The following is a 117,896-nucleotide window of genomic DNA, read 5'->3' on the forward strand; positions in this document are numbered from 1 at the left end:
CAGGTATAAATACTATCCAACAAAAGCATCCTCTCTGATTAACCGAGCGTAATTGAATGCTAGTAGTCAGCTCTTCATGTAAATACTGACTGGACAACATAATCTACATGCAGTTGTGGTCAATGTGGTTTCCAATAAAGGAGAAGCAGCTGTGCGCCATGACGCGCGCGTAAACAGAGAAAGATTTTTTTGGGGGGGGGGGGAGGGAGGGAGGAGAAGAAGGAGAGATAGGGTGCGCGACAGATCTCATCTCTCAAAATCAACCAGTTAGTATCACAAAACACAAGAAGCGCAGGTGATCTTCAAACGTTCCGCTTTTTGCCTCCACCTTCCAAACTGACTTTCGCACTAAACTTCCACCAGACGTCCAGCACGAGCGGAGGCAAACACCATGGATGTGCCACATGAGGCGGACCGGAGAAACTGAAACCACCGCTCAAAGTTTGACCGTAGAAATCACTGTGACTCTGACTAAGCAAACAAACAACTTTCGTCCTGTTTTTCTCGCACCTTTCACTTGCCGCCTGCCATTTGGGATTGCCTGGATTCCGCGGTGTGTCTTTATATGTTCAGCTGGGGAGACGCGTAGCTTTTCGGCGTGGTCCGCTAAAAGGAAGGTGACATGCAGGTTCTCAGCTGGACCATGGTGCTCCTCTGCCAGTGGATCCTACGGAAGGTGAGTTTACTCTCATACCGAAAGGAAGAATAAAAAAAAAAAAAAAGTCTTTGTGTGTTCATCCACAGAGATGCCGTCTTCGCAGAGAAACACCTTCCCTCTTCCTTTAGAGGTTTCCTAGAGATCACTCACCTGAGAAAATGATACAAGCAATAACGTTTTATTGTTTCATCGTAAGATTTCTATAAAGCCGTGAGTCACTATAACTTGGTTTAAAGTTATATCTTCAAAACATCCGTTTAGGCGTGAAACAGACAAACATATTCGGAGGCTTGATTTTGCTTTATTTGACAGCAGAAAGGGTATGGTGACTTTTGCCTGTCTCCAAAAAGGCACATATTTCTGCTGTCTGAGCATTTTCCCATTTCCACCCAGTTAAAAGCCACCCCCACCCCCAACACCCTTATCTATTTATCTATTTGTGCTCCTAGCAAACTTCCTCTCATTTTCCTTCTGAAGTTAAACGCGCCCGTGGCTTGTTTTATTATCTCGTCATCGCTATGTCAAAGAGTTTGTGCGTCTAGTTTTGGCTTCCGCTGCAGCAGCTGCGATGTGTGGTTGAATATGCGCGTGCGTGCACGCGCGCGCTCACTTGGCTGTGCGCATTGTATTAGTTTTTTTTTTTTTATTCTTTACACTAAGAATAATAATGCACATATTATATCTAGACTTCCACACATGACAGAGTAAAATACAGTACAACGGAATATAATAGAAGGCTGGTTGTCCCAGCAGACACACACCATCTGTGCTCAGTGTGTCTTTGGCCTCAGCAAAATAAAAGCGAGTAAAAACATGACCTTTCACCATATTCTTTCTCTTCTGCCTTTTCCCTACCTGTGATTCCTTCATCTTCCTCCTCCTTGTTGCTCCACTTTGTTCTTTTCCAGTTTAGATCATTTTACTGCTATAATAAGCAGTTTCACGCAGCGACAAATAGAGTTGTTGTTTTGTGTATGTGTGAGTGTGTGTGTGCGTGTCCGTGTTTTTTTTTTTGTTTTGTTTTTTTTTTGTTTTTTTTAAGTATGGAACTGTTAAATGATGTTGAAATTTTGACAAAGCCTTTTCATTTGCCACGACGTGTTTAATAAGTCTTATTAGCAGACAAATGTCACTTGATGAAAGCGACAAAGTGTATGAAGAGCTGAGGGGGCAGCTGGGCGATAAACCTTGAGTTCCAACAGATTTGCCTTGTGGCCGACAATAACCAGCATTTTCTCCGAGCAAAAAGAAAAAAAAAAAAAAAAAAAAAAAACCTAAACAAACAAAAAGCACAAAAAAGTGACTGAGGTGTTTTGTTTGTGATTTTTTTTTAAAGACATTTTGCTGCTGGCAGATTGGGGTTAGGTTGTATTGTGACAGGTAATAGCCCCTGCACTTCTTTTGAAGATTGAATGCAAATCATTTCTCCTGTCAAGTGGGACCGCTAAGGCTCATCGTGAGAGTGCCACTAGATTCAAGTATCAGGATTGACTTTGTAATAGATTAAATCAGCCATGCTTTTCTGTAATGTACCATTTGAAATTGTTATGATAGAGATGAAGGAGGACAGAATCTTGTTTGTTTTCACCAGCTATGTGGTGTAGATGATACAGTGATTTGGCTGGCATAATATGACAAGTTGCCTCCTTGGGAGCACTATTAGTCTGAGGGATTAAAGAGTGAAGAGGTAAAGGAGGCAGTGAAGAAGTGAAGGCAGGTGAAAAATTGGGTAAATGGAGAGGAGGCACAAGGGAAAAGAAAAGTCAGCAGAAGGAAAGAGAGGGTTACATTAACCACACCTCTAACTTAATTTGACCACCTTTAGTGGTCTATTAGAGTAACTTAAAGGCCTGTTTAAGTACATGTGCAAGTGCATAAGTGTGTTTGCAAGGGAAGACGGGGAGACAGAGCAAGAGCGAATCAGAATTCTCACAGGCTATTCTAAACTCATTTTATGTTTTTTGACAGCATTTAAAAGATAAAACCTATTTTATAGATCATTTCCATAAAGCCTTTAAAATAAGAATTTGCTTCAATCTATTTGAATGGTGTTTTCTCATATTCATGCAAAAAAAAAAAAAAAGCTAATAAAACAGTTGCACTTCTTTCATAATATGTCCTCTGCTGCAATATTATAATTTTTTCCACCTTGTGCTTTGAAATGATATCTACAGTAACAGCACTACAAAAGAAGAAAAGACGTGTGAAAAGCTTCTTTGCTGTTTTATGCTCCCTGTAGAAACAATAGCATTAGCCAGCATCTCAACCTGGCAAAATCCTCTTATCTCCCCCCATATAACAACTAGCTATATACCCCAGGGATATTACAGAAACTGAGTTGGTTTAATTTCATTATATATAGTCCTACTTCCTTTGCAATCATGTTGCATATATTCTGCATCGCTTTGCATTCCAGTAGTCTCAGTAAATGTGTATGAGAAATCCAGCCGAGTGTGTTTCCATGCCTCAAGTGTGCGCCCACATATTATTCAGTTATTCGCACCATTGTGGGGGGAAAAAAAAAATCTGAGCTATCAGAAACAGCAGGATCAGATGATGTTCCATCAGGGATTAAACCAGGTGGTTGGTGGTTTCCTTCCCACTTGCTGTCTTTTTGTCCATCCCTCTGGCTGCCTGCAGATCATCTGAACTGTCAAACAGCCCAGTTTCAACAGACAGGAGCCACCACTGGCCTGTAATCTGCACAAATTATACTCTCCATTTACAAAGCGATTAGATATGTAATCTGATAAAACATGATGACTGAAGCAATCACATTACTGCTCTATCTGTCGCATCTGAAATTATTCCCAGAGATCAAAGAATTTTTTTTAACCTACAAAAATGGCACAGATTCATACAGTATTTTAATTTCTTTAATTTCACTTCTAACATGGTTCGCTTAAGGTTAACCAATGATCCATTTCATTTAATATGATTTCTCCTCTTTCAACAGCACCATGCCCCATTTTTGACAAACCATTACTTGTGAAATGAATCATCCCTTGCTTGATGAAGTGAAAAGTTACACCTCGGGCTTTGATTTAGCCTTAAGGAGAGGGAATGTGTGAAGATTGATGTAAAATAAAATATTATATAGATTATACTTTGCACAAACCACAACCATCATTGTTTAGTTGTTGGAGCTTATGTAGAACTGTAAATATAAGCCCGATTGCATTTTGATCATTAAATTATAGCACTGTTTTTAAAATTTTGCAGAGGTAAAGTCGGGTACTAACAACCTTAAAATCCCACTAGCGTTATAAAAACTCTCGATGATCCACTTATAACAACTGGAAGCAAGCAGCAGGCAGAAAATCACTATAATGGTGCCAAAATTAAATTACAAACAAAGTGTGCAACCTTCAGTTTGGCAGACCGCTCAAATACATGTGGAGTTACAAGGAAGGAAGCATTATGTGTGAAATTATTGATAAGGCAATGGTATTATTTTTAAGATGCACGGAACAAGAAACGAGAACACACTGAGGAGTTTGGGAAAAGCTGCTGCTCCTCTCACTGCTGAACAGGCCTTTGCGGGTGTTTGGTTCTTTCTCTGTCAGAGACATCAGTTCATGTTTGACATCCAGATGTTAAAGGTGCTCCTGGGTCAGACATTCAGCTTACCTTTCATGCATGGCAATTTTATTTTTATTTTATTTTTTAAAATTTATTATTATTTAAGTCTAAATTCTTGTGCTCATTAATAGTGGGAGAAATCCTCAGATCCTTAAGTGAGAGTTGATATCGATAACACTCATGCAGTGTAATGAACTTTAAATAAAGTATTGAGTAAAAGAGCTCATAAAAAAGAAAAAGGATACCTGCAAGCAAAAATCTTTTCAGATTATTGTTACTGATACACTATTATTTAAGTAGGATTTCACTGTTAGCTGAGTCAGTTTGACCTATACTGTACAACCAGTTGGTTTAATCTTTATCATTTCATCATATTTCATTAACTGATCAATTGTAGTCTGCAACTTTAAAGTAACTGCAGCTGTAAAACAAATATATTGAAGTAAGTATAATATTTCCCTAAAGTATATACTTGCAAAGAATGGAAATACTACAGTACAAGTCACTTAAATGTGTGGTTAACCTCAGAACATCACGGAAGTGAAAATACTTCGTTATGTATCACCACTCGGCGGTTACTGCTGCCACACTTAATGAGCTACAGGGATTTTTTTCCCCCCACGTAACTGTTATTTTACTTCACAATCTATTTTTGTGTTGTTTCATGTGACGGCCTTGTCCTCACAGTCAGTGAATTTGCATTCAAACTTTGTAATGCAAGATTTCTAAGGCTTAATTAATTTTGAGGGTTCTGTGTTTTCTGCCATTTTTAGTGCAGAGGATAAAAATGCGGTCGTGCATGTGTAGAGACTGTAGCTGCTGTAGCTTAGGACTGGAAGTAACCAAAGGTTTTTTTTTGCAGATAAAAATGAGGAAAGTGAGCCAGGTGTAATTGCTCAGCGTCGTATATGTTTCTAGAGCACGTCTTAAAGATCCTTCAAAAGGCACAGGTTTCATAAATGCGTGAGAAGATCCAATATGTGAGCTGCTTACAAAGTAAAGGACATGTCTCCTCATTTACTTACTGGTTTTGTTCTTGCCAGATCGAAGCTGCACACTTCTTTGAATAGAAGAGAAATAGTGGGGAAGCACATTTCAGGGTTCCCTTTGAGTCCTAAAAACAATATTCAAATAAGAACTTTATCCCAATCTGGGTCATCTGATCCCTGAAAAACAGATACGCATTTTTCATGTGGCAGTCCTGTTTTAACCTACTTAATATTGAACTATAATAATGTTAATTTGTGAACTAAACACCATTTCAAGCTTCAAAATTCACAGTATTTTTTTAATCATTGAACTCTCACTCTGATTGCCACCATCATACTACAATCTTTTCAACAATCAGTAATAAGGTAAAAAGGTTTAGTCATTAAGAGATAAAAATGAATACGTTTGGAGTGCTAGTTGAATGAAATGTGAAATGATTTAGGTGAAACATTTACATTTTTCACCAGTATCAGGAAAACTAGCACTACAGTGTAGCTGTGCATTGTTTTAGACGACACTGCTAATTCTGCTAGCACTAATACGTTGTCTGCATTTTCTGACTTTTGAACAAATTGATAAGTTAATACACTGGCTGGTGTCTTTAAAGCTGCGCCTCCAGCATTGCTAAAAATACCAGCAAAATCAAGGCGCTAATAACAATGCAGGGCCCATCACCTGAAATATTGAAGAGTTTTTAAGAATAACACATGCTAATGTAGTGATGATAGTTGTGCTGTTGACCTGTTCTTGCATCAAATTGAGGAACTTAGTAAAATGATCTGTTTGCACTTTTAATAGTACCATCCCCTGTACAGGATCAAGTGAAATTTTACTCACCTTTTAGGGTGTTCACTCTCTGTCTATTCCTTGTTTGCTGTTTTTCATAGTTATTTGAATGTTTTTTTTTTTTTTAATTAAATAGGACAAGCTAGTTTTAGTAAAAAAAAAACAAAAAACAAAAGCAAGTTTCTGTGTTGAATTTTACAAACTAGCCTGCAGCTGTCAGAAGAGTCTTGCTTTGGTTTAGACTGACTGGGCTGTGAATGCCAGATGGTGGGCTTTTACATTGCTGCAAATAACACTGGCAATTGGTTGAAGCTTTTATGTTGGAAAGAAACACATGGAAATCAGAGAAGCAGAAGCAGACTTGAATAATCCCCCCCACACACACCCCCCCTCCTGCCTCGTCTGGTTTCTTTGGGTGTTTCAGGAAGCTCGAGTTAATATAAAATGGAAAACAGAATCTTTTTCATATGGTAACAGTGAAAAGCATCACGGGAGATATGACAACATCTTTTTCCACTGGTTTTTATGGTTGGTGATTCACTACCTTCGCTGGCTGATGGTGTTCCTGTGTCAATCTGAGTTCAGCAAATGAGAGTTTAATAAGTGGAAAAGGCTGCTGATTGCATGTACAGTTTGCATCATAAAGGGGTGTATGCGGAGTTTAAGTAGTGATTCACATTTTTCTTTTGTGTATAACATCATAATCTGCAAATTAATAAGTAAACACAGTTGTCAAATAAATATTTTTTTCCTTAAATTATAGAAACATTTATATCAACCCCCCCCTCCCCCTACTAAAAAAGAAAAGGCCCAGGTGAGACAAAACACAGCAAGGCAGCGAGTGTTCCAACCAGCATGTCACAGTGTAAGCTTTAATATTAGCACAAGATATCCCTGACCTGTTGCTGGAAAAGTGACTTCTTGGGCTTCAGTGAAAACGCGGCCAAACAGAGAGAAGCAGAATACTGGGCTCCACATCAGACCATGCGACCCAGGTTTCACTGCCAGGATAATCTGGAAAAGAAGGCCTTTGGACAGCTGCTGCCTTAGCCCCAAGAGGGTCTCATGTCTCCCAGCCCACGCTACCGTCCAGCCTCCGATGTAGATCGTCGTATAGCTGCCAGCTTGAGTGGTGGAGGAGGATGTGGTGATAATGGAGATAACTGGAGATTTTTGGTGTGGCTTAGATAGATAGCGAACAGGAAGTCGCATTCTCTGAAACTGTGTTTCTTGTTCTATTTTCTGTCATCATCATTTTTTTCATCATCACAGCCCTTTATAGTGACTCAAAGTTTGTTTGGTGTGTATCTTACATTTGCACTCTCTACCCCAGTGAAGGTGAGGAGGATGAGGGCAGAGCGGGCAAAGCACATATGGAGGTCCAGGTCAAGATAACCACACCTGATCTGTCTCGAACTGATCTCTACCCACACTGCAGAACACACACTCACACAGCATTTTAATGCATCCCCGCCTATCTCAATGGAAGGGCTACCATTATTACAATAGTATTGTGTATGACTCACCAAGTTATACAGAGTAACTGGAAAATTGCTCCTAGAGAAGAGTTGGTTGGTACTGTAGCTAAAAAAAAAAAAAGGGGGGGGGGGGTGTCTGAGGAGCTGATAACATCAATTTGAAAATATTCCTCATAATCTCTTGGCTGTAAATATGTGTGACACAGACGTGCATACAAAGAATGGACCTGTGATAAAATGAATTACACTCACATTTACAGCTGAGAGATGAAATTAAGGAATGCGGGGAACAAGGCTTCATGATTGTTCTGTGTTGTCATCACCAAGGTGGACATAGACAAAGCTTATTTATCACACAGCAATTACCACTGAGGTGCTACAGCTATGATGGCAGGGAGGAGAAAATGAACACTTAGCCGAAGCCGATAAAGGGACACTACAGCTGGGTGTGTCGTGACCCTGTAACGCGTCTGCCAAGAGGGCAGACATCCATCACTGCACGGTGTCCTGACCAGAGGAGAAGGGCAGCTGGAACTCCACCACTTTATCCATCATCTCCTCTTTTTATCGGTGACTTTAATTCCGAGTGAGACCAAAATATTTGAGTGCACTGATTTAATTGAGGTTCCTTTATTTAGGAGTTACTTTTTTGGTACTGATTGAAACATTTGATTTGTGTTTTAATTATTTATTAAGATAACTGCCATTTTAAAACATCTGCCAGTTTTATACTGTGTTATATCAACAAAGGCCTTACAGCTGCTTATTTTTAGCAGTGCTAGCAGCCAGTCCACCACTTTACTGCAAACTAAAATATCTCAGCAACTATTAGATGGATTGCTGTGACATTTTGTACAGGCATTTGTTGCCCCGATTGGAAGTATCCTAAAGACTTTGTTGATCCCCTGACCTTTCCTTAAGTGCTGTCATGAGGCTGACATTTTTCTTTTTAGTGCAATATCTCAACTAAAGAATGGACTACAATGAAATATACACAATAATGTCCTTCTAAGGATGAATTATGACTTTGGTCATTATGTAACTTATCATAAAGCTTCATCATCAGGTCAGCACGTTTATTTGACCAATACTTTGAATTATAATCAAGTGAAACTAGTGACATTCTCATCAGTTTTAGCTGTATTATCTATTTAGTGATAATTAGCAAGTGCTATTTTTCTAAAATGAAATACATGGTAAATATTTTAGCTATGAAACATCAGAATGTTAATGTTTTATAGTATAAGTTGACCCGATAGATACTGTAAAAGATGGCTTTAGGACTGAAAAGCTATTTTAATGGCCAGCAGGGGGCGACTCTCCTAGTTGCAAAAAGACATTTGATTTTAAAGAAACCCACACGAGAATGACCCTTAGCTCCTTTGGTCTATGATATCACAGAATGCTTTCATGAGTTTATGGGTCCAGTAACTAGTTTCAGGTCTTACACCTCATCCACCCCAGAGGCTTCTCGCATCTGGTTTCAAACAGCAAGATGGTGGCAGCAAAAGCACTGAGCTCAGGAATATACTAACCACTAGCTTGTATGAAATCAGAAAAGGTATTTTTTGGTGTTGCACTCTTGTTGGCGCCAGCATGGAGAATTTCAAGTTATGTTTAACCTTTCTTTATGGGAATTACATTTTTGTTTTGTTTCGTTTATTTTAGTGATGAGTTCTGATGTTTTTTCCAGAAACTCCACTAGGATTTTGTTGTTGTTGTCCTCTTTTGCATGACTTAATAAAATAAAGCAGCAGAGGGAGATTCTAGGTGAAGTGGTCAGCCCTACTTTGGTTTGGTCTACTCGTGTTGCTCCACTTTGAGAGGTCCCCAGTCATCTTTGTGATGTGAGCAGCGTGTTAATCTCTCTCTCTCTTGCTCTCTTTTTTCCTGGCTGCAAGGAGCAGAGTCGAGCTTTGGAAATAGATCACATCAGAAGGGACGCTTGGCTCCTGATGATGGGCACTGTGTTTGTTTCATACATGCATGATGAGTAGCTCAGCTCTCGGCGGGGGCCACCAGTTATGGCATAACGCTCAGCTCCCCCTGGGAGAAAACACATGCTGTGCTTCATACTTTTGCTATTTGATACAGCAGTGTGTATTCTGTTGTGTTCACGTGTGTTTACTGGTGCGAGAAACAAGCATGTGAACTGAACACAAGCTCACACAGAGCAGTGAAACAACGCGCAGAATCTTAAGACGATGACAGATTGAAGTGTGTGCGCGTCAATGTGTGGCAGTTTATGTGCATGATTTCTAACTATCTTTATAAATACACAGAACAAGCAGTTTAGTAGGAATAACTGTAATATTATGCAATCTGTTCATATTCTGTCTTTATAAGTCTGATATTTTCAATTTTTGCTGACTTTGTCAGAAAGGTCATAATTCCAGGTTGTGCTTATTATTGAAGTCATCAAGGGTGGAGGTGGTGGTGCACTGCACTGTATTTTATTGAAAAGCGTTGCTTATATTTTGCTCCCCTTATGATTTCATATAAAGTGGACAAAATATTATGAACGGTGTTCTATATAATGCAGTAGAGTGCTCTCTAAGTGTTGATTTTTCTAAAAAAAAGATTTTATTTTATTTTTTTTTTACACATGCACATATTTGTTTATGAATATAGTGCACCTACAGTAGTTAGGTGGTATGAGAGCTCTTTGGGTATACACAGCATCTTATGATTAATAGTAACACACCTGGGGGAGATATATAGAATAGAATTTTGTAATGAAATATTAAAGTGCAATCCGAGCGACACCAAATATCATAACTCATGGTGCAGATGGCAGAGAATGCTCAGGGTCAGCTCAGTGTGAGGACCCTGCCTCACATGAGCACATGGAGAAGGGATTAGTTTTTATCATTTTTTAATATCGCAAGCGCAGCTTGTAATGCATTAATTCAGACAAGCATTGAATTTATTGGAAAACTGAGGCAGGATGAGATGCGGGGGGGGCATAGGTAGCCCAGCTGGATTGGTGACCCCTTTGGTAAGCCTCAGTATGCATCAAGACTCAGCAATCACAATATCTTAATAAATAAAAGATTACACAGAAATCCACTGGACATATAAGCTCAGTTTTGTTTTTTATATTGTTACAGGGTTTTTTTTAGATAATATGTAATAATATACTCTTGTTTGCATTCTGTTTTTTGTTGGTTTTTTTGTCCATGAAGTATTTCAGGAGCTACACAGAATGTATTATTAAGATGAAAATAAAATGCTATGCTTGTACTTTTTTTTTTTTTTTTTTGCATTTTGGGGTTATTTTAGATTTCTTTGCTGTGCACTGTTCTCCCATATCAAAACTTTCTTTATATATTGTTCCCTGGACTCAAGCTTAATGGAGAGTGGTCAGGAGATTTCAGTGGAGAAGCGAACACCCCCCCCCCTAATACCATTTGGTCACAGATCTCTCGCGCCTCTCTCAGTCCATTTCCCTGTCTCTCGCTCTGGCTGTCTTTCATCTTACACCTCTCTCACCTGGCACCTGCCTGTCAAAACCTTCACAATTGAGCCTCTATCTTTCACTCCATTGCACCATTTCTATTCTTTCAAGCTCTTTCCATTCCTTGTCTTCCCTGCTTCAATACCTTGATACTGGTCATGCGCAGCCTGTGACTAATTTCCAACTGTCTGATTAAAACGTAGCCATGGAAGAAATAAAATATGTCATGAGAATTTCATAGTTTCAGCTTCCAGCTCCTTGTGTTCTGATAGTTTGTACTGGAAAGACAAGATTTGGGTTTTATTTTTATTTTTCCCTCTACTGTTGGTTTCTGGCTTTGGTCACCATGTTTTTCTCTGGGTGTTTCTGGATGGAGACATGGCAGTTCTTGCTGCTGAATTATATAAAATCTCTGCTTGGTTTTTTTAGTTAATTAGCCCAAGCAACGAAGAAGCAGGGGGCACGGGGAGATTGATGGCAAGAGGAAAGAAATGGTGTGTGTGGAGGCGGTGAGGGTAGACTTTCCCTCCTTTAACTTAGTCCAAGTTGGCCCAAAGGAGACTGCTGTGGAGGGAGTCTAGGTCAGGGGTAAAGAAGGAGAGGAGGGAAGAGCAAACTGAACTTGAGGCTGTGTGGGCAGAAGGGAACATCAGAAAATCATCTCACATCTTAACTGCCCTCACATTGGCAAATTTTAATATACTTCTTATGCAGAGCTTAACTATCAGCGTGTGTTAGAGAACCTTGACATATATTTTACCACTCGATGCTTTTAATGTTATTACAGGTTCTGAACAAGAGAATGATGCATACTGTAGCTCTCAGCAAGGACGTAACCTCGTAGAACCAAACAGCACGTATTGTTCACTCGCTGATAAAGCTTCTGTTATGTTTGTTTTCACTATTAGCTGGGATATACCAAAATAAGAATAAGATCCACTTAAAAAAATCAATGCGGATGGAGAAATGCCAGACAGAGTAGACTGTGATTCCTTCTTCATTAGTCTGAAGTTAATTGGAGACATCTTGAATTCGTGTTATATCTGGGGTGATATCTGGATTTATCTATTTTTTAAGGCAAAATTCTACTTTGGGCATCAGATTCAAATTGCTTGCCTTCTGACTTCTTTAGTGATTCCAACACATTTTCATTCCAGGGTGTAATATAATGCTCTACTGTCACCCCTCTGTTACGTGCTAGGTCTCCTCTGGCATTGGTGCTTTGATGCACAGGTCACTGCATTATTGGTAGCCAGAGATAATGGTCCAATTTTAGAGATCTACAAAGTTCACCTTAGGAGGTTAGAGAAAAGGTAGTGGCATAAGGGACAGCAGGTTTGTCAGCCAGGAGACAGTCGTTTTCATCAGATCTCTGACTTTGTTTCTCCAGTTTGTTTTGCTTTTTTAATTTTTACCCTTCTGATTTAATTCCTTTTTTTGTTTCCCTTTTCACTTTAGCTTCCACTCACTGGTTTGGTTAGTTTTGGACATTAAGAACTGTTTGGTTGGGTTTGAGAAAAAGGTAATGCCATAACCCGGTGCATCACGCACAACTGCCAAAGAACAAGTGGAGCCACAACAGCAGCTTTGAAAAAACTGCTTTACTTTACAGAATGACAATGACCTGGTATTTCTAAGGTGTGTAATAGGAGATCTATAATTTAAATTTTGTTGAGTCACAAAGGGTTTGCAGATTATCTTTAATGTAAATCCTTTCAAATCTTTGTAATGTTTAAGGGCTTATTATATACAAGACTGTCCAGTCACGTCATATTGGACTACTTTACACTTTAATGTAAATACCAAAGTAAACTTATATAGGTAATAGGAGGAGTCCTTCCTGGTAGTGAGACTGTACTCTTTTCAAGGTGATGAATGAGTTTTCAATCACTGCTTTTAAGGAAACATGAATGAGAACCTACAAGTCCAAGTTACATCTGCTGGAGCTCTTAATGGGAGTGAAAGCTTCAGAACGATTATTAACTTGTGGCGAAATTGTTTTTTCATCATAATCAGTTTGTTCATACATGATCACAATTTTGCCCTATCAGTACCTAAGTGGTTGAGTACATGAACTTACATTACCAAACACATAAGTGATATATTGAGAAATATGGTGATGGTAATGTCATCCACATTAGCCATACCACATACTAGCGTGCTTTTCTGTTGTCGTAGGGATATTGCCATCAAAAATAAAATAAACCCACTTTGTTCTTCAGTGATGTTCAGCAGAGCATTAAGACTTTAGCTCACTTGTGCAGCAAGAGAGATCATTTGGTGTGCTTGACTCATCGCTGAGACATTTTAATGTTAGCAGAAGCGGCTCCATCAAGTCGATATAAATACTCATGCTTTGTTTTAGGCCAGCTTGGCAGGAATTATGCAAAAATGTTTTACATGGTGACGTAGATAAGCAATGAGAGAAGTCTCTGGCCTGCCAAAAAGTTTATTGTAGGTGTTTTCTGTGGGAGAGAATAACTCCATGCTCTTTGGGCTTTGTAACACTGCAAACATCTGACATACTGAAAACGCTATGAAATACGCTGAAACACAAAAGGCTTAATATGTTCACTTTAACAGCAAAACCAATTAAATGAAAACAAACAAACCAACACTTTAGAATTAGAGCCAGTAGAGAGAACCTCAAGTTTAAAAAATAAAAAATCAGATTCTGGGATTAACGGAGATAGGTAGGATTATAGGATCACTGCTCACAGCTGGACCAAAAGCACTCATAAAGAAAATCACATTTCTCTCTGTTTCTTGATCAAAAGGTGCAGATGGAATCAGTTTCCTAAAGCCTCAGTTCACTCTGCTCAGCAGATGTCACCCTCCCCTCGGCAAACACTTGGACAGACCCCAACCGGCTTGTAACGACATGACCAGTCGGTGACAGTGACATAATATGGCACCTAGAGAACCAGACAGACAGAGAATGAGTTCTAGGAAGTGATAGAGAGACAAATGAAGAAACAGACTCATACTGTATGTCTCACCAGCAACAGGCGAGGCATCTCTCTGCAGAGATCTATGCTTCAGTAAGTTCAGCTGAGGAGAGCATGAACAATACAATGCAGCAACAACAAGGAGGACAACAGCAGGATGTTATCCCTGAAGGACCAACCAGGGGATTGCTGACCACACTCTTCTTTCTCTCTTTATGACTTTGGGATGCCAACAGCATAACCTTAAACTCCCAGTGCATGTCTTCTCTAGATTAATATGTTGCATGAGTGAATGCATGGAGTCCAGCTGACTAGAGTTCAGGGATGAAAAGACAGTGATTGCTTGAGTAAGCTGAGCTAATATGCAAGCTCTTCAATCCAGCTGACTCATCCTGGTTTCAGTGTAAGAATTCAGAAATCTTCTGGATTTCATTCCGTTTTTAACATCTTAGAGACACAGTGCACCAACTGTGGACAGCTAAATCAAAATTAGATTTAATTTGGCAATTTCAAAGAAAATGTGTATCTTTTATACCAAAGGATACATGTCCTGTGGTGTGCTGATTACATTTAAATCAAATTTCCACAATGAACCAGTCCTTAGTGTTGTAATGAGTATAATACATAATACGTACAAGTACAATAATATAATCTGTCCACAGGGACATTGAATAAGCTGTGAATCACAGGAATTCATTTTTATTAACTGAATAGCTACTGACCTCCATCTGGTATTCTCCATAACAAATAATAAGAAGACTGCATTTACACATAGAAAGTTTCTCACATAAAATAACAGCTAAATCTATGACTGTTCATATTGGTCTCCACTATCCCCTCGACTGTTTACCAGCAGCTGACTCTGCTCAAACACTGGAAAACTACCATACGCTACACAATGGTAAGTTGTAATATTATACAGGTATTTTAGCCAAAGATACTTGACCCAGAAAGTGATACTGCAGAAGAAGAGGGATACCAATGTGTCAGACTAGAAATGTATTTTGTGTAACCTCCTTTATAATGGTAAACACAGTAATGTCATGACCACCTACAGTAGATAGCACGAGTCTTCAGCTTGAATACATCATTCAACAGCTAGTGTTATTTTACTAGTGTTTAATCAACACTTCTGATCAACAGCTCCGCCACACAAGTTGGCGAGTTGGTCCTTTAGGTGTGTAGTTAGTGAGATTTTTGATTTTGTGTGAATGAGATTGAGAGAAATTTGCCTCTTTCGCCCTCATGAACAGCAGTGCACACTGAAAGTGATATCACAACAACTCGTTGTTTAAACTGTATTAACCCTATTCATTGATTTAATAATTATGTGACCTTGACCTTTGACCTTGACCACCAGGAGTTGATCTCTGCATAATGTCTTGATATGCAGAGTAATCATGCCTGGTTTCATCAAAATCATTCAAACCATTTCTTAGATATGATGTGGGCATGACAAAACTTAACAAAAAACAAAGATTTAACCATATGACCTTGACCTTTGGCCTTGACTTCCAGAAGTTGATCACTGTACATCATTTTGATATGGTGAACTCTTAAAGTGCCATTTAAGTAACAGTGACCTTGAGCTTGACCCCAGTGAAGCCATATACAATCCTAACCTTGCTTTGGTCATAAGCTAACTACCCATAAAATTTGGTAATTGTAGGCTGAATGATTTTCGAGTTATTGAGCAGACACTTCAACAGACGCCGCCCAAACGCCCGCCCGCCACAGGTGTTCACATATAGTACCAGGTTTGACTGGTCTTGTACTTTAAAAGATAGAAATCCCTTAGGAAACATTTACAGTGGCTTGCAAAAGTATTCATACCCCTTGAACTTTTCCATATTCTGTCACATTACAACCACAAACATAAATATATTTCACTGGAATTTAATGTGAAAGACCAACACAAAGTGGTATACAATTGTGAAGTGGAAAGAAAATTATATATGATTCAAAACATTTTTTACAAATAAAAAACTGAAAAGTGCGGTGAGCAAAAGTAAAGAGTCAATACTTTGTGGAACCACCTTTTGCTGCAGTTACAGCTGCAAGTCTTTTAGGTTGTGTCTCCACCAGCTTTGCACATCTAGTGACTGAAATTTTCGGCCATTCTTCTTTGCAAAACAGCTCAAGCCCAGTCAGATTAGATGGAGAGCGTTTGTGAACAGCAGTTTTCAAATCTTGCCACAAATTCTCGATTGGGTTTAGGTCTGGACTTTGACTGGGCCGTTCTAACACATGAATATGTTTGGTTTTAAACCATTCCATTGTAGCCCTGGCTTTATGTTTAGGGTCGTTGTCCTGCTGGAAGGTGAACCTCCACCCCAGCCGCAAGTCTTTTGCAGACTCCAACAGGTTTTCTTCCAAGAGTGCCCTGTATTTGGCTCCATCCATCTTCCCATCAACTCTGACCAACTTCCCTGTCCCTGCTGAAGAGAAGCAGCCCCAGAGCACCATGCTGCCACCACCATATTTGACAGTGGGGATGGTGTGTTCAGAGTGATGTGCAGTGTTAATTCTCCACCACACACAGTGTTTTGCATTTTGGCCAAAAAGTTCAATTTTGGTCTCATCTGACCAAAACACCTTGTTCCACATGTTTGCTGTGTCCCCAACATGGCTTCTGGCAAACTGCAAACGGGACTTTTTATGGTTTTCTTTTAAAAATGGCTTTCTTCTTGCCACTCTTCCATAAAGACCACATTTGTGCAGTGCACGACTAATAGTTGTCCTGTGGACAGAGTTGTGGATCTCTGCATTTCGTCCAGATTTAGATGAACAACCTTGTCTTGGTAGGTTTACAGTTGTGCCATACTCTTTCCATTTCAAGATAATAGATTGAACAGTGCTGTTCAAAGTGAGATGTTCAAAGCTTGGGAAATCTTTTTATAGCCTAAGCCTGCTTGAAACGTCTCCACAACCTTATTCCTGACCTGTCTGGTTCTTGTTCTTTGGACTTCATGATGCTGTTTACCCCCCAATATTCTCTTAACCAACCTCTGAGGCCATCACGGAGCAGCTGTATTTGTACTGAGATTAGATTACACACAGGAGGACTCTTTTTAGTCATTAGCAGTTATCAGGCAACTTCTGAATGCAATTGGTTGCACTCAGAGAAAAGGGGGCTGAATACTTTTGCACACTGCACTGTTCAGTTTTTTATTTGTAAAAAATGCTTTGAATCATGTATAATTTTCTTTCCACTTTACAATTGTATACCACTTTGTGTTGGTCTTTCACATTAAATTCCAGTGAAATATATTTATGTTTGTGGTTGTAATGTGACAGAATATGGAAAAGTTCAAGGGGTATGAATACTTTTGCAAGCCACTGTAAAACTGAGCACACTTCAAATGGGCAAAGTTAAACACTGGCCAAACGAATATTTTGTGTGTATTTTAAGAACTATATAAAACCATTAATCACATTCTTAATTACTCAAATCACATTTTAAATGTTGCTGAAATATGCAGCATCTTGCACCATGTATAATGTTGCAAACACAAGCACAATGTCAGATTAGTCTGCAGAGCTTGGCTAACCTTAGTAACAATAGCAGCAATAGCCTTGGTTTCTTCCATGCTAGCATCCACACCCTGGTGCAGAATATGGTTATGCCTCATTTCATTTGATTGGCTTTGATTGTCATTCAACTGATTCTGACAAACCCAACATACAGCCACTAAGTTTTTAACTCAAAGTACTGCATTTGTTAGTGCAATTGTTATCTGCTAACTTTCCCCCTTTGTTCATTCACAATGTCTGTCAGGGCTGCAGTCCCAGGTAGTGTTGGTGGCATCATAAAATCTTTGAAACAGTAACTGCCGTTATGTATTAATAAAACAAGCTTTGTAACCAACTGGTATTTCTGGTTCTGACTAGCAAAGGCAGCTAGTCACACATATCCCTAGTCACAACTGCTGGTGTGAACAGCACTTTGGTGTTTTGGCCTGTCTGTAACCTCTTGTTTTTGTCAACCTGTCCTGGGTGGTGCGGTTGGGTTGCAGATCCGAGTGCAAAATCATGTTGGTTTTTACCACTATCTTAATAATCTATCAGTACAGAATCCTAACAGATTCCTAGATTAAACAAAGAGAGATGCAACAACAGCTTGAAAATATTAGACTTTCTGGAGAAAACTTGAGGAAAAAAAACCTTTTTGAGTCCAGTTTTGACTTCTGATAGATAAGATAAGATAGTGTTTATTTGTCACATGCACAGTTATACACAGTACAATGCACAGTGAAATGTATTTTGTACCTGCAACCATATATACACACACATATAAATAAGAAGAATAAAAATTAAAAAAAAGTAATTCACACTATACACTATACTCTATATACTATACACTATACACACTTTTTAAATTATAATATTTACATTGTGCAATAATGGTCCAGTTAGGGCTCAGAGTTGAGCAGACGGATGGCTTGTGGGTAAAAACTCTTCTTCAACCTTTCAGTCTTAGTCCTCAGGCAGCGGTAACGCCGGCCTGATGGGAGCAGGGAGAAGAGAGAGTGTCCGGGGTGGCTGGGCTGTTTTAGGATCTTCATGGCCCTCAGCCTGCACTGCTTGGTGTAAATGTCCTGCAGGTTGGGGAGGGTGGTTCTGATGGTCCGTTCAGCTGAACGAACCACCCTTTTTAGGGCCATGAAGTCCTGCTTGGTGCAGTTTCCCATCCAGGTGGTGATGCTCCCACGCATGATGCTCTCGATGGTGCAGGTGTAAAAGTTCCTGAGCACCTTGAGTGGGAGCTTGAAGTCTCTCAGCCGCCTGAGGAGGTAGAGACGCTGTCTGGCCTTCTTCACAGTGATGTTTATGTGATGAGTCCAGGACAGGTCCTGTGAGATGGTCACTCCCAGGTATTTGAAAGTGTCCACTCTTTCCACCTCAGCACCACTGATGACAAGTGGATGGTAGTCCCTCTGCTGCTTCCTGCTGAAGTCCACGATCAGTTCCTTTGTTTTGCTGACGTTGAGCAGGAGGTGGTTCTCCTGGCACCAGTTCTCCAGGCGGGAGACCTCTCTCCTGTAGGCGGTCTCCTCATTGTGAGAGATTAGTCCCACAACAGCAGTGTCGTCAGCAAACTTGATGATGACGTTGGACTCTGACGTGGCCTCGCAGTCATGGGTGTACAGTGAGTACAGCAGAGGGCTGAGTACACAGCCTTGGGGGGATCCAGTGTTGAGGGTGAGGGAGGATGAGGTGAGGTGACCCACTCGTACCACCTGTGGTCTGCTGGTCAGGAAGCTGTGAACCCACCTGCACAGGGATGGGCCCAGGCCCAGGTCCAGCAGCTTAGAGACCAGCCTGGAGGGAACTATGGTGTTGAATGCTGAGCTGTAATCTACAAACAGCACTCTCACATAGTTCCCCTTACCAGTGTCTGTGTGTGAAAGGGTCTTGTGGAGGAGGAAGGATATGGCGTCATCTGTGGATCTGTCTGGCCGGTATGCAAACTGTAGTGGGTCGAGGGTGGTGGGCAGTGAGGAGGTGATGAATGTCTTGATGAGTCTCTCAAAACACTTCATCACCACAGAGGTGAGCGCTATGGGCCTGAAGTCATTGGGGCTGCTGGGGTGTGGTTTCTTTGGGACAGGGACTATGATGGACTTTTTAAAGCAGGTGGGAATCACACACAGTTTCAGTGAGAGGTTGAATATCAGTGTAAACACAGGTGCCAGCTGGTCAGCGCAGGTCTTAAGGACACGTCCACTAATACCGTCTGGTCCAGCCGCTTTCCTGGTGTTTACACGTCTAAACGCCCTCCTCACGTCGCGCTCCGTCACAGTGAGTGTCTCCGCCCCTCCGGCCGGGAGCGCAGCGGGCTGTCGGCTTCCCGACTCAAAGCGCGCAAAGAAGATGTTGAGTTCATCAGCCAGAGAAGCGTCGGCACTCACCGGGTGTGTGTGTGGTGCTTTGTAGTCCGTGATGGTGCGTAGTCCCTGCCACAGTCCCCTGGGGTCAGACTGTTGTAGTTGCTGTTCCAGTCTGCGGCCGGAGCGATGTTTAGCCTCTTTCACTGCTCTGCGGACGTTGTATGATGCAACCTTGTAGTCCTCCATGTTCCCAGAGGCGAGGCCGGAGTTGTAGGCAACGGTGCGGGACCTCAGGGCGTCGCGGACAGATTTATCCACCCACGGCTTCTGGTTGGGAAAAGTCCTGATGGTCCTCCTAAGTGAAGTGTCTTCAACAACTTTCCCAATAAATCCCACAACAGTTTCCGTAAACTCCTCGATGTCTCCGCCCGCGCTGCTGCGAAACATGTCCCAGTCGGTTGAATCCAACGCACCCTGCAGAGCGGCCTCTGTTTGATCAGACCACCGTGTCACTTCTCTCACAGCAGGGGGTTCCTGCCTGAGCCGTTGTTTGTATTTCGGCATGAGAAGAACAGAGGTGTGGTCAGACTTCCCAAAAGGCGGAAGAGGCTTTGCTTTGTAGCCATCTTTGAATGGAGAATAGCAGTGGTCTAGGGTCCTCTCTCCTCTGGTGGGGCAGTCGATGTGTTGAATCAATTCCGGTATCACCTTTTTCAAGTTTGCACTGTTAAAGTCCCCGGCTACGATGAGAGCCGCATCACGCTGGTTAGCCTGATAGGTGGAAATCGCCTCATGTAGCTCGGATAGTGCAGTGTTTGTGTCCGCCTGAGGTGGAATATAGACGGCGCTGAAGATGACCGAAGTGAACTCACGGGGCAGGTAGTGGGGACGGCATTTCAGTGTTAGGAGCTCCAGGTTAGGTGAACATGATTGTTTCAGAAGGACAACATTCCTACTGTCACACCAGTTGTTATTAATCATTAGGCACACACCTCCTCCTCTTGATTTTCCAGACTCACTCGTTCTGTCCGTGCAATGAACACTGAAGAACTCCGACGGCTGTACGGCGTGGTCCGGTATGAGGGGAGTCAGCCATGTCTCCGTGAGACAGATGATGTTGCAGTCCCTTATGTCCCTCTGAAACTGTATCCTGGCCCTGAGTTCGTCCAGCTGGTTATCCAGTGACTGGACATTAGCCAACAGGATGCTCGGCAGTGGCGTTTGGTGCGCTCTGCGCCTCAGCCTCTCTCTTACGCCGGCTCTTTTCCCTCGGGGCCTTGTCCGTGACCTGGTCCGTCCTTTGTTTGAGCTGGCCCACTGGAAACGCAGTATCTCCCGAGGCCAAGTCGGGTCGGGAGAAAAAGGTGTCAGAATACAGCCAGAGTGCTGTATTCTGATATTAAAAAGAGTCTGTCTGTCATACGTGATATGACACAGAGCAGGCGGAATTATAAAGTCCAAAATTAGAGCTAAACCTAATATATACAAACAAAGCGTAGGAGCAGGTACGACGGCTGCTGACCTCACCGGCGCCATCTTGAGGGCTGCGGTAACACCACAGTTGGCATGTGACACAACCTATGTGCTGACCATAATCATAATACACAAGCTCAGCCATTTATTATTTCTCTCAGGATACACTATTTTGCCAAAGGTATTCACTCACCCATCCAAGTCATTGATTGCAGGTGTTCCAATCCCTTCCGTTGTCACAGGTGTATAAAACCAAGCACCTAGGCATTTGTGAAAGAATGAGTCACCCTCAGGAGCTCAGTAAATTCCAGGAAAATAGCCAGGAAAATACTTGCCACTCAATGCCATTTTTGATACCATGAAAAGATTGGAACAATACAAACAATAACGTCAAGGACAGCAGTATTTTTAACTTGCCTGAAGAAGGGTGGGAAAAAAACAGGTAACTGTCATGAATACAACAAATATTTTAAGATTCTCTAGTGCAAGCAAAAGACTGTTTTTAGGTTGTCTGAGGTAATACTTGGCACTATATTTTCACAAGTGATCAAATGGAGTTGGTAAGGTAGACTGTCACTGTTTTTTTCTAGTTAATGGTAGATTTTTCTCAACCTCAATTTGGGACTTTAAGAGAAACAACCCATATTGGACACAAATAACTTTATTATCCTGTTACATTAACACTATTAATGTTACAGACTGGCAGGGTGGATAATGTTTCCTACGTAGCTCTCAGATTAACATTATTGTTTTATTAGTTTATAGCTGCTAGCTGCTACCTATATGATAAAAGATAGTTGATGTGGCTAACATTAACATGTGCAGTGGTCAGGTTAACATTTATGTTAACTGTTTATTGATTAAATGTTATTGAAATGAGCTATACTTAGCTCTCAAAATTCCTGATAAAGTATGGTTCAGTGTTGTGAATGTCAGCTTCTGTTCAGCTGCTAGTGAGGGGAGGGGCTGTATGAAGTTATGGATCTGCTGGAGGAGGTGAAGCTGACATTGTTGGTACTGATACTGTTGCGAATGAGTATCTGATAGTAAGTTTTAGCATCTGAGCATCATTTTTTTTAACCGTATTTAGGTCAACATGTGCAGTCCCATGTCTCCTATAGTTCTTGCTCCTGTCCCTTACCACTTCTCTAACCTCCTCCACTCATATTCTGTGTTCCCAACTCTTCTTGTTTTCATTTCCTTTATATTTTTTCTCTGTCAACCTGTGCTCCGATGTTTTTGGACATTAGCGATAAGGAGGCCAGGGTGAACTCATGTCTTGCTACATCAGACACCAAAGTATTGGGGGGCCAGCATTGCATCCTGATGGCTTGCCCAACCACATAAATCACACACATGCAGACACAAGGACAGAAAGAAATTGATTAAAAAGATATCTGTGAGAGATTGACTATCCTGTTACCTTGTAAAGCAGAATGCCCCCCACCCCCACGCCCACCCCAAAAAAAATACTACTTTATATACATACTTGTGCAGTAGTCTGGTATAAAAAAGCCCATGTGAGACCTTGAATGAGAAAAACCCTGACTTCCAGAGCACCAAAATTTATGATGTGGTTTACTAGATGGACATCATTCTTATGATGAGAACTTAACCTTAAAGTAATATCAAAAATGACACATCCACAAATTTTGCTCTAGCGTAATTGTGTACCTCAAGGTTTATCACATCTAACAAAATCTCATCAGGCAAAGCAATTTCTGTTGAACTGGATGGACATTATTTGAAGATAGCAACATCCACTAAATAGAGATTAAAATGAGATTTACAAATGAATGCCGCTGATGAATGTTTTTGTGTAATTTACTCAGATGTTTAATCCATGAGGTCAGTGCTTCTCGCTAGCCCCCCCTACACCACCCATCTTGATTGTATAAATCACATTCCTCCCCCATCTTTTTCCATTTTTATATCAGATACACTACCGGGTTTAGTTATGATCTTTCATGGGGTACAGCATTAAAATTTTATGTGTTCTTAAATAATCTGTGTGTTGTAGACCATGTTAACATTTTGCTGCAGCACCTAACTAAACACCTCTGGTGCCTTTAGACACATTGCATGCACAGTGATTTCTATTTTTGCAAGAATTGATTTTCATCTGTGATAACAAATGTTCTTTGTTGAGATATCTACCCACCCTCCTATTTTCATTTAGTACGTCTGATGTAGCAAAGATTAGATTCTGTTGCCAAATGGTTTAGTTAATGATTTCATTCTTGTTCTTTATTGAGATATCAGACCCCACTGTCTCCTTTCCATTCACATTTCCCATGTTGTAGAGATTACATTCTGTTGCCAAATAATTTCAGACTTGTTTTATAGATCAGATTGAACGTCGTGTCAAATAAAGAGATGTCAAGCCTTAAAGTCTTAGTATTGTATGTTCAACCAACAGTGAATTTGTGTTGTGCTGTTTATTCATATTTATATTTTCTTCTTTCTTCACAAAAAGCTGGGAAATTATTTAACACTCACCGAATCAAAAGGAAAGACTTCCTCTACTTTAGTAGGCTTGATCGGAGTTAAAATAAGACGTGCTGACATGTGGAAACATTAAAAACATTAGAAATGGTTTAACACTGTTCATAATGTAATTTTAAAACTGTGATGAAACTCTCCCCTAAGCACCTATACTTTTTTTTTCTTCAATACTTGCAAAAGGAATTTGTTTTATTTTGTTGGAAGCTTTTTTTAATGAGTATAACTGTTAAATACCAACTCAATCAACTCAAAACCTCATCATTGCTTTACTGAAATTCTCAATGGTGCTACTCTTCTGTAGTGTTGTGTGAAAATGAATAAAATTGTTCTCAACTGATCAGCTTTGGCTCACTTAACTGACAGTTTTATCTGTGATCTGTGTCTTTAATTTAAATTTAGTCAATACAAGTGCTTTGTAGTCCTCATGCCTGCGCTTTGTTTTATTTGCTATGTGCCCTCTGAATGAGTCATGAAGAAATATACATGACATCACCAGCCACTTTAATTTTCAACTGCTCATTAACACAAATATCTAATCAGCTAATCACACGGCAACAACTCAGTGCATTTAGAAATGGTCAAGATGACCAACAGAATGGGGAAGAAAGGTGATTTAAATGTGGTATGGTTGGTGGTTCTGGACGGGCTGGTCTGAGTATTTCAGAAACTTATGTGGGATTTTCCCACACAAATCCTGTAAGCTAAGAACTGGAAACTGAGGATACAATCTGCACATGCTCACCAAAACTGGACAATAAAAGACCTTTATCACCACAGTGCACACATCGTCTGATGGCTGCTTCTGGCAAGATAACACAGCATGTTAAAAACTCAAATCATCTCAAACTGGTTTCATGAACATGACAGTAATTTCATTGTACTCAAATGGCCTCCACAGTCAGCAGATCTCACTCCAATAGAGCACCTTTATGATGTGGTGGAATGGGAGACTTCACATCATGGATGTGCAGGTGATAAATTCATAGCAACTGTGTGATGCTATCGTGACAATATCTCTGAGGAATGTTTACAGCACCTTGTTGAATCTACAGTGCTTGACAAATTTATTAGGCCACGTGGCATGAAAACAAGAAAACACAAGTATTTTAGAAATCTGTCAAAAACTTGTTTAAAACTAAAAATGATATTGCTATTTAATAGGCAAACTGGATCCACATTTTTATACCCAAATTTAAGCCGGCACACTGGACTTCTCTAAAAAATCAGAAATTAATCAAGCATAACATTAAACCACTAAAACCAAGTACTCTGTACCTAATAAAGTAGGTGGTGACCACATATATTTACACATATTTTAAATCACATGATTGAAAAATGTATGACAAATGTAGCAGCTGTCAAATCTGAAATCATTAAAAATTACATATTGTTAAAGCAAATTTTTCTTGACTACTTGGTTATGATCTTAAAGTCAGAGTACCTGAGGCTTTGCTTTGCTTTTGCAATGTAAATATTCCCTTACAGAAGAAGGAAAAAGTATAAGCAATAATAATAGAAAGGTTTTCCTCTGCCAGGTATTACACGTAGCATTAGTGCTTACTGATAGTTAATTACTGGATCATTTTTTTTAAAACACTAATTTAAAAAGAAGCCTTTCATAACTCAAAACCAAAGTCTGTATTTCAAAAAGTGAGAAACAAGCAGCTAGAAATGTGATATATCTTTTTGATTTAATTATTTCTTGACATCAAAGCGAAAGGTTGAGGTGGTGCATCAGCAGTACTGTTCCCTGCTGAAAAACAAAAACTCCACACTCAATTTTATTTTGCAGAATTCTCACAGTTTCACACTGTGTTGGTATAATAAAGCAGTTTGTAAAGACAGTTGTATGAATTTAAGTTGGTTGCAATTTTTTTTGTAATTTGACTTGATGTGGATTTGTAATATTCTGGCACTCTCGAGACAGCTCTACTTTTAGTGTTCAGTTACCACTTAATTGGGATGGCCCAACAGGGATGTGAACAGCATTACGAAGATCACAAACGAATGTGTAAATAAAGAGCAGCCGGCGGGCTGTATTGACTTGAGGATGTATTGGCAAACCTAACAAAGTGTGTCCATTGGTTTGTTTGTGGGTTAATCACTCCCTTGACATCAAACCAACTGAAATGAGACAGTCTGAAAATTGTCGTCTCCTTTCAGAGCTGTTCCAAGGACACTGGAAAGGTTTATAGCTATGAATTGTACAAGAAGGTCTGTATCTACACTGGGGAGAAGGCATCCATTCATTCCTAATATAGGTTCAGTTTAAGGAAGAGAGAGAAAAATATAGTCTTCATTTCTGATTTCACTTTGAATGCACCTAATTCACTTAATTGTTTTATGTAAGTTTGTTTTTCTGCCTCATGCATTTAGGAGGAAATAATTACTAGTTACACTACACATTGCTGATTTAAAAACCTATAATAAATGTATTTTAATCAAGTAAAATTACCTATTTATAAATGAGATAACTCCACCAGCAGTAATTATCCATTATATAATAATAAAGCTTGTTTCTCTTGCAGGTACTTTTGTTCACTGCAATGCAGAACTTTCCAGAGAGAGTGCAATGTCTACTTTCACATAAGTAAAGAACTGTAACTCTTTGTAACTTTTTCACTGGTCTTAACATTTTCACAATCTCCACTTGGATTCTGGTTAGACTCCTCTGTTATCTTTCTTTTTGCTTATCATTTCCTGATGGCTGTAATAAAGGCTTAAAATATATAGCAAAATGAAAAAGGATAGCTCCTCTCAACCAAGAAAATAGTAACTACAGCACTAAGTTTTAAAAATTCACTTTTGGATTTTTTTTTCATGCTGTAAGCATGTCAGTCCAAATTTCACAGATTTCATTTGCACGAGAGGACCCCTCACTACAAAAATCTCCAAGTCTAAGAAAATAAGATCCAAAATATCCGTGTGGCTAGAATGAAAAATATGTGTATTTGTTTTTTATTTGTTTGTTTGTTTTGGGTTAGTTTTTTTCTCTTTCTTTCTTTCTTTCTTTCCTTCTTTCTTTCTTTCTTTCTTTCTTTCTTTTTTTTTTTTTTTTTTTTTGATAGACTGACCTTTTAATATTTTTCAACTTTTTCTTTAAAAAAAAAAAGAAACTATCATCCTATTAAACATTCCAAAGTCTTAAAAGGTGGAGTCATCAAATGTGCAAGTACTCAGGCTTCATACACTAGACACTCCTCTTGGATCTGTATGTTAACACACATACAGTGTATCCTTAATATACTACACCCCTGGGTGTGAACAGTGAGCATAGAAGCCCCTCCCACATATTGTTTAAACTTTGTGTTTGCAATGAGCATCCAATCAGAAGAAATTTGTGTAGCCAGTTTGCTCTTGTCATTGTCATCACCATTAGTGAGGGCCAGTGTGCACCATATGCTGCATCATTTTGGCTTGATGTGCACCTCTCCATTATTGGAACTTGGCATGCACAAGTGTATGAGTGACTCAATTTTTTACCACCATTTCACTGATAAATCACCGTAATAGCTCATATTCCTAGATTATAGAGGAGATGCTGTAGCAGCTTGAAAAGATGGGGCTTTCTGGAAAAATGCAGCAGTGATGCAAAGGGTTATTTTTTTCTTGGGCTTTTTCATAGTGGCAGCACCTTTCATTTAGGAGGACCAAGGATAGAGTCCAAAAATAAAAAGATAAAGGTAGAAATCGCCATAATAGGTTCACTTGAATTTGTGTATAGAATGACATGACTCTAACTGTACATTAATGTGATATAATTACAACAGTGAATATGACCAAAAAAAACCCCAAAAAACCCAAAATGGGCACAGTGCAGATCTTTTTACAGTTTGGTGCAATAAGGGGAGAATGTGAATTGCAAGAAGTTAGTGTTTGCTTTGCTGAAAGCTTCATAGTGCAAGATGCATAATGTCATTACTGATTCAGTCAGCAGAGGGAGTTGTCAGGAAGGATGGAGGGAGAGGAGGAAGAGGAGGAGGAGAGTGCAAAACACTCTGGCTAAAATTAAAAAAATGCCACAAAATGAAATAAAGATGAGTGCTCCACTGAGCCACAGACTGAATATAAAAGACAATCCTGTGAAATATACATGGCTGGCAGGAGAGATGAGCAGAATGCTAAGCTTCAAACTCTACCTGTAACCCACAATACCAGCCCTGATCCTGAGCCTGTTGATCACCCCAGAACATTAAGGGATCATGCCAACAGCTATGATCTGTCCAATGGAGTGGTTTCCTGATCACCTAGGCAACAAGAGACAGGAAGACATGCCGCATAAAGGAAGAGACAATCTCCCATATTTAATAAGATTTGATGTTATTTTTCCCTGTCTGTAATGCTTTTATTATTGCAGATTGGCTTAGCTGTGAAAGGTATTGATTGTGAGCCAGAACCCCAACTGGGTCTGAAGGAAAAAGAGATGGAGAGTGTGAGCTGTTAACTGCAGGTGATTTGTATTTGTTAGAAAGAAAGAAAGAAAGAAAGAAAGAAAGAAAGAAAGAAAGAAAGAAAGAAAGAAAGAAAGAAAGAAAGAAAGAAAGAAAGAAAGAAAGAAAGAAAGAAAGAAAGAAAGAAAGAAAGAAAGAAAGAAAGAAAGAAATGGTGTTATTTTTCAGCATACTTTACTGAAAAGCTGAGGATGCATCATTTATTAATTTAAATAAATCAAAGCAGTTCAACTTCAGTGCCAGAAAAATTACCTCAGGAAGATTTTTCAAACAATTTAACAATAATAATCAGTGTATGTTGCGTGTAGTAACATGACCAGTTAAAATGTAAAATAGTCTGAGAGAGAGTCTGAAAAAGGCTGTAACAAAGGGAGATGGGAATTTTAGTTGATTATCAGAGAAAACACAAACATTAAAGACATACTGTTTCCATATTGATTTGGTCGTATAGCTAATATTGATAGTTTAACTACGCTTATTTCAGAGCTGTCTGATCTAATTCTGATTTAATCCCACTTAAGTCGTACACAGTACGGCAAGATGTTTAATTGTTTTAGTCATTCCAGCAAACCCTGATCTAAAAAAGAAAAAGAAAAAATGTGCAGAAAAACAAAGAAATATTCAGATGATGACTGAGTGATGACTGAGCGATTGTGTTTGTGCTCCTATTCTTAGCTTTGCAGTGGGGAAACAGGACTAATGATGCTTCCTGACCTTAATACCAGGTGCTCAAGGTTAGTCTCCACTGATGCATCATAGGCAAGGTGTCCTGGATGCTGAAGAGTGCTGCTGGATTGAGTCTGTTGCTGTTGTTGTGCTTGTCTGTGACTTTGCCCCAGAATTTATCACTGTTCTTCTTGAAGGAATGCAAACAGATACAATCAAAGAACAAGCAATTTATTCAGCGGTGGAGCACTGAGGGAACTAGTAGCAATTCTTTGGTTACTCCCAAGTTATACAGATCATTTTTCACTGTTTCTTCAGGTTACAGATTTATTCTTTCACAATAATGCAAGTGGAAAATGAATGTGAGAAATAATGAGAGAAAAGATGCAGGATTTAGAGGGGAAGGACGATTTGGATTTTACTGTCTGACAGGCTTTATTAAAAGTTTCTTTTTATATGGCAGTATCATCGTAAAAAAAAAAAAAAAATCACCAAACGTATAGGCAATTCAAGCTTTCAAGTGCTGCTGTTTTTAAAAACAAACGTTTTTACGCACATACTGAAACCAGCTCCCTTTGGTGTAACAACGGTGGACAGGAAATTACTGAAAGCATGTATTAAAATCATGTCAAAGTGTTGTGTGGAGGAGGCAGTTGAACACAGCAGGGATTATATGTTAAAGCTTCATGTGTGCCTATAAATAATCATATTTCTTGCATTGTAGTTTTCTCCTAATTATAGTGGAAAACTACCATTTATCTTAAGGGAGAAGTTCACAATACTGTGCACCAGAAAATATAAGCTTCACATGTTTCTTTTTAAATAAATGGAATCTAGACTTTTATTACATGGTTACACACTGGAGCAGAAGAGAAGTGCCGCATCCGTCTTCCACCTGATATTGTCTACTGTATAAGCTTACAGTGAAAGATCATATAATGTCTGTAAATGATGTCTGCTTTACTCAACTGATTAGAAATAGCTTGTTTTCTCTCACCTGTCTTGGACAAGCAAAAAGAGCACAGGGAGTCAATATGGAACGTGATAAAAGAGAAAAAAAGAGAGCGAGAGAAAAAGTGAATTGCAAAATAAAATGGAGCCAGCCAGCACAGAGGAAGCGGGAACTCGCAGGAAGGCTAAATGTTGACTAGAGGGAGGGAGAGCCAGCCTGTCTCACTTGCTTGGATCATTAATTTGTGTTCTAATTAGCAGGAATGCCACAGTTGGAATGTGATGCCTGCGTAAGGACGACGAGCGTGTGTGTGTATGTGTGTGTGACCTGCCCTGGCTCCAAGTCTCCTGGCTTGTTAGAAATGACAGATTGACGCTCTCCTGCACCCCCCACCCACCAGGCCCACCCCACACCCTTTCCCAACCCACCCATCTGCTCTGGAAAGACACCAGATCTTTAGACCTGTCTTGTGTTTGTGCCATGTGGGTGTTTGTGTGTCTGGGTATGTCAGTTGGTTTGGTTTTGTCATTCTTCGACTGGTTGGACCAGTAGGGGAGCACAAGAAAATTCTAGTCATGCTTTGTAGCAGCCATCAGTTTTTCTTCTGTGAATGCCAAGGCTGAGTTGGCTTTATAAGCTCTTTTGCCTTTTAAGAATATGTTGTTCAAACTGAGGCTGTGCTACACCGATCACAAAGCCACTGAAAATTTTCAGTTAATCAGATTTGTTTGCTCAAGATGCAAAATATTACGAGTCCTTGGATTCAAACTCACAGAAGACCAGTGAGCAGCTGAGTAAAAAGTATGAATTCACTTGAAACAACAGTCAAGACTCCCGTCTGCTAAATCCAAAAGAGTTCTGTGAAACAGCAGGAATTTGACGGCATAGGTCACTGTTCATTTCCTGTGTTTTCTCACATTGTGGATAAACTGCATCAGCCAAGCTTTTCATCATCCATCCCCTGATTTTTAAAGACCCAGACGGTGCAGTGAGCCTTTGCCTCCCCAGGGCCTAAAAACATTCATTTAGATAGTGCCAATATCCAATCTTCCAATACATTTCTTTTGGACATATCTTTAAGGAAGAAACGAGAGAAATGTATCAGTGCTGCTGTCCTTTGGTCAGTGACATCACATTTATAAAGGCTGTGTGTTTGTGCACTCTGGTGTGTGCTTCTGTATATGTTTGTATGTGTGTTAGTTATTTCAGTGAAGCGTCTAGCCCAGGGACAGAGTAGAGCTGGTCCACAGTGTAATTGAACCACAGATCCTGCTAGACTATTAGTCACAAGACTTGTTCTGTCCATAGCCTTTTATCACTCTGAATCCACACAAGCACTGTGAATAGGCTGGTCAGTAATACAAATGCAGCTATCACAAATAGCAATGCCAAATTTCCCTGTATACAAATCTTAAACTGTTTGAAGTTTCCTGCTGCACTTTTAATATAAAAATATAATGCATATTTTACAGTGAGTTACAAACAATTTTGATCAAAAGTTGCTATTATTTCTATTAAAAATTGATTTAAAAAGTGGGGGGAGGGTTGTTGCAATATGAACATTGGTTTTGAAGAGTTTTTTTTTTTTGAGAACGTGTACAGTTAAATGCTAGCATTAGTATTACAAAGAAGTCAAACTAGTGAGAAATTACAAGTTGAACTTATAATTCCAGTCACACTGCTTTCCAAATCTCAGCTATATTTGTATTTTGTTGCATATATATTGATGCACCAATCAAATATTTCAATCATGTATCAGATCCAATCATGACTCAAAAAGCTGGATTGGTTATGACTGACAACAAGCAGCTCAATGGGGCTGATCTATTCAGTCCTGTTCTACGTTCTATGCAGCAGTGTACTAGCTGCAGAAGAACTAACACAGCATGAAGGAAGCTAACAGCAAAGGTTCAGCATTTTGAAGTCGTTTCACACGTGAGACACTGACATCTTTTATTTGTATGTTTGCAAAATTTTTTTTTTTTTTACATAACTACAAAGTGTGGTAAAATAAGCTGAAACAACTAAAAAGATCATTGATGACAGCAGTACTTTCCCTGCCAGCTTTGCTTGCTCCCTCTCTATCTTTGCTCTCACTTGTCTGGTTGTTGGGAAGCTTTTATTGCACTTACCGTATTATTACAATTCATCTCTCCTTGTGTGCGCTATTCCACATACTGTGTGTGTGTGTGTGTGTGTGTGTGTGTGTGTGTGTGTGTGTGTGTGTGTGTGTGTGTGTGTGTGTGTGTGTGTGTGTGTGTGTGTGTGTGTGTGTGTGTGTGTGTGTGTGAGGAGGTGATTTCACAGCTGTAGATGGATAATTTATGGTCACCACATTGATCACGTTGCAATCTTGTATTTATTTGTTCCATTTTATTTCACAATGTTTGGAAAAAAATGTTGAAGAGAAATGATTCCCAGTCTGTTCTTCAGAGTGAGGATTAATATTTTTAACACTACATATAGTAGAACCTAAGGTATTGGTATTGTATCAGAACTGGAAACAATTTGATTGGTGCAACCCTATATGATTATAATTAATGTGTTTGTTCTGACAGATTCTCTCTTTCATTATTTGACTGTTAAAGGTTTTTGTTTGGCCTTTTGTGATGTATTTGTGTCCTTTAGGTGCACATTAAATGCATTTGGGCATCTGTGATCTACAATTATATACATGTGTGTTAACTGGCATGTGTGCACATCTGGATGTTGACAGTAATTGAGCGATTGGGCGCTGAACCGTACTCCGCAGGTGAGATTAGCTGAGTTGAACCAAAGTGACTGTCCTGTCTGGGAGAGAGAGATCCATCCATCCATCCATTTTCTTCCGTTTGATGAAAAGACAGCAGACAGGCGGCCCACATATAGGCCTACTTACACCATTGGATAGCATGACACAAATAAACGCAGTGGACACAATTGTCTGTGGAAAGACAATCCTGTGTTTCTCTGCTTCATATCTACTTTGATATTGGGCCTTAGAGTGTGAAACTAAGTCGAATGATGGAAGACCGCAGTTTCTGGAGGAGGGCAAGCAAGGGGGGGTGGTGAAGGGAGCGTGTGAATGAATGCTTCGGACAGTTCTGGATGAGCAGACACTGACAGGTTTTCTGTCTTACTTTTTTTTTTCTTCCCTGTTCTGGCCCCTGTCTCTCTCTTCCTCATTCCCTCTCAAAATATCATTACTGCACAATTCGACTTCTGTTCATCTTTAGAAAGGATTTCATATGAGCAGTCGCTGGATTGATTAGGTTTCCAGCTACAGTATACACCCACCCCCCGTCTCGTCCTGAGGAACAGAATGAGAGCAGGGCCGCTGGTCAGCACTCTGGTTTTCTGCATCCAGATGGTAGATGTGAAAGATCCCAGTTAGGGGTCCCAATGCTGCGTCCTTGACGCTGGGTGATTTATACTCTGGCAAAGGCATCTAAAAGGCAACTAAGGTGAAAACTTATATACATTGTGTGATAGCATATGGATGCCCTGGATCCTATGTTTAATTATATTTTTCTGTTATGTGATTTTTAAAAAAATTTTTTTTAGTTCTTTATAATCAAATTAGTCATTCTGGAACTAACCTTGCACTCTTTGGGCTAATAATGCTACAGGAACCTTGTCACTTCAGCCTCAGTAGGAGCTGTGTGTTTGTGTGTGTGTGCTTAACCTTGAAGTGTACAAGGGATGTCATCATGCCCCGCTGCCAGCATTTCTGAGGGGTTTTATTCACTGGCACCTCCCACTGTTTTCTCTCCAATTAACTCTGCCATCAGCCTTGGTGAAGAGAGTCTGCCCTAAGCCTGAGAGCCATGTATCCCCTCACAGGTCTGAGCTTTGACCCCACTCAGCCCCACTCAGCATAGGTCCCAAATGCATGGAGAGCATCCTTCACAATAGGGAAGGACCAGATATGGAAACACTTAGTATTCCCTTTTTGCCAAGTCATCCCAAAATGGGTCTCAGAAGTGTGAAAGAATAAAGAATGAAGAATCAAAGTGTGAGGAAATGTAAGAGGAAAGTAAGACTGAATGGATGGATTTATGGAGAAAGAGTGGAAGTAATTAAGTCAAAAGGATCAATAGTTAGTCATGTCCTCACCATCAGCAGTAGATGATAGAAAATAAGGAAAGGAGAGCAAGGTGAAAGAAAGAAAGAAAGAAAGAAAGAAAGAAAGAAAGAAAGAAAGAAAGAAAGAAAGAAAGAAAGAAAGAAAGAAAGAAAGAAAGAAAGAAAGAAAGAAAGAAAGAAAGAAAGAAATGTAATATTGTTAAAGTTGCTTTGTTAATAAAAAAAAATAGTCTCATATTCATTTATTATTTTTATTTTTTGGTATTTATGTATTTATTGTCAAAAAATAAACATGACCAAATGTTAACTGGATCAAATCTTCCAAGTTGTGTAAACTCCTATCTTTGCTTGGTTGATTCAGATTTGTTAATTTAACAAACTGCTTTAGTACTTGTTTGAACTCCAAATCTATTCCAGCTGAGTAAAATGTCCTGTTCGTTAAACCATTGTTTTGTTTATTTTTACTTACTGAACTCCTGTAGTGGTTATTTGCACTTATGCACAAAGTTTGAAAATGGACTATAGCTCTTTTTTTAAAAGATGAAGTTTCTTTGTCTGCAGCTCCTCCTGTTTCCATCATTTTATAAAGGAATCAGTACAAAACTGCTCAGAGTGACAATATCATTAATTATATGGGGGCAGGTACTGAATTCATGCTAACCTTCATCATGGTGTGCATGTTTTTAGTATTATGAATCCATGACGTAATTTAACATCTGTTAAGATCACAGAAAGGTTTTCCATCATGTTTATTTTGTTATTTTATACTTTTCATTTAGTGAACTTTAGCATTAATGTCTCGTGATTTTGACTCAGAAGATAACATACCAATGGAGGGATGAGAAAAAGAAAAGAATGGAGGGGTGGAACTGAGCCAAGGTCTGGAGCAAGTCATAAGTTTAGTTGGTGATGAGTGAAAGGATAGAGAAGAATGGTGGTGGTGGTGGTGGTGGTGGTGGTGGTGGTGGTGGTGTGGGGGGGGGGGGGGGGGGGGGGGGGGGGGGTCAGGTAAGGTGGATGGTAGAATGAGGCATTTCAGCAAGAAAGAATGGGTGGGGAAAGGACAGGCTGAAGGAAATTATCTGAAATAATTCACAGTTCTAATCATGGGTGGATCTGTGAAAGGATGGAGGGTGTGATAAGAGAAAAAGAAGATAAGGAGGGCAAAAACAGCATACAAGTACTTGCATGGAACAAATAGAAAAATAAAGAATTACCAGAAGATTGTCATAATTTGGGTCATGGATGGATGGATGGATGGGTGGTTGGATGGATTAATGGATCAGGTTGGTGCTTATAGTTATAGTCTAGTTGTCCTGGTGGAGGATGTGGATATAGAAAGATGCAAGATAAAAGAAAATAAAGGAAAAATGGGAGGAGTGCAGGGTGGTGGAAAAATAAGGAATTAAAATGAAGGGATAAGGCTTAAATCAAGGATATAGTAATGTATGGAGAACTGTAACTAAAGAAGCTAGAGAAATGCCACAAACTAAACATATAAACTGAAACTATATGATAAATTTTAGTTTTATGAATATCCTAATATTGAGACAATAAAGGAAAAAGGAAGCAAAAAAATTGTCAAGCAGAGAAATGAGAAAAAGTGAAAAAACAAACAACAGAAACAGAAGATTAAGTATAAAATTAGGATCCATCCAGGCATAAATGGAAGGGAGGAAGGATGGAGAAGGTAATGGATTAAACAAGGACTAGAACAGAAGAAGAGGGGAAATGAGTATAGCATTACATTTATTAGCAACCATGAAAATGTACTTCAGTACCGTAAATGCTGTGAATTAGTGAAAAAGCACATAGGACAAGCATAAGACACAAATGAAGGCAACTTGAAATGAAATGGAATTGGTTGTAGGCAGCAGGACTGCAAAGGGGTTGAGGGAAAAAAAAGGAAAGGCGAATGGAAAGGAAAAAGAGCAGGTCTTTATTATGGTGAGTAACTTTGACACACTCGCGTTGCGCCCAGTGCCAGTCCATCCGTCATCCAGCTCTCCTACTGATGAGCACTGGAAACAAATCTGAGGAAGCCGGGCTTTATTTTGCCGCCTGGGTGACTTGTCGGAGTCGTCACAAGCCCATGTGTCCCTGTATCCCTACCCAACTGACATCTCCCAGGCTCAGCTTCACCCGCTGGGAATCTGCCTCTTTTCTCCCTGTTTCTCTCTATCTCGTCTATTCATTATGCAGATAGGTTGGGTTTTTTTTTCTTTGCCAGTCCCTTGTGTTCATTTGATTCTTTATTTATCCTGAATGTTTTTGCTGTTTATCTGTTTGCAGAGCGCATGTGTATATGCGCTTGATAAGTTGTGAAACACAGAGGGCATCAATCACTGTCACTTAGCTGCTCAACATGTCGCTTGTTGCGACAGAGCCCTCCTCCGAACCTAACCTTGACGAATTTCAAACTCTTTCAATACATAAATCTGTGAGGAAAGGGTAGAGCGTGGGTGGAGTGCGGATGGGTGTGTGTGTGTGTGTGTGGGGGGGGGGGGGGGGGGGGGGCTTTTGTACTTTTCCAATCTGAGTCAGATATATGTTTACACATTTACAAATGAGAAATCCAGGAGTACAACGTCAGTTCTCATATTCTCCACGCCCATAGCAGCCTGCTTGGCGATGCAGCCCCTTCTGTAGCAGACTTCTGCAACAGTTATTTAGATGAATGATTAAAGTTAAGCCACAGCCAGGAAGAGCCTAACTATTCTTATTTAAGGAAGAATGGGGAAGCTGTCATCTTTTGATGCATTACCCACCATCTTGCATGCAAACAAGACACCCCTGCTCTGCTGATGACACCCCACTCTTTGGTCCCTCCCTTCTTTTTAAGATGTGTCCCCAAAGACCTGTCTTGGGTGACTGATCAGGTGCTGCGCTTGCATCGGCTGAGACGTGCAGGGAGTCTGCCCACCCAGTGAGCCAGACAAAAACACTCCAGCTTCGTGATCTGATGTGATCAGTAAGATAGGAGGAATAAGAGAGGACTACTGCATACAGTTGATCTGTAACCATGAAGTCTGGCCCTTCAGAGGGAAATATTCTAATGACTTTAAGGTTAAAGCATAGCGTATGCTTGTATTACCTTCCTGCATTTTGGCATATTTCATAGAGCAATGTTAAATACATTGAATGCAGCAAAGCTGGAGTGTTTTCAACATCATCCTGTTTTGTAAGTTATTTTTAAAACAATATTGTAAGGTTGGGATAAATTGAAAGATTACTTATCTCTTGTGTCTTTGCTGTCTGCTAAATTGTTTTTAACAGATAAATATTGTAGTTGTTTCATAGTTTTACTAATAATTTCTAGAAAATCAAAATATTTGTTCTACCATGACAAAGGGATGTTTAAACAGAACGAGTGACCATAACATCACTAATACACATCATCATTGTTTAACACACTGCGCAGATAGAATTAACCACAGCTGATGCTTTTTCAGTTTTTTTCTCAGTTGGGATGTTTCCCGTAGTGCACTAAATCCTTTTTGACAGGGTAGTGTTGTCTAAAATTGAACCCAGAAATATGAAATGAAGATTTGACTGTGAATGTTGCTCTGGCTTGTCAGTCCTCAGACCACATAATACCAAGTTTTTTTTACAACATAAAAGAGCCTAAGAGATGATGACTATCTTAACACATCACATAAAAAACAAAACAGTGCCACAACATGCTGTGTTTAACATCTGCACTTCCTAAAAACTCTGCTACTGTTTGGTGGTCTTCCATGTTGTAGCCGAGATGACAACCATAGCAGGTAAGAAATGCCAGTTTGTTTTTTTCCCATAATGAGTACACCATCCAGTTACTCGCAGCCAAAAGCTTGTCATTGTGACTACACTTGTGCATTCAAAACAGCAAGCGTGTAAGTGTGGAAGTGCACTACTTTTATCTCAAGCTTTTGTTACTTGGATGTAAGGTAAAAATAATTTTTTTTTTTTTTTTTTTGTAATGTTTCAATTGGAGGTTGAGCTGGAGGTGGGAGAATTGAAGATCTTAAGATTCTCATTGGGAGTGATCAGGAAGGACAGAGTGCAAAATTAGTACATGAGAGGGACAGCTCAGGTCGAGCGTTTTGGAGATAAAGTTAGAGAGGCAAAGTTGAGATGGTTTGGATGTGTGCAGAGGAGGGATCGTGGATACACTGGATAAAAGGAATTGAATGTGGAAAAGAGGAAGACCACAGAGAAGATTCATGGGTGCAGAGGGTTGTCGTGACCGAAGAAAATGCGAGGGATATGGTAAGATGGAAACAGATGATCCACTGTGGCGACCCCGGCTGAAAGAAGAGGAAGAAGTTTAATTTGGTTGCACAGCATGTCTGGAGTTTTTTATGCACCTGTTTGCTCTGCTGCTGTTGGCTGATTTTCCCCCAGTTGCACGCCTTCACTGTAGGCCTCATTATCCTGTTACCTGGCTTTAACATACCTTGCCAAAGACATTAATGCTTGGCCACAAACAGGGCAGTTTTGTTACATCATTATTCTTCGTATTGTCTGATATTAACAGGTATGCTCTTCCTAATTATTTGATACATTTTCTTTTCTTGAAGCTGCCTTTGATTTTTTTTTAAAATAGGTTTTTGTGCCAACTTTTATTTTCCTAACTCTCCTCTACAGACCTCTGATTACATTTTATATTTATGTTTCAAAATATACATGTGGATATTTTTCAGGATTGTATTGTATGTATCCACATGAACTTTATTATAGTTATGAATTAGTTAGTTATAAATGAAACAAAAGTTTTCTAGAGGACAGAAACAGCACATACATTCTGGTTAGGCTGTTTTCCTTTGGGAGTAGTTGTCTGATGTAATATTAAAAACTAAAAATGGTTTCACTGATTTGGCTGTCGGAGCACTGCTTAAACGTACTTGAATAGGACCGGCATTCAATGCTGGCAGTGATGCCCGGTGTTTTGTTAGCATTGTATGCTTATTTGGCAGTGGCGGATACTTAGCCAGTCACTGTGGAGTCTCCTGGGTTAATATAGTTCCTTAATCCCACTGCATTTTGTAAAAGATGGTGTTAACAAGAGCAGCATTGTTCATTTAGTGTGGTTAATCACTATGAGTGTATAGCCTTTGTCTAGTCCCATGTGCTATACAAAAGATATGTCGTAAATGTAAGAGGAACATAATTAATTTAGTCAACACTCCAGTTTTTTTTTTGTTGTGGCTGGCCTTGCTAAATTTGTGAATCACTGGACGGCACAACTTAAATAAGTTTGCACAGACAAGAGTGAGAGGTGGATTTAGATTATGATGCAAAGAAAGAAGCCTCAGGGGAAGCTTTGCTATTTCAGGTGTAACATTTAACTGTGCTGTATAGGTAATGGTCAAAGGGATTGTAAGCCAACTGCCACAAAAATATGAGAACAGTTTTGACCTTGTTATCTCAGTCTTGGAAAGCAACCGAACTGCATATTTTTCCAAAATGTTGAATTATTTCTTTAGATACATGTACATATTTATATATGATGGGTCTACTGCAGGATATTTTGGTATTCTGTTTATATTTCAGCAAAGTTGTCATTTTCTTAAGGGAAAGGTAAATAAGGCTACGTGTCTTGATACATGCGCAATCATACAGGTAAGGAAATCCCGGAAAGTTTTCTGACTGAGGGAATGCTAATGAAATTCAGTGGGAGACTGAAAGCACTATGTCCAGATGAACAGATAGGGATATCTGAATATGTTGTCTAACAAGCTGTCTGACCTCTCATGACTTCTTTTACTTCAGGCTCTTCGTTGCAGTTTTTTTTTTTTGCTCACCTCTGATGGTGAAAAAACTCTATCTTGCATAATAACTGCTCAGTTTTCCCAGCAATTTTACCCACCCACACAAGTTGGCTGAGTTGGTTAAATTAAAATGTTAATTAATGAAATATAAATCCCATTATAAAAATATGCCTCAATACACAATACTTGGAAGCTCCAAAGTTGATTTGTTGTGCTGAAGCAATAAAACAAATCAGAAATTCCCATAACTTTTGCACACTGTAGTTTTCTACATTTCCCCGTTAGTCTAATCTTAGCAGAATCTGCAATATTTTGCAATATTGTCAGCATATTACACTTAAGCCAGCACTCAGTACCCTCATAAATCCTCTAATATAGACATCAAGTGGTAGAGTGCCGTCTTGTTCTTTCTTTCTTTCTTCAAACTAAACTTTGTTTTTATTTACCTTATCTTCTACTAAAAATACTGATTCCTTAAAGCTTATGATGAACTAAAATGCTTATTCGATTTTGTCTGAAATATGGAAAAAAGACTTTATTTCTTTTTCAACTGATTTTTTTTTTTTTTTAGAACTGAGCTGGTCTTCTTGAAACAATATTACAATATTACAGATATTACTTCTCAAGAAACCTCTGATTATTCTCTATGGGGTGAAGTGTTTCTCATTTTTGTCTTATTGCACTCATAATCTCACTCTGTGTCGTATATATATTGTCTTTTTACCTTTTCTCTCTTTGCACTTTCGCCTCATATTGTCTTACAGACCTCTCTGCTTTCTCTACACTCGTTCTCTTATTCTTTTTCTTTTTCTCCCTTGCTGTGTTATCTGTCTCAGCTCCATTTCCTTGCTCCCTGATACTCCCTGACTCAGTAGCTTTCATTTTCATGATAATCCAACGACACCAGTGGACTGCAAAATCGCTTTTACTGTTTTTTTCTTTTCTTCCCCTCTCTTCCTCTCTGTCTCTCTCTCTCAACATTCTCTCGCTCCATTTTTTTTCCCTACTGGTTTATCTTTTTTCCTCCTGGCTTTATTTTGCTTTTTGTAATTAAATGTCATTTTCAGCTAGCCCGTTTTTTTCCTCTCCTTTTTTTTGGTGGGGTGGGGGTGGGGGGTTAAAAGTTAAAAAGTTTCTTTTTTTGTTGTATGATTATTGTCAAAACAGTGCAGCGTGACTGCTGTTAAAAACTGAACATGTCTGAGCCACCGTACCACACCACCACTGACAGATATGTTCAATCCAGCTGTATTCTCCTCATAATCTACACGTAGCTCCATTACTATTCTGTCATCAGACCCCCATTCATTGTCAGACAATTTTATTTTCCTCCACATCCCATATTTCCAAGGGCCATGCTCATAACAGATGCAAATTGTAATTCCTGGTGAGAGACCTGTGGGCCTTCCCTGAGGTGTCCTTTATGTAGTTTGATGCACTGCAAATGCCCATTGGGAATAGCAGCAGTTAGCCACAAGATCACCAGAAATATGACCTGTGTTTTTAACTGTATCAGGCACTGACACTTGCTGGCAAATGGCACAAACTATGAAAAAAAGAATAAGATGACAATAATTGGGTTGACACAGTATCTGATTTTAATGATTTTATCAGTGACCAAAAGAATATTTAAAAACAAAAAAAAGTAAATTAATTTAATTAGCACTCCATCAGTCAGAAAAAGCATTTAAACTGGCATCAAAGAATCACCCTTTATGTGGCAAACGCACCTTACAGTATTCATGAAATCCCTGCAGCTGTTTAATGATGCAAAAAAGTTATGCTTTTGAATCTGCCGTTATATCTGTGCAACTGTGTGAATTGCAAGCAGATGATGCTACAAAATAACCTCATCCACTTCTATGTGCATCAGGCAGGTTTATTTCAGCTCGGTAGTTTGCCTGTATATACATTAAAAATACATTTTAAAGCATTGCATTAAATAAGCGCATAATTCCTCTCCACTAAACTAGTCAAATTGTTTCTGTCATTATTGTACTGATTTATCAACTAAAAACACACATCATCTTCCATTTTTTCGTGCTGTGTGTTTAGTCTTGATTTCCTGAAGAATATGTGTTAAGATACTGTCACCATCCATCACTGTGTTTGGTTTGGTTGATTCAAAGCTATGAGACCATATGACTGCTTTTTTATGTACTGCAACCTCTGAGCTATTTTCTCACCTCACTTTGTACCGCAGTGAGGAGGAAAACAAAATGGCAGGGGTGCTGGGAGATGGCATATTCAGATACATGTTACTGTAATATTAATGCATTAGTGCAGTAAAACAGGACAGTTCAAATAGGGTCCTTCATTTGAAGAAGTAACCTTCTCCCAGTCTGAAGGTATGCATCCACAGCCTTTGACTTTGAGATCTAACCCTCTTCACACGCTGTGAGTGTGCACTAGCTGTGATAGCCCAATGAAGCAAGCAGAGCTAATGTAACAACTCATAATCTGCTGAGGCTTTCCTAAATAGGACTCTGACCCTGTGATTCACTGTCACTTTAACTCTATCAAAGATGTCAGAGTCATATGAGAAATGAAGGTCCTTACTCTTTCAGGGCTTTCCAGCATATTTTGTGATGCAGTTGTGTGATGAACCGAAATTTCTACAAATTCCATCTTTGAAGTTCAAAACTACAAAAAGATAACTTTATTTACTTTAAGATGCTCCACTTTCCACCAGCACAGACTGATGTCCTCTCTCAGAAATGGTGAAGGTGCATTTAGGGTAAATAGAAGCTTCAGCAAAATAAAATGACGTACATGCAGTTTTACTTCATAATTTCCTCAGTTAACACTGCAGCTTCTCTCAATCTTCTTGAAGAAAAAAGAGATAAACCTACTTTTAATCGCAAAAGCATTTGAAACAGAAAGTTAAAAAAAAAAAAACAATCAGTAGCTAGCATCAGAGCCTGTGGTTTGTAGTGCTGTGGGAGGAGAACTGTACATTTGACTCTCCTGTGTGACAGCAAATCAATGCAGCCTGGAGTGCAGATAGAAATGAATTGATTGTCACCAATAAAACTCCAATTAAACAAAGGAACAAGCCTGGGAGAGAGCTCAGAGACAAGCAGCTCTCATCTTCACATCAGTCCTCGGGGTAAGAATGGGAGAGCGGGACAGAGGAGAGAGGAGAGAGAGGAGAGAGAGTCAGGTGTGGGCTGGGGAGCCGTTGAGCATGGTTCATTTCCTCTGAATACTCTTGCTATCAGGAAGGTGTGGAAGTTATGGATGAATGTGAGAGTGTGCAAACTGCAGACGGAGGATCAGATAACTGATAGACAGAGAGCGCAAAAGAAAGAGAGAGCAGAGGGAGAAGTGCTGGCATTGATCTAAAGCTTCCCTAATGATGAAAAGAGATCTTAATTGTGGTGACATGTAATATAACAGGTTTAAGCAGTCAATTGTAGAGCTCATCTGACCTTATTTAACAGGGTAGTGTGAAGCCTCTCATCACATAGTCTTTCTTTTCCTTACTAAACCCTTCTCTATCTGCCTGTAAATGTGTCTCATCGCTTTGTCTGTCAGTTTTGTCTCGGCTACACTGATAATCTCCTCATTGAACAAATCCCGACATTTCATTCTTGTATGGACTTTCAGGTAGGTTGGAGGCCTTCCATCTAAGCAGCAACTAAGGATGCTTTTTGCTCATATGAACCTCCAAATGAAATTTAAAGATGATTAATGTTCCCCATTCCTAGAAAATGTACAAGATCTTCTTACTCTCTCCTCTCCTCATCTCACTTCTCCACTAATAACATTTTCTTCACTATCTCCCTCTATCTCCCGAGCTCTGTAATCTGATTGTTCTTTCTATGATTGTGCTGTTATTGAGTTGTCTGGATCATACATATGTATAAGCTCACCACAATACTTATTCCATCTTCTGCTGTGATTTCCTCCAGCATACAACCAAACAGGAATCCCATTTGTAATTGGAGGAAACAGTAATGCCATGTTGAAGCGTGTAAATCTTCACTCTGAAACGAGAAAACTTCAGAGGTAGCCTCAAGAGGGGACTCATACCATCCCTTGAGTCGAGTTTGTACTGACATTTACTTCTGAGTCATGTTAAGTTTACTGGAAGGCTATAAAGGTTTCTGACTCGGACTGTGTGTGTTAATGGAGCTGTTTTTCTTGACAGTGGTGGCTCAGATTTAAAGTGACAGTGAGAAAGTAAAACCTTGGGGTTATGTAGCTCCGTTGGTGTAGAATGAAGAATGAGGCGTGTTTCTTTTAAAGTACCGCGTAAAACTAATTGTCATCCACAATTTTATGTTCTCCCAGCTAGCTGCACCTTGTTATAATTAGATTCAGATTTTTAGTCAGCTTTGGGGCTGTAGGGATGGCAGATAGTCAGTCTCGTCGATGGATGGCCACAATTTTTCATGCTTGCATGCAAAATTAGATATAATGTATAGCTCATTAAACAAATATTACTAAATATATAAAAATAGAAAATAGATTGCACCATGTCAGTATATGGTGCAGCATGTAGTGAGCACTTAGTAAACACCTAATGAAAGATATCACAGCTTGTTCTTGATTTAGGGAATTTTCATCTTCACTGCCAATCATTCCAAGAGATATCTTAGGCTGTCTTCCACACCGTTCTTCCCACAGATTTTCATTTGACACTGATGACCACTTCAAAAGCTTCTGCTTGCATTACTTGAGGTATTTTTGGTGGATTTTCCAGTCTTCTTGGGATCATTGTCTTCAGTTTGACTTTCTTTTCTGACTACAAGACATTGGAATCCATAATTTGCTTATATCTGGTCAACCTGTAAAGTTCTGAAATTGCCAGCTGACAAATAATGGCAGTTTTCCACCTCCCTTACGAGTCACTTAAGGCATCACAAGTATTCTGTGAGTTCCTGAAAAAAATGTTAGAGAAGAAAAGCTGATTTCCAAGGTCTGCCCACAGAAACATTTGCAAATACTTCTTTTTCAACTGAAAAATCATAGACTATATAATTTACCCAGGGTTGGCTATTACTTAAAACTCTTAAGTTTCTTTCAAATCAAAATCATAAGCTGGAAGAATGAATACTGTTTAGTTGTGTGTGTGTGCACCTGTGTGCTTTTAGCTTCAACACCTCTTCATCACTCCAACAGTGCCCCTCTGGCTATAGCTCTAAAAGTTACTTCTGACTCATTGTAACTTAACTGAATAGATGCTGAGGAGGAAGAAAAGCATGAAGGTTTATTTCTCAAACCGTCAATCTTTCACTGAATGCGGCAGCCTGATATGACCTTATAGCAAACATCTGCTGTTTCAAAAAGTCTATAGCTTATGGATTTCATGTCAAGAGAAAATATCTGATATTTCTTCTAACAGATCCTCACCCTTTAAATTGATTTGCTGTCAAGCACCAAAAAAATTCATATTTATGCTAATAGAAAGTCATCTATTTATTGGTTTGTGTTGGCATTTATTATTTTCATGCCACAGAAGTAGAAGCCCTTTCTCTATACTCATCTTTTTCACTCGATCGACATTTGTTAAAGTTGCTGACTGTGTACAGTTGCCTTTCTCCCCCTCAGAAAGACTTATGCCAGCCTCTGATCCCCAACATAAAATCATTGTAAAACTTCATACAGCTGACCCTGAAGGTTAGGTTGAGGTTCATGGTGAGATGTTGCCGCTGAAGCTCCTGGATTATGATGATTGTGCTTGTTTTAACTCTGGGCCACAAGCTTGAGCAATGATTAGGACTGCACCAGCAGAGTGTTAGCCTGACAGATGGCAACACATGGAGTTAGCTGACAGCATTGCTGACAGCGCATTCACAGGAAGTCCCCATATTGCATGCACTGTACACACTCTTTGTTGCTGTACATATTCTGATGTTTTTCTGCCATCAACTGTAGCTTGTTTCTAGCTGTCAGTGTCAAAGTCAGCTCACATCACCTATGCACAGGCTTAAAATTGCAAGACCTCTGCACACACCTGCTGTCATGGCACCTGAGGGAATTGGGGTCTGCTGAAAATCTGCAGTGAGACATTATTCTAGTCACTGGTCATTCATCAAAAGCTTTCTTCTTTTGTAATTCAGTCCTCCAGTGGTCAATACACTTTTAGTTATTTGCTCTTCAATCAATCTACTTAAAAATCAGCTCTGCAGGCATAGTAATGAATGACCAGCAGAAATAGATGCATTAAGTGAGTGAGTGAATGCATCAGAATCTATCTTAAGTACTGTCCTTTTGCCTGTTTTAATAGCAATGCGTAGTTGTTATTAGGTCCAAAGATTGATGAAAGACAAGGCAGGCATAAAGCTGTCGGATCCCCTGCACTGGATCAGAATGAAGGAAGACAGAAATTGTCCCAGCCTAACTAGACACAAATATGTGATCCTGTACTTCTATTTTTTGGGTGGGTGTTGTTTATCGACTAGGCGAATAGTTTTTAAACTCCATCCAAATGCAGCCTCAGGGGAAGCGCATGTAACCCATCTGAATAGTTGTAATACTTCGCACTGTCACTTCATGACAGCTTCAAGCTTGAAGTCTGCATGTGTGTGTGTGTGTGTGTGTGTGTGTGTGTGTGTGTGTGTGTGTGTGTGTGTGTGTGTGTGTGTACATATGAACTGCACAAGTGTTGTTTTTTCACAAATGTGTGTGTCTGTGTGTGTGTGTGTGTGTGTGTGTGTGTGTGTGTGTGTGTGTGTGTGTGTGTGTGTGTGTGTGTGTGTGTGTGTGTGTGTACATATGTGCATATGGATGGGAGTATGGCAGTGATGTGATTGATGAGACATGAAAGAGAGCAGAGCAAGATTTCCAGTCAATCAGCCCTGTGAATAACCACCTAGGTTGTGGATTAAAGGCAGAAAGCTGTCTGCACAAACAAAGGCTCACATCTATTACCTTACATGCAGAGTTGTTTTGCTCTCTGTGGCAACACTGACAACAAAATTAAAGTGTGTTAACAAAAATAGATTTTTTTCTTGAATTATGGAGATGAAATGTAGCAACATCTAAGAACTAGGATGCTAGTGGGAAAAAAAAAAAAACGTATTGGCAGTAAACAGGACTGTTACCAAAGACCGACCTTTACAATATTTAAAATTATAACAATGAGAGAAAATGAAACTGGACATATTGAATTAATTCACATTATGTGTAGTTTTTATTTGATGGAACAAAGATTAAACTGCGGCACTTACTGTAGCGCCTCTGATCTGTTCAACATGCCTTTATGTCTTTAAAAATGAAGACATGAAGTCAACCAAGGACTAGCCAGAGTTGCTGGTTCCATACTCAGTTCTGTAATGGGAACAAGAGTGATGTGGTAGCCACTAGTTAATATTAAACACCTTGGAGAAATGCACCAAACCTAGTAATTGCTCCAGGACTGAAGCTACTCATCCTGTCCAGGCTGAAACCCCACCAAACTACTTCTAATTTTATGTTGATTTTTTGTGGGATCCTGACACTTGATCAATTTCTCAATCAATCAGCTATTTGGCCATCATTTAATATGCATGGAGTCCTATTTTATGTAATGTTGCTCTTGACAAAGCATAGCTAACAGTTTTTATTTATTCAAACACTGCAGATTAAACATACTGTAAAAGTAAACAAAGCATAAGATAAACAAATGTACAGTATATGCGATGCTTAGTTTGACACAAGAAAATATACATTTGAGTTAGCAGCATTTGTAACAGTGAATTACAAGTCCTAGAAACCTAACATTGTGGAACAAGCAGGGACTACTTTATATGTCTGTTTTGTACAGAGTAGGAGATCTTTTGTTATGTTTACCACTTGGCTAATATCAGTGATCTGCTGTATCAATAACTCGCACGCAAGGCAAAATGCAGTGTTCTGTTGACCCATCCATCGTACCTGTCCAAATTGGTGGCTTTTGAACAATATTGTGATGGACGTGAGTCACTTAAATATAAACATTTTATTTTCTAATATTTGCAGAAATGTTGCGTTTTTGGAAGGTAGTAGAAAAAAGACATGAAAAGACAAACTGAACAGCATTTGGTGTGCTGTCAGTAAAAATGTATTATTCTTTCTGTCTCTTCTTCAGGTCCAAGGGTTGGAGAGGCAAGTGGACTTCTCAGATCTGGGCCCAGTGGGGGCGGTGATGAAGACTCTCCCATATGGCATGGGCGGAGGCACAGTCGGAGGAGTAGTTAAGCCTCCATACCAAACCATCTTCTCCACACCCATCGATCAAACACCAGTGAAATCTAAGCCACCCCCCTACAGTTCCTATAACCCGTATGAGTTAGCTCGGAACCAGTCCCTGCTACTGGACCAGACAGGCTACCGTTCAAAGCGTAAGCCCACACTAAAGACAGCCATGAAGACCAAGAAGATCTTTGGCTGGGGGGACTTCTACTTCAATGTCAAGACTGTGAAGTTCAGCTTGCTGGTGACAGGGAAGATTGTGGACCACATCAATGGGACTTTCACTGTTTATTTTCGCCACAACTCATCCAGCTTGGGGAACGTGTCAGTCAGTATTGTGCCACCAACCAAAGTGGTTGAGTTTGAGGTCCTTCATCAGCATCAGCTGCACCCCCACACCCATCAAGATGTCCAGATCCAAGAGACACAGCAGTCCACCATTGACCCTAAAGAGGCAAAGACCTTAAACTGTCGGGTCGAGTATGAGAAAACCAACAGATCCAAGAAGTCCAAACCCTGCCTGTATGATCCGTCTCAGACCTGCTTCACAGAGCACACCCAGTCCCATGCTGCCTGGCTCTGTGCCAAACCTTTCAAGGTGATCTGCATCTTCATCTCTTTCTTCAGCATCGATTATAAGCTGGTTCAAAAAGTGTGTCCGGACTACAACTTCCAAAGTGATCACCCTTACTTTGGATAAAGTAAATGAGACTGAACTGAATAGAGAAACAAAGAGACAATATTAATGACCACAATGATGAGTAAAATGATCATGATGGGAATGACAGTCATACTGATCCTGGTGAAAAAAAAAAAAAAAAAGCTGGGGACAGTTTTTTTTTGCCTCTAAACAGCTGTGAATTGTGGATTTAAATCATGTATAATCAGAGTTATGGATGGATAGGTTATGGCTGATTTCACTGACGTCTTTTCCAACTTTGTATTTGTTCTGTTTTTGTTTTGATTTTTTCCTGTAAATATTGTACTCAACCCCGGCAGACTTATTGTTTTTAGATATTTGTTTCTTAGTGTCATTTCTTTCTGAAGTTGGAGACTTGGTTACAAACAGCTGGAAACAGTATTATGCCCTTTGAGTACAAAGTAAGCCTCTGAGGCAGCTGAACCATGCCATCGCTGTATGGCAAACGTAATGTTATGGTAGACTGACTGTTAATCATCCTCTCAGCTCTACATTTAAACCCTGGATATAAGAGAGTTATATGTATGAGAAATGCCATGCTGGATATGCATACAATATACTGTATGAAAAAGCACATTAAAATCTCTTAAACTGTCTGCCTTTTACTGAGTGAATGTTTTGGTTCAGAGCTTGAAGCAAATTTGCAAGGCACAAGCTGTGCAGCATATTCATGTTATCTAACCCAGCAGGAATATTATGAATTAAGCTACATTTCACTCTGATTAGGAATTCATGTTCAAGCTTTCAGCAAAGATATGTAATTTTAATTTTCTCAAATATATTGAAGGAAAGTTTGTTATGGATTGAATTTTAACATGAAAACCAACCGTGAAACATTCTTTAGATGATTAAGTTTGACTTTTTGAGGGAGATGATATGTACAGTAATAGAATCCAGCACCAGTATCTGATGTGATTTTTAATTACATATATCCTGGAACTGAAAAGAAAAATAACTATTGTACTGAAGGTAACATGACTGACAGATTTCTGTTTGTTTGATCATGCAACCAAATAAAGTATTGCACACTTGTGTAAACATTTTTTAGTTGTGCCTAAACCACCAGGTGGCTTCCTTACATATTATTATTATTATTATTATTATTATTGCTGCCAGTATTATGCTCTTATCTAATTAAGGCTTTTAATTCTCAGAATATTAACGTAAAAGAAAAGAAAATAGGACTGGCTCACTGCACCCACCTCTCCCTTGAGCTCTTCCTTGTTCACAAACTCTTTTCTATCTCAGCCCAGAGTCATTTAGGTCTTCACACCTTTGATCTGAAAATATTGGTGCTCAGAATTTCATTAGAAAAGAGACAGTCAGTGTTAATTGAATGTTCATCATGCTCAGGCTCAGTATCTTATGGTTGTGATCAGTTTATCAAAACTATTGCTTTAACTGTTTAGGAATTACAGTCATTTTTATACATAGTACCCCATTTTCAAAGGCTCAAAATTAACATAATTTAAAAAATAAGGATTGTCTTTAAAATTTGAATGAAAACCCCTTGCAGTCAATGACTACCTTAAATATAGAACCCATGGACATAATTAAATGCAGTTTTTCCTCACTTGAGATGCTCTGCCAGGCCTGTACTGCAGCCACCTTCAGCTGCTGCTTATTTGTTGGTCTCTCTACTTTCAGTTTTGTCTTCAGTTACTCAAACTCATGCTCTGTTGGGTTGACATCAGCCAACTAATTTGGCCATTGAAGAATATACGATTTCTGGCAGGCTCTGGCCAGATTCTTATAGATTTTTTCTGGCGAAGTCTAATCTGGCCTTGTTCTTTTGTGTAACCTATGGTTTGCACTTTGTTGTAAACCCTCTGTTTTATGTTCACGTGTTTTTGACATTCTTTAATTTTGTGAAGTTGTTTTTCTTAATCAAGGAAAGAATTCTGTCATTGTCCACTTTAGTTTTCCTCTGTGGTCTTTGTTTTGGTGTTTTTGAGTTGGCTAGTTAGTATCACAGACTCGCAGCCTTTGCTAACTGCCTAAAGAGGTACCAGAGAGATAGAAGCCAGGAGAATATAACAGATGTTGTCCACTGAACCATCCAAGGTGTACTTTCAGTGGCAGGGGAACAATATGAGAACAGCACCCCCACCAAGGCTGGGAATGGAGCAATACTCGAAGAGCATATGGGAGAAGGATGCAACACACAACACTAATGTTCAGTGGCTAGTGGATCTATAGGCCGACCACAGCAATGGGAACCATAAAGAGGCCGCTAGGAAAGCTACAACCACCAAGTACCTGCAGAGAGTAAGGCAAGTCCTGAAGAGTCAGCTGAATGGGAAGATCAAGATCCAGGCAATCAATCGCCCTGCCAGTTGTCAGATATCCTGCTGGGATAATAAACTGGCCAAAGGAGGAGATAGAAACCACTGATGTCAAGACAAGAAAGCTCCTTACCATACACCCCAAATCCAGCACCATGAGACTGTATGCTAAGCAGAAGGAAGGAGGCAGAGGACTACTGAGTGTCAGAACCACTATCCTAGATGAAACAACAAAGATCCATGAATACATCAGGAAGATGGCCACAAAGGGTCATGTGCTTAGCGAGTACCTCAGGCAGCAGAAACCCGAGAAAGAAGAGGAGCAAGAACAGGAACCATCATGGAAGGACAGGCCTCTGCACAGCATGTAGCACCAGCAGATAGAAGAAGTGGCTGATATAGAAAAAAATTGTACCAATGGCTGGGCAAAGCTGGACTAACAGGCAGCACAGAGGCATTAATCATGGCAGCACAGGAACAAGCTCTGAGTACAAGATCGATAGAGGCTGGGGTCTACCACAGCCTCTATCGAGGTGCAGGCTGCACAAAGATGTTCCTAAGACTATCCAGTACATAACAGCAGCAGCATATATGCCCTGCCTGCTAGCAGGCAGCTAGCAGACAGGGCATACATGAAACGCCCCCCTCCCCCACCTAGACATGTCCAACCATCTCTCCCTGCTCAGTGTCCCTGCTTACACACCCCTCAAAAATAAAACCAAACCAGTAACCAAATCTGTGGATGACCTCAGAGGTGAAGACACTTCTAAGGGCCAGGAACTCGGTGTTCAAGTCAGGTGACATAGAATGGTACAGTGCAGCCAGAGCTAACCTTAAGAGGGGCATTAAAGTGGCCAAAGAAGACTACAGACGGAAAGTGGAATCCCACCTGGAAGCCAACGACTCCCAAGAGGTGTGGCAAGGGATCCAGCACCTGACAAACTACAAAGGCAACTCGCCAGCTGCAGTAAATGCTAATGCCTCACTAGCAGAAGAACTTAATTACTTCTTCGCCCGCTTTGAGTCACTAGTCACCCCACAATCACCCCGCAGGAACACCAGGTGAGGTGTGCACTGAAGGCAATAAATCCGCAAAAAGCTGCTGGACTGGACGGAGTTCTGGGGGCATAGTGCTTCACACATGTGCAAAGAAGCTCACAGGGCTCCTGATGGGGATCTTCAACACCTCTCTGTCACTGGCTTAGGTTCCATTCTGTCTAAAGACAACCACCATCATCCCTGTGCCAAAAAGAACGATCATCTCAAGCCTCAATGTCTACAGACTTGTGGCACTGAGGTCTGTGGTCACGAATTGCTTTGAAAGACTCTGGTAAGCAAGCACATCAAAGCCTGCTCATCAGAGTCCCATAACAAACACTAGTTTGCCTACTTCTGTTCATCGACTACAGCTCGAAATTCAATACCATCATCCCCGACATCCTGATTGAGAAGCTGTGCACCCTAAATGTCTCCCCCCAAATCTGCTCCTGGATCAAGGACTTTCTGACCAACCACCCACTGGTTGTGAAGATGGGTCAGATCTGAAAAATGTATTTAAAAAACACCTTATAACCTTATAAACTTTATGCAGTTTGTGTCTAGTCCAGGTATGCAACAGCAAGTGAGTTTTAGTAAAAGACGTAATAAACTGTAATTGACCGTACACATTCAGGACAGTTATGTTACAGTTTCTCCCCCAGACAAAAGTGACAAAATTGAAAACAGTTCTAAATTTTTCTGTGGAAACAAAAAGATAAAAATGATGATATGTAATAGATCCTGTCTTGCCATTTTCTTGACAGAGGAACAGTGATAGCACACCAGCTGTTCATTTTTAGCTTATTTCTGTGGGAAAATAATCACTCAACAACAACAACAACAAACAAACAAAAATCTCTAAGAAATTCTTTCTTGGGAAATCACAGGCATCTTACAAAATAATCTGAAATTAGGGTGCACTTTTTAGCTGACTCATGACTAGTTTGCAGGCTTTGTTCAAGCTTCTTTTAAGTTTGTTCAAGCCTTCTTAAAATATTCATTCACTCATTCAGTTTTGATCCAACAAGATTTTTTAAGAGAGACTAGTCCGTGTGGCACAGTGTAAACCTATAACAGCCATATTTTTTCAAAATGTAGCGAAAATGTAGTGAATAATAGAAAAATAATCTGAAAGTTGTAGTGTGTGCACTGAAATGTGTGAGTGGATAAAGAAGCTGGATGAGCAAAGACAGGCTAAATATGAACACTGTAGGCACACTGCTAGCTCATTCACGTTCCTCACAACGGTGTGCCTACAGTTCCCATCGACCATTTCGGTTGGATGAGCGTAACCAGCCGTCTCTCAAACAGCCTTTCGAGTCTGTCAGCGGTGTGTACGTTACTTCTTCCTCTGGTCCTACAGTTGGAGACATGCTGCTATTTGCTCTGAGACAACTCACACGGGTAACTATACCAGTGAATAAATTTCTGTGGTTTTTTCCCCCTGATGTTGCTTTCGGTTGGTTCACTGAGCTCGTATTTCTACGTGGTTGGTTGTTAGCTAACGTCAGAGTGTATTCTTTACCAACTAAGACATAAGGAGGTTATATTTCCTATTACTTCTTAAGCATGGTATACAGTTCATATTAAATCAGTAATAAGCCGCTAGCTGTTTTCTTTCTGGCCTTTTTGCATTGCATTTACGAAAACTTCAGGCTTGTTTGCTAAGCTAGCTGCCAGTAGTCGTTAAGTTAGGTGAATACAGCTGGAGCCACGTGATGATGCAACAGCGACTGCTCAGTTTCATCATGTGGGAAAACTGCAAGAGCCTACAAGAATGAAACGTCAGTGGTTAATAACAAACAAAAAAGTGTCAATTAGCAAGGGAGGCACAAGAAATTTATTTAAAGATAAGATGATATTTAGTAAAAATGGATGGGACAAGGTCAGGGATGACAGGGATCTTTGTATCTTATTTTTTGTCTTGTATCGATTTGTGTTTTCATATTTGCAGTTGGCGTGTTATATATGTGTGCTTGTGTTCGTATAGGTTTTTCGTGTGGTGCTAGATGAGCATTATGTAAAAGGAAAGAATGCACGAAGTGAAACTGGACTGTGTACTGTCTGCATTTGGATTAGAATAGAAAATAAAATAGCCGGCTTTGGATTTTGTTATTTATTTTGGAGTGTTTTTTTTTTTTTTTTTTATACCAGTAAGCTTTGAAAATGGAGGGGAAAAAATCCCAGTGTACTCAGAGCTGATTGAGTATATTTGGACAGTCCGAACTGTTTGGAAACAACAATCTCCTTATCTCTCATATAACTTAAACCCTGATGACCTATCTTTTTAAAGTCTTGTTCATTCAGCATGTATCTTGGCGTGCTTGTAGATGTGGACAAAGGCATGGTTAAGTTGGAGTTGTGTACAGTATAATGCAAATACACCTAATGCAAGAACAATCTTAGATTATTTAACCTTAGTAATTTTATTATTATCTTATTATTTTTACATTACTTTGTCAAAAAAAAAAAAAGTTGACTTGGAGGTATTTTTAGCTGGTTATATGAGTGGCATTCATGCTGACAAGGGGTTTATGAAGTCAAGTGAAAAGCCTCGATACTGATAACACTGCAGATAATGCAAGAGCAGGTTAACTATTATTATCCATTAACACTTGAGAAGACTGGTTTTGTTCCAAATAATGTTCTAAGTACAAAGTGGGCCTCATAGGTCTGGTAGGCACACAGAGAACACATTAACCTCCAAATGTTCCACTTTGAGATAATAATTTAACAGATATGGGTGTATTTTGTCCAGCTTGAAAAGTAACAGTAATTATTTCACCTGCAACAGTAGCTGTATCTTCATCAGTATTCAAGATTATGCTAAATTTTATGCTGTTGTAATGGTTTTAAAAAAATTACTATCCTTTATTTAGACTTGAAAAAGCATTTAGGACTAGCCCTCATTTATGAAGCTGAGTATTTATGGAATATAAAAACAAAAGGATACAAACAATGAAAGAAACATGCTAAACTATAAAAGAATTAGGATAAAAGGATCACATTAATAAGGAAAACCTACAAATGTAATTTAATAAGGAGACTGGATCCAGATATTAGATTTAAATGCAATGCAAATAAAACAAAACAGACAGAAGCTAAATGGTTTTAAAATATGACTTTAAAGTAACTAAGAGTTTAATAGTTTTTATCAGGTATGGTCAAGAATTCCAGGTTTCCAGTGCACATTAAAAAAAGGGATATTGCCAAGCTAAGTACGGATTTAAAGGGAATTGCACTGATAGTCAGTGGACCAAGTTTGGGATGTCCCAGAGCGTCTGGCATAGAAATGGTGTAAAATGGCAACTTCCCAATGAGAGTCTTATAGATAGCTGTATGTTATTGTCTATCATATATTTTTTTGTTTGTTTTTTGTTTTTGTTTTTTATCTGGGTTGGGTGATCATTTTTATGAAAGATGCAATGAGGAGTGCTATACATCAGCAGTAATAAACCTGAGGGCTGAATGGTAAACAGTATCCAAGGGCTTAGGAGCGGAGGCAGAGGCATGCCTATAAATCACATCACCATAATCCAGCACAGGGGAGAAGTGGCTTCAAAATCTCTTCCTGAAAAACATATGGAAGGTAGCTTTTTTTTAAAATTTATTATTATATGAACAAGAACCCAAGTTTTTGTCTTAATTTCTTAAAGGTTGTGTTTCAGTGCACGTTTATCATCTATTCAAATTGATATTGGATCGTGGAACAGTGAGGAAAACGTACACATTCCCAGAGTTGATTGCTAGGTACTTTGGAAAACCAATGCACATACTGAACACATAACAAAGCTGACTCAACACCTTTCTGAACCAGTTGCAGCAAAATGTGAATGTTAAAACCTTCCATGATTTATAGCAGGATTGTTACATTTGACTACAATTGATTTAGTTTTTGGGCACCCAGTAAACTGGCAACTGAATCAATTTATCATTCCAGCTTTAATCTCATCCTAATATCCCCTCCACCCTTGTAACCTTGTTTTATATTCTAAACCCCCCCCCCCCTTTTATATAAAGGTGAAACTAAATATAACTCACACCGCTTAGTGTAATGCAAGCTAATGTGACACTTCATTCTACTGCAAACTCAATAATTACAAGTGGCAACATTAAATTATACTCTAAATATTCTCCTTGTCATTTATAATGTTTTAAATCTTTTTTTTTCTCAGATGAATTTATAATAGCTTCTGTGGATTGTTTAATATGATAAAACTGTTGTCCAGTAGATTCATAATTCAAAGTCTCATAATTTGACAGCTTTTTTCCCTCTTTTTTAATTGAACATGTGGTTAGTTGATACATCAGCTTGTTAAAGGTGTTAGAAAAATTGCTGGTCAACTGAAAGTCTAATTTTGGACTTCATGAAATGACCTATTTAGGATTTGTTATGAATTTCTTATAGTTTCTCAGAAAGACGGCTAGGCCAAGTTTGAGTTTAAATCGTGTGGCATGTTTCCAGACCTAGTTTTATGTCACTGCTGTCAGTGTTTTTTGAAGTTTCCCATGAAACGGAGTGGTTCACATGCACCCATGCTGTTCCTGTTAACGATAATTGGTTTAGGGTGCATCTTCATTACATTTTTAATGGACTCACAAGACAGTTATATTTTATTTATTTATTTATTTTTGGTGGATGGTGCATGTGATTTCTTCACATGATCTGTACAGATGAGAAAAAAAGATTTAGTGTGTGTACTTTTGTTGTTGCAGTTGACTACAGGTTTTTCAGTGAATAGCTGTCTATGAAGATGGCTTTCTGTCAGAGAAATTCAACTTTTTGATTTAAGCATTTTAAACTTGCTCCAAGGATTTGAAATCCTAAAATTTCATGTCAAATTATAAATTAGAAGTTTTCTCCACCAAAATTCCTCTATTGTGACTGAAGGGGTTACACTCGCCACATTGATTGAGTTGTGTGCAAACAGTGATGTCGCCACAACTTTGTACTGTTTATACCAGCACTGAGGGCGCAAGGGGTCACTGTAAAATTCTCCTGAATGATAGGTGTTGCCACTCAGACAAGATCTCCACATCATCACAGGGAAGGAGGAGAAATTGTGAAAAACAGAAGCAAAGAAATCGCAGGGTTATTTTTATTTGTTTGTTTGGTTGTGTTTTTTTTGGGGGGGGCTGCGAAAGCAAGCACGGCAGTGTCTCATCTATTACAGGGATGTGGGAGACTAATTGACTAGACCAGTAATGATTGCTTCCCTGGCTAGTCAGCAATAGAAATACTAGTTGGTTAAACAAATTACTCATATTTTATTAATGTAAAACGCCACTTAATTGCTGTTTCTGAGATGTTGTGATGCCACCAAAGAGTGTCTTACTCTGTGATGGGTAAGATGTAAACAAGCACAGTGGAAGACGGCCATACAAACCAGCGTGGTTCTTTGATGCAGAAAATTAACAGCTGTATGTCAGCTGTGCCAGAGTTAACTGCCATATAGCCACTCGGCCGGAGCGACACATAACCACATTCTCCATTTGACGTGTGGATGTTAACATGCAAGGAAATAAAGCTATGTCTGCTGTTAGTGATGCAAACGTTACTAACATTCAGCGCACGTAATCTGAAATCGTGTGTGAGCAATGTTGTGAAGTGAGCAAGGAGCCACACATTTCAGCAACATTTAAAATGCAATTGGATTATTGAAGAATGTGAATAATAGTTTCAAATGGATCATAAATACACGCGCAGTATTTGTACAAACGTCTTCCATTAGATTGTGCTAAAATCGGACTGTTATTATTTTTGGATTAGTCAGATTTCTTTTACCTCCTACCTAGGCACCAGGAATACCCTGACTGACTTGTAACTTGTAACTCTTTTACATAACAACATTTATTTCTTATTTCTGTGAGCTATTGTCTTTTTTAGGGTCTAATTGTATTTTAGATGCTAATGTATGAATTTGGTGAATTTGCATTGACATCAAACTTTGTTTCAGCCAGGGTTTAATAAGTACAGACACACTCAATCCTTGAGCATTAAAAAAACTTAAAATGAATTAATGATAAATGATTGTGTCTTTGGAAGAACAGCCTGTTGGTAACAGTCACAGTTTAGATTTTGTAATTAACATTATTTCCAGATTTTATTTTCAACAGTGTAAGTTCTGCAAAATGAATAAGATGCTGTGAGAGTGCTGGGTACTGCTGTTTACGCTACTGTATCTGTACATCAAACTTTTTTTTATAACCGCTGGTATTTGTAAGAGCTGTAGGTCATACTGAAAAACTAAACATAGCTCAAACATCTTAACGTTTAGGGGTTGCTTTTTTGAACACTTAAAAATATTCAGTTGTCAGTAAGGGATGTGGCCTCCTACAGATTTATTGGCATGGCTAAAGGCCCTTATCAACGAGACAAGTAGGAAGGCCATCGTATCAGTGATGTAACCAGCAAACTGACATCAATTTACACTGAAAGAAACTTTAAGAAAAATCATTCTCTGTAAACCCTGGAGATGGTTGTGTGGGACAATCCCAGGATCAGCAGATTCGGAAATACTTAGACCAGCCCATCTGGCACCAATAACCATGCCACATTCAAAGTCACTTTTGACTCATTCTGATGGTCAGTTTGACCGCGTCTTCCTAAATATGAGCTTCAACACAAAAACACTAAAAAAGATCTAATTTAAAATCAGTTTTTGGGCTAAACTAAAGCAGTCCAAGCAAATGCATTCTTGAGCGTTCAAGTTTAGTTTTATTCATTTAACAGAAGAAGAACTTGTGAGCAGTGATTCATGGCTTTCTGAACTTTCTTGAAGATTGATGTTTGTGAGTTGCTTCAAGCTAGTCGGACTGTTGATATGGCTGCCACTACTGTCAAAGTTTCAAGGGGTCCTCATGTCAATACCAGCCTAAATGCACATCAGATAAACATTTCCCTATGTAATTTTTTTTTTTTTTTAAACAGGAAAACTGAATTTAAAAGATCAGTTTCCATAACAAATTTCAAATGCATGCTGGTCCAAGCTTCTCAGTTGTATTTGGTGCATTTCTTTCTTGTATGAAACATCTGGGCATTGTGTGTGAATCATGTTTTGTTAATAGACAGAAAAGCATCACACCTTCAAATGTGAGAATTTTATTCATGTTGGACTGGAGGAAATATTAGCCAATTTAGAGACAAAACGAATGAATGAGAAAATGCTGCCAAACAGCCCTTTATTATTTATTTGTATTTATTGTGAATTTAAACACAACAAACCTTTAGCAAACTTTTTTTAGTCAAATTTCTCTGCTCTTACTGTTGGTAGAATAACATCCAGGTTGTTGCTATTCATTTCTCAGATTGAGTTGTTGGACATAATTGGCTGTATTGATCTGGTTCAGAGTGACTTTTAGTTGGCCCAAACAAGATTTAAAAAATTTGAAAGCAAGGAGGAATTAAATGAAAAAAGAGGGATGTGAGAGGGATATCAAAAGAAGAAAGGCCATGAGCCAAGCTTGAACCCAACAGTGCTAGCATTACAGTCCACGGCATGCATCTGAGGCACCAGGAAACCATCTTTACTTTACGAAGTGCAGTGGAAAGATTACAGCATAAATGTACCGTTCCACTGCCTACGCCTCCTCAAGATTGCCTTTGTTGCCAGCATCGCTTAAGTCTCCGATTGTCACCCTGACAATCCTTTGATCCAAATAAGAGTGTAGTCGTCTTGACTGTGTTACGCCTCCTCACCCCGACCAGATTTCTAGTCTAGATTTCCGGTCTAGTGTCATCCAGAGTGTATCACAGGGCAATTTGTAATGGGCAGCCCTGCTATTAGTCAGTGACAGAGGAAGAGGCAACTTTGTGTCAGACTGATGGATGCTGCTCCCCTGTTGACACTTCTTCTCTGCTACCTTACATATCTGTTTTTTTCTTTAGTTTCTCCACTCTAGTCCCATCAGTTTTTTTTTTGTGTGTGTGTGTGATTGTTGTTTGGTATAGCCACTGATGGACAGCAGTCATCTGTAAAATTGACTTTCCTCTAGAGTTGCTTCAGGAAATGGGCAAAAACAATACAGAAGTAGGATTAATGAAATTATTTTCTTCCTTCCTTTTCTTCTTCTTTGCATTTGTTCTTTGAGCACAGATGTTTGACAGGGAAGGCAGAATGCCAACAATTACCTTATCATTGTCACACAGATGTAGTGCATCTGTGACTCTGCCATTATTTTGTGCTCAGCACCCAGGTTGATGTGGCCCATCCCGCCCCTTTTCTCACAGCAGAGTTCTCATCAAGTTCACCTTCAAACGACAGCGTAATCTGTTGCCTAAAAATAGTCCCACTGTGACATATTTGGTGCTTGTATCTTGGCTCTCACTTTTCTTGGATCAGTTTATTTTGTGTTTATTAATTAATCTCCCATAATGATCAAGGCTGAGAAATGAAGCAGGGAAGCAGAGAGGCACACAACAGGGAGTAACCTATCTGTTGGCTGTTTAAGCCCACAGCTTTCCCATTTGGACACCATGAAACTCATATTGATGACAGGAGGAAGTAATATAAATGCCACACAAGTGTGACTTGGCTGAGAGTGCTTAGCGGTGTAGGGTGACAGGATGGAGACAGGAGCATGGGAAAAGAAAAGCAAGGATGAAGGTGAAGGCGAGGGGGAGAAGGGAGAGACACCCTTGTCTGTTTTGCAGTCATCAGTAACTTTGTAACCACACAGTTTTGGGTTTTTCTGCCACCGCATTTTCTGGCAGTGGTGTGCCCCAGTAGAAACGCAGACAGCGAAGGACAGTTCCCGTCAAGATTTAATGACCCGTGTGATTTCTTGGCGAGAAATGTGTCCTCAGAGGCAGCTCGACCTGTCTCCTCAGGCCCTTGCTTCTTCCAGGTTCCTGGGGAGGGACTTCTCCCCCATTCCACCATCACCAACGCTACCGATGACAAGAGGCCAGGGTAGAGACTGTTAGTTAATGTGCTAGTCGGTTCCCCTGGTGTGTCATCATTGTCTCTTTTGCCACACTGGGGAGCAGAGGAAGTAGAGTAGATGATAAACAATCTTCAGTCTGTGTGAAGATGAGAGGGTCATCTATTTATTTGGTTATTGAATTGTACGATAGCTGGACCTTTTTAATGTAAGATTTGGTGGTGATTTTGTGTCCTAAAAACTGTTATAAAGCCACTTCAAATGATTAAATACCCAAACTTAATTTACACTGCATGAAATAAGCATAATTACACTTTTTTCATATGGATGTCCTTAACCAGTCCTAAGCATTGTGTTAATTGCTTTTTAATGGTGCTATTAAAGGGAGGCTGTCCCTCACACCCCAGCACACCTGTACAGATGATATCTATAGGTTCGTAGTGGGGCGATTGATCTCGGAAACAAAGTCATCACCATCATCATATTATTGGTTAAATGAAGAGAATGAGCCAGTTTGTTTTGAGTGCAGTCAACCTGTCAACATTTTATTTAACCTCTTACTGCTCTCCCACACAGTACTCTTATTTTGGCTGCGTTATAATGGGAATCCACTTAGATCTTTTTTATGTGTATTCAAACGTTTTCCGATTGTCCAAGCACTGCATCTGTGGTATCTGACAGGAACACGGAAAATTTGGACCAGGATTTGCTTTTTAAAAGAGCCAGTGAAAATTGTATGGAGTCTGCACTCTCACATGATCAAGCATTGCAGCAGAGGAAGAACTCGCCAGCCCCAGTCCAGATTAGATAAGCAGGAAGTGCTGAATCTGTTCTCTATATGCCTCCTTCTGGTACACTGAGGCTGTAAAAGTCAGTCCCAGTTTGTAGAAGTGCTGATAGAGGCATAATTGAACAACCATGCTGATTATTGATATCATGAAAACATGCCAGCTTCTAATTATACCAGGCTACATATTAAAGTGTAAAGGAAGCACAGTAGTTGAAAGGGCTTAAAATGTCTCCTAGTGTATATAGGTCACTTTAAATGTATAAAATGATCAAATTTTCTCTATAAAGAAATTATATTCTTTGTAATAGGACAACCAGCAGCAATGTAGTGACCAAAGACTGTCAGATGGCAATGAAAATTTGGCAGCTTGTAGAGATGACAGGCAAATTAACCGTACTATGATCTCTGGTTACCGAATCAAACTAATTTAATTCAGTTCAATTTCTCAACTTTGGGATGATATGCTTTCAAGAGACTGCCAATAGGAATGGCATGATTAGGTGGGAAATACACAAGATAGTTTTACTTACACAACAAGAGCCTGGAATATCCACTAAAACCATCTGTTAGCTACAGGATGACACACACTCACACACTCTGGCAACTCCTTTTAGTCCTTATGACCTAGTTTGGTGCAATGGCACAGTTTTAGAAAACATTTCTACTGTAACTGTGATATCCATGTGAAACTACCAAACTCTAAATCAAGCCTTTTCCTCTCTGTTTTCTTTTTTCCTCATATTTCCAACCCTCCTTCCACCCCCAGCCACTGTGCCAGCGGGTACCTGTTTGTCTCAGTGTGCGTGCCCACCAGTCTCACACTGCCACACGTACAGCAGATGAAGATCGTCCTTGGACGGGTCAGGAGAGCCTGGCCCAGGATGACCCCGAGATGTGGGATCTGCTGCAGAAGGAGAAGGACAGGCAGTGCCGTGGTTTGGAGCTCATTGCATCGGAGGTACTAGATCTTTGAAATGTAAAACTAGTGCTTTTTTTTTATTGTGTATATTTACTTAACAAATTATAGTGAAGAGAGAATGGGCAGCACAAAAAGTAGGTTAACATGTTCTCAGACCTGAATTTGAACCTATTTTGGAAGTCAAAAAAACTTGGCAAACACCTTTTTGTTATTGTATAAATGGTTTTGTTTCCTCAGGTCATTTTGATTGAAGTGGAGAAAAAATAGGCCATGCCTACCACACTAATACCGTATTTTTCGGACTATACGTCTTTCTGAATCCCAACAGGATGGTTTGTCACTGAAGCCCATGTTTTCTTGATCCATCCAATGACTTCCAGGAAAGTTGGGTGGCGCATTCTCCCAGTTGCCGTTAAGCTGTGCTCTCCATCCATCATCCACTGCGCCCACAGGTTACGCAAGACTGCCTTAAAGCTGCAGTTCACGGAGATGTCAAGTGGCTGGAGTATTTTGGTTCATGTGTTATAAATGTCACATATACGTCGCTCCGGAGTATAGGTCGCACCCCCAGCCAAACTATGAAAAAAAGTGCGACTTATACTCCGGAAAATACGGTAAATGCATTTTGAAGTTCTTGATTACTCAGTTAAGAACAGGTGGTTTGATTTTCCCATTGCTTTAAACTGTTGTCAGTGAGTTATAAGGTGGCAGATTTAGCTGTTCTACCAAAAAAAAAAAAAAAAATACTTTTTAATCAAAGTGTTTAGTCTGTCAGGTTGACTCTTTTTTTTTTTTTTTTAAGCAAAGACAGTCAATATAAAGAGTTATTCAGTGTCTGCAAGAGCTGATAGCCCTTCCTATATGTTGCCAGTGCAGGTATATGAGAACAATTCAACTTCTCTGATTGTTTTAACAGAATGAATGAATGTGCAGACTTTTGGATATCTGTTGTACTTATTTTACATGTTGCTACTTGCTGGCATGAGTTAGAGAAATGCTTTTGAGGTGTTTGCTTGTGATAGATGGCACATCAAATGCAACACATGATAATAGCTATTGCATTTGAAATTCACACGCTCTCAACTTATTTATTCTTGAATCATCTTGCTGTATATATTAATCTTGTACAACTCTAAATTTTGTTTTAAATGTTTCCAGTGGCCTTTGAGGCTCGTAAAACTGACCTTTTGTCTCATACATGCATCTCATAAAACTGAAATCATGAGTTCTGACAGGAATAAATTCATATCAGGCTTGCTATTAAGTCATTAATTACCCACTGAGCAACTGTGCAGGGTAGGCTGGAAGTCATTTAAACTTGACTTCTTTAATAGTAAAAATCACTCATAAGAAACTTCAAGACTAGTTCAATTATCACAGAAAATTTTGGGCAGCTCTTTGTTTTCATTCCAAGGCTGGATCGTGTGAAATGGAAAATTTTACTATTCAGAAGAGCAGACAAGGTTTTATCTTCTGCTGTTCCTTCTCTCTCCTCCTGTTTCGTCTTCGCCACAGTAGTTGTTCAGTGGAGTATGTCAGCCTCCTCTCAACACAAAGCCTGACCACTCTACTGTGAGATAAAGCTGATATCTTCATTCTGCCTCCTCCCCAACTCACTCTGCAAGTCACATCACAGTACAGCTCAGGCAGACATTCCTTCAATGAGATGACATAGTTTTCTACACATGTGTACACACACACACACACACACACGCGCACGCACACACACAGAGGTACTAAAAGCAAATGCATTTCCTTTTCTAATATATGCACAATACTCAGCAGTAGAGTAGAAAGCTGTTACTGGAGCTGTTATCTCCCTTGATCTCCTCTTGGCTCCCAGGTGAAGGATTAGCATAACTACACACAACACACCACCAACACCCTCCCACTCAGATAGGTAGAATTGACACTGTATTTGTCTGTGTTCATTTTATGTCAGATCCTATTACTGACCACTGTGTCAGTATACAAAAGAGTAATGTTACACAGTCAGGGCTGCAAGGATTTAGTTAGTGCTAAGTTTGCTTGAATAGGCCATGCTTTTTATCATCATGTGCTGCCAGTGACAAGGGAGGTCCTGTTCATATCATCCACAGACAGCACTTTTATTGAGTATCTGCACAGAGTAGATTGTTATAGTAGCTGCCTACAGCAGCCACACATTAAATTTATTGAAGACACCTAACTCTGTAAGGACTTTCTATTTGTAAATTTTTACATTGTTGTTTTAATGTTTGTACAGTGTTGATGGAATGAGGAGAGAAGTCTCATTGTGCCTCTAATGTGAGAGTTAGGTTTGGACTCGTAGCGTTTGTCTTTTGGGTGGATTTTTTGGGAAGGAATTGGACCCCTGATATTTGATAAAGGTTTCACTGTTTCAGTTAGGCCTAAAAAAGATCAAGCCCAGTGGAGTTGTGTGACCTAGGTGTCTTGTGTTTGCTACTGTTTGTTTTGGCTGTACAGTGGGTCACAAGGAGAGCTTAGCTATGTCTTATAGTTCAGAGACACAGTGTTTCCTTATCAGATGAACGGAAATAGGAGGAAATGTATGAAACTCTCTAAATAATGTATTATACACTGTTCAAAAGATTAAAGAAAGAGTATGGCATCAAGTCTTTTGAACCTCTAGGATATTGATCTGGTCAGTTAAGTAGCCGAGGGGGTTGTTAATCAGTTTCAGCTGCTTTGGTGTTAATGAAATTAACAACAGGTGCACTACAGGGGCAACAATGAGACAATCCCCAAAACAGGAATGGTTTTACAGGTGGAGGCCACTGACATTTTTTTCCCTCCTCATTTTTTGACTGTTTTTTCACTAGTTTGGCATTTGGCTAGGGTCAGCATCACTACTGGTCGCATGAGGCACTACATGGAGCCTACAGGTTGTACAGGTAGTCCAATTCATCCAGGATGGCACATCAATACGTGCATTTGCCATAAGGTTTGCTTAGCCCTAACACATTTCATTTCTATCACATTACCAAGTCCAGTATCACCCGATTAAGTTCTGATGTCCTTTCAAAGTATTCCTTTAATTTTTTTTGACCAGTATATTATATAATATTCATCTGCAGGTAAATCTGTCCTAGAGCTAACACATAGATAGACAACTATTCACACCATTCACATTCACACCAATTAGTCTAACCCATGCATGTCTTTGGACTGTGGGAGGAATCTGGAGAACACAGGGAGACGCCACACGCAAGGCCCCAGACTGAATTTTAATCCAGAACCTTCTTGATGTGAGGTGACAGCATTAACCACCGCACCACTGTGCCACCCTAATAAATATATATTATTAATTAATGTCATGATTTCTTGGTTAATTGTTCTTAAAATGTCAGTTTTCCATAGTCCAAAGGGACATCTTCATCACTAACTCATTAATAACCCATAAGATCAACATGCTTATCAAACAATCGATGATTTGTATTTTTTGCTTGAAAATTACTCAGATTTGAATTGCTCCAGCTCTAATGTATTGCAGTAAATCCACATTAAAAAGGTCAAGGAATGCATCTGCTAACATCAACTTCATAAAATGTATCAGTCAATGAGTTCATCCAATAAGTTTCGTCTTGCAGCAAAATGAAAAGTTATAAAAGGGGGAAAAAACCTTTAGGGGAACATTATATTTCTTTTTCCTCAAACTGTAGTGACTAAAATTTGTTTGTATCTCAGTGCATCTCAACAATCCCAGTGTGTTTCAGCATGTGCAGAAACATTTATTACATTATCTTGTATCCTTCAGCAGCAAGGGGATAATCATTGTGAAGTGCAGAGTGTTAGTCTATGGAAGTCCAAAGGTTCAATACTGTAATGATTGCCTCTAGCCAGAGGGGGATTTCTCACTATCACTTAACAGACTTTAATTTGCCGTCCTTGTCCCTTCTGCCCATTCGTGCCATTGATCTAAGTGTGTGTCTGCTTGTGTGTGTTCTCATCACAGAATTTCTGCAGCCGAGCAGCTCTAGAAGCTCTCGGCTCCTGTCTTAACAACAAATACTCTGAAGGCTACCCAGGGAGAAGGTAAGTTTTTATTCAGCCGCACCTCTGTTTATTAACACTGTTGATATGATGTGCTTGAGGATATTTGTTACAGGCATGCACAAACACACTAATCTATACTGTGTTCTTTTGTGTGCCCCATAATAGTAATTTCTAACCAGGTACCACATAATCTACAGCCCATGCTTTACCAAAGAAAATTCCTGAGGGGTTACATTTGAAGCATTTAGTGCTGGGCTGATAGTTGCATGTTTTCTGTTTTGCAATTTTCTGTTATTTCCTTTAGAGAAGTCACATTTTTCAGCTGCAAACAGAAACATGTTTTAAAATGCTCCTTCTTTGATGCTTTTAATTCCTGGAATACAATCCTACCACAAGTCTCCCTCCTACTGATTGTGTTTTTAATTTTTATTCCCCCAACATCCCGCTCATCTGCTGTTTTTACACTTTTAATGTAATGAAACAAAGGGATGATCTCATTGAACGAGTGGTTTGTAAAGTAGCCATCTGTTGCACCTTCATCTGTAATTCCACTGAAAAGGTTTGATTTTTCACTGGAGAGGCCTCAGATCTGCCGTGGAAGTTTTAGGTTGTTGTAGATATTTCTTGACAAAAGTACTGTTTGTGGAAAATGTGAGAACAAGAACGGCTATTAAAGGGGCTGTAACCTAAACTGTTTCATCACAATATACAGACTGACAATGCAGAATCAATGCTACAGTTAAAGGGTTTGCTTGTACTCATGAGCCTAGACTATAGAGGATATTTTTTTTATCTTCATGTACAGCTGTCACAGTGTTGATTTTAACCACTGCACATACCTGTTTTGTTTTTTGTTAATAATATGCTCAACACCAAGCAACAGATAAATGATAACAAGTAACTGGTGATTGCTGTTGGCCATATAAGCAGCATAAGGAGTTGGCTGTAACAAAAACTTAAAAGACTGAACACTGGATCTACATTCATCAGATTGGCACAACTATGATTCCAAATGAATGATAATTAATTCTGTATTTGCAGGGTATACAAGTTAACAAAAGTTCACCATACTGGCTTAAAAGGAAATATTGTGGGTTGTGTTCACAGCATCATTCTGCTTACAAATGGGCAAAAATGTATATATTGCTGGTTTAAATTCTACCAAAAAGCCTAATCTAGCAGGTTATTCACTGTAGTTCATGTTTCCATTTTCACCCTTTCCAACTCTGCCCTCAGGTATTACGGTGGAGCAGAAGTGGTTGACCAAATTGAGCTGCTCTGTCAGAAGCGAGCCCTGGAGGCCTTTGACCTGGACCCAGCTCAGTGGGGTGTCAATGTCCAACCGTACTCTGGTTCTCCTGCCAACTTTGCCACTTACACCGCTGTGCTCAATCCCCATGACCGCATCATGGGCCTGGACCTACCCGATGGTGGACAGTTAGTAGTCACTGTTGCTTTATTTTCATTTTTCCTCTCATTTTCTTGCTCTCGCCCTCACACTTTTCAAAGCCGCTCCAGTTGTTGATCAGCTCTAGTATGTCAATTGCCTAAAGATTTAATGCATTTTCATTTTTTTTAAATTTCCTGCAAATCTTTCTTCATAAATGTAATTTTCTACAAAGGTTTACAAACTGAGCCTTTGAGTTTGCTCCTTTACAATTTGTCTGTTTTTCTCACTCCAGTCTGACCCACGGTTACATGTCTGATGTGAAAAGAATCTCTGCAACCTCAATCTATTTTGAGTCCATGCCTTACAAGCTGAATGTAAGTAGAGAAACCTAGTACTGATATCTGCTGAAACCTATTTATACCAGTGTTGAATGATGAGCTTTTTTTGGTACTGTTTGAAAACTGGGCGATACACTGATGTATTTCTGATGTCTTACCAATGTCAAGTGCGAGAACTCTTCTAATATCCAGTAAGCTAGCAACTGTCAACACAGTCAAGTTTTTGAGTGTTAAAGTATGTTGTTTATAAAGGGTTTGGTGCTGTCCTCACAAACTGTATTTTCTGAAATGCATCCAATGAATGCACAAGGCCAAAACACACCCAGCTTTTCTTGTAAGAGTTTCTTACAAGGGCGCCTGGGTGGCTTAGTGGTGAAGCCGGCGACCACATACATATGCCGCGTTGCGGTGCGGGCGGCGCGGGTTCGAGTCCCGGCCTGTCGCCAATTTGCCCGCGTATCTTTCCCCCATTTCCTGTCTCTCTCCACTGCCGAGAAAAGCCGCTGTGGCCAAAAATGCAAAAAAAAAAAAAAAAGTGTTTCTTACAAAAGATTTTAATTAAAATAATAATGGCAAATAACACATTGCAATAAATGTACACTGAACCTTAAACAATGTCTTGTTTTGCAATGTTTGGGTCGACACAACCCACAAGGATTGGGATTACCGTGGATGGAGTGGATTTTTTGGTTATGTATGTTGGCCCCGCAAAGACGCGACACAGAAGCATAATTCAGGACTTGGTCAGCTTTATCTGTGTTTATCAAATGTGAATACCTGAAATAACAACACTTTATTTGAATCCTTTTATTTGTTTTTTCAATGTTATGTTATGTTTTTTGTTTAAAATAATTAAACTACTGATTAAACGAAACAGAAAACGACACTCTGATACCCATTTAGGAAATCATGTGTTTTTTTCTTTGTTGGTTTGTTTTGTTTGTTTGTTTGTTTTTCTCCCTGCCCCTAGAGGGAAGACATAAGGCAGTGTGGGTAGAGATTTAGTGTCTAACTTAACAAAACTTAAACCCAACAGACACTTGCTGGCACCTGTTTGCAGAAACAAGGCATTTCACTTTTTTTTCTCCTTTTTCTGTGTCAGTGTATAGTCACTATTCCCAAAATGCAACCACGCAGTCCTACTGCTAGTACTGTGTAACACATTCAAAGTGTTTTCCAACTGCATCTGTTCAGTTAGGGTGCCTTGGATTTAACAAGTGATTTCCCAGATTAATGTAGTTATGGCCATTTGACTGTATATTTAGTGGAGAGTATTTTATTTCTGGGGTCATAGTTGTGTGGTGGTATTGGTAGTGGCTGATGGATAGCCATGAGAGTCTGTATGTCCAGACCTGCTGATGTATGGGCAAGCAGGACCCCTCTGTGAGAAAGATAATGGGAAATCGACAAGCTGGCCAGCACCACTGGCTCTGTCTTCACAATGAGCTGGTTGATGGAGTGAGGGGGCATCCATAGATGTGCTCTGGAGATGGGAGATTATCAGATTGTCTAAATAAAGCTTTCCTTCCTCCTTTTCTCTCTTCTTTTTCTTGTCTCTGTCTCCCTTATTCTCCATTGTTTTTGCCTCTCACTTTGTTTTTCTGTTACATTCTGCTGTCTTTCACCGTCTCTTTTATGATGCTTAAAGGAGGACTAGAGGGGCAAAACATCAGTATCAGGCACCAGACACATCGGTCATTGGACTAGGCGAGCCAGGCTCCATTTTATGTGGCTTCAAACCACATTCACTAAAAAAAAAAAAAAAAAAAAAAAAATGGATTGTCTAATGTGTTTCTTAAATTGTTCATTTTAATAAAAGGGGGCAGAGAGTGTCTCGAAACCAACCTGATCTGTTCAGATTCATTGCACCAGCTGAGCAGGTCCCTGAATGGTTAAATTAGGATAAGTAGGGGTGCATTACTGCAATTGCTCCATCTCCTTCCATGATATGATAGGTGTAAATGCCTCCCTTAGATAAATTCCTTCCCCTTTTAAGGTAGCCAAAGTACTTCAAATACGGCTGCTTCAAATGAGCTTCAAATGGAAAAAAAAAATCTCTCTTCCGTGTAGATATGTTTGCTCTTGATACTCAGATATCCTACAATTTTTTGATCTTCACATGTTCCTTTTTTCTCCTGACCCTTACATTCCCTCTAATATTCTCATATTCTTCCTCCACTTCTTCTTTATTCTTTTACATTATCCCTTCTTCTCCTATGTCGTCTCAACCTGTCTCCCTCTCTGCAGACTGCAACAGGACTTATAGACTACGACCAGATGGAGATAACGGCCAAGCTGTTCCGGCCCAAGCTCATCATCGCTGGCACCAGTGCCTATGCCCGGCTCATTGACTATGCCCGCATCAAGAAGGTGCATGGAGAACTCTGCATTCACAGCCCATCCTATGTTCACCCCATCATTTTCTGTTTTTTGGTGTGCTTCACTTTTCTTCTACTAGTTATCCTGCATCAGAAAAGGTTAGACCAGCCTTGTGCTATTATTTAAAACTCAACTTTTTTTTTTTTTTTAAAAACACTGTAATGTCAAACACACCTGCTTCTGATACTGATAGGTCCAATCTAGCCATCCTTACTTTGAACCATATGTTTGCTAATTTCTGTCTGACAGAAATGGAGACCTGTGTGCTCTGAATAAAGAGAATTCACTTTCAAGCTTCAGCATTTTCCAAACACAAACTAATTTCAGGGTCATTACATACTTTACACACAGCTGCTTTCTTCTTCTGTTGACTACTCGGCTCGCACTGAGTCACAAGTACTCAGTAGCAACTTTTAACCATACACTTCACTGTTCTCTTTGACAGTTCACAAGAGGCCTCTTTATCTGTTTTGTTATACCCACCCGCTGATTCACTTCATTCACTCCGTGACTGTTTCCCTTTGTTGCAAAGCTCCACTTTAGCTAGAACCATCAGATGGAGTGTCCCACCATTACAGAGCTGTGTTTTTATTAAGCACCATAACTACTTTGCCACTAGGCCTGAAGAGGGGCCATATTTTCCCCCTGGCATGTCTCTGTGCAACTGTTCACTGTTTTATGGCAGAATCTGTTAGGCGGGCTTCTCTCCACATTTTTAGGCATGGGTGAGCTACCTAGATTAGAGTTTTTTTTTTCTTTTCTTTTTTTTTTGAAATTTGTTTTATTATCGGTATTCATCAGCTGCAGCGCTTCGCCCTCTTCTGTTCTTTACCCCTTTCCTTTTAATCTAATAAACGTGCTGATCCAGTTTAGATATGAGGAAGAGAGATTGTCATGATAATGCATATTAATTGGAGCACTAAAAAGATTGTTTACTGCTCTGATCATTCGCCAGTGAGTCATTTGCATGTTAGCGAGCTATTTATTGTTTGTGCCTTTTTCAATAAATGCTGGCAAGAGACAGCAAGGATTTATTGAATTGCGTTATAATATTTCAGGCCTCTGAAAACTGCTGAAGAATGTAATTACAACCAGCTCTCATTTGAAATATCTTTCCTTAGAGAAGATGGGTACCGCTAACAGATGGAGTTAGTTCTCAAATTTTAACCATGGGGGGGGGGGGGGTGTAAATGTCAACATAGTGCCAAGAGATTGTATCTGTAATCTCACATTTCAACATATATACAGAGCACAGTCAAATAAAATACAGAGCACAGTAAGGTCTCTGATGACACTGACTGAGGCAACACTTTTTGCAATTGCAGCAAAAAGTGTCGTTTATGTTAGCTAACTAAGCTAAAGCAGTGTCTGGAAGCAATCTTTACATCAGGTATAATTACAATGTAGTTTATCAATATTTAGGCAGTGCACATTTTTGCAATAAAGAGCATTACATTTTAAATTAAACACTGACTAAAACTGCAGTGCTGGGGTTGAGCTTTATAGGTGCTTGAGTGTGTTCACTAGCATTTTTTTTTTTTTTTTAAACTTCTTGGCAAAGTCCATTAGTTAGTTCTGGGGTCATATTCAATATGTCTGCAGTAAAAGCAGGACAGAGAGGATTTCTAGGTTTGTGTGCTGTGAGCAGAGAACTTTACAGATGGTGGAGATTAGTAGGAAGTTACCTGAAAATATTACCTGACGAGAGCTGCAGTGAGTTTTGCGCAATCAAGATGCAAAGATCTTTTAACTTTGGAAAAATCATAATTGTTTCAAACACGGGGAGTGCTGATTTGGTTTTAGAACATGAAAAGAAAACACTGTGAAGACACCAAAAAAAAAAAAAAAGGCCAGTGAAAGAAATGCTGAGTGAGACTGTGCTGAGTTACAGAAGCTAGTGGAACAGAGGCTTGTCCAGATGGGACATCATAGCTTCGGCACTCTTTTGAACTTTTTTCTGAACTTGTCTCCATACTCTGTCACCTCAAAGCAGGGGATGGTGTATATAAAAGGGCTAAAAACCTTACATTTTTAATCTAATGCAGATAGAAAAGAGAATGCATTTTTACCTCCTAGCTTTAGGGCTAATCCTCAAGGCTTAATTATTGCAATTTATATTTGCAAAGCATAGTGAATTGATCTTGTATTGGAAAAAACAATTTTTTTTTTTTTTTGCCACACTTGTAGAAATGTATGTCTTAATTATGTAATTGCTCCCTCATTCCGCCCGTTTCTCTTTCAGCTGTGCACCAACATCAATGCCTACATGCTTGCTGACATGGCTCATATCAGTGGCCTGGTGGCAGCCAAAGCCATCCCCTCGCCCTTTGAACATGCTGACCTGGTCACTTCTACCACACACAAGTCACTGCGTGGAGCAAGGTAAACACATACTGTAAGAGACACAGGTGGGGACAAAAATGAAATTACTGAGGAGGAAACCTTGTTTGGATTTTAGAGAATAGTAAAAATGGTAAAAGTGCTTTGTCAGTAAAAGGTTCTGTTCTGTCCAGGGCTGGCCTCATCTTCTATCGGAAGGGTGTTCGCTCAGTTGACAAGAAGGGAAAGGAAATCGTGTACGACCTTGAGGACAAGGTCAACTTTTCTGTCTTTCCTTCCCTGCAGGGTGGACCCCATAACCATGCCATTGCTGGTGTAGCAGTGGCACTCAAACAGGTCTGCACATCGCACAAATGCCTAACTGCAAACTTGGATCTCTTGATGTGGCAGCTGGTTTTGTTTCTGAATACGAACCAGTTGGTAACCAGTGAAAAATAATCTTATAGCTGCTGTAATTAGAAACATGTTGCTTAACCTTTAGTTGGCAGAGGGAAAGTAATCAGTATTTCTGTCATGAAATGCATATAAAATTGACTTGAGTTAATAAAACCTTGAGACATAATGCATTTACATCATAGGCAATTTCTTGATGTCTGTATCTATTTTTTGACAGCCAAATGAGAAGGCTAACTTACTGTATGCTTTTGGTTCTGTGTGTTTCCAGGCACAGTCTCCCATCTTCAAAGAGTATATTGACCAGGTGATAAAGAATGCCAAGGCTATGGCTGCTGCTCTTCTCAGCAAAGGCTACACCCTGGTATCAGGTAATCTAGTGTTTGTTTACACACTTTTTCTTTTTCCAAGATACAAACTCAGCAAACTGCATTTAACACTGAAAATCCACATAAAATGCCCTGTACTGAAATGTAAATTACACAGCAGGGAAAAAAACCCAAATCCATTTAAATTCATGATGTGCAAATAGGCTAATGTCACTGTGCCTGCCTTGTCAGTCAAGAAAATAAAATCAGATCAAAGTGGTCACTTTGCAGTTGTGAGCAAATGCTTGAATCTTGTTCTGCATTTAATATGCTGGCCTCAGCTCTTTTTTGATATATAGCCTTCAATTGATACCCCCCCCCCCCCCCCCCCCCCCCCCCCAAAAAAAAAAATACAGACTTGTCCTGTGCTTACTCTGCAGTGTGTACATACACCTTTTTTTAATCCCGTCATAGATGTTTTAGCAAAAGAACTGGAAAGAATGGAAGACCATGACCGTCAAACATTTATTTAGTGGTTATTCACAGCATACCCACATTCAAATTGGCATGTGTCTTGTAATATTTGGATAACTGTTAAAATCTCTGAGAATTGGAAATACAGTTCAGTTAGTTAATAGCTTCCAGTTGCATTTTGTCAATAGAAAGCTAGAAGAAGTTAATCAGATCTAATTACTAGAAGGTACACTGTATCACATAGTCTAAGCTAATGGACAGCAGGTCAAGTCACTTTCATTTCAGCCATATTCAGGTAATACTGTACATCTTGAGACAAAACAGCATTCCTCCAGGACCATGGTATAAGGCTAACACAGAATGACATCATTAACAAAGTAGGAAAAGGCCTAAAATCTTTTTTTTTTTTTAATCTTCATCTTATAAATAATAATGTAAATTCTGAAACAATATCACGCTAGCAGTATGCTTCGGTCTTAATGTGTGCTAAACAAAAACAAAGAAAACTTGAGTTAGTCCAGAACACGGTTGGCCGTGTCTTTGTAGAGGCAAATATGTCTGCGATTTACTGGATCCCATTAATCTATTGCCTGTCGTTCTTTTTCAGACTGATTTTTGAGATTTACATTTTAGATTTCACTGTTTTAATGGCCAACCTCCCATGAAAATTAAACTGTAAAGAATTGTAAATGACAATTCTAGAGTAGTACCACAACATGATTCCTCCTAGAGAGGCATAGAATTGAGAGTTGCACATGGACTTTGATAGGCTGGTTTTCATCATGTTTGATTATTAAATGTAGTCCTGTGGGGAACTGTATGCTAGAATTAAATATTGGTGTTAAATGCTGCTGCACCAGTATAGAAGCCTTCTTTCCCATCCTCAACAAATTTCTGGGCTAACAAGAGTATACGTGAGCCCAGGCTAGGTAAGCTAACTGACAGGTCATTTTATAGCGTATGTTTTACACGCTGCAAAACATCTTCTAAAATCTTAAAAGAATTTCCAAAATTCGTGATTTCACAAATTAAGTATTTATTTTCTTATTTCATACTGCCTCATTTAGGTTTCACGCATCTCTGGTTTTGTTCCGTTTAAAAGAGAAAAAAATCCAAACTAGGTTCTGTTTTACAACAAGCAAGTATTTGCACAAGAATATGCCAGTAATCGCCAGGGTAACACAATTAGGTTACAACATTAGTTGTAACAAGTCCATACCAGCACAGCATCACTGAAATCGACAATAGACTATCCTGTTTCCTGAGGAGTCAAATTTGGCTATGACTTACTCATGTTTCTAAAGAAAGCAGCATTATCAGGTACATCCCATTGATACTCTGAACATATAATCATCCACGCATTTCTTTAATAACAGCAATTTAGTGATTCCTCGCCTCAGAAAATCAAAAAAATAACTATTTTCAGAGACTCAGTTATTCAGCAGCTTGGATTATTGCAATATTTTGGTTTATTGTGTATAGAATAAAGATATTTATAATACCTTTGGTGGTTGTCACTGTTATTTTGGTTAGACTTTAACATGTTGTGCTTAAATTATGCATTTCGACTGCTTGTATCCCAAGAAAATGTCCAACTACTCTGGTAAAAGCTAACAGGGACCCAAATAAATGATCTGTTTGTCACCTTCGTACTTTATTCTCAGTAAATGAACAAAATCTAATTTGGCTTTTTGGTCTAATGTGGTAAAATGTATAAATAGCATACATCAGATAAGCACATAAAAGAGGGGAAGATGTCAAGCAATACTCTCTTCTGCTAAATCTAAAAACTGTATTTCATGCGTGGGTGTGACAAGGTGGTGTGATCAAATGCTTCAAAGTGAAGCTTATATTTTCCTCCTTCTTATTAAAAATTCTGGATGTTCCAGGTGGGACCGACACCCACCTGGTCCTTGTGGACCTGCGACCTAAGGGTATTGATGGGGCACGGGCTGAGAGGGTGCTGGAGCTTGCGTCAATCACCGCCAATAAGAATACCTGCCCCGGGGACAAGAGTGCCCTGACTCCTGGTGGCCTCAGGCTAGGTGAGAAGCAGCTTCACATCGCACTGTGTTTGGCTGGACACACACGGGGTAGTCATACTTATTAAGGATGAGAAACAGTATTAAAAATGTGCCTCTCTTTATATTCAATAAGTTTTAAATCTTAAACTCTGCACCTTCCTTGCCTAATGTGCTGATCAGTTGTTCAGTAGTGTTATAAAGTTTTTATTTATTTATTTTGTCAGATTTACTTTGCATTCACTGTCCTCTTCCATTAATCTGTGTTGCTTTTTAAAAAATGTAGTTCTGCATATGGAAATTAGTCAGCCACAAATTAAGCCACAAGCGCTGAGCTGTTCATGATTAATTAAACTTGTTTGGATTTTTAATCATCTTCCAGGAAGTTCAAGAGCTTCTCATCTACACTACCTCATTTTTAGCATTATCTTAAGGCAATATCTTTTACCTGTAAGCCAATGCTCTGCACTTATTACCTTCTCTTTTGGCCTGCATCATAGCGGCCATCAGTATCTGTGTAGGTTTGACACATCTTGAGTCTGTATGGATTAATTACTAAAATTTCACGAAGCCCCGGGGCTCTCCTAGTTTTTTTGTTTTGTTTTGTTTTTTTAAGACAATATGGACAAATTAGAAAAAAAAAAAAAAAAGCAAGAACTGGAATTAAAAAAACGATACCTGAAAAGCCCAAAAGGAAGTATATTACTTGTATTTCAAGCTGAGTGATGCGTTCTTCTCTGTCAGGTGCTCCAGCCTTGACCTCGAGACAGTTCAAAGAAGCCGACTTTGTGCAAGTTGTCGAGTTCATGGATGAGGGTTTCCAGATTGCACTGGATGTCAAGAAAAAGACAGGTGAGCCTAGTGTGAGGAAGGAGGCAGATTAATCTGTAACTCAGTGGATTCCTAAAATGTGTTTAAATTCTTTTTGTCCAAAGCACAGTTTGAAACTATTCATTATTAATTGTAATAACTTGTGTGAATTTATAAAGTAAAATATAGTGCACGGTCTGTAAATCTGCTGAATGAGAGAACACACAATGCCCAGTGGTAGCAAAACAAGGGGAGCTAAAAGTAAACACGAGCCTTTCTCCATTCTCTTTTTCTGCTATTGTTTGCAGGAAAGCTCCAGGACTTCAAGAACTTCCTTCTTCAGGACCCAGAAACAGTGGCTCGCATCGCAGATCTGCGCTACCGTGTTGAAGCTTTTGCCAGGCCCTTTCCCATGCCAGGGTTCGCCGACCATTAGCCTATTCACTGTGGAGTCACAGAGCTGCCGCAGCCAGATGGCAGAAAGCCGGCTGGGCAAAAGTGTGCATGGAGCAAAATGTAATGCTAGTGAAATGTGGCTGGTGCTTGTGAATTGAGATGACTTGAGTTCACTTTTTCCAATCAGAGATGGGGAAACAATTTTTATACCATTTTGCAGTCGTGAGTCGGACTGTTTGGGTAAAAACATAGCTTCCATGTTGAGTTAAAGAACCAATCAAATGTGACAGATTTTCTAGAGCAGAACAACATATTTTCTATTGTATATGTCAAGATTTTCTTCTCCACACCATTTCTTAAAAAAGCGTGTGTGGAAGAGGAAAAAATAGCATGTCTAATGAAACAATAACCAACAGTCAGTGTCACAGTCTCTGTGACTTGGTAAGTGCATAATTAGTTACTTTAATAAGATGCACAGAGTCTTAATTCATTGAAGAGTCCTAACTAATATCACTAATGTCATTTAAAGGTGAGTGGGTGTGTTAGCCTTTTTTTTTTTTTTTCTTTTTTTTCTTTCCAGAAAAGGATGCACACTAGAAACTGCTTTGATCAGTTCAAGAGTACAGCAGAATTTAACCAAGGGAGTTATCTTCTTTTGGGACCGCAGTTATTGCATCGTTTCTTCAAGCATATCATAGATGTCAGCTTAAGATTTCTCTATATTTTATTATGTGAAAATAGCTATAAATAACAAAATGGAATAGTAAATAGCATTCCTTATCGAGTCCTACTTTTGGTGTGTTTACAAAGAAATCTCTTTTCTATATATTATTTAAAATGTATTAACTGTAATTACCACTATGTCATCTCAATCTGAAGGTTTACAATACCATCCTCCTTTGTTATAGAACAAGAAGGACACTGTAGTCTTGTGATGGAAACTGAAAAATAGAAAATGAAGCTCCTTCACAGGATACTTTGTTGTATCTGGTTCAAGGAGTGGTACTGTCCTCATTATTACAGTGAGGAAACGAGATGTCTTGTTGAACAATTGAGAACTACGTATTAGAAATTGCATGTTACTTTCTTACTTTGCAAAACGCACATGGTTTGAACAAATGCAAATAAATGATCCACATCACAACTTTGCCAAAATATATTTTACTACAGTGTTCATAAGTCTCTGATCCATTGGCAACTGCTGCATACAAAGGTTTGAACTAACCTTTTACAGAACATTTGTATTAATTTTATTAGTGAAGTTCTAATAAAGTCCAGAAATGAAAATATAGTCTGTGTTGTGTGATTGTGCCATTGGATTGGATTATTTAACATATTTGTCATTTTTGTCACAGACACAGGATTTAAAATAGAAAATCTTCAGGTGTGGGAAACTAATTCTATAAAAATGTTTATCATAATGGGAGAGATGTGGATGAAGATGTTTGTATTATATAGAATTTTTTAAATATAATTTTAAAATAAGTTATAAGTTTAAAATTTTTTTAAAAATGTTAATGCATACATCATTGTTTTTCAGAATCAGTACTGGTATAAAATTGGTGATGGGGTTTATTTGGCAGAGTTTGCAGATCTAAGTGTCCTAAACAGTACAGATGTCTACAGCTCTGTTTACATGCATGCTGATGTAATTACACTTTTAATTTCATACTACCTCATTTCTGTTTCTCAAGGAAATAACTTTTTACATACTGTTTTACATAAAAAAAATCTTTATATAATAAAACACTTTTTCCCAAATAAAACCTTTTGACTTTAAATGTATGGGTAGCTGGAGTTTCCAGTTTGGCTGTTTGGTTCGTTTTCTAGTCAGTGTAGGAACGAGGAGTCGGGCTCACACTTACTGGGCACGTGTCAGGCACACTTTGCTATTACTGCGTTGAACCCCTCCTCCTTTCAGAACTGCCTTAATTCATTGCCGCACAGATTCAATAGGTTGCTGGAAGCATTCCTCAGAGATTTTCACACAGTTGTTGCACATTTGTTGGCTGCACATCCACAATGCAAATCTCCCATTCCACCACAATACAAAGGTGCTCTATTGGATATAGTGACTGTGGAGGCCATTTGAGTACAGTGAACTCACTGTAATGTTTAAGAAACCAGTCTGAGATTGTTCAAGCTTTGTCACATGGAGAGTTATCCTGCTGGAAGCAGCCACTGGAAGTTGGGCACATTGTGGACATGGTCAGCAGGAATCCTCAGGCAGGCTGTGCCATTACTCAAATGGTACTAAGGGACCCCAAGTATGCCAGGAAAATATCCCAGCAGGAACAGCCCAAAATGTTGATACAGGGCAGGATGGACTGACAAAGTCTGGCCCTAACATCTATCAGACTCATCAGACCATTTTTTTCTATTTTCTGTTGTCTAATTTTGGTGACCCTGTGTGAATTGTAGCTTCAGTTTCGTGTTCTTAGCTGTATGGAGTAAAGGTCATGTTCTTCTACTGCTGTAGCCCATCTGCTTCAAGGTTCAATGTGTGTTCAGAGATGCTCTTTTGCATACCTTGGAGGTTATTTGAGTTACTGTTGCCTTCCTGTTAACATCAAAAAGACGCTCACTGGATATTTTCTGTTCTGGACCACTCTCTGTAAACCCTGGTGGTGGAAAATCCCAATAGATCAGCACCAAGAACCATTTCACATTCAAAGTCACATAAACCACCTTTCTTCAGTCTGATGCTCGGTTGAACCAAAGCAGATCGTCTTGACCATATCTACATGCCTAATGCATTCAGTTGCTGTCATGTGATTGGCTAACTAGATATTTGCACTAACACGCAGTTGAGTGGAAATACCTAACATTGTGGGGAGTGAGTATAACTCCAATTTGCAAAAAAGGGCTTTTTTCATTTTCAGGTATTGTCAAAATTTGTCCTTCCGAATTTTGTACCCTGTGACCTTCAGAGCTGATTTCTTCACGTCACACTGTTTTGGCCCCGACATAAAGCAAATGCGCCTGTTATGCCCCGCCCACGGTTCGGCTGTACCTGCTACCTGCTTAACAATGGCTGTCAACACCTGCCACTCACTTACCATTAAAGTAAATAAACTTACCAAAAGTTTTTTTTGTTTTTTGTTGTTGTTTTTTTTTACTTAAACATTAATATTTTTGGATTCTTATTGCTTTCACAAGCTGCTGTTGAAATAATTTTCCTTGCTCCCTTCCTCCAAATGTAGGGCGTGGCAGTGGACGAGTCATGCCTTTCCCGCTCTGTCCAAAGGCTTCATCTGCTGAATGTCAGGTAGCTGCATCCGCAGGTATGTCTTTGTTTACTGCTTGTGCTAATATGCCCACCAGGAGCTGAAGTGTTGACTCTGTTCACTTTACTGTCTTATATTGTATCATCCAGCCACTGTATGCATTTGAATCCATATCTATTTTTAAAAACTTCCGCATGCGATTGTTTTCTTATGCTGAACTGTTTGCTTTCAGTATGATGAGGTTACCTAGTTTACATACAGTAAAATGGCATTTGGGACTTTTTTTTTTTTTTTTTAGTATGAGTGTGGGGCTTAGTTGTGTGGCATTTCCCCACAGACAGGGTGCAGTTGTTGTTTTGGAGGTTTGCTGTAGGCTTGTGTCAGAAAATATTGTTAGATAACTTTAGGCATATAAAGGTGAATTTTGAATGCACACATTCACTTAATTTTAGGAGTATATAAGAAAAAATAAATCAGCTGAAGCAGTGTTCATTCAGCCTCTGCCACTGCCAGCCTTTTGGTTATCGGTGTACAGCTCTTTTTCTCATGCTTATTAATCCCACATCTATGAAGACCTTTATATTGCAATTTTAGCATGCTATAATTAATAATTACCTGTGGCGGTGTTTAGATGCGGCCGACTCTCTGCACAGCATTGTTGAACTAGTCGTCTTGTGCTGGGGAATCATCACAGGCCATTTAGCCACTGTAGGATTTGCAGCAGTACATTTAAGCTGGCTCCAGGCACTGTACTTTTTGTCTCTTGTTTGCATGAACATGTGCTGAGGCAGGTTCCTGCTTACAGGACTGACAAAGTCAGAGTTCCAGATGTTTCAGTTGCTTGTTAAATATGTGTGCATTTACACCTCTGAGCACGAGGTGGCGCATTCAACGTTGTTTCAATGCTGAACTAGAAAGACTTGTTTTTAAACCTAACTTGTGTAAAATAGATTTTACTTAGGGTACGTTTAGTAATTTATGTCATATTTTCCTTTAGTTTGAATCTAATGGTATCAGTTGAATATGCAGGAATATGCAAGCTAAACAATTTGAGATATTGTTTATTGAAAGACCTGAACATTTTATTATATATATCAGCCACAACAATAAAACCACTGACAGGTGAAATGAGTAGCATTGATTATCTTGTGATAATGATATCTTTTTAGAGGTGGGATGATCTGATGAATCAAGCTTTTGTGTGTGTGTGTGTGTGTGTGTGTGTGTGTGTGTGTGTGTGTGTGTGTGTGTGTGTGTGTGTGTGTGTGTGTGTGTGTGTGTGAGAGAGAGAGAGAGAGAGAGAGAGAGAGAGAGAGAGATGGCTGCAAGAACCTCTGGGTTTGATGTTCTGCTGGCAAGCCTTGGCTCTCGGCAGTTATGTTGATACATGGACCCCCATACACACCTTACTATTCTCAGATTTCCTTGGTCTACTTTAGCATGAAAATGTTCCCTGTTATGCTTCAAAAACTGCAGTTATGGTTTGAGGAACATGATATGGGACAAAGGTATTGCCTCCAAATTTCTAAGGTCTCAACTAAACTGAGAAGCATTAGAGAAATAAATTTGCAGGACTTAAGGATGTAGGTAATGTTACTATTATCTTCTTCAGAAGTCTATTTTGGAAGAAAAAACCAGACCTGCTCAGTATTAGGCAGGTGGTTTTAATAATGTATCTGTGTAGATCAAAAAAAGCCATATTGACTCATAAAACATCAGTGGCCATTTTTAGTACAACGATCTGTACCAGTACCTGACCTGACATGAATGAAAGTGGTTCCATGTGATGGTGTGAAAGACATTAAGAGAGTCTATTCTTTAAATGTTGTCTCCAGGGACAAAATAGCAATATGACAATATATTGTATCACTTTCTAGTGCAATACATTATTAATACTTTGGTGCCAAGAACAGGGTTTTTCCTGGTTCAGAATGGATCTTAAGGCCCAGTAACCGTGTCACTGCATGTGGCAAAGGAAAGCAGTCTGGTTGAGGATTATTATCTTAACAAAATTTGAATTGGGAGGGGATTTAACTTTAGGGCTTGCTAAAAAACATGTGGGTGGTAGAAACCTTGAAATAGCTTTATCAAGTTTCTTATGTTAACATGAAGGAGTGTTCACTTACCAGACTTACTCATCAAATGATCAACCAACTTGGAGCAAATAATAATAAAAATAAACATTAAATACTGATAATAGACACAATCTGCCACTATAGTCTGAGCAGCTGTGGCACAGGTGGTACATTGGGTGGGCTACTAATAAGAGGGTACTTGGGCAAGATACTAAACCCAGAATTGCCCCTGATGCATCATGAGTGTGTCCATGCTAGTTAGAAAACACTTAAAGGCGCAGCATAAAGTGCTGTATGAATGTGTGTTTGTGAATGGGTGAATGTGGCTTACAATTGTGGTCGGAAGTTTCCATACACTCATCACAGATTTGAATGTCATGGTAATTTGGGGCTTTTAATAAGTTCTTTGAACTATTCTTTTTCCAGGGTGGAATGATTGGACAGCATACATCTTGTCTTTAAAAAAAAAAAAGAATTGGATGCACAAGTTTGAATTTATTTTGTATTTTCTCTAATGCACAACGGGCTCAAATTATACATACAGGCTCAAATATATGCACACACCCCCACTAATATGGATTTTTGCTGAACGTCTTATGTAATGCAGCTTGTTCTTAATCCCGTGCAGGAGTTATCATAACATTTGCAGTCTGTAGAAGCACAACAGATGAGTGATATCTTTTACCAGCGGAACGGATCGTAAAATCACTCCGTATAAGGAATGAGTTCACGAGCAAGAAAAAGTGCTCTTCAGTTGTAATTGTCATAATCGTACACAGTATTACCCATCTGGTACATTTCCTCATAATGTTGGTCGTATATCATAGCCTTAAAACTCCCTCTGATCTGCCCTCTGCTGTAAAAACAGAAGCATGCACACACACCGAGACACACATCCACACAGTTTAAAATGAAAAGATGATAAAATTTAATTCCCTCGGTAGCTGATCTGACAATAAATCATGTCCTTTTAATGAGGAGAGGGATAAATGACAGTGTCAGCAATTAATTAGAAATGCATCTTCAGCCTGTCTTGTGTGTGTGTGTGTGTGTGTGTGTGTGTCTGTGTGTGTGAGAGAGAGAGTGTGAATGTGAGTGTGGATACAGTATGCATGAATGTACCTTTGTCATTTCAACACCTGTCATAATTAAACCTGGCAGAAGTTGATACGACCATAAAATGATCTAAATATAGACAGGAGGAGCCGTCTGTCGGGATGTAATGTGTTCCAAGTCATATTTATACAACCAAGCCTCACTAATGCGTTGTAATTATTCCATGAGTGCTCCTCATAGTGTCAGAGGCATCACATCAGAGCGGATGCATGATGTCGGTCTGTACAGTAATCCTAATCCCACTCCTAATCCTTTCATATTACCTCACATGCTGCTGCCGCCACTGCTGATAACCACAATGAAACGTCACCCTTCACCGAATCAACTGCACAAACAATGCAACATTTACCAATAATAAAACCAAAGTTCTGCATAGCCAGGTGTTTCTAATATATTTCTGGCTATCAGTGGTAAAAGCAAGTTTTGTAAAGAGGAAATCTGGCACAACACCAACTGGACCCAATTAGAGTGTTACCAGTTGAAGCTGCCTGTACCAAACAAACATGAGACATGGAGCCGCATTTTAAAATCACCGGTGTATCTTTACCCTGAGTGACACAAGTAAAAACAACCTGCAGTCATTCTGATGAGATCTTTTGATCAATGCCGACTGTGACATGAGTGACAATTATAAGAGAATCATAGCTGTGGGCCACATCTGCACATTTTTTCAGATGGCTTCACATCATCCAGCTCCACTGGCTCCTTCTATGAACTCTAGAACTGATTTTAGGATTTTACCGATCACTTAGAGCATATGAGTTTGGCCCCAAGCTTAATGGAAAAAATGTTGATGCCTTTGAGCTAATTTGAAGCTTTAGGTCCTTAAGTTGTGCCTTTCTGGCTTAAATCTAAAGGTGGTTGTGTTTTTGCCATCAGGGCCCCTAGACTTTGGAACAGCAGGCTGGAGGAAATGAAGCTGCATAATCAGTGATGTCCTTTAAATCACTTCTTAAAATACATTTTTATAGGCTTCAGTTGACGTGATTTTATTTTTTAATTTTATTTCCTTTGGATGGATGGTTTTCTCTCTATTGTCTTTCTACTTTTTTCCTCTTGCTTCTGCCTCTTCTTCTTGCAAATTTTAATGCTATGGTAAAGTAACAACATCAAAGTAAAACTACATGTTCTCTTGTTAATCTATAGCCAATAATATTTAAAATGATGATGGGTCATTCCATATCAATTAATGAAATTTAAGAAAAAATCCCTGCCTGACCATCACTGATTACTCTGAAAATGCTCCAAGGTGATACACTTCTTAACAGAAAAGCTGCCCTATTTTAGCTTCCTACTGTTGTTAGTTCGCCCATAAAAAATATTTTTGTGATGAAGTCAAGCCTTTTCTGAGCAGCATGTCCTGTGGAACCATTTTCAAATAGCTGTATCTAGAGAACTACTTAACCTATGTCATTCAAATGTTTTAGACTAAATATCTGCTACCATAACTTCGGGAATATGGAATTTAAAAAGTGTAGCTGAAGTTCAACATGAAATTCTGAGAACTTCAATTTCCTTGAAAATTTGATAGCACTGATCTGCACCACAAGGTCCGTAGATAGAACAATTTCAAAGATAGGGGGTTGAAATCTGTAACACAGAGTTTCAGATATGAGATGTACTCTGTACTATGAAATTACTCAAATCAGATTAAAGATCTTAAAGATATTAGAGCTTGGAAATTGGGGGGGGGGGGCTTCATGTATGTTCAATGTGATATTCAAATTAAAAATCACATTTAAAAACTTAATTTTAACTGTTCTAGAAAAAAATGGTATCTGGGAGTAACATATTCAAACTTTGTGATAATATTCTGCCTCACTTTCCCAAAAGGAATTTTTGAAACATTGATATTTTTTACAGGCAGCATCCATAGCCTCAGAGCGTATATTCTAATACTTGAAAAATTGACAGATTTTGTGATAGAGAGCTTAAATTCTATGATGTGTCTCATGCACTATGCTGAATTATGTATGAGTTATTACACAAGTACAGTCTTTAACCCAAGAAATAAAGCAGCACAAAAATTGATGAAAATGCCTTTTACCACAATTTTATTTCACTATTCCATGTCAAATCTTCGTGGTCGGACTGGAAGCATTTGGTCAGTTGGCATAAATGATCCTGATGATAATACAATGAAAAACCAGAGAATATTCTGAGTGTACTGAATTGAGCAAAGCTGTGCTCTATTGATTAACTTAAGAGTAAAAGTGTGTTATTAGTTTTTGACTAAAACATATCATTGTACACAGTGTCAGCTGGGGCTGAGCCTTGAAACAAGGTAGACAATTATTGCATTACAATGTAATGTCCTCTAAATGTAACATCTGTTTGTGTGTTAGTGTAGGCAGTAATTGCTCTCTAAGTGAGCCACTTATACCTATTTTACACACACATTTTCTCCTTTTACCTTTACCTTAAGTAAACAATATTTTCCCAAACCTGCAGCAGGGAGCCAATAATTGAAACCTGTTTTTGTTTGTTTTTTGTTTTCACCCTTGCTGCAGTGGAAGCTGTTCTCATTCCTAAAGCGATGAGGGATTCAAGGAGCCAGACTGCCAATGCAGCATAATTCTTTGTCCTGCTTTTCACACAGTGTGAGCTATTCTCACACACCATATTATAAGTTGCTGCTGGCATATTCAGAATTTCATATAGGGATGATGTTACCTGTGCATTGTGATATTTTTGGTGAGATGTGCCATTGTCTGGCTTCTCTTTGCAGCTTTGTTCACAAGCAGCTCGAATGCGTTGTGGTTTTGTGATCCTATAAAGGTCAGCTCTGCATACTTCTCAATAACACATCATTATAAGCAATGTTCTTAAAGCACGCAAGACACTGGAATACAAAACCATGTGTATGTGTCAGCAGCTGATATGTGTGAATACAATTTCTCAAGTTTTAACTGTATTGGTTTCAAGTTAGTTAAACTTCTGGGCTATTGATCTGGTCAGTTAAGTAGCAGAGGGGGTTGTTAATCAGTTTCAGCTGCTTTGGTGTTAATGAAATTAACAGCAGATGCACTAGAGGGGCAACAATGAGATAATCCCCGAAACAGGAATGCTTTTACAGGTGGAGGTCACTGACATTTTTTCCTACCCATCTTTTCCGACTGTTTGTTCACTTTTGCATTTGACTACTGGTAGCATGAGGCAATACCTGAATTCTACAGAGGTTGCACAGGTAGTCCAACTCCTCCCGGATGGCACATCAATACATGCCATTGGTAAAAGGTTTGCTGTGTCTCCCAGCACAGTCTCAATAGGATGGAAGAGATTCCAGCAGACAGGTCATTACTCTAGGAGAACTGGACAGGGCCATAGAAGGTCCTTAACCCTTCAACAGGACTGGTATCTGCTCCTTAGTGCAAGGAGGAACAGAATGAGCACTGTCAGAGCCCTACAAAATGACCTCCAGCAAGCCACTGGTGTGAATGTCTCTGGCCAAAAAACCAGAAACACTTCATGAGGGTGGCCTGAGGACCCAACATCCTCTAGTGGGCCTTGTGTTCACTGCTCAGCGTCATGGAGTCAGAATTGGCAGGTCTACCACTGGCACCCTGTGTTTTTCACAGATGAGAGCAGGTTGTGAGAGATGTGAAAGGGTCTGGAGACACCATGGAGAACATTACACTGACTGTAACATCGTTCAGCATGACCGGCTTGGGAGATCAGTCAGTGATGGTCTAGGGGTGGGTGGGGGGTGGGGTATCCCTGGAGGGATGCACAGACCTCTACAGGCTAAGCAATGGCACCCTGACTGTCATTATGTATTGGGATGAAATCCTTGGACCCATTGTCAGACCCTAAGTTGGTGTAGTGGGTCCTGGTGCATGAAAATGTGGGGGATGATATCATTATCACTGGCCCCTACGCTTGCCTGACCTAAATCCAATAGAACACCTCTGGGGCATTATGTTTTGATCCATCTGATGCTGCCAGGTTTCACCTCAGACTGTCCAGGAGCTCAGTGATGCCCTGGTCCAGATCTGGGAGGAGATCCCTGAGGACACCATCTGTCGTGTCAGGCATGCATACAAGCACGTGGAGGCCATACAAATTACTGAGTACCATTTCAAGTTGCTGCAATGAAATTTTGTCAAAATGGACTAGGCTGCCACATATATATATATATATATATATATATATATATATATATATATATATATATATATATATATATATATATATATATATATATATATATATCCATCATATTTTTTTTCCAATTGTGTACTGATGTGTTTTCAAAGTGTTCCTTTAATTGTTTTGGAGCAGTATAGAATCATGCTTTAATTGTTTTTTTACAAGCACATAATAGTTAATCTTGAAAGAGACTTTCTTCACTTTTACACAAAATTATTTCACAAGAGAAAATAAGTTGATGAATGCAACTTATATTCAATTTACTGATGATAGTCATATGGTGCAACTGAAAACTGTGTGTACACTGTTAAACCACAATTTTAAAGTACAGTACCTTTTTACCTTATGGTAGAAAAGTGTCAGAACTCACACTGCATAGCAGTTTGGTCCATATGAGAATGTCCATGCTGATCCTTTTCCTGCATCAGACCTGGACCATGTAGCAATACAAGAAGGTGGTCTGATGAATCATAACATTTTATGAAGACGGGGGGGGGGGGGGGGGGGCTAAAAAAGAAATGGCAGCAGGATGGGAAGAAGTCAAGCCAACAGAGGCAGTGTGATGCTCTGACTAATATTTTACTTTGAAATCCTCTGTCGTGGCATTAATGTAGATATTCAGTCCTACCTCCCACTAACAGTTTATTCATATTCATTTGGTCTTTAATGTGCCATACCACACTGTAAAAGTTGTTCAGGCATGATTTGAGGAACATGATATGGCCTTCACATCCCTCAGATCTCAATCTGGTGAAGCATTCATGGAATGTGCTCAAAAGTCAATCCCGATTCATAATGGTTACTCATAGGATGTACTGCGAACATCTTGATGTCTGCCTGATATCACAAGAGATCTTCCAAATTCTTGTGGAGTCCATGTTCAGAGCACTTTTAGTGGCACAAGGGGGACTTAATTTTAGGCAGGTGTTTAAAAGTTTGGCAGTGTAAGTGGGCACATTGCACTTAAAGGTGGGGTCAAGGGGTAAAACGTGTTTCTTGGTTCCACCTTTAGCAAGAACAATTGTCTTGCATATTTTGCAGTGTACTGTGCTTTGTTGGAGGTTGTTAAAGTAGTTCCCTTTTTAGGTACTAAATTGCCATTAGAGGCTGACCCGTGGCTCTTGCTCTCAGACGTGCCTGAGGTTGTCATGTTGTTGTGCACGCTAAAGAACATAAACACATGGCATTTTTATAGCAGTGATACAATAATGAATGTTAACAAAGTTGTCAAATATAAAAAGGTCTGTCTGTGCAGTAGTTAAGGCTACTAAATTCTAACTCAATGAGAGCACTTATGATCATTCCTGGCTTTGTAACTACTATACATACACTCGTCATGGGCATGAATGTCATGGTAATTTTGGGCTTTTAGTGATTTCTTTGAACTGTTCTTTTTCCAGGGTTGAATGATTGTACAGCATAAATTTTTAATGACTTCAAGTATTGGGTGTACAAATTTGAATTTATTTAGGATTTACCATAATCCACACAGGATCAAAAGTATAGATACAGGCTCAAATATATACATACACTCACTTAAATGTTTCAAATGAAGGTTCTGCAGTGTCTTTTAACTTGAAAAAGCTGAAGCCTATTAATTTCTTGTTAATAAAGTAATCATGATTGACTACAATTGGTAGTTTCTCTTTGCTAGCATAAAAAAAGATTTTACAGCACTCACTGGATTGGCCAATACTCAGAACAATAGGAAAATCCAGGGTACTCAGTGAAGATCTAAAAAGGAGAATTAGAGAGTTACACAAGTTAGGAAGGTCTCTTGGAACCATTTCTAAACAACTGCAGATCATCAGTTCAAACAATTGTACAGAAGTACAGTATTATTTGGATGTGTCACCACTTTGCCTAGATCTGGTAGAAGACACAAACTGTCACCCTCAGATGAGAGAAAATTGGTTAGGATGTTCAGGAATAACCGAGGAACAGGAATTTACCTGTTCTGCCAGGAAGAGTGATCAAATATTCAACCAGAATTATGCTAGAAGCTTGTTGATGGCTGTCAAAGGCATCTGGTTGAAGTGCAGCTTGCTAAAGGACATTTAGCCAAATATTAGTGGGGGTGTATGTATATATTTGACCCTGTATGGACTAGACAAAATACAAAATTAATTCAAACTTGTGCACCCAATTCTAGTCATTAAAGATGTATGCTGTATAATCATTCCACCCCGGAAAAAGAACAGTTCAAAGAAATCATAAAACGTGTGTAGAGTATATTTAAACTTCTGATTATAACTGTAATCATTTGTTTTTGATTTTACTTTCTTTTCACAAATTATTGTATTATGTTCCAGAGTAATAACAAGTAGCTGTTATTTATCTTGTTTCTAAAATTTTCATTGGCAGTAGTCAATAATGGCGAAAATGACAACAGGCTGATTTTTTTTATTTTTATTTTATCCATGGCAGTTTTCATCATTTTTGATTTATCTTTTGCCACTTTGAAAAAAATGTATCATCTGGCTTACAGAAATAACATTTATCAGATTGATTCCCATTTAACCCCCAAAGCAAATGTCATTCTTTTTCTTTTTTCTCTTCACTTTGAGCTTTTAATATTTCTATTTCCTCAAACATGGTTTCCTTATATAGTTTTTTTTCCAAGGCCAAATTTAGTTGAGAAACTAATAAAAGAAGAAATGCAGAATTTAAACCAACAACCTGTCCCTATTGAAAGGTCATAAGGAAGAGGAGTTCCAGACAAATATTGGTTTTCTCTTTGATTTTTAACACCATTCCAGTTCTGGGAGAAAACATTAAAGGATGAAAGGCCTCACTATCTCAACTAGATCTGTGGATCTGCCCAGGGCCTCGCAACTACAGCCACATTACCCTAACACCGCCACCGATGCCTCCTGTTTTGCGGCATGTCCTATTTACTTATTTATTTGTCCCTCCTCCACCCACAACTTATTTCTTATCTCACCCATTAAAATTAATCCTTGTCTAAAAATATCTGCACAGAGACGATGTAATCGAGGAGGAGATGGTCTTCTTAAGCCTGTCTCCTTCTGCCTCTTTGGCGCTCACGTCAACTTTGTGGCAGCAAAGTGACACTACCTGTGTTTGAGAAACGGAGATCTTAATCACACACTGCCATACTTCATTGCCTTCTGAAAGCCTGATTGGGATTGCATATCTGCATTCGTGTTTGCAGTTATGGAAAAGGATTGCCTGGGTTTATTGACATTGTTGATTTTTGAGTTGCGTTATGGTCCTTTTTTGATAATAGCATTGCTTTGCCTTGCAGTGAACTTGGAAAATAACTAAAAGGCAGTCAAGGAAAACATATTATTAGAATATGAGAATTTGTGACAGAACAGTATGCAGGTGACATTTTTGAAAAGTCATACAGTACTTGAAGTAAATAAGGAGACAGTGAATGGCGTCAGAATAGATTATAAAAGGAAGTTTTTACTCCTAATTAGTAAGTTGTTTCATAGTGAGCTGCTCTCGCCTCTGTGTGTTAGTTTTATATTAGCACAAAGAGGCAGTGCATTCATGACGACCTGTGAAGCTGTTCAGGTTGGATAATAACTGTCCCCCTCTGAGTGTGTGTGTGTGTGTGTGTGTGTGTGTGTGTGTGTGTGTGTGTGTGTGTGTGTGTGTGTGTGTGTGTGTCTGCGTCTGTGACTGTGACTGTGTGTGACCTTGCGATTATGCCCCAGTGTGATACTTTGGCCCAGCTGATTACCTGTCAGCAGGTTTTGTGTATCTGACACAAACACACACACACATACACTACCCAGCAACAGACAATACCCACAGGGCAGGTCACCACATTGTTGGAGGAAGCATATTACTGTTTAAAAGCTACACACACATACACACACACACTGACATAAATGGGCCCATGCAGGGTCTGGAACATAGATTGTCTATTAAGCAGTGTATTAGGAGAACCCAGGGGTCCGTCATTGAGACAGGTTGTGTGCCATTAGAGCGGGATTTTATGTTGTCAGGTGGCCAGTGATACTAAACGAGGGCGCACACACATGTAGGCTCACACAGACACAAAACATCCATCATTCAATGAACTCTCCAAGAGGGGAGAATTGTGCCAGCAGGAGACATATTTGCAGAAACTACTGCTTCTGTCATTTTCCTGCTCCATACCTGGGAAAAAAAATAGTGTTTTGGTCTTTACAGACACGCGGTGATCAAACAGTTCAGTGATTTGTCTCTTTGGATGGCATCTTTCTGGGACTGAATCTTGGTTTAGAAGAGCTCCCTGACCCACACAAACATTCGTCTCTCATGATTGATTTCTATTTCGGTCCTCTTCATCTGCAACTTCATTTCTCAGCATGTGTCCATGTGTGGCTTGCTTATCCAATCAGCGACAGATTTGTGAAGCGATGAGCTTAATTTTTTTTTTTTTTTTAAATCTGGAAATTAAAAGGCAGTTGTTGTTTTTAAGAGTATGTACAGTACCAGTCAAAAGTTTGGACACACTCACCCATTCATATGAATGGGTGAGTGTGTCCAAATGTTTGACTGGTACTGTATGTGTTCAATAGAAGGGTTAGCAACAAATATTAGGAACATATGGCCTACATAGTAATATTACAATATTACAATATTATTAATACCTTAACATACTGCAATCTTATTGTTGGAGTGAGAGCAACTCCTCTGTCACTTGTCTCTTTGCAGCTCTATTAGTTGCCAACTGGATGTATTCTGGCTAAATTCTGATATACCTATGTAACTTTGCAGTTAAATTACTATCCTGCAGCAACTACGTCACTATTTGTAGAGGAATCTTAATATAAATAGTTAATGTAGATTTCAGCGTCTGTAAATGGCAACAGATTTGTAAAAGAACAGATCATGATTTCTTAAAGTTAACTGCCAGATTTTTTTTTTCACAAACAAATTGCATGTAAATGCCAACTTGACCCCATTCATTTGCAGACTGATAGCTGATTGATAGCAGACTGTCTTCATCTTATTGCCATTCTGTCGCTGTCTTCGTTGCTTTGAAGTGGGCAACAACTAAGTGGTGTCCAACCACTGTTTTCCCTAGCATGACTGTAACATTAAAGAGTTGAAAATAGTGACATTGTTTTTGTTTTGTTTTGTTTTGTTTTTTAAAAGGACCTTTAGAAAATATTCATGGAATATTTCTATTTTCCTATTATTTTCTGACTATTCCAAAAATAGTATGAAAGTTAGGGTTATTTTCTTACACACTGCTATATAATTAACAACCAGAGGAGCCTCCTCCTGCTGGTCATTACAAAGAACGCAGGTTTAGGGCGCTTCTGCATTGATTTTTCAGAACAGAGGCTGTGTCCATTATACACAGTTTATGATCAGCAAAGGTGAATTTGTGCCTGAATTTGTTAGCATATGTGATCATGCTTACTTAGTTGTTTTTCCCTTCTTTTTAACAACATTTCCATCTACATCCTTGTTTTTGACCTACATGCGTCATCAATGCAACACTGTTGTTGCATCCCGATAGGGTGATCATGTAGGAGGGGAATGGGGATGACCTAGATAAAATGGATACATACATCTTTAATTACTCAGCAGATTATTATTATTATTATTATTATTATTATTATTATTATATAGTGTTGTGGTCCTCAGTCCTTCTTTCATCCTCTTTTCGCTGCATTGTTTGACTTTACCATATGCTGCGCCACCAGTTGGCTTTAATGTTGCAACAGCTATAATCACATTTTTTTCTCTTTTCATATAACGTGTTGTTGTTGTTCTTGTGCGCTTAGAAGTGCTCGGGTGTGCTTATTCCTCTGTTTTTGGTGTGGTAGTCTATTTCATGATGTGATGATACATCTGCTTGACCACAGTCAGCAATATGCAAAGCTACAAAAGAAGATAGCTAGCAATGGCTTAACATTATGTTACTTTGTTATATCACCACATCAAGTTAGTATGTTGGAAAGCCATATTAAAGCATGAAGAAAACTCTCATTTCATTGTTTATGGTATCCAGCTACTTGTGCTGTAATGCAGAGTGGGGTGAAAAGTCTCTGCATTACAAATACTGATATGTGCATCTTCAAAAAAAGAAGCCTTGGATCATTTCCAGCCTCAAAGATGATTTTCAGATTAAGAGCCTGATCTTTGACCTTGCATGACCAAGTGCTCATGCAAGAAAGAAAAATGATAAAACAATTATCACATCCACCCAGATTTTTTTTTAATGCTGTGTATGTTGTTAGGATAAACACTTTTTATGACAACACTAGAAAACCACTCATCTGTCTTGGGTGATCTTTCTTTATTTTTGTTCACAGTGTATATTATATTAAATTAAAGTCTCTGTAGCAGAGCATCAGGTAAGATCAAGTAAATGTACAGGAAGAAGTTTCACATCAGTGAGATAGCAGCAGGAGGTCCTGCCAAACTTGGTGCCCCTGGAGTTGCCTGGAGGACCTTTAGAAGTCAGGTCCCTCTTTCTTCAGCTTCTTGTAGTCTGTGTTGATGGCCACAAACTGTGGAAGGCAGGAGGAATACATTTAAATCTGTTTTGCTTAAATTAAATTCATCAGTGTCGTCTTTAGGAGAGCGTGTTACAAAAAAAAAAGTAGAATATAAAAATCAAAAAAAGGTTAGGATTTTTTGCCCTCCCGTGTAAACAAACTCCACCATGTCCTCTGACCTCTGTCTAAAAAATTTCCCCTGTATTTTCATCCCACTGAGGCTTTTAGGACAACAGTTTGCTTTAGGAGTTGGTAGATTATTGGCCTGGGAGATTTTCAAATCAAAATGATTGTGGTTTAAGTTTTTAAACCCAGTTCTAAATCAAATAAATTGACTTAAAGTCACGGCACTTTGAGAGGGAGGTATATCACAGCCAGTCTGTGCTCTGGAGAAACATTTCTCTCTCTGATTGGTTGCAAGCCACTAGTAATAACCAATCAACACTGAAGGTTGCTGTTCCATAGAGTGGCACAGAGAAGCTGGTTTGCAGTGTGTGGCAGCTCTGGTGTGTGAGCAGAGCTTTGTTTCAAAGATAGCAGATATTACAAAAGTTGTAATAAATGTCCAAATTTTCACTTATTTATTTATTATTTTTGATGGGGTATGAAACTTGTTTTTTGTTCATGTGCCACATGCAGCTCATCCATTGTATAATAACATAGAAGTCTAAAGAAGTGCAAGTACATTCTGAAGCCATCCATTTACAATATTTTTTCCACAAAGAAACATCCCTGTCATAAATTTAAAAAAAAGAACATTGCACAGTTCCTTGGATGGTGATTCTGATTCTTCTTCTGATTCTTCTCATTCTCACTCGCATTCTCCTTCTCCTTCCTCCCCCCAGTTGCTAATATATCCACCATCCCTCCTCGGCACATGTCCAAACCATCTCAACCTTGCCTCTCTCCAAACTGCTCATCCTGAGCTGTCCCTCTGATGAACTCATTCCTAATCCTGTCCATCCTGATCAGTCCCAGTGAAAATCTTAGCATCTTCAGCTCTGCCACCCCCAGTTTGCCATCATCTCCAAACCATACATCACAGCAGGTCTCACTACCATCTTGTAAACCTTCCCTTTCACTCTTCCTGCTATCTCTCTGTCACAAATCACCCACATCTGCACCCACTTCATCCTGCTGGCCTAACCCTCTTCTTCACCTCTGTCTTTTGGTTTGGATGGTTGACCCCAGGTATCATCTACCTTCACTACCTTTGCTCCTTGCATCTTCACTGTTACACCTGTCTCCCATCTCATTCACAAACATGTATTCTGCCGTGCTTCCACTCACTTTCATTCCTCTTCTCTCCAGAGCATACCTCCACCTCTCCAGGTTCTCTTCCACCTGTTTCCTATTCTCCGAACAATGTCATCTGCAAAGATCGTATATGGAAACTACTGCCTGACCTCACCTGTCAACCCATCCATCAGCATCATACAATCCTGTCCTGCACCACCCTTTTTTTTTTTCAGCGTGATCTGGCAGACATGAGTAATGATGTATAAGAAGACTGTAAAATGGACAATGTATTCAGAGCTTTTGTTCTGACTACATAATCCATTCTTAATAATTTGCAAGACAATACTTAGTCCAAAACAAAAATTTCCCTCCTCCTTTGCAGTTTTCATACTTTGCAAAGCTATGCAGTGAGCCGGACTGAGCTCTGCCGGCTGGTTTAAACCCACAGCTAGATGTTTGACACCCCTGATTTCTATGACTATGCCCAGTTTTCCAAAATGGTTGAATATCCTCTCTGTTGCATAGATATACAGTTGACAATAGCATAAAATGGTAATATCTTCAAAATTTTGTGTTGTTCCAAATTTTGACATCAAGATGTTCATTTTTACTGCAAATTTATATAAATTCCAAATATCAGTTTATCAGTGATTGGATTATTAATAACTGCTATTGGCATTGGCCCTGAAAAAACTAATCGGTCGACCCTCAGTTTGCATATATCATGGATCATAAATAGTGTGTGTGTGTGTGTGTGTGTGTGTGTGTGTGTGTGTGTGTGTGTGTGTGTGTGTGTGTGTGTGTGTGTGTGTTTCCTGTATGCCTTGCAGCCCTCCAACTGTGAAAAACTGATTTCTTGCTCTGGCAGTGATTATTTTCTCCACATGTACTTTTCTTGATTGGTCTGCCATTAAAACCCTCACCCCCCCAGCCCTCATCCATTCCCACTTTTTCACTTTACCCTCCTCATTACGATCATTGTTTGGACTTCAGTGGAATTTCGATGCGAGACCTTTGCCTCGCTATCGAGAATTAAACATGCCGTGTCCTGACCTTTTGTCTGCAGGGACTTTCATTTCACTTGCATGCAACCGAGTCTTGAAGCCCTCAGAAAACATTCTTTTCTCTGAAAAAACATCATCCAAAGCTCCCTTAGTGGATCCTGTCAAATGGCTGTTTCTCTGCTTTATTTTGGGTCAGTTTTGTTTATATTTTGATGAGTTTGTCTGGAGCTCTGGCCTTGTTCAAGAGGGAAAGGCAAATTATTACCAACCACTAAAAGCTCCCGGTTTCATCTGCTTTAATTTGTTTTTGAGAGACACTTTGTTTTTCTTTGTTTGAACAGACAGCCAGGAAGCAGCCTCGTGTATTTGATATTTTGCCAGGACTGGCTTGTCTAAATCTATTTTGGTAAGTTTTTTAATCTGATGATAAATGTGAGATTTTCAGTGATTGACTGAAACAATGTCATTCTTGTCTAGATTACTTTTCTGGCAGGCATGATTGGTGTTAATGGAGAGGGGGTCCTAGTGTGTGATGGGATTACAGTTACCTTGTATTGGTAGGTTGGGTCAAGCTTGCTCCAGGGCTCCGGGTTGTTGTTCTTGTTCCAGAGGCTGCAAGCGTGCAAAGATTCACAGCATGCAGGATAAAGAGGAGTGGGAGAAAGGACAACAAAAACGGAACATAGGCATGAGGCAAGGCAGGTGCAGAGAAAAAGATTTGAACAAGAGTAACAGACCACGATGCAACAAATAACAAGGGAACGAAAGACAGAGGAACAGAAGGACAGAGACAAAAGGAGATAAATATGTGGATGCCGAATGGAGACAGAAGTTGGGGGGAGAAGAGAGTGATTATGAGATAAGATGAACTCATCCCAGTGACTTGGCAGTTCTCCTCTGTTCATTAACCAAAGTCTGGATTTCACAGAACTCCTCTGTGACTGTCCATCCCTCCTCCTCCCCTCCGGCAGCACGTCACACCACCAAAGCACAAACAAAGAGACAGAGAGACTGATGGCAGAGAAAGCATGTCTCCCCTTCTCTCTTTCCATTACCACCAACACTAGTCTCTGCAGCTGGTGATGAGGTCAGACTTTATGGCTGACCCTCAGAACAAGTGGTTTTGTGTAGCTCAAAGTAGGACACGAGCAGTGCACATTTACTGTATGTGAGCGGTCACTGAGTTCAGTGTGGTTGGTGCAGTTCTAAAATATGAGTGTTTAATACAGTCACCTGATTAAACTTTTTAGTGTTTAAGCTTTGTTTTGATACTCGTAGTAAATTTAGTGTGTGTATACAGTTGTGGGCCAGTGTTTTGGCATTACTGGACAAAATATACATATATATACATATATTTTAATGTTGGAAATAAACATAACCCATCCAGCAAACGGGCATTAACATACAAAATCTGTGCTTAAAACATGCTCTTTGACGAATGTTTTTTCTGTATTCAACTGAGAGAATTTTTAGTCTTGATTAAGGTCATTTCTGACAATTTCGCTCAATCACTTCAAGTTCTAAAATACTTTAAACTCACATGGATAGCATGTTGGGAAATGTGTGGGTGCATTTTAATGATGGTGAGGTGAGGAGACTATGAACTTTGTTTTGTGTAATAGATGATGTTGTATTGTGAGCTCTGCTTTTGGGCCCTAATATGTAAAAATAATATAACACCCAGCTCTAATGGGCCTCCGGGTTTTCCTGTTAATGGAAGCAGAGTACAGATTTCTAACAAAAACCTAATGTGCTCCCACAGTGTGTGGAGTCCAGGATAAAAAAGAAGTCAAAACTCCAACAACACTTGTATGTATAGCAACTGTTTTATTTAACTGACAAATTTCTACTCTGGTTTATCCAAATGTTTCTTTGTATACTGTACAGACACTGATTTTTCTAATGATCACATGGGATTTATTAAAATTTTGAACAATTAGAAGCATGAAGAAATTGTTGATTTTTTTTATGGCTCAGCCTTACCATGAGAGCAGAGATAGAGGTACTGTATATAATTCAATGCTGTTTTCTTTCTCTTTTCGATGTTGTTTTTTTTTTGGGTTTGTTTCTGAGTTTCATTAAATGTGGTAAAGCATGGGCAAAAAGAATCTGCTAAATTTTGGTTTTGATCTTTTATCGCCTTATTTAAAATTGTGAAATGGGGCATTGGCTTTGGTAGAGGATGTACTCTGAGTGTCTATCTATGTTTGGCTAATTTTCAGATTGTTGTTGTTCAATGACCTCTTTGTTGTTGAGTATTACCACAATGTTTACCAGTTCAGAAATAATCAGCTGACATGATTGTTCTTGACCTTCTTTGGGGTCCTACCAAGTCAATAACTGCCTTGTGGAGACTTTAGCAGTAGAACATAACATAACATTCTCTTTACTTCAGAAATCAACACAATTGGTATTAGGGTTTAGAGGTGATAGCATTTTATGACATCTATCTACTCACTAAATCCAAATCTTTTAGCTTTTATGACTAAAAATATTCTCTAAGAGATTAATTTATTAAGACCCAATGATTTCAGGTTTAATGCCAGCAGAGACCCAGATCAAAACTGGGACCAGCTATTAAAACCAAACCCTGCAGGCAGTTGTTATAAATGATAAAACTGATATCAAGTTTTAATCATCCAAGGGTTCATATCCTGTAAAATCACATTAGTAAAAGCAAAGTGGAATAATATTACAGAGAGTAGACAACAATATAACAACTTACGTGACATGCGGCCCTCTTGCCAGACGAATAAGGTAGAGAGCGGCCCCTGTGATGCCCAGAGTCATGAAGAAAAATTGAGGGATTAACTGAGGAAAGGAAAGGAGAGGAGGGATGCATTAGTCCCAGAGCACAGAGACAGAAGGTGGTAAACAAACATATTCCATCAAGTGGCTGGCTGTGATATGTACCATGAACATACGCCCGTGTGAAATACACACACATATACAGGTAGTTGTTATTCCTGTTTTTCCTCTCCCTGCCCTCTTCCATATGCATGAGACCCAGGCCATGTGTGAGGCAGCTCACTGTCAGCCTGGGTTGAACGGGCAAGGACGCAGTGGAAGAGAGAGCTGCCGCATCTGTGTGTGCCAGCCTCTCCTCCTATAACGCTATACCTGTCACAGTGAGCGACAGCAACACAGACACAGACACACTGAGGCTGAAGCACGAATAAAGACACTCACACAGATATGCACATAAATGAGCTTACACACCCAGTGGGTGCACTCAAATGCGCAGACATGACTGTGTTTATGTAGACACATTTATCTGATATTCTGAAAGGTGATGATGATGATGGGATTTAAAAATTTAAAAAGTGCATTATGGGGAAGGGGGATAATGTGATGTGTCATCTTAAACACCCAAAGCTTAGGTGTGACAATCCTTTCATCATGCTACATTTATTTATCAACACTACACTAGCATACATTTCCTGTGTATTTTACTGTGTGATACTGTGTATACAAGATGGAAAGGGAGAGTCACACCACTGGTGAACAGCTGTTCTCAGCTCACACATATCTAGTCAAGCTGTAGAGAGATGACAGTTTGATCAGGTTGAACTGAAGGATGTCTCTGCTCAGCTGTATCTCGACATCTGTCTTCTGTCTGATTGCATTGCCACTTCCCTTGTTGTTGATTAGGAGAAAGTCTGATGATAAAACTTTGATATTCACTACCTTAAAGCCCAAACTGTATATGATAGATGGACTTAGGAAGTTATTGCAGAAGTGCCTTAAAAAGGCTTTTTTTTTTTCCTCTTATAGTTAGTAGAGTTTGACAGCTCTGGTTTTAAAAGGAAGTGCAATTGTATGGAAGTCTGAGAAATGGAACCCAATGCTTGCTTGAACTGTGACCTCAGCAAATACTTTCCTGATGAGTTTATGGTCTCAGGTACTAGTTACAAGTCTTGCTTTTAAGATTCTGGTGCCGCCCTACTCAACTGAACTTTTACAGTCCTACCCGAGCCCTGAGGTCAACAAATAACTCTTGGACATCCCTAGATCCAGGCTTAAAACAGGGGCGATGCGGCCTTTTCAGTGGCAGCTCCTAATCTATGAAACAGTCTACCATTTCACATAAGAGCTGCCCAATTATTTTAAAACACTGTTAAAAACCTTATATTTATTGTTGCTTGCTTTCAGTTCTAGTTGAACAGGGTATCCTGGCTTTTTATTACATAAACACGATCATATATACTTCCATTATTGTTTTATTTGATGATTTTCTTTTCTCTTTATAATTGAGGTCTATGATTTATATTGCATATTTTAGTGTATATTTATAGTTGACTTAGTCACTGTAGTTAGCCTGTACAGCACTTTGGACAACTTAGATTATTGTGAATTATTTTTTACCATTCTTTATAATCCTTGTCTGCACACTGTAGTGTTGTAGTCAAGACCACCTAACCCGAGACCGAGACAAGACCAAGACCAGAGGGTATCGAGACCGAGACAAGACCAAGACTTTTAGGGTCCGAGACCAGTCGAGACCAAGACCGAGGGGGGGCGAGACCGAGACAAGACCAAGACCAGTGCCTGACACTACATGACACAATAAAATGTGAAAAATGATCAAAATCACTTCTCAAATTCATCTGAAAGATCCGCATTCCCATAAAATTACCCTGATATTAAAAACTCACAGCTCAAATAAATATAACCATCTTTATTTAATACTCCTGGGTATTAAATAAAGATCATTTATCACAGAATGTAAAACAATTATTCATAGTTCATCACAATAGTCTTAACTATTCTCTGCCTTTCATAAACTATGCATAAAGTTGTGTTGTTTTTAAACCAACAACCTTTGTAAAAATGGGTGCTTTTTCAAAACCACATAGCTAAATGTGTAAAACTGAAAAAATGGCAAACACTCATCGACAGTAAGAACTAAAGCCTTTAATCTTATACAGATTAAAGCTGCAGGATGTAACTTTTATAAAAAATCTGGTTTTTACATATTTGTTAAAACTGTCACCATGTCAGACAGTATGAGACCGATAATCTGCGAAAAAAATGGAGCTCCTCCACCTCCTCCCTGAACCGCTCCCAGTCAAAAACAACCAGTCAGAGCCAGGAGGAGGGTCTTAGCACTGTCAATCACTCTTCGTGTATGCTGCTCAATGTAGTTGTGTGCAACACTTCATAATTTGGTATCGATCCTATGCCACAGGGCCATTATCACCGATACTGATACCAATACTTTTTAATAATTATGAAGAATTTCCATGAAGTTTAACTGGTTTGAGATTTTTTTCCTTTGGATCATTAATTAGTTAAAACCCAGGATAGAATTGGGCAAAGTTTATATGTAAGTAGAAAATACTTTATCAAAATAAAAGTTATTGTTCTGAAACAATAGAATAAAACAATTTTCCCCATACATTGATGTCTGGAATTTTTTTTCATAAATTAAGTGTACAAAATCATCACTCAAGAACAAATGCAAACTTTTTTCCAGGTAGATTTTTCAGAAAGTATAATAAAAAAATTTTATAAAAAATGTTCCTTCATTCACTAATTTTCTACAAATTTACATTTAAATTTGATTTAAATGTTTCATAGCAAAATCCTTTTTTTTCCCAAATAAAATATGTTATGCATCACATGACAGTATAACAAAACACTGTGGGGAGAGGAGGAGCAAAGTGCTCTGTGCTGTGACAGGAGCGACACTTAGACAGTCAGCTCGCATCTTTGATGAAACCTCAGCACTGCATACAGGAGAGAAACTCAAGCCAAAGTATCGATCTCATCACACTGATATTGATCAATACCAATACAACGTTGGCATCCATATTATCGATATCAGGATCAATCTGCCCACCACTAGCTCAATGTACTAATGGCGGAGAAACAACTTACTTACTTCTCTGCTGTTACCATTGGTGGTGGCCATGGTAACTTCCGGGTTCTAGCAAGAAATATTTCTCACCCCAGCACTAATGCTAATGCTAATTAGTAAGCTAATACTAACCACTAAATGCCGCTCCCACTTGTTAATTGAGTGATGGGGCCTAAGACATAACCAGAAAGCAGTAATCAGTTTTTTTGGACGTGTAGTTACATTTCTCGAGGTGCATGTCAGGTTTGCTTCAGAGAGGATTTTCAGTTATACACAAAGGATCAATGCAGAACTCTAAATCAGGCCTTATTAGATTGATAGAATGATCATTTTTACATATAATCCAGAAAAGTTACATTTATACATCACGCATTTAATGTGTCCCAGAGTGCCGTTTCCTTCCACTGTGTTTGCAGAAATCACATAAAAAAATACACAACAAAAACATAATCCAGATTCCTCGGCTGCTAATAGCATTTCCTACATTTGAATATCAGCCACCATATTGTGAGCATAAACTATCAATTATTTTAGTAATCAAGTATTTAATTGATTACTCCGTCAATTAATCAAGTAATTGGATAAGAAATAATTTTTCATTTTAACAATTCATCAGCATATTTTAACTTCCGTACTGCAGATGTTTCTCTGTGTGAAACAAACAGGGTGGATGGAGCAGCTACAAAGTTCTCTGTTCTTCATGTTGCTGATCAGGTGGTTGATAAAAACATTTTGAAGAAGCCCCTCTGTACTGATGGTGGTGGAGGGGGCACCGAACGATTGCTAGTGCTAATGGCAGCCCCCCTTTCCCCAGTACACTGTGGTTATAGATCTGTTCTGGTGGCTACAGCTGACGTAAAGAAAAAAATAACAGCTGACATCCTCTGCACAACACGCGCGCACATTCAAACATGCGCACTCACAGCACAGAGAAGTGGGGGCGTGAAAAAACATCTCAGCGATCCACTCGCGTTAAAGGGTCGTTTTTGTTTTTTTTGGAAATGCTCCGCTTACACGGAGACACCTGAGCTGCAGAGCTGAAACCAAACATCAAAGCAACGAATTTGTGTCGAGGATTTTTAATAATCGAATTGCGTTATTCCAAGAATCGTTGCAGCCCTAAAACTTGCATTAAATTTTTAGTTTGTGTATCAAAATACATGAAGGTTGGTATTTACCTTTCATGCTGGGATTTTTTTTGTTGAATCGGAAGCCTGAAATTTTCCTTTGATCTTCATTTTCCCTCTTACTTCTCTTCGTGTTCATGCAGTTATTTCGATTTATGCAGCACACGCGTGACCATAGTGAGATCAAACATACACATTGTGAATGAAACTGTCCGTGCTCTGTGGTAGATTGCAAACTGCGGTGAAATGATACAGGCGTAAGCAGCGATAATAGCAGCGACCTAGCCGGGGCGGAGTCTGTGAGGTGCGCTCCTTTGAGAGGCAGAGGAGCGCAATATTTGTGGGATTTGAATCAGTACGTTTTGCATCCAATAAAAGCAAAGATGTTAACAAATAAATTGGACAGTATTCTGGCAATTTAGTGATATTTCCACAGCTGTGGTCTTGACTGGTCTTGAAATAAAATCCCGAGTCCGCAAGGTCCGAGTCCATGACAAGACCGAGACCAAATGCGGTCGAGTCCATGACAAGACCGAGACCATCAAAAAGCGGTCTCGAGACCGGTCTCGAGACCAAGACCGATCTCGAGTACTACAACACTAGCACACTGTCAAATGTGTGATATCACGATTGCACTGTATTTTCCATATTCTTTGTTTGGTCATCAACAGTCTGAAACCTAAAGATGCTGATTTGCATTTGTAAAACTAAAGCTGCTTACAATTGGCAAGCTGAAACCAGCGAGTATTACCAGTTTTCTTTTATTTAGAAATGACTAACGATCAGTAGAATTGTATTCAATTTTCATCCACTAATCAACTAAAAACAGACTTTTTGCTTGTGTATCTAGCACATGTTGTCTTACTCATGAACTGCACTATGTGCCCACGCTCCATGTTTTTTTGTTTGCTTTCTCTCCAAGTAAGATCTGTATGAACTTGGCATAACCTTGAAAAAAGCTTCACGGTGCGAACTGCACACACACACTGTAGCTTACTGCAGATGGCTCGCTTAGATCATCGCTGAAGCAGCAACACATATACACACAAACAAAGCAGGTCAGCTTTGATCGCTGACACTCAAACACCAAGAAAATAATGAAGACTGTCGTGTGTTGGGAGCTGTCCAGTCCCCAGTGCTGATCTCTTCATGTTGTGCCACGCAGCAGAGGGTTTCACCTTTCACCATCAGCCTGACCGATATAGGAAGTGTTTTATGCTCGCTGGGTTTCGATACTGATGCTGCCCTTATTACTTTTCTGGTGCACTGCCAAGCCAACAACGTCAATCCTCAAATTTGGGTCAGCCCAACACAGCTCTGAGGCAAAAAAAAAGACAGTTTCTGTGTCGTTTTCTCTTTCTTCTCCTTTCATTTTATTATGTTAGGAAGGAAAATTAACATGCCAGAGTAATTATACACTGTCACAGTACTTGTTTCAAACAAGTTGATCAGGAAAGGAGTTATTATTGTTGTAACAAAAGAATCCAAGCTTTAAGGTCCACTTATTAGTTTTCTGAAGCTTTTAGTAATCACTCTGCTGTCATTTTGCAATTCAAAGGGACTCAATTTCTAAATAGTAATATTAGTATTTGTTTTGGCAAATATTTTACTGCAGTTTTCTTTATTGTTAGACATAAGTTCTAGTTGTAAATTGGTATCACAGCGCCACACTTGAAACTGCACAGTAGCACAGCTCGTCCTATCATTCTTCACTGTTGTGTTGTCATTGTCCCTTTTTCAGTGACTTGCAGTTTAGAAATGCAAAACTGAAAGCACAAAAGTGTTGTGTTAGCATAAACCAGTCTAAAATTACAGTCAGCTCTTTAGGCTTTGTTTATAAATCCCTGTATATAATGGATAAATGAGTGATGTAACCTACCCCTGGATGTTTCTTCGCATGTTGAAACATGGTCTTAATCATCTTTATTATTCTTCCAAAAACAAATCCACCAAAATAAAAACAAAACGTTGTGAAAAGAAAAACTGACGGCTAGAGGCTGAACTTATCCATATGAGAGAATATCTCTCTGCAGGTTATTACAAAGAGGTCCCTGCTAGCTTAAGTACAGTATGTTGGCCAGTGCGGTGAAACCTGTTGCCAGTCTCCTTCCCACTTCCCCTCCCCCACTGGATAAATGAGAGGGTCAGTGGCAAGAGGGAGGAGGGGAGCAGCGAGGGAGAGACAGTCCTAATCCACATAATGACATCTGTTGAGAACGCTGTATGTTTCCACTGAGGCTCACTGAGTACTCAGTGTCCTAAAGTGTTTTGTTGTACAACAACAAAACTGCAGATTCTGAAACACTTTCTTTTCGTTTGATGCAACAGATGTAGACATTTACCACACATTTCCTCCTGAAGGTGCAGCAGTAATGCTGCTAAAATGGATTCATGTTTAGACACTGCACCAACAATACAGCCATTGTGTTGGATAGTTTCGCAATATATTGTCATTTCTGAAATGATAAGCCACTATTTTTATGGGTAGCCATTACTCTTAAACTGCAAAATCATCCCTCAGCGGCCATAAAATTGTGCTGTTTTTGCAGAGCATCTTGTTCTGTGTGAAGAGGAGGGAAGAAACAGCAGTAGCCAGCGCGTCCCTCGGGTCGAGACCTTTGTCCCGGACATGATAATGGCAATTGATTAGTCAGTGATGCAGCACTTGCAGACCTTACAGGTTCCTCAACAGCATTTTCTGACCTAATTTAATTAACATCAAAGTGCTATGCACTGCAAAATGCACAGGTCATTACAACTGCTTACTTAAGGCACTATTTATCATGCATTAGTGGATACAGTAAAGGTTGCATTTTAAGCCAGTCAGTGTTGTTGTAATGCCAGATTAACATGTTGGTTGGTGGATTTACCACTATGATCCATAAAGAAGCATCTCAACACTCAACATTTACCAAATTTTTCCCCCAAAAAAAGGCAACTTTGGTTTTGATTTGAGACGTCAGAAAAATTATTTTTTGGATTGCAGTGAAATTTGGTACAGATATTCATAGTTCCCAGATGATGTGCCCTAATGATTTTGAAATTGTGTTTCTGCTCAAAATTATCAGTATGTATATTTGAAAGGATGAGCATGAATCCTAAATGAAATTCAGTCATTCACTCGATAAAGCTGAAGAGGTCAAACGAGGTTTTTGGACAATTTCCCAGAAAGGATTTAAAGTAAGCCAGGAGTAGGCCTAAATCCAGAATAGTTCATTCTGGCCTCAAAAGTGGCTTTTCAAAACACAGATTAATTGCTGATTACTAACACCTGAACTATGGAGCCCTGGACTATATTACAGAAGATTCATTTTAGACCACCTGTGGTAATCTGAATGAGATAGACCGAGTTTACCTATAAAACATGGAATGGACACAGAAAAGCCTAAAACTGTAAGCATTCAGAAAGGCAAATCTGAGGAAGACAATGGCAGCAGAAAAGAGAATGCACAATGTATGAGAAACCACTTAAAGCAAAAGGTTTCAAGAAACACCATTATTAAAGATAAATGGCACACATAAACTGTGGAATCAAAGAAAAGAAATACCTGGATATCCAGTTGTAAGGAATTCAGAGCTCAGCGCATGAATCTACAAGAACTCTTTTGAGAAATTGCTGCAGTAACATTAGAGTACTAGTTCTGCATAGGTGTTCTGAAAGAATATAACAATAAATATTTTAAAAAAAACATTGCTGTGGATGTCTGAAGAGTTTAAACCTGGTGGAGGACCTGCAAATAAAAACAAAGACCAGTTGGATGAGTCACTGGCAGGAAGAATGGAGAACCAGCAACCCTGGAGAGCATACCAGGTGATAATTATCTAGATAGTTCAGATCAGGGACCATACACACCTACGCTGCCTATATGAAAACTTTTAACTTTGTCTCCTCTCTTTCTCCTTGAAAACTTTCATTTGTTTATGTGTCATCTGATGTGAAATGTTCTTCACCTTTTAAAATAATTCTGCAAAATTATCTCTGTATTTAAGTGCTTCTCTGGTAATTGATAGGATATCAGACTCTACTGCTGGGGGCGCTGCGCGTCCACACTGTTGAGGGTCATTGTGAAAAACAGCTGTTGCAATAATTACAGTCCAACATCTTAAATGAATAAGAATGCATTTCTTCAAATTGCTTAAATGGGTCATTTTTGTCAGGAAGAATTTGTCTGGCTGGTGGTCCTCACTGATCTTCATTGATATAGTAACTCATTAAGTAACTCATTGGTCTTCTTTGACAAATTACATTAATCCTAAATTAAACTTGACTCCTGGGAGGTTTAATTTAATCTTCAATTTAGTCCTGGAGTAACTCTAATCTTCCCTAAGGAAATCTGCTTAAATAAATCAGGACTAGGTTAAGTTTAGGACTACAGTACTTCAAACCATGATTTAAAGATCTGATTTCTATTAATCTGGTTTAAGTGGCAGTTTTAGTCTAGGATTTGGGAAACCACCCCATTATGCTATTTCTTATTCAACTCTAAGGACTCAAATTGAGCTAGATAAGCCCTTTGTCTCAAAATTGGCTGAATCCTAGCAATGTTAAAGGTTTTTTAAACATAGGATGTGGAATTAGAAAACTAAGCTTTACGTTTCTGTCCTGATTCAGCTGTAATGTTAATATCCTTTTATCAGCCACAACAGATAATTATCAGTCTCCAGCCAGAGGCATTTTGTTTTCCGGTCATTCACATGTCTGTTCATCCATCCTATTTATGTGAAAGTGATTTATCTTGAGGGGAGTTTCTTCAAATTTAGCACTAATGTTCTCTTTGATCAAAGGATGAATTGATTTTGGTGGATGTTGGTCAGGGTAACTGAGACCTCAAACCCATCCTGATTTTACCCATTTACTTTATGCCCGGGACAAATATCCACTTGGACTCAAGGCTGGCCTGATGATAATTTGGTGGTTAAAGGTCAAGAACGCTGTGACCCAATATGCAAAAGCATTTTTCTGACCATTGTTCAATGCAATAACTCAAGAACAGAATGAGAGTAGGAGGTAAACTGCAGCCGGACTGGTTGGAGGAAGCATACAGCTGTAATTCTAGTTTTTAATCTGCCCTGAAATTCTGTATCAGTGCATCTCTGAAAAGGAGGATAACAGATCCTTTATCCATGTGTCAAGGCTCAGCTTGGACAGTCTGCATAATTTTACATGTGCCCCCATTTTCCCAACTTTTAACTTGTGTTTACTGCATCAAAGTTGTGCAATATCTGGGATTGATTCATGCTCTTGCACCTTCATCATGCAGTCTTGTGAGTCACCCTAAGTTGTTTTACCTGATGCTTGTCAGTGGAAAAGAATGCTATTTCTGTATACCACATGACAAAGGTAATGGGTGTAATTTTTCACCAAGCAAGGATAGAGAGATTGATGAAAGTTGATGGGGAAGGAAAGGTGTTGAACAAAAAGAGGTTGGGGGGGAAAATGAGATGCATTAAGACGAAAGAGGTGAGAGAAAAAGTCAATACATACTCCCCCTCCCTTATCAGTCTCCTCCATTGTTCCCCCTAACAGATTGCAGGCTGAGTATTTATAATAAGAGACAGACTGCAATATCCAAATGTTTCTCACTGGTGATATGTAGCTAAGAGAAAGGGTGGCTTTTAATGAGATTTTCTTTGTAAGAATGGATACAGTGGGCTCGCTCTGTCTCCAGTTTTGACCCTGCTTCATGCTGGATCTGAATATCATGTATGTATTTCTAGAGAAAGTGACAAAGAGAATTTGTTTTTGTGGAGCAAAATATTGCTGCGTATTCTTTAAGTTCCTTGCTACTCGTTGATGTCAGAATAAAAGCTTAAGGCACTAGTCACACAGGCCTAGGGCGGTGGATGACCATCTGGCAACTAACTGTCTTAAGGTGTGGAAAGATTTTGTGACTTAATATATGGCAGCTTTAGATTTATTGTTTTTATGTGTGTGACTACATTAATGCACATATGCATAGGTGTATGTGCACCTGTGCATATGTACGTGTGTATTGTATGTGCATGAAGATATACACTGTTCAGTCACAACATTAAAAACAGACAGGTCAAGTGAAAAATATCAATCATCTCTTTCATCTGGATGTCATTTTGACACAAACCACCCAACTCAGCATAGCTGCAGACTGACAGCAGCTGCAGACAAATCTCCAGCAAGGTAGTGCCTTGCACCATATCACAAAATCAGCTTAGGTATGGTTGGAGGAGCCCGAACAAAAAGTCTAAGACCCAGCCTACAGACTCCCATGGCCTAAAGGATTAACTGAATACACCATGCTAAGCTTCTTCAGAGTAAAGCAGGGGGCCTGCACAACATTAGCCAGGTGGTTTAAAAGCTGTGGCCAAAGAGTGTATGTATATGAATTATGTTTATCGATATGTGTGTACATGTGTTTGATTTGAAATTGACCATCTACACGGGTGCAGTAAAAAAAAAAAAAAAAAAGTTTTGCTCTCTCCACCACTGCCTCACACAAACATACACGCTTTGATAAAAATGCACCATACTACAGTAAGGTCATGAAGCTTGACGCATCCTAGAAATCCACCTAATGACCTGAAACACACTCAGAACCCCTATAAATTTTGAACATGTTTTACTTTAATTTCTCAGAGTGTAGAGGGCAGTCATGAGTCACAAGTCTGACACATTGAGGGAACACACGAGCCTTTTCCAAACTATAAGCCTGCACATGTACAAATAAGTGGCGACCCCAACATGTGATCCCTCCAGGATAGTGTCCGAATAATAGATGGCTGTATTACCGATTTCTCTGCCTGTGATTGTAGCACATTATTGAACAGAGATTGACTGTGGCACTTATTTAGAATGTTGACCTATTTCCAGTGCTGGGATGCCACTATTGAATTTCACACATAGGAAAGTGAGACAAGACCTCTACCTTAATGCATATAATTTCCACTGAATATATTCTGTAGTAATGTTAGCTTTCTGGTTTCATTTTGATCTTGTCCTTGATAATTATAATCAACAGTGAATTTTTACCTACAGTAATGACGTGTCAAACCCCCAAAAAAGTATTTATCTTCTTTTCCACACTACTACAACAAAAATACCTCTGGAGAAATGGTTCACTGTAAGATGTTTTATGTTTAGGTGTTACATCAGGCCATATCAGGTGAAATTTAAATTTGATATCAATAATGTTTAGCTGTCAAAATTATGCACTACTCCTGTGAGTTTAGACAAAAACAATATGCATACTGAATGACAGAGGTTTAAGAATGAAGTGTTTTTTTCTCTTTTTTCCCCCTTCTTTCAGAAAAAGCTGCGTGGTCTGTATTTGTTGGCCTTGGAGGTCTACTGCTCAGTAAAAATACCTTGTTTATGTCAAACACCAGCAACTGAAAATATTTTCCAAATGCAAAACTTGTTCTTTTCAAACAAAAACATTGTTTTTGTTTGATTTTTGTGTTTTATTCAAGTTCAGTAAGAAATCACTGACCTTCATGAAGTCTAATAGATGCACAGCATCTCTGCATACCACACACCGACGTAAGGATCCTTGTTGCAATTTAATGTGTTTAGCGGGGAGTACCATGAATTTCTCCAGTGGGTTGGAGGGTGTGGTGGTGGTCTGATTAAAATAATTGGCTTTCAGCCTGGAACCACATGTTTATATTCTGCATAGTAGTTCTTCTTCTTCTTTGGTGCAGTGGTTAACACTGTTACCCGGGTTGGAATCTGTTGGTTGGTAGTTGCCTGCTGGGTTCTCTCCAGGTACTCCAGTTTCCTTCCACATTCCAAAAAAAAAAAAAAAGCATGCTAAGTTAATTGGTGATTCGAGATTAGCCATAGGTGTGAATTTGAGGGTGCAGCTGTCTCTCTGTGTTAACCCTGCCATAGACTGGTGACTTATCCTACCCTGCCTATAGTCCCTATAGTCACACAGGACTAGAGACCAGTCAGCAGTCATTTGAAAACCATTAGAAAAATGTGTATTCTGCAATAGGTTGGAGAGTGGTTTTGGGTGTTTTCTGGCAGTTGCTAGTGTGCAACTGGTTGCAAAGAGTTATACAGTGCTATAACGAAAACCTCCTTGCAACTGCTTTGATCCTTGACAGCTTTGCCATGGTTACCTGTTGTTTGCATGGAAGATGGTACAGTAACTTGTCCTCAAACATGCAGTAGTGAAACTGTGAAATGCACGATGCAAATGTAGAACATTTGACTTCAAAGTAAAAGCTACACCTTTTGAAATGTGTTTGTTGCAGCAGTAAGGCACAGTGCTTACTTTAAAGGCTTTTAATGTTCTCTGTTTCTGTTAGCTTCAAAAAGGTGTGAAGCTAAACATCTCGGAGAGTAATTGGCCAGTGTTTGCAGACAAGTCGGAGTCTTCCGTGCAAACCGCAGATGACTGCAGAAGTCTGCTAGTGACCAAAACTATCATAAGGAGGTTTTCAGTGCAGCACCCTCTTTGTGTCCAATTTCCCCCCGGCTATTGCCAGCAATTTCTTGCAACCAGTTGGGGAATACACATTTTCTGCAATGACCTGCTGGGGAGTCACTGACCAGTCTCTAGGCCTGTATGACTGAGGCCTAACCCATTTACCATCAACCATTTTTGTTGTTTTTCTGGTGACGTTGGGCTGGCAAACAATTAAGTGGGATATTATACTTGGGAATCGCTAGCATATCGCTATGGCCGCAGACTGGAACAGCAACTACAACAGTCTGACTCCAGGGGACTGTGGCAGGGACTACGCACCATCACGGACTACAAAGCACCACACACACCCCCGGTGAGTGCCGATGCTTCTCTGGCTGATGAACTCAACAACTTCTTTGGGCGCTTCGAGTCAGGAAGCCGACAGCCCGCTGCGCTCCCAGCCGGAGGGGCGGAGACACTCACTGTGACGGAGCGCGACATAAGGAGGGTGTTTAGAAGTGTAAACACCAGGAAAGCGGCTGGACCAGATGGCATTAGTGGACGTGTCCTTAAGACCTGCGCTGACCAGCTGGCACCTGTGTTTACAGTGATATTCAACCTCTCACTGGAACTGTGTGTGATTCCCACCTGCTTCAAAAAGTCCATCATAGTCCCTGTCCCAAAGAAACCACACCGCAGCAGCCCCATTGACTTCAGGCCCATAGCGCTCACCTCTGTGGTGATGAAATGTTTTGAGAGAATCATCAAGACATTCATCACCCCCTCACTGCCCACCACCCTCGATCCACTACAGTTCGCATACCGGCCAGACAGATCCACAGACGATGCCATATCCTTCCTCCTCCACAAGACCCTTTCGCACATAGACATTGGTAAGGGGAACTATGTGAGAGTGCTGTTTGTAGATTACAGCTCAGCATTCAACACCATAGTTCCCTCCAGGCTGGTCTCTAAGCTGCTGGACCTGGGCCTGGGCCCATCCCTGTGTAGGTGGGTTCACAGCTTCCTGACCAGCAGACCACAGGTGGTACGAGTGGGTCACCTCACCTCATCCTCCCTCACCCTCAACACCGGATCCACCCAGGGCTGTGTGCTCAGCCCTCTGCTGTACTCACTGTACACCCATGACTGCGAGGCCACGTCAGAGTCCAATGTCATCATCAAGTTTGCTGACGACACTGCTGTTGTGGGACTAATCTCCCACAATGAAGAGACAGCCTACAGGAGAGAGGTCTCCCGCCTGTAGAACTGGTGCCGGGAGAACCACCTCCTGCTCAACGTCAGCAAAACAAAGGAACTGATAGCGGACTTCAGCAGGAAGCAGCAGAGGGACTACCATCCACTTGTCATCAGTGGTGCTGAGGTGGAAAGAGTGGACACTTTCAAATACCTGGGAGAGACCATCTCACGGGACCTGTCCTGGACTCATCACATTAACATCACTGTGAAGAAGGCCAGACAGCGTCTCTACCTCCTCAGGCGGCTGAGAGACTTCAAGCTCCCACTCAAGGTGCTCAGGAACTTTTACACCTGCACCATCGAGAGCATCATGCGTGGGAGCATCACCACCTGGATGGAAAACTGCACCAAGCAGGACTTCATGGCCCTAAAAAGGGTGGTTCGTTCAGCTGAACGGACCATCAGAACCACCCTCCCCAACCTGCAGGACATTTACACCAAGCAGTGCAGGTCGAGGGCTCTGAAGATCCTAAAACAGCCCAGCCATCCCGGACACTCTCTCTTCTCCCTGCTCCCATCAGGTCGGCGTTACCGCTGCCTGAGGGCTAAGACTGAAAGGTTGAAGAAGAGTTTTTACCCACAAGCCATCCGTCTGCTCAACTCTGAACCCTAACTGGACTATTATTGCACAATGTAAATAATATAATATTCTATAATTCTGTGTGTATAGTGTATAGTATATAGTGTAAATTACTTTTTATTCTCCTTATTTATATGTGTGTATGTATATATGGCTGCAGGTACAAAATACATTTCACTGTGCATTGTACTGTGTATAATTGCGCATGTGACAAATAAACACTATCTTATCATATCTAAATTTTTGCTAATTTACATATATTACTATAGACTATGGAAGATAATCTATATCAGAAGGATGAGCATTTTTTTCTCAATTAAAAAAAAAGTAATCTGTTGGAGTAAAGAAAAAAACTGAGGCTTTAATTTCAGTCACTTTAACATGTGACCCATCTCCACATGTTGACTGATATCTGATTTGGATTACCAGGAACAGCACGGAAGTTTTATGGAAGCTGTAACTATAACAGCAGGATCTTTGCTTCTTTTTAACCACATCGAGAGATGAACTTATTTTTCTTTTTAGTGAAGTCTTGGCCAAGAATTATAAAGCAGAAATAAGTAGAGAATACGACATCTGCAGGGAATTATCCATCTGCGAGTGATCTCATTTCAATTTCTAACAGTCAGTGCACATGTAAGAAAGTCATAGTTAGACTGGGGCCGTCTTTATTTGTGATTTCTCCGAGCAGAAGGTGGAAGAGAGAGTTCTTCTTAAAGCAGAAGGCATTTCAGCTAATAGCCATGTGTGAATGTAAGCATGAAAAACAACACAATCTGTTTCCAAGTTTTTTAGGAGGCCTAAAATATACAAGCCACTGCCACTGACAAATTGTTTCAGTACACTGTATAGCACAGCAGGCATGTACACGTACACACGCATATTTTACATCTTAAGCGGCACATCCACAGAAATTACAGGAATTTGTGTTGCCATGGTATGGCGGATCGCTTGTTTTTATTAATTAGTGCAGTAGCGCATTTTAAATCCTTAACTATAAGCAGCACCGCCCCCCTCCCTCCATCCTTACTACTGAGGTTTGGATGGTGGTCACGACTTTGTGTGCCCAAACCGAGTCCCTCGAGTTCTGCAATTGCTTTGATGCATTTTTCAAAAGGGCTGTGACATGAATGCCAAAAACACATAGCTTCCCATTCCTCCATATAGCACACAGTATCCTCACTGTTTCTCCTTTGTCACATGTTCTTTGCTGTACCAGAATCCTTGTAATAATAATAATAGTTCTGTAGAGACCACCATACTGTACTATACTCTACCTCCCCACTGCCGGCTGACAGAATAGTGGCAGTGCTGAAGTTCTGTTTGGCACACTTTGGAATAAAACCCACATTTAAAAAAAGAAAAAACTCTTTCCTCCCTTTTACTTTTGTTCTATATTTAACCTATATAAAAATACATCTGGAATACCTGCATGTTTATTTTGTTAATATTAATATGTCTTTTACTTCTACGTAGCAGAATCTATTTAATACTGCATTGATCAATAACATTATTTACAATTACTCAATCAGGAAATATGAAGGGTAATAACAAAACCTTTGCATAAAGAATATTTGAATTCATTATTTTTATATAGTTTAAAACAAAAAATGTTTGATTTTTTCTACCTGCACAGGACTGACCTGGTTCCAGACCTCTGAATGTCTGCCCATATCTCAGATTAAAAGTAGCTCTGGTGTATGCAGACCTCTTGATGCCTATTTTTTCTCCTACGAAAAAAGTCTTCTTACTCAAAAATGCAGACAGGTGCATATCAATGTGAGCAAGGCAAGCCAATTAAAGAAAAAAAAATAAATCACACATTTCTGATGCAAAAACTTTTCTTTCTTTTTTTTAATTTAGAAAGAGTAATAACTTTTCCATTACCATCTTTTTTCGATTAATGTAAAAACATTTTGAGGCTGTCTTCTAATGAGGACAGTACCTGTCAGATGCAATCCCACAAACCAACCAGGTTTGATAGGACTTCTTCATCTTGATGACTCCCTTCAGCTCTGGGGTCCACCATTTGGTTCTGCCACAACAGGCACCAGTCCTATGGCAGCAGCTTGGTGCCAGCAGTTTAAGCATAGGTAGGCAAGACACCTATGCTTGTGCACTGGGAAAACCCCCAATGTACAGGTATACATACCCACCCCCACTCAGTGCCTCTTACTGAGGGCATCTCCCAAGTGGAATAGAGTCCAGCCCCTGTCCAGGAGGTTGGTTACAGAACCCGAGCTGTATGTTAAGGTGAGCCCAACTGCATCTAGACGGTATCTGCTGACCTCATGCACTAGCTCTTCAGGCTCCTTCCTCAACAGAAGATGACATTCCATGTCCCAAGAATGAGATTCGGCAGCCGTGGATTGGTCCACCAGCCTCTGACTGCTGCTCGATTCACACAGCACCACCAGACCCTTACATCTGGGTGGGTGAGCTAAATGAGGGCCAGGTGCTTGCTGATGAGCCCCTTTCCTAGGCCTAGTTCCAGGGTGTAGCCACAGTAGACCTGATATGGGACCGGCAACACAGTTGTTTAGTCTCTTCTTCACCAGTGTCTTCTGAGTTGCGCTTTCGCTCTTTGTGAGAGGCCAGAAAATTTGCCTTGGGAGACCATACTGGGGTAAATGACCTGGAAAACATATGTAGCTGCTGGGATCACTCAGGCACACAAACCCTTCCACCACAACAACGTGGCAATTCATGGATAGGGAAGAAAAAGTATATCAGATATGTCTTCAGTTCCCTTGTTCCATTCACAATTCTAAAGAGAGGAGGTTTATACTTTTTGCTTCACAGGGTCTGCATTTAGCTTACAGTTTCAGCCCCAGCATGTATTTAACACCTATTTGGGATGTATTAAGGCAAAAATATGATATGTCACTTTTGGCCCAAAACTCTCAAAATTTTGAAAATTTACACAACCAACAAATGCAGCCTTTTCTTTATTTTGTGTGAATGGTAAGACCACAGATTTTTTTTCCTTTCTTCCAACTGCAGGTTCAGCATAAAGCATGTGTCTAGTTTTTGTCAGTGGGAAAGCTCTCCACTGACAAAAAATAGATTGACTTGAGCATCATAAATTCTGCCAAATAGCCTAATATCATAATATTAGAGGAAACGTCATATATGAATATGAGAGGAATAATAGCTTTTCCTCCTTCTGTCTGCAGGTCTTGATGAAAACCTAATTTTATTGCCACAATCATAATGGAATTATCTCCAGGTGTGATGAGGGCATTTAATGAAATCATTACAAAGGATTACTTGCTCTTTTTCACGGGCTTATTAAAAGTGCCTTTGTGATAGGAGGCTGAGTGAGAGAGAGGCTGTATTTTTTTTCCTGCTCCACTCTGACTGATTGCATGTTTGTCAGTCTGGCAGTCGCACCATTTGTGGCTGGCATAAAAGCCTGCAGGGAGCCAGAAGATCTGATTGGGAATCTTGGGGAAAAGCAAAGCGGGGGATGGGGGTGGGGGTTTGTGGAAAGGGGAAAAAATACATTGGCTGCTGCAGTGTTGTATTGATGTGTTTGAACCATAGGGCTCTCATTTTCATGCCCTCAAAGCACACATAAAAATGGTTTTTCAATAAACGCTACACTTTGATGCATAGTTTATCTGTTGAGGCTATAATAATGGAGTTTCTTTCTTTCTCTCTTCCTCTCTGTCCTTGTATTTATGTGAATCTTCCTTTCTTTTTCCTTCTCCCTTTCTGTCTGTCCTACTTCCTCTTCCTTTCCCTCTTCCTTCCTCCCCCTCTCTATCCGTCTACCGGGTCATGTGACTTTGCTTCTTAAGTATTGAACTGTATTTAACCTACCCAGTAAATCCTTTTCCTAGATTGCCTAAAGGGAGACATATACTATGGATGTTAAGTTTAATGAGCAGCACGGGAAAATCACACAGTAATATTGCCATCCATAATTCTTTTTGATTGAGTCTCGAATTGTAAAATCAATGTCTTCTTGCCCCATGTTCACTTGTAGTTAATATTTCTTTGTATGACAAAGCAATTTTGTTTCTTTCCTCATCAACAACAGTTGCCTGAAGATCTACCATACATCAGTGTTTGATGGAAAGTATGCCGCAGATAATTTTTCTTTATTGTTGTTATCAGCATTTTTCTAAAGTGGCATCTCACAGTATTTTCTTTGTTTTTGTCCATCTCCTCTTCCT

General features: G+C 39.4%; 3 protein-coding genes across 4 annotated transcripts; 2 read left to right on the plus strand and 1 right to left on the minus strand.

The window, feature by feature from the left end:
- The first annotated feature begins 295 nt into the window (after window positions 1-295).
- nxph4 (neurexophilin 4) lies at window positions 296-49,346 on the plus strand. 2 transcript variants are annotated; one of them, XM_030729663.1, is made up of 3 exons: window positions 656-676; window positions 28,835-28,893; window positions 47,652-49,346. In XM_030729663.1, the coding sequence occupies exon 3, from the start codon at window positions 47,709-47,711 to the stop codon at window positions 48,453-48,455; it is 747 nt and encodes a 248-aa protein (XP_030585523.1). In that variant the 5' UTR covers window positions 656-676; window positions 28,835-28,893; window positions 47,652-47,708; the 3' UTR covers window positions 48,456-49,346. The 2 variants fall into 2 exon arrangements, with proteins under 2 accessions (XP_030585522.1, XP_030585523.1); XM_030729662.1 differs by lacking the exon at window positions 28,835-28,893 and having other exon boundaries at window positions 296-676.
- Window positions 49,347-53,050: 3,704 nt separating this feature from the next.
- shmt2 (serine hydroxymethyltransferase 2 (mitochondrial)) lies at window positions 53,051-78,502 on the plus strand. Its single transcript, XM_030729954.1, has 12 exons — window positions 53,051-53,182; window positions 62,218-62,409; window positions 66,326-66,405; window positions 67,603-67,803; window positions 68,049-68,130; window positions 70,342-70,464; window positions 72,716-72,855; window positions 72,987-73,149; window positions 73,478-73,577; window positions 75,878-76,033; window positions 76,754-76,861; window positions 77,128-78,502. Exons 1-12 carry the CDS (start codon window positions 53,150-53,152, stop codon window positions 77,253-77,255), a joined length of 1,506 nt encoding a protein of 501 aa, XP_030585814.1. The 5' UTR covers window positions 53,051-53,149; the 3' UTR covers window positions 77,256-78,502.
- A 15,534-nt stretch (window positions 78,503-94,036) lies between these two features.
- Window positions 94,037-105,604, minus strand: LOC115780752 (cytochrome c oxidase subunit NDUFA4). Its single transcript, XM_030730144.1, has 4 exons — window positions 105,365-105,604; window positions 99,224-99,309; window positions 97,047-97,110; window positions 94,037-94,267 (listed from the first exon to the last, which is right to left on the minus strand). The coding sequence occupies exons 1-4, from the start codon at window positions 105,404-105,406 to the stop codon at window positions 94,211-94,213; spliced, it is 249 nt and encodes an 82-aa protein (XP_030586004.1). The 5' UTR covers window positions 105,407-105,604; the 3' UTR covers window positions 94,037-94,210.
- Between the last annotated feature and the right edge of the window lie 12,292 nt (window positions 105,605-117,896).

This window comes from Archocentrus centrarchus, chromosome 5 (assembly GCF_007364275.1).
Source record: "Archocentrus centrarchus isolate MPI-CPG fArcCen1 chromosome 5, fArcCen1, whole genome shotgun sequence".
Taxonomy (NCBI): domain Eukaryota; kingdom Metazoa; phylum Chordata; class Actinopteri; order Cichliformes; family Cichlidae; genus Archocentrus; species Archocentrus centrarchus.

What these genes read in the sequence shown, in the direction of transcription:
- nxph4 (XM_030729662.1), top strand. Translation starts at nt 623, where the DNA reads ATGCAGGTTCTCAGCTGGACCATGGTGCTCCTCTGCCAGTGGATCCTA. An exon ending in GCCAGTGGATCCTACGGAAG is followed by an intron (nt 677 to 47,651) that starts GTGAGTTTACTC and finishes TCTCTTCTTCAG; the next exon opens with GTCCAAGGGTTGGAGAGGCA.
- LOC115780752 (XM_030730144.1), bottom strand. Translation starts at nt 105,406, where the DNA reads ATGATTAAGACCATGTTTCAACATGCGAAGAAACATCCAGGG. An exon ending in ATGCGAAGAAACATCCAGGG is followed by an intron (nt 99,310 to 105,364) that starts GTAGGTTACATC and finishes TCCTTTCCTCAG; the next exon opens with TTAATCCCTCAATTTTTCTT. An exon ending in GCAAGAGGGCCGCATGTCAC is followed by an intron (nt 97,111 to 99,223) that starts GTAAGTTGTTAT and finishes GCACGCTTGCAG; the next exon opens with CCTCTGGAACAAGAACAACA.
- shmt2 (XM_030729954.1), top strand. Translation starts at nt 53,150, where the DNA reads ATGCTGCTATTTGCTCTGAGACAACTCACACGG. An exon ending in AGGCTACACCCTGGTATCAG is followed by an intron (nt 73,578 to 75,877) that starts GTAATCTAGTGT and finishes TGGATGTTCCAG; the next exon opens with GTGGGACCGACACCCACCTG. An exon ending in TCCTGGTGGCCTCAGGCTAG is followed by an intron (nt 76,034 to 76,753) that starts GTGAGAAGCAGC and finishes CTTCTCTGTCAG; the next exon opens with GTGCTCCAGCCTTGACCTCG.